We start from the raw sequence: 121,896 nt of genomic DNA, 5'->3' as shown, positions 1-121,896 counted from the left end.
CCCCCAGGCGTCAGGCTGGCCAGGCACCCACCACTGCACTCAGCACTGCTGAAGGCCCTGTGTTCAGACATCTGTCTCTACTGTCTAGACAGAAAACACTGCCCCAGAATTTCCAGGGATGAAGACTTCCCATCCAGAAATAACTCCTTCCTTGTAGAGATTATTGATTCTCCCCAATAAATATTTATCTAATAATAGTGTATCTTTTCTGTGTACTGTGTACTGTGTTGGGGGCATGGGATTTGGGTAACTCAGGGTTTATGTGTAAGGGAAAGGAAGGAAATAGTTCAGCTCTTACTGATTGCTTCCTTTGGCTTTGGCTAAAAGGTGACCAGTCCTCTGGAGTTCTTGCTGAGAAATAGATATTGTGCCCCTTCCACCCCCGCCACCACCCCCGCCCCGCCCCAAAGCCCATTTCCTCCCTGATGAAATTTGAGGAGGTGGGCTTTGTCTTCTGCCGCTTAGCTTAGCCTTAATGAAAATGTATAGCAGCCCACATCTACCCCCTCACTGAATGTTTTATATCCTTTAGAGAAGTAGGGGAGATAGGTCTTTTATACCTGAGGAGCGTTAAGTACAGGTATACTTTCTGAAAATAATGCTGAAGAAGAAACAACAGCTTAATCATTATTTAGAACTCAGTTACCAGAGGCTCCTACAGGGGGCTGAACCCTGAATGGCACTATTTGGGCGGAGGTGCTGCTCTACTGGACCCTGGGCTACTTGCCGTAGGGTCCAGGAACAGCACAGCAGCTGCTTAAGAATCTGTTATGTGGGTCATATTAATGTATCGGGAGAGCATACTTTAAACTTGACATGGAGGTTTCCTTACTAGAAAGGCACCCTGGGGAAGTGGTTCCCCTCCCGGGGTATTTTTTCAGGCTGCTCAGTTGATGACTGGTTTTTTTTTTTTTGCAGAGGAAAACACCACTCAGCTGTCAGTGGTAGGAATGTTGACCAGGCAGCCACCTACCTCCCAGGGTAAAATACAGCTGAGAGTAAGCAAAAGATGTCTTAAAGTGAGTGGGAAAGAAAGAAAAAGTGAAGGGAAAGAATGTCCTTACTGGTGGAACAAAGTTCATGCCTCATCATTCCCATATTCTGACCCTGTCCTGCTCCCCCATTCCTCAATCTGATCCAAGCACCATGTCCTTGAGGCTGACCAGAGAACTGCACGGCACACTGATGCCTTATATCAAAAAGGCATGGGGGTGTCTTTGAGCACTAAAACAGTATCTCCAAGGATGTCATCAAGATGGCATCCCCCTCTTTGGGGAAGGTGATCATGGTGCTTTCCTTCCATCTATGCTTGATGGGAATATACAAGATATTGCCCTTAGTGTGTACAGTTCACCAATCAAGATGAAGGTGCCACCACTGATATTAATAGCCTTGGTGGAGCCGTGGTACACCTCCCCAGGATACCTGCAGCTCAGGAACCAGAGGTGAGTCCTAGACTATGCACTGGGGTTATCAGACATTTGGGGGCTTACCATGGACCTCCATTTTTTGGCCAAGGCTGCACACATACCCACCCTTACAATGAGGTCTAGAGGGAAGGCAACTCTACTTGTACAGACTGGGACTCAAAAATAGGGTGAGTATCCTAGAGAGCACCTGAGGTAGTTTTTCCAGAAAGACTTATGGATACTGGGTGTTAAAACAAAAAAACAAAAATAGATGTCCACTACAGCCTTCTCTCACTACTTTTATTTTCTTATCCAGAGTTATGACATTGATCCTACAATATCTGAAGCTTATGGTCACACAGAGAAGGCAGATTCCGTGGAGCTCCCGGGAGAGGGACAAAAGGTGGGAGGGGGCCCAGGGTGGGGAACATGAAGAGGTGAGGAGTGGTGGAGGGCTCTAACCTCCATGTGGATAGACCTATCAGTAACCCAGCTTCCCTGTTCCTACATCATCTCATTTTTACTTCCATTCCAGTGCAGTCACTGCCACACTGTAGAGCTTATTACCAGGAACACTTCTGCCATCTGGGATAATACAGTCTGACATTCCACCCTTTGGCCTCATCCTCCATCCTCCCAGCTTATATACTACTTGTTAATTTTTCAACTTCAGGTCGTTTTTCCACTTACTCTTCCTCTATCCACCAAGCTCTTGTTTTCTTTTTCTCTCTCTCCAAGGTAGGCTTGGTGGTCTATCAGGTAAGCAACATTTAAAAAGCTCCACTACAAATAGGTCCCATCCAATCACCTTTAATCCTTCCCGTCAGGCAAAATCCCCTATCTCTGCTTTTTCCAGAAATACCTTCCCATAAGTAGCTGATGACTATTGGATTAAATCTCACAATCAAGTCTACTGATGCCATGATAAATTCAGCCCTCATGCTACCTGGAAATAATGCAGCCATTCCACAAATTCTTATTCCATGCTTACTAACATGTGAACAAAACAAATGGAACTTAGGTCACTGTTTCCTTAGTCCATTTTCTCTCCAGTGCTACTCAAATCTATTTCAAATCTCCTTCACTTTTCTCAAATTTAGGCCATCTCCACTTGCTCAGCAGATGTGCCAAACCACCATTCACAGAGGAACTAGAAGTCATGAGATGGGAAATTTTCATCAAAATCCTTAAAAAAAAAAATTTCCCATTCCTCCTTTCCTTCTTCCTTCCTGTTATATGGAAAGAAGTTTCTTTCCCAACGTCAAAGGAATTACACTTCCTGAAATTTCCTTATTGAGAGATAGCTAAACTCTAGTCTTGATGGACTGATCACCCTGGCCAGGTATCCTTTTGCTCCCTCCCTCTCCTTATGAGTCACTCTACATCTTTTATTATTTTTAAAGCTTTTTAGTAAAAAATGTTTAAACATGCACGAAAGCAGACAGAACAATGTAACCTCCCATACACCCCTCACCCAGCTTTCACAGGTATCATTTGGCATGTGTGCTACATCCCATCTTTTACACTATGATTAAAGTGCAAAAGCCCATTTAAACACCTTGTCATCTATCTCTTAAGACATATGCTATGTGCCCATGTCAGAGCTCTCACATTTCTTTGATACTTATCACCTGTGGTACACAGTTATTCACAACAGATGTACACAGCATTGGTGACAAAAAAGCATTGTGCTTTAGAGGCTCTGGCAATCAGTTCTGCTCTGCCTTTTAGTCAACCCTAAGGAGTCATTTGAATGAAATCCTCCCTCAACCCCATATAAGAAGTAATCTTACAGGTCAAATTCAGTGCACAATATTGCTTTCCCTTAATCACACAGTAACTATAACATGCAGAGAGAATACAAGTAGTAAACTGTGCATGTTGATAAAGACTTGACATTACTATATGTGTTTTCAAATATTTACAAGAAAATATTTTTCCTGTCACATAGTTAAAATGAGCTATTGTGTTCCGAGTTAAACACAGTAGATAAAACACACTTGTTTATCTTCTCTCTTTCCCCAAATGCCATTAAAAGCAAGAGTAGATGAAAAAAAAAAGTAAGAGTAGGTGAAAAGAGGTTCAACATCTCTAGCCATCAGGGAAATGAAAACCAAAGCCACTATGATATAACACTTCACACACACAAGAATGACGAGAAAAACAAAGTCAGATTAAAACAAGTGTTGGTGAGAATGCGGAGAAACTGGAACCCTGATACACTGCTTGTGGGAATGAAAAATGGTGCAGCTGTTTTGGAAAACAGTCTGGCAGCGCTTCAAAGTGTTAAATATAGAATTACTATGTGACCCAGCAACTCCACTTCTAGGTATGTACTCAAGAGAAATGAAAACATATGTCCACACAAAAACTTGTAAACAAATGTTCAAAGCAGTATTATTCATAAGAGTTAAAAGGCAGAAACAACCCAAATGTCCATCAACTGATGAATGGGTAAATAAAATATGGTATATCCATGCAGTGTAATACTTTTGGCGTTAAAAAGCACTGATACATGCTACAACATGGCTGAACCTTGAAAACACGCTAAGTGAAAGAAGCCAGTCACAAATAACCACGTATGATTCCATTCATGTGAAATATTCAGAATAGGGAAGCCAAGAGAGGACAGAAAGTAGATTAATGGTTGCTTAGAGCTGGGAGATGAAGGGTGGCGGGTAATAGCTAAAGGTTACGGGGTTCTTTCTGAAGTCATGAAAATGTTTTTAAAATTGTGATGCACATATCTGTGAGTATACTAAAAATCCTGGAATTACACACTTTAAATGAGTAAATTGCATGGTATGTGAACTATATCTCAATAAAACTATTCAAACAAAGGATTTAAAAAGAATAAGTGCTTAAGGATGACTAGAAGGAGAGAGGATACAACAAAAGATGTCAACACATTTTTGGAAGATGGAAATCTAATCTGGTGGAGGAATGGTAACTGGAGAGCAGAGCAGACGAAGTGCTGGCAAACCAATTCACACCACAAAACGCCAGAAGACGGATGACCTGGTGGCACCAGATCAGAAAAGCTAGGGGTTCCATGCTGTAAACACGTTGATTTTTTTCCTTCTTTTTTTTTTGTATTGTGTTTAATTTAAAAACATTTGTTGGTGGGGAGGGTGTGGTGCTCTTCTTCAGCATTTTGTAAAATCCTCTTGAAATGTGCAGAGGGTCCCAGGTTTCTTGCCTGGGACAGAATGTGAGATAACTTTTGAAGCTGGCATTACACATTTCTGGGGTTTGGGTATGGTGATGGTGGTAGCTGCAAGAATCAAAGGCAGAAATCCCAAAGTTTAGGTAAAATCCAGGACAGCAGGCAATGGTCCATTTTTTAAATGTATTTATTTGAAAATAACTAAACTTGTGGAAAAGATGCATGGATGGTAAAAACTATGTACCCTTTATCCAGACTTACCTACTAACATTTTGACCCATTTGAGATCTCTCTCCTCTCTCTGTCTCTGTTTCTGTCTCCTTCCCTTCCTGCCTCCACTCTCTCTATATATGAATACACACACACACACACACACATATATGAAAAATATGCATACATTTCTGAATATTTGAAAATACATTTCATGCACCATGCACCTTCTCCTTGAATATTTCATTGTGTATTTAAGAAAAAGAAGATTCTCTTACATACAGTACAGTTAGTTTTCCCCTTCAGTAAATTTAACAATGACATAAAACTTTTAACTAATCTCCCATTCATATTCCATTTTTGTCAATTTATTGAGTAATGTCCTTTGTGGCTTTTTTTCAAAACCTCCATTACAGGATTCAGAATCACAGACTGCATTTAGTTGCCATGTGTTTTTAGTCTCCTTTAATCTGGATCAGTGTTTCTCAGTCTTTCCTTTTTTATGACAAGGCCACTTTTTGAAGAATATATTTGATGTGTCATTTTTATGACCCCTTCTATCCTGGAAATTCTTTTGGTGGAGCTTATATTGCTCAGACTTTAGAGGATGTTTTTACAGTTGTGAATCCTAGGGACCTCAGGGACAGTCAGGACCAAACTTTCTATAAAAAAAAAAACAATACCAGAGATACAAAGATATGTGGAGGGGTTTTTCTGAACAGATACACCTCCTGCAGTCAAGGGAGGAAGGTATGTGAGATGGAGTGGGCTTGAAATGGACCCTCCTTTTGGGTACAGACAACAGTGGAGCTGTGGATGCAGGAGAAGACAGGTAAAGAAAGGAGCTGTCATTACTAGTATCCTCCTCATAGGGGAGGGAGAGAATTAGGTATCTGGGGTCAAGACTGATTCATCAGACTCAACGAGGGAATACAGGCAAGCAAAGTAAGGAAATGACACAGCTTAATTTCAGCAGTTTATAATCTAAATAATGAAGGCACAAGGGCTACAACTATTAAATGACTAGCATGGGGAGATGAAATAAATACATATACACATCGACAAAAATGACATCATTGTTTAAAAAGGTATGGAGATGCCAACAGGAATTTTGGTGGCAAGTAAGAAAGTAGATGGGGAAAAAAATCATAAAACTTTTCATAGAAGAAGTAACCATGAGTGTGATTCCAAAAAGCTAAAACGTATTGCTAAATATTGTGCTCATTAGAAGTTATGTTAAAGAGAAGCCCACTCCTTAAATCAGGGTGTGTTTGGTCCTTCGGGTTGTGTTCTGTAAAATTAAAAAAAAAGAATTTTAAATGTTTTGAGAGGGATTTTTCAGAAGAGGGAGCAAGCAGCAGGATGAGACACTGTATGGCTGGAGGAGGCTAGATTTGAGAACCTTAGGGGGCTAAATAGCCGAAGAGGGATTTCAGGAAAAAAAGAACTACTAAAGCTTTTTAAGTTGTTTGCCATAGGTTCATGGGTGTGCCATGCCCTTGTTTCCCTTTTTGTCATGCTTCCTGTTCACTGGTACAGGCTACTCTGCACTCTTACACTTTTTGGTGAATGTGAATTCTTTTGAGGAGATATGGGGGTGTATATTTCTTCTGACTACGTTTCTGGCTTCATACAGGTGAGAACACATTATGTATGAGGGGAAGCTGTAGTTGAAGGCTTGGAGGTAAAAATCCCTTGGCATAGAAGAGTTTTAAATATTATGTGGGGTCCAAAGGTAGATCACCAAGCAGTAAAAGAGTCTCAGGTAATATCTGGGTAACGTGTGGAATAAATAGAAATTTTCACTAAGGTAAATATATGGTATGTAAATGTGTGGGTTGGAAGGTGGGTTAGAGGTATCTAAAGGGCCCTGGAGGGATGGATAGATCTGCTGGGTTGGATGGTGGGGGAAGGACTGTGGGTTTCTCTCTCTTGTGTTGTCCCCTCCCTCACCCTCAAGAACCTTTGGTGTTTACGCTTAACCTCTGTAATGTGGGCCTAGAACTCTAGTCTAGAATGTGCACTTTCAATGCCCAGATGCTTGAGGCAGCAATGCACTTCTGATGATCTGGACCATCTTCTTTGTCTGAGGAGCCTTACTGCACCATGGCTGAGCTCCAGCTCAACTTCCTAGGTTTCCCCATCCTTGCCTTTGTGTATTGGGTGGGGCTCCTTCTTCTGGCACTGTGCTACCTAAGGAGGAATTCATGTTTCCCAATATTTTGGAAACAGGGAGAAATCGATCAGGTCAGCAAACCAGAGTCCCTCAAAGATATTAAATCTTTTCAAATAGATGCATTCAATGGTATCAGTTTCCCTCTAAGTACTGCTTTTTCTGCAGCTCACAAATTTTGACAAGTTGTATTTTAATTTTCATTTAGTTTAAAATATTTTTTCTCTTGATATTTCTTCCTTGACCCATGTTTTAGTAGCATGTTGTTTACTCTCCAAACATTTTGGCATTTCCAGCTATTTTTCTGTAATTGATTTCTAGTTGAAGTCCATTATGGTCTGAAAATATACTTTGTATGATTTCTATTTTATATTTGTTAAGGTGTGTTTTGTGGCCCAAGATGTGGTTTATTTTGGTCAGTGCTCCATGTGTGCTTGAGAAGAATGCATATTCTGTTGTTGGATGAAGTATTCTACAAATGTCAATTAGATCAAGTTGATTGATGGTGCTGTTTAGGTCAACTATATCCTTACTGATTTTCCGCCTGCTGAACCTGTCCATTTCTCATAGAGGGGTGTTGAAGTCTCCAAAAATAACAGTGGATTCACCTAATTCTCCTTGCAGTTGGACCAGTTTTTGCCTCACATATTTTGACAGTCTGTTGTTAGACTGTACACATTAAGGATTGTTGTGTCTTCTTGGAGAGTTGACCCCTTTGTTGTTATGTACTGCCCCGCTTTATCCCTCATAACTTTCCTTGTTCTGAAGCCTGCTTTGTCTGAAATTAATATAGTTCCTCCTGCTTTCTTTCATCTGTGTTACCATGGTACAGTTTTCTCTTTCCCTTTACTTTTAATCATCTGTGTCTTTATATTTAAAGTGGGTGTTTTGTAGACAACACATAATTGGATCTTGGTTTATCCACTGACAGTCTGTCTTTTAATTGGTGAATTTAGAACACTTACATTTAGTGATTTTTTTATATAGTTGGATTAATATCTGCCATATCTGTAACTGTTTAGTATTTATTATGTGTATTCTTTTTTTCTTCTTCTCTTTTTCTGCCTTTTCTGATTTTAAACAAGCACTTTATAAGATTCCATTTCTCTCTTCTCTTAGCATGTCAAGTATTCTTCTTTAAAAAATATTTGCATGGTTGCCCATGAATTTGTAATATACATTTACAACTAATCTAAGGCCACTTTTATATAGAACATTATACCACTTCATAGGTAGTGCAGGTTCCGTTATAACAGAGTTCCCAATTCCTCCCTCCTGTCCCTTGTAACACTGATGTCATTTATTTCACTTATCCATATACTATAATCACCCAATACACTATCATTAGTATTATTAGGTCAACTGAGAATAAGAAAAATAAAAGTTTTGTTTTACCTTCATTTATTCCTTCTTTGCCCTTCCTTTATGTAGAGCTGAGTTGTCCTTTTCCTTCTCCTTGAAGAACTTTTTAAACATTTATTCCAGGGCAAATCTGCTGCTGATGAGTATCTCAGTTTTTGTTTGAGAAAGTTTTTATTTCTCCTTCACTTTTGAAGGATAATTTCACTAGACACAAAGTTCTAGGGTGATTTTTTTTTTCTTGCAACACTTTAAATATTTCACTCAATTCTCTTCTTGCTTGCATGGTTTGTGATAAGCCCATAATTCTTATCCTTGTTCCTTTAGAGGCAGGATATTACTTTCTTCTGTATTCTTTCAAGATTTTATCTTTCAGCTTCCTACAGTTTTAATAAAATATGTCCAGGTATAGACGTTCTTTGTATTTATATGCTTGGTGTTCTCTGAGCTCCCACAATCTATGGTTAATCCGTCATTAATTTTGGAAAATCCAGGGCTGTTATTTCTTCAAATATTTCTTATTCTCTCTTCTCTCTTTCTTCTCCTTTTGGTATTTCAATTACATGTATATTACACATTTTGAAACTGTCTCACAGTTCTTGGATATTCTGAGTTAAATTTTTTTTAAAAATTCTTTTTCTCTTTGCATTTCAGTTTGCAAAGTTTCTACTGACAGACATATTTTCAAACTCACTTACTCTTTCCCTGGCCATAGGCAATATACAGATGAGCCAATTAAAAGCATTCTTCATTTCTGTTATAGTGTTTTTGGTTTCCAACATTTCCTTTTGATTCTTTCTTAGAGTTTCCCTCTCTCTGCTTATTGCTCATCTGTTCTTGCATGTTTCTGCTTTTTCCATTAGAGCCCTTAACATGAAACGATGGTTATTTTGGATTCCATGTATGACAATTCAAAAATCTCTGTCATATCTGAATGTGGATCTGATGCTTGCTTTATCTATTCAGACTGTTTTTTCTTGCCTTTTTATCATACCTTGTAATTTTTTGTTGAAAAGCCAGACATAATGTATTGGGTAATAGGAACTGAAGTAAATAGACCTTAGTGTGAAGTTTTATGTTAATCCAGGTAAGTGTTGGTTGTGTTTAATATTTACTGTAGCTGTATATGTCAGAGACTTCAATTTCCTATAGTGTCCTTGTTTTCATCTCCCTTGGTGTCTTCAGATTCCCCTAAGTCTCCTCCTTATATAGAGCCTATGCCTTGCAGCTCTTTCGGCTATGATCCTCTGTTACCATACTGGAGCCCTGTTGATGTGGTAGTAAGGAGCTGGGGGGGAGGCGATATGATTAAATCTGTCGTTTAGTGGTCCTGTGTCCCTGCGTTCTTCACAGATGTTTCTAACTCTTTTCTCTCTTTCTTTCTTTTCACTTTTTAGAAGAGATAAGAAAGCTAGAGGGAACTGGAGTTGGATAACTTCCCTTCTCCCATGTGGGATAAGTCTCTGGTAGTCTTTTCCTCTGCGGAGTAAGCTTCTGTTATGGAGAACATTCAGGGGATATTTCAGAATGTTTTCAAAATTGTTACTTTTCTCCCCATTCCCACACTCCTCCACCAGAAACATCAGAATTTTTCATGGCTCTTCACTGTGAGAACCTGGTGGGGTTCCCATAGGCGAAACCCATGAATAGGTGGAGGCCCCCCTAACATAATGACCCTAGGAGTTTCTCGCTCTCATGTTAGCCCATGTGCATCCTCTAGCAATTTGTCAAAGGGTCCTTTTAAGTGTTCCTATCAATTTATGGCTCCAGTGGCCTCTGCTTGAGGTAAGCTGACCTCAACTATGATTCTCTGCATTCACCCTCTATGAAGATTTTGGAGTGATTTGCCCTGTGACCTTAATTCTCTAATGCTACAAGAAAAGTCACTGACTTTCAATTGGTTCAGATTTTGCTTCTTCTAAAGACTGGAGTAATGACTCTCAAGCTCTTTAAGTGTTGGAGCTGGAACCAAAAGTTGCCTCTCAAAGAATGATTCTTTATTTTCTTGTTCCCCTGCTCACATTTCTCAGTGAGATTGGTTGGGTCAGAGAGACACCTAAGTTAGGAAGTTCAAGGAGAGGATAGAACATCATAGGCCAGGCAGGGCCACTCGTTCTGGGGGGACTAAGGCTTCCAGTTGAAGCCCATGGCCCATCTGAGCGTTTGGAGATTGCAGGATAAAATCCCAAGCATAACTTTGCGGCCCTGGGTTGGGTTATTTAGAGAGTTTGGGATCTCTGCAGGAGAACAGAGTTCTCCATTGCTTGATCATGCCTCACGTTCTCACGTCAGGCCTCACTCAACAGAGCCTTCCTTTATGCTGGGCTCATCAGAGCAGCAATGCTGAGCCTCTGAGAGCCTCTGAGCAGAGCCTGCAGCCTGAGCTCCAGGATACAGGGTCCTATCTGAGGGACATGGATGTGACTGTTGGCCTCAGATGCTAGGCCCTCCTTGGGCAGATGACTTCTGACTGAGAATATCAAGTGTGGACCTCATAGATAAAAGTCCTTCTTTGAGTTTGTCAAAGAAGAAAAAAATCGAAAGCATTTTAAACCTTTAAAATTGATAAAAGGAAGGAATATAAAGTTCTATTGGTTCCGGAAGATCCCACATACCACGGAGCAACTAAGCCCGTGTGCCGCAACTACTGAGCCTGCGCTCTAGAGCCTGTGTGCCACAACTACTGAAGGCCGCGCACCTAGAGCCCATGCTCCGCAACGAGAAGCCACCGCGATGAGAAGCCCGCACACTGCAACAAAGAGTAGCCCCCACTCTCCGCAACTAGAAAAAGCTCGCGCGCAGCAACGAAGACCCAACACAGAGCCAAAAATAATAAATAAATAAAAAATTTTTAAAAAGTAAGCAGTTATGAGCTTCTATAAACCTACTGTTTCTTTACTTGATTTAAATGAATTTAATTCTTTAAATAACTGAGCAGGTAGAGAATTTAGACTCAGCCATTATTAGAGGTACCTTATACAACCAAAGTGGTATAAAAACCCTGTAACAAGAAAGTGTTGTGGAGGTCCTTCTGGTCTTCTGAGACCGGGACACCTGTACCTTTATGTCCCATTTATAAATGTTCCTGTATAATGTTTGGGATGCTGAAATATTCGATGAGATAGATACGCCATGCCTGTTACATGCCTTCCCTATATCTCTCTCAACTACATCCCTCTAATGAGTTGGTGCAGCTCCAAGGCTCTATCCAGTAACAAGGTAGTGTCAGGCAGTGCTTGTTGTACTCACTGGCTTTTAATCCTCCAACTGCCTTGTAATCTCCTCCTTCACACCTTGATGCTTAGAAATGGCATATTTCCTGAGGAAGAGGTTTCTACGGAGTCCTGGATACTTGCTTGAAATGGGGACAGGAGGAGGGAGGAACAGAAGGGAAGATATAGGGAAGATGAACGGATTTTTTTTATATAAATTTTTCTGCCATAAAAACTATAGGTACCAAGCAAAGCAATCAGGGAAATTTATATTCATGCATTAATTGACCACTTACAACGATGAGTAGATAGAGAACATTAGATAGATTAAGGAAGTATCTAGGAGGTAAAATGGATAAGATTGATAATGGATAGGATATAGTGGCTGATGTGAGAGGTTGAACTCAAGGATTATTGTTAGGTGCCTGGTTTATACAACTGGGTGAATGGTGTCACTACACACTAAGACAAATGAAAATGAAGGAGGAGAGATTCGGTAGTTTAGGGAGACCATGAGTATTTAGCTTTATGTATATTTTAAATGAACAGATTTAGATGTTAAATAGGCAACTGGATTTACAGAATTCAGATTAGAGGTCTCAGGTACACAAATGTCCAAACTTTATGGAGTTGGTAACTGAAGCTGTGTGTTTCTGTGAAATCATATTATGAGTTCTAGAGTGAGGGGACATAATGGCCTAGAACTGAATTTTGAAGAATTTCAACATTTCATGTCTGAGGAGAAGGATACGCACCTGCAAAGAAGATAGAGAATGAACTGCCGCAGAGATTAGAGGAAAACCAGAGGAGTTTTTGGGTCAAGGAAAATCAAGTCTCAAAGACAGAAGCAAATCCTACTTACAGGTCAAGTAAGTAGGAGATAAAATTTTCACATCACATCCATGGATTTGGAAATAACTTATGAAGTACCTTTTTATTGGAGTAATAAAAGATGGATTCTATTGGGAGTGGGTTGAAGCATGAGAAGGAAGTAATAAAGTGAAGGTATCAAATATAGATAAACATTTTTAAACAGCTTTATGGAGGTACAACTGATGCACAAAAAATGGCACATGTTTAATGTATACTATTTGATGAGTTTGGACATATGCATAAACCCATGAGACAATTAACACAATCAAGGTAATAGACGTATCTGTCCCCTCCAAAAGCTTGTGTCCCATTTTTTCTGTGTGTGGTAAGAACACTTAACATGAAATTGACCCTCTTAACTAATTTTAAGTGCTTAACACTATTGTTAACTACAGACACTATTTGTACAGCAGATTTCTCAAATTTATTCATCTTGTATAACTGAAAATTCATACCTGCTGAACAACAGCTCCCCATTTCTCCCTTTCCCCAGCCCCTGGCAACCAACATTCTATTCTCTGCTTCCATGAAGTCTGATTATTTTAGGTAACTCATATAAATGGAATTATGCAGTATGTGTCCTTCTGTGACTGGCTTGTTTACTTAGCTTATTGTCCTCCAGGTTCATCCCTGTTGCCACAATGGTAGAACCTCCTTCTTCTTTTAAAGTTGAAAATATTCCATTGTAAATATATACTACATGTTTTGAACCATTCATCTGTCGATGGACATTTTGGGAAAAGCTTCTTGACATTGATCTTGGCAATGATTTATTGGCTATGACACCAAAAGCACAGACCACAGAAGCAAAAATAGACAAGTAGAACTACATCAAAATAAAAAGCTCCTGCACAGCAAAGGAAACAACCAACAGAATGGAAAGGTAACCAACGGAATGGGAGAAAATATTTGAAAATCATATATCTGGTAAGAGGTAAATATCCAAAATTTATAAGGAATTCCCACAACTAAGTAGCAAATAAACCAAATAACTCGATTAAGAAATGGGCCAAGAACTTGAATATACATTTTCCAAAGAACACATATGAATGGCCAAAATGTATATGAAAAGGTACTCAGCATCGCTAATCATCAGGGCAATGCAAATCAAAATCACAAGGAGATATCACCTCACACCTGTTAGGATGCTTAGTTTCAAAAATACAAAGGTAACAAGCACCAGAGAGAATATGGAGAAATTGGATCTCTTGTACACTGTTGGTGGGAATACAAAATGGTATATAGTCACTATGGAAAACAGTATGGAGGCTTCTCGAAAAATTAAAAATAGAACTATCATATGATTTAGCAATCCCACTTCTGAATGGATATATGTATATATATATGTATATATATATGTGTGTGTGTGTGTGTGTGTATATGTATAAGAGAACTGAAATCAGGATCTCAAAAAGATTGCACTCTCATGTTCATTGAAGCATTATTCACAATTGCCAAGATATAGAAAAACATTTTCAAGAATTATTTTAAAAACTGTGCCTTTGAAGAAGAGATAGTGTGGTAATTAGTAATAGAAGTCAGGTGGAGAAAGGTGAGTTTGGTTTTGCTTTTCTTTTTTGCTTTACTCTTCTTTATTATTTTTCCCAATTTGGAAGATTTTAGAATGTTTAAAAAAGATAGTGGAAAAGATCCAGATTAGAGAAGGTATTGAACAAAATAAGGATCCTTAGAGAGTGCAAGGTGATGCAATCCAAATCAGGAGTAAGGGAATTGGGTTTAGTAGGAATAGAGCTTCTGTTCTGTTAAATTACCAAAGGAGATAAAGATGGCAGCAGATGTAGTAACTCTATTATGTTAATGAACAGGAAAGTTCTCCTAATGTTTTTTCTTTTCTTTTCTGTGAATTAAAAGAGATTATCTCCGGATATTATAGCAAATGGTGGGGACATGCCATTTAAGAAGAGTGCACTAGCTGAATCACTTTGTTATACAGCAGAAACTAACACAACATTGTAAAGCAATTATACTCCAATAAAGATTTTTTTAAAAAAACAAAGAATAGTGCAGAAAGAGAGAACAAACTGTAAAGAGTGGGAAATGATGGGTCCAGATTAATGTAGCAGAATTAAAGGGCAATATTAAAGGACCTTTTAGGTTAGTGATCATGAATTTATAAAGGAAACCATCTAAACTATTATACACTTTACTTGGGAAGACTTTGAAAGCTGGAGATCAAGAAAAGAGAAAGCAATGGTTTGGGTTGATCCAGCATAACTAAAAGACACTGGAACAGGGCTAGGGACAAACACACTATTAGATAATGGACACTGGAATGTAAGAGAGTAAGGAGAGATACAAAGGCAGTATCAGGAGAAAGCAAGGGAGTAAACAGACTTTGCGTCAAAGTACTATCATAGTGGTGGGGTATTTGAACAAGTGAACTGGAATGTGAGAAGTTATTGTAAAGGGATGGCATATTTGTGTGAATAATTTTTAAAGACTATTTCTCTTTTTCCAGCTCTGATTTTTATTTTAGAGGACTGACTCCTGAAAACTCGGTTTCCCAGGATTCACTGACAACTAGCTTCCAATTAATTTTGAGTAAAGGAAGGACTGGTGAGAGTTTGGAAGAAGGGGATAGGGGAGAACCCAGAATGCCCTCTTTCTTTGAGTTGTACGTACAACTGAGGCTTCGTCTCCCTCATGCGTCCAATTCCTGCTCAAGAGCTTCTCCCTCCATGTTCCCAGCACCCACCAGCAGTCTCTACATTCATTACCGTTCTGCTTAGGGGATTCAGTCTTTCCAAACTCTAGGTTGCCTTCCTATTTCATTTGACTCCAGCTTTTATAACTTTTGAAACAAGCTCCTTTTATTAAAATCTACTTTCTAAACTTCCTGAAGCAGATTTCCTGTCCTGCATGAGTAATCCCAGGAAAAAGATGCTCAAGATGGGACTCTGGAATAAGGTTTTGAGCTTGAATGTAGTAGTGACTCCACTGCCAATGCAAAGACAAGTGTTTCTTCAGAGTAGTGGAAGCAATAAATAAATTACCAGCAATATTTGCTTTGAACATATTGCCAGTTGAAGACAATACTTTTACATGTCAAGCGGCAGCTGATTTTGTCTATTACAGCAGTAGTAACTACAAGCTCCACGGGGACCATTAGCTGCTTCTTATAGCACCAGAGAGCTTACAAAATGAAAATGTTTACACTTAATGTTAAAAGGTGTTAGGTGTTTAAACTCTCAGATCGAGGCATGGGAAGACACAGAGAGCCACACTGAGGGCCTTAAAATTTTCTCATGTCTTATAGCCACACAGCAGACATGGCTGAGGATCGAGTTTCAAATCTAAAAGTGTGAGTTGCAGAATTAAAATGCAAGTTCAAGGTCCATCTGTGCTAAGTCTCACAGATGAATCTCAGGACATTGATCAGGAAGAGCTGGGTATTAAGATAAGGATATATTGAGTATTTAGGATAAGTGCAGGTAGGCAGACTCAGATTAATATGAAAATTTTTAACCCAAATCTTCCTGTGGTTTCCTCGCCAAAGGAAGCCACCCTTCTTCCTCCCCATTTGAGGAAACTAACCTTCCCTTACTTAACATATCTCTAAAGACCTCATCTAAATAGGTTAGTTTTCAAGGAAATTTCTACTTTTCTCAAGACCCACCCACATCAGCACTTACTGCATCCTAATAACTACAGTCAGATTCCAGCAGGCCCCAGGAGGCAAGTATAATGTCCACCCTGGTAGGAGTTAGCATATACATCAAAAGAAATGCTATATCCTGCTAATGTGTATCAGCAGAAACCTGTAGAATGTGTGTGTGGCATATGGTTTTTTGGGTTTTTTTGTTTGTTGTTTTGCAGTACGCGGGGCTCTCACTGTTGTGGCCTCTCCCATTGCGGAGCACAGGCTCCGGACACGCAGGCTCAGTGGCCATGGCTCACGGGCCCAGCCACTCCGTGGCATGTGGGATCCTCCTGGACCGGGGCACGAACCCGTGTCCCCTGCATCGGCAGGTGGACTCTCAACCACTGTGCCACCAGGGAAGCCCTGGCTTATATTTTATAAGTGCTAGACAGAGAAAGATGGAATATAATGTTGGAAGGTGTTGAATTTATTATAAAGAACTTACCTGAGATTCAAAGTATTAGCTCTAGCTGATGGAATTGGCTCTAATCGTTGGCTTGTTTGGCTGACTGAAACATAGATTCAATAGTCAGCAACATTCAAAGAGGGCAAGATGCCACAATTTATCTGACAGAATGTAGACAAAGGAATCCATGTACTTAAAATGGGAATGTTGGATTGGATTAAGTATGTGAAACCCACTCAACTATCCCACAGTTATGCCCCCACAGAGGTCATCGATAACATTCTTCTTCAAGACATTAAGACATTCTTTGATGAGAGAAATACAAGCATCCTTGAAAACCTCTGTGGCATCTGTCTTCTGTGGGCTAAAGATGACAATGCGGGATAGCACCAATGAAATGGCCCCTGTGCTTTTAACAGGAATATGGGGTTACAGAGTAGCAGAGGTTAAGTGGTAGCATTTAATATGAGAAACAAGGTGAGTGCAATTATCATAAAGGTCAGCAGGGCAGAGTGGCAGTATTTTGACCCAAAGTGACTTCCAGCAGTAACAGATTAATCACATTTACACTGGGAATTACATTGATGAGCAGGCTTGAACTGTATAAATGAAAAAAAATTCAAGCACAATGAGCAGAAACCTGCATTGATTTTCCAGGAGTGAAAATTACAGCCTCGCCCAGACCTAAACCAGAGATCAGGTGGCTACAACAGCTTCAGAAACTTTGCTGCAACACTGTCAAAAGTATAGAGTGTGATTTTTTTTTCTCCAGGTCTACCTCAAAGGGGTTTACAATTTTCCAGGGGGAATGTTTAGAAAGAAAAGTGGAAAACTCAGAATTTTTCAGAGATTATTAAGATAAATTTACACACCTGAGGTTCCAAAACATCACTGTGGTCTTCAGGTCATAATAGGGCTTATGGAAGCCATGTGATAATTGGAATTTTGACACAAGTTCACCTCACTAGAAATCCTGTGCAGTGACCTACACTATATTTCCCCATATCTGAATGTATTTTTGGAGTACACATACTTGGAAAATGACAGAACTCTCAAACAACGTAAGTGCTATTAAGAACGGCTACTGCCTGACATCCATTAGGATAGCTATTATTAAAAACAATAATAAATAACAAGTATTGGCATGGATGTGTAGAAATCTGAACCCTTCTCCATTGCAGTTCCTCAAAAAATTAAACAGAATTACCATACGATCTAGCTATTCTACTTCAGAGTATATATCCAAAGGAATTAAAAGCAGGGACTTGAACAGATGTTTGTAATTTCATGTTCTTAGCAGCATTATTCACAATAGCCAAAAGATGGAAACAACCTAAATGTCCATCAACAGAGGAATGGATAAACAAAATGTAGTCTATACATACAATGGAATATTAAATGACCTTTAAAAGGTAAAAATTCTGACACACACTACGATACGGATGAACTTTGAAGACATTATGCTAAATGAAATAAGCCAGAACCGAAAACACAAATACTGTGATTCCAGTCCTATGAGGTACTAGAGTAGTCAAATTTATATAGACAGATAATAGAATGGTGATTGCCAGGGTCTGGGTGCAGTGATGAATGGAGAGGTGTTGTTTAATGGGTACAGAGTTTCAGTTTGGGAAGATGAACAAAGTCCTGGAGATGAATGGTAATGATGGTTGCACAACAACGTGAATGTACTTGATGCCACTAAATGGTACACCTAAACATGGTTAAGATGGTAACTTTTATGTCATGCATATTTTGCCACAACTGGAAAAAAATACATAGGAAGGGCCAAGTGGAAGCTCCTGGAACTGTCCCTACATGCAAACAATACCAAAAAAATAGCAATAGCACATATCTGGGGAATTTGCAGAGACTAAAATAACCATGCAGATGGTCATCTCCATCACCTGCCCCATTTAAATAATCTGTTTGGCCTGGAAAAAAGGCAAATAAGTCATGGACAATGATTGTTGATTATCATAAGATAATGAGGTACTAATTCTAATCAAAGCTGCTGGATTTTATGGGCCTTTTTTTCCTGGAACAAATCAAAACATCTCTAACTCCTGATATACAGCTATTGATCTGGCGAATAGTTGTCTCCACATCAAACAGCAAAGATAATGGAGCAGTTTACTTCTATCTGACAGAGACAGAAGTACACTCAAACTCTGTCTTACTTGAGTGCTATGCCAAGTCTCCCGATGTCTATAATATTATAGCCCATAGGGAGATTAGTCATCTGGATATCACAAAAGCATTATGATAGTCCCTTGTATTGATGAGTTTATGGTGATTGGACATGAGAAAAAGTAGGAAGTACTCAAGTTGTGTCAGTAAGATACACAGATGTCAAAGAGTGGGAAATAAACTCCATGAAAATTTAGGATGTCAAATATATCACAGCCTAGGTATGATAATGCATACAAACGGAAACCAACCTCCAGAAAGCACTGAATATCGTGTTGATTTGTTTTAAAGATGGAGGCAGCACACAGCTAGGATTCCGAACGATTTGTTACACACTCCCTTTCCTAAATCCCATTCCTGATAGTGACTGCTCTTTCCTTTTACCCCTTCTCTCCTGTCCTCACCCTTCCTTTATTGTTCCCTATCCTTCTTCCCCTCTGCCCTCTTTCATTCTTCCTCATAGAGAATAACCTGGGCTATTATTTGTATTCTTTACATTCTTTATATCTCTCTCCCGTCCACCCCCCACCTCAACAAAGGCCTTGTACCAACTAAGAAAGGAAACATTTCAAGTCCTCAGAGTATTGAGAGGAAAAAAGTTATGGGGAAATAGCAAGTCCTGACAATTTAAATATTCTCTATGTATCACAGAAGTATATTTATCGTAAATAAATTCATACATGCAATAATAGCACAAATAGAAAATATTCACAAGCTACCAGACTGCCAAATTCTGCGTGAGATACAAAATCACATACCCATACTATCTGCTTTCCAATTTATAATTAAAACCATGTTACTGCAGAATTTTAAAAATAGCATTTTGATAATTATAAAAGAAAAAATTATAACTACATCAAAATTGTAAATTTCTGCACTTTTAAAGACACCATTAGAAAATGAAAGGGAAAGCCAAAGATTGGAGAAAATATTCATGAGATATAGATATAGATATAGATATAGATATAGATATAGATATAGATATATACATAACATAGACTGGCATCCAGGATATGTAAGATGATCTTACAACTCAATAGTGAAGTAGTATTTGGGGGAAATACGACTTCAGAATTATAAGAAACAAATATTTGTGTTTAAGCCACCCAGCCTATAGTATTTTTTCTTGAGATATAGTTGAAATATAACATTATGTAAGTGCAAGGTGTACACTTGTTGGTTTGATACATTTGTATATTGCAGTATGATTACCACCAGTAGCATTAGCTAACACCTCTATCATGTCCCGTAATTATCATTTTTTTGTGGTGAGAATAATTATGATCTAGTCTCTTAGCAACTTTGAAGTTTATAGTACAGTACTGTTGACTGTAATCACCATGCTGTGCATTAAATCTCCAGGGCTTATTTACCTATCAATACCAGTTGCAAGTTTATATCATTTGACCAACATTTTTCCAATTTCCCCACCCCCAGTCCTGGAAACCACCATTCTACTCTTTGCTTTTATGACTTTGGCTTTTTTAGATTCCATATATAAGTGATATAAGACAGAAAAAGACAGTCTATGGTATTTTTGTCATAGCAGACCAAACAAAGGAGTATTTGGGAGATGCCATATCATGTAAGCTTTTTAGTCAATGGTGAGAAATATTGATTTTATTCAATTACAATAGGATAGTGCAATGCAGAGTTGGGTTTGGAGGCTTAAACATGGGAGAAAAATGACCTAATTTATTTTTTTAAGATTATCTGCGGGGGGGGCTTCCCTGGTGGCACAGTGGTTGAGAGTCCGCCTGCCGATGCAGGGTTCACAGGTTCGTGCCCCGGTCCGGGAAGATCCCACATGCTGCGGAGCGGCTGGGCCCGCGAGCCATGGCTGCTGAGCCTGCGGGTCCGGAGCCTGTGCTCAGCAATGGGAGAGGCCACAGCAGTGAGAGGCCCGCGTACCACAAAAAAAAAAAAAAAAAAAAAAAAAAAAAGATTATCTATGGGGAGTTTCCTATAGACAAATAAACAAGGATTCAAGAAGAAACTTTAGAAGGCCCTTTTTAAGAGTCCAGGTAAAGGATAGCAGATTAAGGTGGTAAAAATAGAAAAACATTAACTAGCAATTAACTGAGAAATAGATTTTCAGGAACTAACCCCACACATTTAGATAATTCATCTGAAATACGCTATTTGAAAATATACCTTCTTAGGATGCATCATATCTCTGAAGGAAATGCTAAAATACCAATGGACTGATAGTCCAAGCAATGAAGATTTACTGAGTGTGTGTGTGTGTGTGTGTGTGTGTGTGTCGTCCTCAACTGTCCTAGGTTCAAGGAAAGGCAAATAGAAATAAAACCTTCATGTTGGAATACTGTCCCACAGTGAGTAAAGGTATCATGTACTTTTAAAATTATATCTATTTAAACAAAGCCTAATATAATGGGAAAAATAAACTAGACCTGGAATCACAAGACCTGAGTTTGAGTCGCAGCTTGATTAATTACCAGAATATTAAGTTCGGGCAAGTTGTCCACATTTGATCAATTTCAGGTTCCTTATTTACAAAATGGTTGGCTGGATCGAGTGATCACTAGGCTCCCTTCTTGCATGAGATTTTGTTATTCTACAACACCATATTGGTATTCTCATTAAAGTGAATTTCAAGTGTTTGGTCAAGAAGAGGCTCATTTACTTCTTTTATTTCAAATTTAATAATAATGTAAGCCCTCATCCCATCAGGCAAAGAAGAAACTCTACCAGTTTGTCATCATTCAAGAATCCATTTCTTTCGTTAGATCACATGAACATTCTAGAGGCTTAAAATATCCCTAGAAAGTGTGGTAGAGGCTCTGTATTTGGGCCTTAAACAAAAGATATATCTTGTTGAACTTTCATGGTGGCTTTAAATCTGCTGACTCTACTGCTTCACTGATAAACTGGAATAACAGGAAAGTTGGTGCCTGAACCCATATTACTTGCATGAAGTGCATAACCACTGTTTCTGAAATCTTTCTCTATCTCTGGAGACATGCCCTATTTTCACACTGCCATAGTGAATGTTTAAGTCTTCTGCTTCATGAAGATAGATATGTCCCTCTCTCCAGCCTCAGGGACATCTATCCCTCTTCCTTTGGAGTCTCAATGGCTCTCCTCTTTTTCCTCTCTCTCTCTCTCTCACCTAACATTATTCTTTCAAAGTATTTGTGCTTTTCAAAGAACAAAGGAAAATCTGTCAATTCCAGGAAACACCAGCTTTTCACCCTAACACAAATCTCCCCTGAAGTAATTAACAGCAAATGTTGACTACCATCTTGAAGTGGTGGTAATAGAGTTGTTGGGGAAAACAAACACAAATTAAAGTTTCAATAAATTATACTGCCATAACTACAAATAATTAGCTCTTCAAGAAAGCAGATTTATATATCGACAAAATCCTTGCTTTGGAGCCTCCTCACCTTAGTCCTTAGGGGAACAATCAATGATCTGAAATCTATCCCTTACCAAGCATACTTTGAAAAGTTCATTCTACTATACAGCTCATTAGATAGAACTTGCAATAAATCTTAACAGACTCAGAGAAGAAAATGTTTATTTAAAGTGGTAAATTTTTCAAAACTTCACATGGAGCCTGACCATATTTCCAAAGATCTGATTCCTGCATTTCACTTCAGATTATCCCCAATCATTAGAGAGATCTCTATCCAAAAGCTATGTGAATCTTCTATGTTCATGTTGACATATCTGACTACATATATATATTCTTATTTAACACACACAAAAACTCATGCACACACTGTCTCTCGCTCTCTCTCTCACATACATACACAAACACACACACACCCATCCCTTCAGTTCATATATTTGTAAACCTACATACTCTTTTTGTAACTGCAATTTATTTTTTAAATCCACATTATGTTATTATGATCCACCCATGCTAATACACACAAAAACATTTCATTCAATTTACCTACTGTATAATATTACTTTTGAGAACAAACCATAATTTATCAATTACCTTTAAGAAGGGAATTTAGGTAACATCCACCTTATTATAAACAGCACTACATTAAGATTCCAATGCACATAGCTTCTAATGTAGATAAATAAGAATTTCCTTAATGATAGAGAGGCTGACCTTTCTTTTATAAGTTTCGTGGCCACCCAGATTTATTCTTTTGTGTTTTTATTTGTCCATTTGTCTATACTGCTGTGGAAATGTTTCAATATTAATGTCATATAATCTGTTCAGCTTTTCTTCATACTTTGTGATTGTTTAAATGTTGTGTTTAAGACACCTTTCCCTAACCTGATTTCATAAAGCTATATCCATATTTTGCTTTTAAAGTATTAATGTTTTTTCTTTCATATTTAATTTTTGATTTGAACTGGAATTTATTTTCTCATTTCTTTAAGATAGGGGTCTAACCCTTTGTCCATATGAATTTCCAATAATCTCAACACCATTTATTAAAAGGATCATCCTTTCTCCACAAATCTGTAATGTTACCACATTAGTCTTTTTTTTAATCTATCTATGTTCCTGGGCCCTATATTCTGTTCAATTTTGTTTGTCTTATACCTTTGCTGTGCCGGTACCACACTGTTTTAATTAATATGACTTTAAGTGTTTATATCAGGTAGCATAGGTTGCCCTTTCTTCATGTTTCTTAATGTTTTCATATCTTCTTCAAAAATTTTTGGCTACTTTCAACTCCCTACTTATACGTAATGGTCACCTTGGCTAAGACACGGTAACCAGACATTTGGTCAAACATTATTCATGATATTTGTGTGAAGAATTTTTTTAGATGAGATTAACATTTAATCCAATCAGTTGAAAGTCTTAATAGAAAAAAGACTGACGTCCCCTCAAAAAGAGGGAATTCTGCCAGCAGACTGCCTTTGGACTCACACCGCAATATCAGCTCTTCCCTGGGTCTCCAGCCTGTTGCCCTGCCCTGCAGATTTTTTGCACATACACATGTCCTATTGGCTCTGCTTCTGTTTCTCTGGAGAACTCTGCCTAATACACTTCTCTCCCATATAAACTTTAGATTTAGCTTGTCATGGCTTATGAAAATATCTATTGCAATTTTCATTGTAATAGCAATGCATACACAAGTTATTGCCATGGTCAATTATAAGATATTGATTCATGTTTTCAAAGAATATTACAAAGTGTTCCATTTAATTTTTTACATCCTTTAAGAAAGCTTCATTTTCTCTATGAATATTTGACTCACATTATATTTATTCTCAAATACCTGATATTTATTGTTTTATTGTGAATGATATTTTTACTTAATAGTAAAAGTATTAATGGAATAGTATTTACTAATAGTAGTACATTTTCTTACTGGTTGTTGCTAATATTTTAAATTCTTATTGGTTTTTGTACGTCAGTCATCCATCAAGTTCAGAGATTAGATTTTCTTGTATTTTGTATGCAGACATTTTCCACCTCTTTTTTTGTTTTCACATATATTTTCAACTGGCTTTTGCTTCGGTACATATAAATTAATCTTGTGTTAATATTTTATTTGGAATAGTTTTATTGATTTCTATAAATGGATGTGTTGTATATTTTAGTTATTTATTTGTTTTGGTTTGGCTATTGTATATTGAAAAAGTGAGTATACCCTCTTGTTTCACTCTCTGAAAAATTTTATATAAGATAAAGGCTAATTTGAGCCCTGAAGGATTTGCAAAGTCACTTTTAAAATGTCTGGTCCTGGTGTTTTTGTTTGCTGATTTGTAGCCATTTGACCAGACTATCCTATTCATGTAAAAGTTGTTAGTATACTATGTTTCTCTACTTCCTCTTAAGACAATGGTGCTAATTTTATTTTTTAATTCAATTTTTTATAAATTTTCATATTAATGGCATAATACTCTTTACTTTATTCCTATAATTAGTAAAACTCCAAATATATGTAAATAAAACCCCTTTTCCTTCAGAGTTTTATTTGTGCCTTCCTCTTCTATGAACATAAAAAAATCCATTCTTTATATTTTCAAAGAAACACAATTGAAGTTTACTGATCCTCTCTATTGTCTATTTAAATCCCATTTTTTACTGACATATAGTTCACATACCATAGAATTCACCTATTTATATATTTCAGTGATTTTGAGTATATTCACATACATGTGCAACCATCATTACAGTCAATTTTGAACATTTTTATCACTTCAAAAAACAAATCTAATATTCTTTAGACATCACCTCCCTATATTCCCACACTACTTGCCACAAGCTCTAAGCAACCACTAATCTATCTTCTGTCTCTGTAGATTTCACTATTCTGGACATTTCATAGAAAGAGAATCATACAATATAAGGTCTTTTGTGACTGACTTTTTTACTTAGCATAATATTTTGAAGGTTCATCTAGGTGATAGCATGCATCAGTATTTCATTCCTTTTTATAACCAAGTAATATTTCATTGTATGGACATACCAATTCTGTTCATCCATTTATCAGCTGATGGACATTTTGGCTGTGTCCGCTTGTTTGCTACTATGAAAAATGTTGCTATAAACATTCTTCTTCAGTTGGTGTGAACATATGTTTTCATTTCTCTTGGGTATACATCTAGGAGTAGAATTGCTGGGTCATATGGTAATTTCATGTTTAATTGTTGGAGGAACTGCTTAGATGGTTTTCAATTGAGTGACGCCATTTTACTGTCCTACCACTATTTTTTTAAATAGTGTGAAGTGTGAGTCCTCCTACAAGTTGGAGATTATTGATACCCTCTAAAGTTTGTTTTCTGTTTGTCCTACTTGTTTTATTAATTATCTCTTCTTCTATGGCACAATCTATTTAATTCTTATGTTGCAAACTTAGCTAATTAATTTCTAATAAGTTTCCTTTCAAATACGTGTGTGTGTGTGTGTGTGTATGTGTGTGACACAGATTACAAGTATTGATTTACAGGTTCCCAGCAAGGGTTTTTTTTTCAGCTCTAAATATTTAGTAAATTCTGACAGAAATTGTCATTAAATAATAAAATAGAGCTTACAGTTTCAAACTTAATAGAGTAAAAGTAGACTGCTATAACTATTTCATGATTCCAGAAGAAAAAGAAAAATATGAAAGAATTTAGACAAGTAGGAAAAAAAGGAAGATTTAAACCAAATTAGTAACTACATTTAATGCAAATGGATTGGCTGCTCCAAATGAAAAGAAAATAAGTGTCAGATTGCATAAAATTACATGTAACTATGTGCTATCTCCAAGAGACATACCCAAAGAAAGTGGAAGAAGTAAATATTAAATGCAAGAGCAGAAATTAATGACATAGAAAATAAACAACACAAATTCAAAAGCTAACACTTGGCTCTTTGAAAATACTAATAAAAATGGCTATCTACTTGAGAGTCTTCTCAAGACCAAAAAAGAATAAAAAAAGATAGAAAGCACAAGAAACCAATATCAGAAAGGTAAAAGGGTCATATATCACATACATGTTACAGACTTTACAAAGGAAAAAATGAACAAAGAGTTTTCAAATAAATTTTAAATTTTATAAAAGTCACAGTCCCCTAGAAAAATATAACATCAAAATAGATTCAAACAGAAATAGAAATTTATACATACGTTTATACATTACAGACATTGAATCAGCACTCACTACTCTCACCATGAAGAAAGCTGAAATCCAAGATTTTTCACTAGTGTGTTCTAAAGAAAGGAAGAATTCCAGTAGTACACAAACTCTTTGAGACTAGAAAGAGGGAACACTATTAAACTACTTTTTAATATTTTCTTCATTTCAAGAGAGGAAAGGGCAGTATAAGAAAGCGCAATTAGAGGGGACCTTACCCAGGAAAACAGATAATAAATATAATATAAGCCAACTGAGTCCAACATAAAAAGCTAATTTCATGACAGACAACCAAAATTATTTTACACAACAAAATTAATAAAATTAAACATGCAAAAAATTAAATCCAAAGTTTCTTATAATTTCAGCAGTCATGTATGATTTTACAAAAACCTGCAGCTAATCTTATCAAAGTAGAAAAAACTTTCTTAAATGAAAATTAGCTATCTACCATAGAGTAACATTATAGATACAGGTGAGATGATTAAAGGTTTAAAGATCAGGAAGAAGACAAGGATGCCCCCTGTCACCACTCTATTCAGTATTGTACTTGAGAGTTTAGCCAGTGGCGAAAGTCAAGAAAAAGAACTAAAATGTCCAAGGATTAGAAAAGAAAACACACAACTTGTTCTATTTATATATGATATGGTTGTGTACAGAGAAAATACAAAATAATGTACAGGAAATTGCTAGGATTGTAAGAGAGCTTCTTAAGATTTCTAGATAAAAATCAATAAAAATAAATTGTGTTTTTATATAATAGCATCAAACAGAAAGTGATAGTAAAAAGAAAGAAATCCTTTTAGATAGCACCAGAAAGCTGAAGTAGCAATAAATCCAATAAGATATACAAAGCCTTTACAGACAACATTATAATAAAAAGACCTTGAAGAAATCAGAAATGAATAGAGATATATTTTGTGTTTATAAGTTGGATATCTTTTTTTTGTTTGTTTGTTTTTGTTTTTGTTTTTGTTTTTGTTTTTTTGCGGTAGGCGGGCCTCTCACTGTTGTGGCCTCTCCCATTGCTGAGCACAGGCTCCGGACCCGCAGGCTCAGCAGCCATGCCTCACGGGCCTAGCCGCTCTGCGGCATGTGGGATCTTCCCAGACCGGGGCACGAACCCATGTCCCCTGCATCGGCAGGCGGACTCTCAACCACTGCGCCACCAGGGAAGCCCTAAGTTGGATATCTTAATAGTGAAAAGATGTTAAGTCTCTAAAGATTAAGTTATAGAGTAAGAAAAATCTAAGTGAAAATGCCAAAGATTTTGTTTTGGGCCTGAAAAACTTCTTTAAAAATTTATACAGATTACAAAAGTCCACCACACACTTGAAGAATAATATAAATGTGGGAAAAGTTGTTCTACTGAATATTTAGTGTTCTTATAAAGCTATAGTAACAAAGAGGGTGCAGTTTTGATATAGAGACAAACAAATGAACCAAAAGAAGACTTAATAGAGACACAGAAAAACAAACCAAAACATATATTATTAAAAGAAAGTCATATGTATATATATGTACACACACACACATACACACATACGTATGGCACCTCTGCATAACAGAGGTATCACAGCACCTCAACAAAGACATAACAAACTTTTCAATTAAAAAATGCTGAGCACTAAGGTATCCATAAAGAAAAAATAATTAAAATTGTATCATATTGTAAACAAAATTATTTCTAAATGGATTAATGACCTATATGTGAAATGGTACCAAATATATTTTAAAAGACAATATAGGAGGCTATCTTTAAGCCACAAAGTAGAAAGATGGAAAAAAGTATAAGCTTTAAAGGAAAAGATTGATGTATTTACCCACATTAAATTAAGAAATATTTTCCAACAAAAGAAAACACAAAGATAGTTAAAAGAGAGGTCATGCCACAGAGTTTGAAAAGATCATTGCAACATATAAAACCAACAGAGAGACTACTATTCAAAATATGAAAAGAACTTAAAAAGAATAAAGCTGGAGGTATCTCACGCCCTGACTTTAGACTATAGTACAGACCTACAGTAAACAAAACAGTATGGTACTGACACCAAAACAGACATATGGAACAGAATAGAGAGACCAGAAATAAACCTATATACACTTATGGTCAATTAATCTAAGACAAAGGAGGCAAGAATGTTCAATAGGAAAAAGGTCTCTTCAATAAGTGGTGCTGGGAAAACTGGACAGCTACTTGTGAAACAATTAAATTAGAACACTTTCTCACATCATATACAAAAATAAATTCAAAATGGATTAAAGACCTAAATACAAGATCAGAAACCATAAAACTCCTTGAAGAAAACATAGGCAAAACACTCTGACAAAAATAATAACAATATTATTTTGGATCTGTCTCCTAAGACAAAGGAAACCAAAGCAAAAATAAACAAATGGGACCTAAATAAACTTAAAAGCTTTTGCACTGAAAAGGAAACCACTGACAAAATGAAAAGACAACCTACTAAATGGCAGAAAATATTTGCAAATGATATGACCTATAAGGGGTTAATATCTAAAATATATGAACATCTCATAAAACTCAATTTTAAAAAACAATTAAAAATGGGCAGAAGACCTGAATAGACATGTTTCCAAAGAATACATACAGGTGGCCAATAGGCACATGAAAAGATGCACATCACTAATCAACAAAGAAATACAGATCAAAACCACCATGAGATATCACTTCATACCTGTCAGAATGGCTATCATCAAAAAGACTACAAATAACAAATGTTGACAAGGATGTGGAGAAAAGGGAACCCTAGTACACTGCTGGTAGGAATATGAATTGGTGCAGCCACTATGGAAAACAGTATGAAGGTTTCTCAAAAACTAAAATTAGAACTACCATAAGATCCAGCAATTCCACTCCTGGGTATATATACAAAGAAAACGAAAATACTAATCCAAAAAGATGAATGCACCCAATGTTCACAGCAGCATTATGTACATTATTTACAATAGCCAAGATATGGAAGAAACCTAAGTGCCTGCTAACAGCCAAATGAATAAATAACATGTGGTATGATACACACACACGCACACACACACACACACACACACACAGAGAAATATTACTCAGCCATGAAAAAGAAAGAAATCCTGCCATTTGCAACAACATGGATGGACATGGAGGGTATTATGATTAGTGAAATAAGTCAGACAGAGAAAGACAAATACTGTATGTTATCATTTATATGTGGAATCTAAAAAATAAAATGAATGAATATAACAAAACTGAAATAGACTCACAGTTATAGACAACAGACTAGTGGTTACCAGTGGGAAAGAGACGGAGGAAGGAGCAAGATAGGGGTAGGGGATAAAGAGGTATAAAATGTGTAAAATAAATCAGCTACAAAGATATATTTACAGTTCAGGAAATATGGCCAATATTTTATAATAACTTTAAATGGAGTATAATCTGTAAAAATATTGAATCACTATGTTCTACATCTGAAAGTAATATAATATTGTAAATCAACTATACTTCAATTAAAAAATGAAATAAACTCTTAAAAGCAAGAATAAAAAGGCAAATAACCCAATAGAAAAGTAGGCCAAAATTTCAATAGACCCTTCAAAAAACAGCAAATCCCAAAAGCCAATAACTATATTTAAAATTGTAAAATATTTATATTTTCACCAGTAATCATGAAAACTAAAATTCACACCATAATGAGGTACCACTACACACAGATTAGATAGGAAATATTAAAATAAATGATAACAACTAATGTCAAGGAATTTAAATATCAGTCACCACCACTGTTGGAAGTGTAAGTTGATTTGACCACTTGTCATTATCTTGTGGTTTAAGGACATATATTCTCTGTGACTCAGCATCTCATTCCTGAATCTTCTCTATAACCCATTAGTTCACTCCCTAGAGAAATGTGTTCTCCTGTGTACTAGGATACATATATAAACATGTATCTTGTTCAGCATTGTTCATGACAGCCATAAAGAGAAAACAACACAAATATCGATCAACAGTAATATAGGAATGTGCACATAAGTAATAAATCTACAAAGAAAAACAATGAACGGGTTAACATAAAAGTTAGGTAAGTGGTTATTGTTTGTGCTATGGGAGGAGGGTTTTGTGATGATGCAAGGCATGGAGGGGATTCTTGGTTGTTGCCAATGTTCCATTTCTTGACCCGTGTGATTGTAACAATTGTTACTGCTTCATAATTTTCATTAAATGTACATAGAGTCTATAGATTTTCCATCTAAACTCACAAAGAAAAACAGCTATTGTGCTTAATACCTAGGGAGTTAAGTACACAGGAATGATGCTACAGATGAATACTTATGTCTCCACAGCGATGCTTGCTGGCCACAAAAGCTAAAGCACCAGGATAACTGCCTTTCCTTATTTTCAAATTCCAAGTCTCACATAAATGCACTGAGTTTGTGGAATTTCTTTTATATAAAGATCCCAAGCTGAAAGAGGGTTTGGGATTTTTTTTTTCTTAACTTCTATCCTCTGCCTTAGGAAGGTATACTAGAAAATGCAGTAGCCCCCTTATCCTCAGGGTATACATTCCAAGACCCCAGTGGTTGCATGAAACAGCAGATAGCACCGAATCTTATATATACTGTGTTTTTTTCCTATATTTACATACCTATGATAAAATTTATAAGATAGGCACAGTAAGAGGTTAACAATAACTAATAATAAAATGTAAAAATTATAGCAATATGCTATAATAAAAGTTATGTGAATGTGGTCCCTTCCTCTCTCAAAATATCTTATTGTACAAATTTAATGCCTTTTCCATCTTAACTAAGCACTTATCATGCACTGTGGCCATAACTTTTGCAAATTGAGGTGTGACCACAAAACTAGCATGAATTTATTTTTCCTTCTTCACAATTTCACATACAGAAGATTCATTCTTACCATAGATCTTAGAAACCTCAGCAAATGATTTTTTCTTTCCTTATTAAACCAAGAACTTTCACCTTTTCACCTAAAGAAAGTACTTTAGAGCTTCTCTTTGGCATATCCAAATTGCCAGCATCACTCCTCTTTTGCTTTGGGGCCATTATTAAGTTTAAGATAAGGGTGACTTGGACACAAGCACTGTGATACTGAGACAGTCAGTTCTATAAGGAAGAGGGCTACTAAGTGACTAAGGGGTGAGATACGCCAGACAAAGGGATGGTCCATACCCCGGTGGGTGGATGGATGATACAAGATTTCATCACACTACTCAGAAATTTATGAATTGTTTATTTCTGGGAGTTTCTATTTAATACTTTTGGACTTCGATTGACCGTGGGTAACTGAAACAGCAGAAAATGAAACCTCGAATAAACGGAAATGACTATAGATCAAATAGATGCTGAATGCCAATCCACTTATTTCACTCTAGCAGTAATCTTGGATGAATCGATTATAATACCATCTGAACTCTCCAAATATCTTTAGTTCTTTCAGATTGGTAAGAAGTGGTCTTGTTAATGACATAAGTAATTCTTTTTCCCCTTGTCAATAAACAACATGGTGCACATATTCACTGAAGTGTGTCAAAACTCACACCTGTAAAATGACATTTTCAAATTAACTTCCTTAAGGTGATCTTGCCCTTAGAGAAGTAACTTTTCTTGCTTTTTCAGAGTCCTTAACTCCAAGAATCAAGTTTATTATTTAACTATACCTACACTTCCAAATACTCTCACCAATAGCCACTGTCCCCAAAGAGTTTAGACTCTAGTGTTACTCTGAAGCATTTTTTCAAAGGAAAAAAAATCTCCCTAGAAAAACGTATTTATATTCTCTTTAGGTTTAGTCTTCCTATGGGTATCAAATAATATTCACTCCTTCCTTAAATCTAACACAGACAAAAAAATTCCTGAATCTATACCATGCCAACTTCTGAATTCTGAATTTGGGATATAGTAAATTAATGATTAATAGTTTCTTCTTCAACTTCCTTTAGTACAAACACACACACATCCTAATTTTCTTAGTCTTTCAAAATACCATCACAATTGAATAAGATGGCTAACTTCGGTACTATGATATCATATTATAGGATTTCCTACTATGGTACCATAAAACATTGATCTCTGATGGCTCAATCACACTGAAAAGCTCTACAACTCTAGGGTTCTACAGCTGTAGTTCTCCTTTTGCACTGCTTATTGAGAGGAAAAATTTGTATTCATACCTTATAACTTCTCTTTAAACTTGCCTTCCATTCTTAGGTTACTTAAGATTTTGTATATTCAAATCTGTCCATAAATTGGAGTCAAATATTACTCTGATATTTGATTAGGTGGTAAAATCAGTGGAAAATATTGTTTAAGGGAGTAAAGTCAAAATTAACCTTGAAAATCTCTTAAATCAATCATAATATACACTGTCCACTAAATAATTTATATCAGTTCCTCTAAAGCTTATTTAATCAATTTCCCTTACCCATCCTCTCAATTAATTATTCAATGAATTATTTGAGAATGGCAGAGAATCATGAATTCCTAAATAATGCATTCTTCTTCTCACGTACTTACTGGCTCTCTTCTCACTAGTTTCAAGCCCTGTTTCAAAAGTAACTGGAGCCAAATACTGTATCAACTGCATTGCCCCCATCAATATTGCCATATCATTCAGGGACTTTTCCTCCGTCTTCATAAACGATCTAATTTCCCTTCTATCATCCATTTTGGATGATGCAGATACACAAATGACCTTCCCCAGACTTCTTCCCTCTCTTCATAGCCTGATAACAGCTTGTGAATTTTTCCTATGGGAAACTAATAAACTCACTAGAAAGTATTAACCTAAGCATTCATGTTAAACCATGCATTCTCAAACTTGACACTCGGCCAGTGCTTCCAGGCCAAGATTACTACTTTTCTCAAGTTACTCCCCTGCTGAAAGAGTATTCATTACATCAGTTTACAAAAGCTGTGAGCACTCCCCTTCCTCAGCAAAAATCTGGTAGTTTAAATAAACGGTGCAGTATTTCTTGGCTAATTTCTATGGTAGTCTTAGATGGAGGCACAGCCATATGTTATGTCACAGTACAGTAATCTCAGACAAGACCACAAGTATATAAATCCTCATTTATGTAGACTTGTATATCTGGAAGAGCATGAAAGTGGGTCTGTTACTAGAAGAAAAGCCTACTTTACAATACAAAACACATAGAGAACAGTGGAGAGCATGGATAGTGTTTTCCTCTTTTCCATTTAAAGTCTATACAGGTTTCAGCTTAAAGCTGCATCTCTGTAGGTTCTCCCTAACTTTTCTCCTCTTCACCATGACCTTGGTTTTTTTTTAGCTTTCTTCTTACTCTGCAAGGCTTGATTAGCAGTCAATAGGCTCCTTTCATCTTCTCAGCAAGATAGGCTGTGGGAGAGGTCAGGCACCTTGAAGGTCCTACGGAAATATGTTTTAATCTTTCAGTTAAACATCTACGATCAAAATTTCTCTTGCAAATGTTGATAGCCTTTATTTGGTGTTATGATAATAGAAACTTTCTTTTCTCATCTAAGCTAAGGCTCTCTTCTAGGAGGGGGAAATGACCAAAAAAAGGGAGGGGGGACTTGGAGAAAACAGATCTTGTCTTACTGCGTAACACTGAAGACAAAGAACAGAATTATATGGCACTTTTTCTTGAGGAGATGAAGACATTGCACTGTGGTATTCTTTTTTCTTCTTTAATTAATTAATTTTTATTTATTTTTGGCTGCGTTGGATCTTCATTGCTGCACGTGGGCTTTCTCTAGTTGCGGCGAGTGGGGGTTACTCTTCATTGCGGTGTGTGGGTTTCTCACTGTGGTGTCTTCGCTTGCTGAGGAGCACGGGCTCTAGGCACGTGGGCTTCAGTAGTTGTGCCATGCAGGCTCAGTAGTTATGGCACACGGGCTTAGTTGCTCTGGGCATGTGGGATCTTCCTGGACCAGGGCTCGAACCCATGTCCCCTGCCTTGGCAGGCGGATTTTTAACCACTGTGCCACCACGGAAGTTCTGCACTGTGGTATTCTAATGAGAGAAGTGGAATTTTTTAAAATTGTTTTGCATAGAGGGAATTTACCACCATAGTGGTGATATCTGACTTCTCTTGTGTCTTAACTTCTGAGACCTAAAGCCATTCAGCAGTGTTTTCTTGGTAGCTCTTGAAATACCAGACTGTAGTAGAAGAAATTACAGACCATTGTCCAATGTCTAAAGCCAGTTTATTAACCAGAAGCACAATTTAAGGACTCTGTACCTCAAATAAATCAAATCTTTATAGTCTCTAATTTATACATAATCTTTCAGTTCCATTATTTTTCATTTCCAAAGATAATTCTTTTTAAATCCACTAGGCTATATTTTCTACCTAAACTATATGTTCCATTAAAATAAAAGTATGGGGGTTGCTAAATGGGCCAAGATCCTCTCATGTTCTATCATGTATGTCATTAAAAATAATTTAGAAAACAATGCCATGTTTATTATCAGATTATGTGTCTGTTATAAAAGATACACTGGAAAACCAGGTTAATCATATGTGGTTTGATTGAGAAATTCAATCTTTTTTTTTTTTTTTTTTTTTTAAGTTTATTTATTTATTTTTTTAATTAGTTTCTGCTTTATAACAAAGTGAATCAGTCATACATATACATCTGTTCCCACATCCCTTCCCTCATGCATCTCCCTCCCTCCCACCCTCCCCATCCCACCCCTCCAGGCGGTCACAAAGCACCGAGCTGATCTCCCTGTGCTCTGCGGCTGCTTCCCACTATCTATCTACCTTACGTTTGGTAGTGTATACACGTCCATGCCTCTCTTTCGCCTTGTCACAGCCCACCCTTCCCCCTCCCCATATCCTCAAGTCCATTCTCAAGTAGGTCTGCATCTTCATTCCCGTTTTGCCCCTAGGTTCTTCATGACAGAGAAATTCAATCTTGATGAAGTAAAAAAATTTAAATGTTTAATTTTTTTCAGTAACCGCTACAAGGGAAATTTAATGCTTTTGCAGTCTAGACCAAAAATTACATCTAATTTTAAAGAATTCATTTAAGTAAATATATGGACATTTCATGTACTACTATTATTATGTTATTATTTTTATTGGGGGGATATTTGTTCAAAGCAACAACTCCAAATAGCCAAAAAGCTTCCCACATGCTCTTCTCTAAATTCCTGTTTTGTTTAATTATAACACTGAGTTTAGAATTAAAAAGAAAAAGGGGGAAAGAGGGAGACCCTCCTCTGACTACAAGCACAATTAGCTGCCCATTAGCAGTTATGATCCTGTTCTTCTGCCTCTGATATCAGTGGCCTCTAATAACATGGGATGGGTTCACTCTGTGGCTTCAGCATGGGAAGAGTTTATGGTTCATCCTCATTCTTGCCTCTTTTACACGGAAGAACCCCACCAAAGTGGAAGCCATGTCATACTTTTGTCACTTCCAGCAATAACCCCCTCCAACTTATTCTCTGGGCTACTGTTTGACCACACTGAGTTCTCTTTTAAGCTCTCTGATAGTGACAGTTAACTAACCGGAGGACTGGTGTTTTAATCATCTCTTACCCAGAAACACTGTTTCTTCTACCAGGTCTGACTGGTAGAACAAATGAAACAAATTTTCAAACAACAAAGTTTCAGACACACAAAACCTATCAAATGATTTGTTTGTTGCTTTGTTTTAATCTCAATAACTATAGCTTTCATGTCTAGAAGTTAAATTTGGTTCTTTTATATATCTTCTATATTTCGACATAACTATTTTTAACATGTGGGGTACAATTATAAAAGCTATTTTGACTTCCTTATCTTCTCATTCTAACATCTGTGCCAGTTTTGGGTCACTTTCAAGTGATTATTCTTATTATAGTTCATCTTTTCCTGTCCCTTTGTATGCCTGGTAATCTTTGGTTGGATGCCATACTTATTAATTTTGCCTTGTAGTAGTGATGAATATTTTTGTATTTCTATAAATATTATTGAGTTTTGCTCTGGAACATAGTCAAGTTACTTGGAAAGGTTTTCACCTTTTTGTGTCTTGCCTTTAAGATTTGTTCTGCTCTCAAAAACTTCATTAGTTCAATGTTTTAGATCTATTGTTTAGATGATGAAAATGAAATTCCTAGAGAAAATGTAAAAGCCATGTACCTGGCTGTGGTAGGATCTCAAAAATTATCATTGAATAATTTGAATTCATATCCCTCTGATTCTAAAAACACCATGGTGCCACTCTTCACAACGTTCCTCTGTTTTAAGTTACCTCACTTATTAGCTAGATGAAAAGTCCCTCAAAAGTTTCTTAAATACCAAATTTAAATACTGTGCTAAAAAACAATATAATAATTTTCTTACCACTGGCTGTAACAATTTACTCATCTAATTCAGGTTTTTCACTTAACAGTAATTATATATGGTTATAATATGTGAGAACATGCAACGAGAACTTATGTTGGAAAAATATCTGTTCTTACATTTCATATTATAAAAATGTTTTCACTGTACAGGAAAAGCCAGGCATATTCTAAAATATTTATTTGCAGTAATGTCTTGGATATATATTTTCCTTTAATAATTAATAAAACTAAGAACTGAGAATAGCATTGATTGAGGAGGAGTATAATTTTGAAGTTCCTGCCTCAGAGATGATGTTAAACTTCATGTTCACATTTCATGTAGTTTAGTTCAGAAAAAAGTTTTCATTTTTCTCTTTGTAACTAAAAGGATCCCCATTCTGCATTCAGAACAGTAACAGTAAAAAACAAAGGCCTACTTTATATAAAGTCAGAATTTATGAAGACACACACACCCATACATACATAATGGATGTGTGTGTGTGTGTGTATATAACTTCCTTATTCTTGTTTCCAAAATATTATTGTAAAGAAAATTATGACTTCTGTGGTATTTATTCATGAATAAACTCTAATGGAGAGTTCTACTCCTCGTTTTTGTCCAGTGTGTGAACCCATATATAAGTTATGGAAATCCCCATCTTATTAGGAAGAATCTGTCTCTCGTTATACAGACTGAAAATGCCACCTACTTAATCTCTGAGTATCCTTTAAAGCCATAGGCTAGCTTTTGACCTTAGCTCTGACAGTCAGTTATGTCCATTCTGGAGACTGGACTAGAAGCTACTGACAAGAAGAAAAGACTGCTTAGAATATATTCTGGGAGTGGAAAACACACACTGTTTTCAGTATCCAGAACAAATGTATCAGTGATTCATATTACTGTATTTAGCATCCCCTATCATTGATATTTGTAGTTCTAGCTGAAGTGTCTCTGCCCAGTGACTCTTGCACTAGGTTGTTCCCTGGACCAATTCTACAGCATGATTCCTAGGCATAAGTTTAAACTTCCAAACACCAAACCTGGTTGTTGAATCTTTTATTTAGAGATTCCATAAACTGTCCAATAACTTTTTAATAGTTTATTTTCTACTTAATTAACCCAGAGTAAGTCACCGATTGCTCTAACATAAAAATTGATACCAGGAGAGATCAGAGACAACAGCTCATTGAGGATATAGGGGAAATTGCCATCAGTTATCTAGCTTGGTTGGCACTGGAGACAGTAAATCTCTAGTTGGCAATAAGAAACAAATTGAGAAAAATTATCCTTCGAGTCTCCTGCAACTTAAAGCCTACTAGTGACCTAACTAGGGAAAATCAAGTAGTAACTTACATGCAAAAGTATGAAGGTCCTGGGACTTCCCTGGTGGTGCAGTGGTTAGGAATCCACCTGACAGTGCAAGGGACATGGGTTCGATCCCTGCTCCGGGAAGCAACTAAGCCCATGAGCCACAACTACTGAGCCTGTGTGCCACAACTACTGAAGCCTATGAGCCTAGAGCCTGTGCTCTGCAACAAGAGAAGTCACGGCAATGAGAAGCCCACACACTGCAATGAAGAGTAGCCCTCACTCGCCACAACTAGAGAAAGCCCGTGCACAGCAATGAAGACCCAATGGAGCCAAAAATAAATAAATAAATTTATCTTTTCAAAAAGTATGAAGGCCCTGGGTATTCCAAATCTGTAGGGTGTCATGGTTACTTCTAAGGGCACTGGGAGAGCATCCTTTCCCAATTGTGTATTCTTAGCTCCCTTGTCAATGATCAGTTGGCTGTATATGCATATGTTTATTTCTAGTCTCTTTATTCTGTTCCATTAGTCTGTCTTTTTGCCAGTACCATGCTGTTTTGAGTACTGTCGGTTTGTAATATATTTTTTGAAATCAGAAACTCTTATGCCTCCAACTTTGCTCTTTCTCAGAACTGACAAATGGTGTTGGTGAAATTGGATATCCACATGCAAAAGAATGAAACTGGACTCTTGTATCATACACAAAAATCAACTCTAAATGGATTAAAGACTTAAACATTAGATCTGAAACTGTAAAACTCCTTGAAGAAAACGTAGCAGAAAAGATCCTTGAGACTAATTTTGGCAATGATGTCCTATCTATATGACACCAAAAGCACAGGCAACAAAGCAAAAATGGGCAAGTAGAACTACATCAAACTAAAAACCTTCTGAACAGCAAAGGAAACAATCAACAAAATGAAAAGGCAGCCTATGGAATAGAAGAAAATATTTGCAAACCCTGTATCAGATAAGGGGTTAATATTCAAAATTTATAAGAAACTCCTATGACTTAATAGCAATAAAAACCCCAAATAACCCAATTTAAAAATGGTCAATGGGCTTGAACAGACACTTTTCCAAAGAAGAAATATAAATGGTCAACAGATATATGAAAAGGTGCTCGACATCACTAATCATCAGAAAAATGTAAATCAAAACCATAATGAGGGAATTCCCTGGTGGTCCAGTGGTTAAGACTCTGTGCTTTCACTGCTGAGGATGCAGGTTCAATCCCTGGTCAGGGAACTAAGATCCCACATGCCACACAGTGCAGACCAAAAAATCCACCAAAAAACAAACAAACAAAAACCACACAATGAGATATCATCCCGAACCTGTTAGGATGGATATTATAAAAATAAAAAAATAGAGTATTGTTAAGGATGTGGAGAAATTGGAACTACAGTGTACTGTTGGTAAGAACGTAAAATGGTACAGTTGCTACGGAAAATAGTATGGAGGGTCTTCAAAACCTTAAAAATAGAATTATCACATGAACCAGCAATGCCACTTCTGTGTAGATAGTCTAAAGATTTGAAACCAAGATCTAGAAGATATTTCTGCCCTACCATGCTCACTGCAGCATTATTTATGATAGCCAAGATATGGACAAAACCTAAATTTCCATTGATGGATGAATACATTTTAAAAATGTAATATATACATACAATAGAATATTGTCCAGCCTTAAAAAAGAAGGAAAATCTGCCATGTGCAGTAACATAGATATACCTAAAGACGTTATGCTAAGTGAAATATGCCAGTCACAGAAGAACAAATACTGCATGATTCCACTTACATGAGATATCTAAAATAGTCAAACTCGTAGAAACAAAGAATAGAATGATAGTTGCCAGAGGCTGTATTATACACTTAAAAATTTGAGAGTAGATCGCATATTGTTTTCTTACCACAATAAAATTTCTTTTCATAAACTAATAAAATAAATTAAAAATAAAGACACCAGGATACACCAGTGTAATAAGAATGTAATATTCCAGTCTTAAATTCCCAGCTCAAGGTAATGCCAAATATCATTAACTTTCTGTGAATGTGGTAAAATTCTTACTTCTTGCATCCACAGGTTGAGATAGAATAACTCTAAACATTTAATTCTGATGACTGCTTTATTATGAGAGTTTAATTGGCATTTTGGAATGGGGCATTGACTGAAAAAGAACTGGACTTCTTTGTAGTGGGATGAGGATATAATGGTAGATTCCAATAAAGAAAGGACTCTCCAACCCTCACTTGCCATCGTTCTAAGGAGAAGTCAAGTTTACAATATATAGTAACATTTTTTTCGCCATGATTGGAGACATGTAATGACTTAGCCAAGAAGAGTTACCTAGAAAATGGAAGTCAATTTTTCCCATCCCAACCTCTTTAGCCTTCACTGTATTGATTCTTGGTACTTGCAATACCACTATTCTCCACTAGTCAGGGTGGAGACATGAAGATGAAATGATAAATGGCAGTTTGACTTAAGTCTGCCTCCCAGTAGGACTAGTAGGATGTCCCAAATGTCCGTAAATATTTCATTAGTTTCTTAGTATATCATTAAAGTAGTACACTCAGCCACAAGCAGAATCGCCATCTTGGCTGCATGTCTCAGGGAATAATATTTTTTTAGGAAGAGCCCACTAAAAGCCCCAAGAGCTTCCTCTATTTATTATAATAATATGTCAAAAGCATGATTAAATCCCTAAGAGAATCACAGTGATTAGTTTCACTACTAAAGATTTTACAAATTCAGGGTTGGTGATTTCTATCATATTCCCTTTTAAAATTTCAATTTGTCTAGTGTAGAAGTCAGAGTATTCAGGAGTAAAACAGAAGACTGTTATAAATTTGATCAGCTAGAGACAGCAAATTGAGACCGTTGTTCTATATGTGGTCTCTTCACTAGAACAAATCAGTAAGGTTCTAAGGAACCTGCTTTGCTTTCTAAGTAATCGATAGCTATTGATTAGGCACATGCTTTTATTCCTTTACTCTAAAAAGCTGAGAACATCAGAACAATTTGCTTGCAAATCACAAGGCAGCAGTATTAATTTCACTGTATTGTCTCAACTTTTTCATTCTATATCACAGCTTAGCTCATAGGGACCTTGACCTTCTGACATCACACTTATCCTCTATTTTAATGACATCATGCTCAGAGAACCTACAGATCAGTAAATAGACTATCCAAAGTGTCTTGGCAAGACCCATGTCTGCATGAAAGTCATAGATAAATTGCATGAACCTTGTCCATTCCCTATGTTTTAGGAATCTCCCTCTTTATGAGGCAAATCCACCTTTCACCATAGAAGCTAAAGATCTCAAGTACTTGTTTTCTCAGCCTCCTTTGAATCTAGGGCAGTAACACAAAAACGGAATTCTATCAGTTGGATGCATATGCCCCAGATTTGCAATTAAAAGCTGCCAGTGAGTGAGTGGAAAACAGCAATTGTAGAATCTATTCTGGTCACACAAAAGAACCCTAGTGGAAGCAATATCCTCTTTCCAGCAGCATCTAACGTTCTGTGTTTTTGAGCTCAGCATTACAATCTGCAGAGTAATCAAGTAATCCAGCAGTAGTGGCAATCTCATCTTCACCACATCAGACCATGAAATAAGTTTAGACATTTCTCCTGGCTGATAGTTTACACCCACCTTTCTCTGACTCTCCAAACCATTCTGTGAGCTACTCTATATCATTGTAATAAATTCATTTTCTTAAAGTTATCTAAGTTATATCATGTTGCTTAAAACCAAGAGTTCTGCTGATACACCAATTAGCATTTAGTAAGCATCTTCAATTGGCCTTATCAGACCCTAAAGGAAACTAGATAAATAGGATACAAACTCTGTTAGTGCATATGCTTGTGGGGGAAACTGTGATGGTGTTAGAGTACACACATATATAATAAACCATGGGAGTATACCTAAAATTTTGCTTTTCTTATGCTAATTGTGATTTCTACTTTGTGGATTATTTAAGTAAAATGCTTAATTCCTGAACATTTGGATCTATTTTTAAATAATTTTGGTTACTGATTTCTAATTCAACATCTCAATGGTCAGAAAGCATATTTTAATTTATTTCAGTCTTTGAAATATGTTGAGACTTGCTTTATGTACAACCATATAATTAATTTTGTAATATAGTCTATATATACTTGTTAAAAGTGTGATTTCCATCATTGTTGCGTAGAGCGTTTTATATATTTCAAATTGATTGAGTTTGGTATTTGTATTAAAAATCTTCCATGGACTTTTGGCTGGTTGTTCTACCTACTACTGAGAGAGTTGTGTTAAAATCTCCCACAAAGGGCTTCCCTGGTGGCGCAGTGGTTGAGAGTCTGCCTGCCGATGCAGGGGACGCGGGTTCGTGCCCTGTTCCGGGTAGATCCCACATGCCACGGAGCGGCTGGGCCTGTGAGCCATGGCCGCTGAGCCTGCGCGTCCAGAGCCTGTGCTCCACAATGGGAGAGGCCACAACAGTGAGAGGCCCGCGTACCGCAAAAAAAAAAAAAAAAAAAAATCTCCCACGATGATTGTGGATTTACATATTTATTCTTTTCCTGTCAAGTTTTGCTGTATGAATTTTTAAAAACATTATTGTTTGTATGAGGTCTTAGATTTATTACATTGTTTTAGAGAATTGATCTTTTATTCATTATGGTATTTGAAACAAATTCTACAGGTAAGCCATTTGAATAAGATAATTTAAAAAGGTTGCTGAATCCAAGGTCAGTATTTTTAAAAATCAATTGTATTTGTACAGACCAACAACAAATAGGATATTCAGAAAACGATGCTCTTGATGGTAATATCTAAAAAGTGAAACACATAAAAATAAATCTAATGAGAGATATGGAGATTTCTATATGCAAAATTATGAAACACTACGGAGAAAAATTAAAGGATACCTAAATAAAGGGATATACCATGTTCATGGACTGAGGGACTCAACTTATTAGAGAAATCAATACTTCATATATTAATCTCAGTTTCAATATAGTCAAGTCCCATTAATTTGATTTTTTTAATTTTTGTTTTTGTGTTTGGCTGTTATATTTGTTGCATATTTGTTTGTTTGGTTTTTGTTTCTTTGTGGAGATTAACAATGGTTTTAAAATCACTGGGAAGTGTGTCCTCCTACAATTTAAAACTGCTACTCTCTTCCTCATTGATGCTTAAAATTTCATATTTAGATATATATTCTATAACTTTACCTTTCTTTGAACCTCTTAAATCTCACTCCTCACACTTCCCTGGGAGAGGCAGCACCTTAAAGCTTGTAAGCCATTTATATTTCAGTACAAGTTTGATATAAGTTTCCTAGAAGAAATTTTGGTAGGAGGAGGAGAGAACAGAGATAAGAGGCACCTAAAAGGGCAAAGAAAAAAGAAAATGAGTTTAATAAAGACAACCACAGATTGGAGAAAGACCAGCCTTTTGTTATTTCTCAATCCTTCTTAGAACAGCTCTGTTTATTGACATTCAGAAAAACAGATGACTGCAGTATTTCTGCTTATTGATTTACTTTATATTCCACTATAAGCCACTACCAATCAAGCAGTCATCATCTGCTTAATCCAAAGTTTTATTTTAAAATTGTTTTTTATGTTGCTTTTTAAGTTGATATGACATCTGGATTCTAAAACATGACATTCTGTTCTCTTTTGGATACAGGAAAAAATATTTTGATGTTTGAGACTGTATGATTAATTTTCCAAATGGTGGAAAGAGTATTGGATTGAGAACAGAGATTTTAATACTTCTTAATATTTAATATGCAATCATCTATCTTTGGTAAATTGCTTAGCTAAGCAGGCTCATAGTTTTCTCATTTGTAAAATGAAGGGACTAAAATATCTCATGAACAACGTGTTCTCAACCCCTTTAAGGGTACATGACTCTTAGTCACATGTTCATTGGATTACTCCGGAAATTCTTTCTAAGAATAAGACAGTGTAATTTTAGATGACACCTTTCTTTTAATAACATCAATTAATTTTTTCTCAAAAATTTCCAGTTAAGCAGTAGAGATAAATATCTTTTAGATATGAGTATATCAATAAAGTCTGAAGTTTTACTAAGCTCACAGAGTTGAAAGTAAAAGGATAAGTATTGTTAATATCAATATTATCATTTAGAAAATGGTTTTTACATCTTATAGGCTTAGTTCAGAAACAAATAATGTTTTAAGTCATCTCCAAATGCTCAAAGGGCAAATAATCTATTCTATATATGACAAACATAAAAACACAATACTTTGATTCCTTAAATATGATTTCTAATTCAAACTTACCCCTCATTTATTATAAAAAAGTTCATTCTTTTGATTAAATTAATTTACTAAAATAGATATAAATTCTGTGTGCTAGATAATATTTTCAAATGTAACTTCCTTGTCTTACAATACCCTCATTTGAGACAGGAATATAATAGATGCATTATTAAAATGCCTGCTCTTTCTACACACTAATGGTTTTCAAAATGACTTAGTCAATCAATAAATACTTATATCAAAAGTTACTGAGACCAGGAACTTCCCAGGTGGTCCAGTGGGTAAGACACTGTGCTCCCAATGCAGGGGGCCCGGGTTCAATACCTGGTCAGGGAACTAGATCCCGCATGCATGCTGCAACTAAGAGTCCACATGCTGCAACTAAGATTCCGCATGCCATAACTAAGAAGTCTGCATGCCACAACTAAGACCCAGTGCAGCCAAATAAATAAATATTAACAAAAAAGTTACTGAGACCAGTGGTTTTTAAATTGTAGTTCTTGGAGTTTGGGGATTTTGTCAAGGACACTTATGAGTTTATGAAAGAGTGGAGGATACAAATAATCAAAGCCACACTTATTGTGTATTTCAAAAAGTTATTGGGATTACACGTAAAATTTTGTTTGAAAGATGGGATATGTTGTATTAAACATTTGGATGTCACTGACTGTACAGATGCTTTTCAAATGTAGAGGTTAATAATAATAATAACAATAATAATGCACATTGAGCATTCATTAAATACCAGGCACTGTTTGAGTGCTTAAGAGGAACTAAGTTATTTCATCCTAACATCAATCCAATGATCATCATCTCAATTTTACAGATGTAGAAATCAAGGCACAGAAAAATTAAATATCTGTCCCAGTTAGTAAATGAAAGAACAATAATCAAACTCAGGCTGTTTAACTCCTGTACGTTCACTCTTACCCACAACATTAATTCACTTTCTTAGGACCTCCTTAGAGTAGAAAAATGGACAATCTTAAAAGTCAGAAAAAAAAGAGACAAAATAGACTAAATGAAGTTTCTGATCGGAAAAGTAGCAATACAAAAGTGGTATTAAAAATATTCATCTGGTAATTAAAGTAAAATAAATAATAGGAGAACCTAACAACTTTGGGTATTTGGGCTCATTCATTTATTAATGAATATTAATTGAGCTAGTTATCATCCTTTGTGATTAGGTTACATTAATGAACAAAGCATAAAGAAAATTCTGCCCCCTTGGACTTTCTAATGGATCCAGAGACTAGTTACGTTGGCCCAAAGACCTGGCCTAGGAGGATAGCAAGGAGCCTACAGAGTGTTAGTTGAAAAAACATTCAATTTTTTTTCTATCTAAAGGCTATGGCAGAGATAGAAGAATGAGAAAATCAGAAAGCGGCACTAGGTTTGGAGAGAAAAATGATTTTGAATAGCTATCTTTCAAGGAATAGCAAGACATCCATTTATGAATATTTAGAAGGCAATTAGCAATACAAATTTGGGGCTTTAGTGAGAGTACATTACATGGATACCATAGCCATTTCCCACTGAGGTAATAGCCAATCCAATGACAAGTTTTAGCTGGAAACATAAAATTGAACAAATAGTCTGATAGAGGAGAACCAGCACACAAAATACAGAAGTATGGTGAATTCCCAAAATAATGGAATGGGAAAAAATCAAAAAGAAGCACTCAAAGTAACAAACTGATTTGCTAAATATGTGAAAAGTGTAACAGGTAGTACATAGTCAACACAATTACAGCAAAAAGATAAGAGTCATCTGTGAGGAGCAAAAAAATCAAAAACAATTGAGATTTTAAGGTAAATGAGACAGAAGAAGAACATTTGAATTTGGAAATTATAAAGCCATTACTGATGTGGAAAATAAAATCTTGGTGCAATGTGGAATGAAAGCAGGGTGAAAAGAGAAAATAAAGAGTTTGTATATGTCATTTGTTTTGCACATATAATACAAGGAAGGGGAGGAGTAGACCATTAGGAAGAAGGGCATGCTTCATTTTGGTGGTAACTGCATCAAGAACACTACAGGATTTTGAAACCACAAATTAGCTGAGGATTAGAGAAAACTTTACTTAGCTTTGGAAAAGCTGTGCTTCAAATAGCTTACGGATAGCCCAACTAATTCCTTAGTCTTTCCACTACTATATGCTGCTTCCAATAGAGTAATACAAACCTGTCACTTGTTTTTAATAATGCTTGCTCATTTCCCCAGCAGTTTTCTCTTAATCTACTATCTTTGACTTCCTTGCCTTAGCTTACAGTAACACTTTAATACAGGGACTATAACAATAATGCTGGACTCATTTATAATTCCATCTCTTCAAACACATTTTCCCACATGAAATGTTGTTAGGATTAAGTAAAAAAAAAGTAAAGTGACAAATAAGAAAACCCTCTTTTAAAAAGATTTTTTTTAAAACCTTTGCTCAGAAAGGCAGTTATGAATCACTGACAGCACACATTTGGGTATTAGCTAGGTGTAATAAAGTTCTCACACTCTTTCACTCAAGCTTTGTTTCAGTCCAATTGTGCCCTCTACAGTCTTATCAAGTGAATGAAGGTGACTTTAGCTTGAAAGGAATCTGATAAGTCTCTGATACTCAGTCCACACTTTTCAGACACGAAAGCAATATTTGATTCTTTATAAAAATTTCCGACCTATTAAATTTGGGGGAACTCTCTAAGATAAAAGGTAATTAAATTTAACAGGTGGATACATTTGCTTGGCTGTGTGATGACCACTGGAAAAGAAAATAAAGTTTTATATAGCCTAATTGTGTCCTTCAATACTGAAAACTATTATTAGTGACAATGTTGAATTTTACCTGAGCCCTCGAATCCTGGAAAACAGCAAAAGTTAAGATATCTCTCTGCCCTTTGTGTTGTGGAAAACAGCTTAATCCTAAGAACCACCACAGATGCCTCCTCGTGTTTACCGATGGCAATGCCAGACAAAGATATTCCAAATTGCCATTTTTTTTGTCTCATAAATTATCATCTGAAGTGTTTATTCCTACTAATCAATTGGAACAAACTGCTAATTAATCAAACTGTAAAGTTTCACTCCTTCATCCAGGCTCCAGAAGTCTGACTCACTGTCAGACTGAGTCAACATATAATCTCTCCTAAGAACAGGCTGAGCTCAGGGTAAAATATTCTCTGATCTACCATCCACTCAAGCTACTCTTTTATCCCATTTTCCCACAGCCTACACTTAATACCCTTGTTACTTACTCTCAAGAGAAGAAAAAGCCCTTTTGATTAACCACTGAGAGGCTTGCAGATCTTAGGGTCACAGCATTCTCCCTAATGCAATAGTTCTCCTCCCCCAATTGCAATACACCCCTCCTCGCACTTAACCTTTTCAGTAAAGTTTCTCCTTACTATGCTGGTATTGTTTGGGTTTTTTTTAGTTGACATTGGCAACTGATAGAAGAAGTAAATATTGCTGCATCTGGATATATGTGATAATGGGGGATTGAAAACTCTAAAATTTTAAATTAATTTTTATTGGAGTATAGTTCTTTTACAATGTTGTGTTAGTTTCTTGCTGTACAGCAAAGTGAATCAGTCATACATATACATATATCTGCTCTTTTTTAGATTTCCTTCCCATTTAGGTCACCACAGAGCACTGAGTAGAGTTCCCTGTGATATACAGTAGGTTCTCATTAGTTACCTATTTTATACATAGTAGTTATATATGTCAGTCCCAATCTCCCAATTCATCCCACCCACCGCTTCCCCCCTTGGTAACCGTAAGGTTGTTCTCTACATCTGTGCCTCTATTTCTGCTTTGCAAATAAGTTCATCTCTACCATTTTTCTAGATTCCGCACATAAATGGTACTATACAATATTTGTTTTTCTCTGTCTGACTTACTTCACTCTGTATGACAATCTCTAGCTCCAACCATATCTCTGCAAATGGCACTATTTCATTCCTTTTTATGGCTGAGTAATATTCCATTGTATTTATGTACCACATCTTCTTTATCCATTCCTCTGTTGATGGACATTTAGGTTCCTTCCACGTGCTGGCTATTATAAAGAGTGCTGCAGTGAACACTGGGGTGCATTCATCCTTTCGAATTATGGTTTTCTCTGGATATATGTTCAGGAGTGGGATTGCTAGGTCATATGGTAGCTCTATCTTTAGTTTTTTAAGAAACCTCCATACTGTCCTCCATAGTGGCTGTACCAATTTACAGTTCCACCAACAGTGTTGGAGGGTACCCTTTTCTCCACACCCTCTCCAGCATTTATTGTCTGTAGATTTTTTGATGATGGCCATTCTGACTGGTATGAGGTGATACCTCACTGTCATTTTGATTTGCATTTCTCTAATGCTTAGTGATGTTGAGCATCTTTTCATGTGTTTGTTGGCCACCTGTATGTCTTCTTTGGAGAAATGTCTATTTAGGTCTTCCACCCATTTTTTGATTGGGTTGTTTGTCTTTTTGATATTGAGCTGAATGAGCTATTTGTATCTTTTGGAGATGAATCCCTTGTCAGTTGATTTGTTTGCAACTATTTTCTCCCATTCTGAGGGTGTCTTTGCATTTTGTTTATGGTTTCCTTTGCTGTGCAAAAGCTTTTAAGTTTCATTAGGTCCCATTTATTTATTTTTGGTTTTATTTTCATTACTCTTGGCGGTGGGTCGAAAAAGATCTTGCTGTGGAAAACTGTAAATATTAAATGATTTGGTTCATTCAGTGAATTATGAGTGTTAATGAATACATTAAACAGTCCACAAAGAGAGAGTTTTTTAAGCATCTGCTGTGTGCTAGGGTTTCCTCTACTAGGCCACAATTAGAAAACTCTGTTTGCTCAAAAAGCACATAGGTCAGTACAGAAGACTAACATAAAACCATCATGAGATGCATTGATAGAAATGTACACAGAGTGCTATGTTTACATTTGATAAAGTCATTTACTATGAGTGCCTAAGGTCTATGGCAGGAAAATAATGTGACAAGAAAAGTTTTATAGTAAAGGTGATATCTGAGAAGACCAGCAAAGAATAAACACGACTTTGTCAGATGAACAAACTGTGAAGAATCTGTGTTTGGCATTGGGAACAAAGTGATCACAAAAAGCACAAGTAATACCATGGTTCCTCTGGAGAGCAAAAGTAGTTGGAACTGACTCAACTGTAGCTCACATTTGTAAGACAACTGAAGGGGAGCTGGAAATATGAGCAGATACAAAGCAGCACAGCCTTTTACAACTATGAAAGTTGGGGACTGCACAACTCCAGGGGGTACCATTCATAACAATGTCAATGTGAATGACACATGCTGGAGTTGTGTACAGCCCTGAGCAAGACCTCTGAGCAGGTACCAAATTAGTAGAGTATTTTTATGCCAAGTGTATAAGTTAGGATGCTTTTGGTAGCAAAAAATGGAAACTGAATCTGTCTGTCCTCAATTTTAAGAGGATTTTGGAAAGAATATCAGGGCTCATGTAACAGAGGAGGACCCTATGGGGCCTTCCTAGGATAGACCCCTCCCCCATATCCTCTAATTTAGCTCCTCTCTGAAGTGCATAGATAACAGTATTTGATGCACATTTCCTGCTTTACAGATGCTAAAATCCCCACCAAATGGAAGGTTAACTACTTTATGACGATAAGCACATAGCCCCCAGGCCTACTGGAGCCAAAGAATTGATGACCTTAACCCCTGGGACACTGTCCTGTAACCTCACCATCAACCAAACAGAGAACTGTGCAGAAGCTGATCACATACACTGGGATTCCCCTCCCTCACCTTGCCTTTAAAAACACTTTGCTGAAACCCATCAGGAAAATGAGGCTTTTTGAGTACTAGCTGTCCCGGACTCTTTGTATGGCGCCTTACAATAAAACACTGCACTTTCTTTCACCACAACCCAGTGTCAGTAGATTGGGTTTACTGCATGTGGATAAGTGGACCCAAGTTTGCTTCAGTGACACTCACAGTACTGCTATGGGGCTTTTGCACAGCAATGGGAACCATAAACAAGACGAAAAGACAACCCTCAGAATGGGAGAAAATATTTGCAAGTGAAGCAACTGACAAAGGATTCATCTCCAAAATTTGCAAGTAGCTCACGCAGCTCAATATCAAAGAAACAAACAACCCAATCCAAAAATGGGCAGAAGACCTAAATAGACATTTCTCCAAAGAAGACATACAGATTGCCAACAAACACATGAAAGGATGTTCAGCATCACTGATCATTAGAGAAATGCAAATCAAAACTACAGTGAGGTATCACCTCACACCGGTCAGAATGGCCATCATCAAAAAATCTACAGACAATAGATGCTGGAGAGGGTGTGGAGAAAAGGGAACCCTCCTACACTGTTGGTGGGACTGTAAATTGGTATAGCCACTATGGAGAACAGTATGGAGGTTCCTTAAAAAACTAAAAAAGAGAACTACCATATGACCCAGCAATCTCACTACTGGGCATATACACTCAGAAAGCCATAATTCAAAAAGAGTCATTGACCACAATGTTCATTGCAGCTGTATTTACAATAGCCAAGACATGGAAGCAACCTAAATGTCCATCAACAGATGAATGGATAAAGAAGGTGTGGCACATATATACAATGAAATATTACTCAGCCATAAAACGAAACAAAATTGAGTTATTTGTAGTGAGGTGGATGGACCTAGAGTCTGTCATACAGAGTGAAGTAAGTCAGAAAGAGAAAAACAAATACTGTATGCTAACACATATACAAGGAATCTAAAAAAACCCAAAAGGTTCTGATGAACCTAGGAGCAGGACAGGAATAAACACAAAGACATAGAGAATGGACTTGAGGACACAAGGAAGGGGGAAGGTTAGGCTGGGACGATGTGAGAGAGTAGCATGGACATATATACACTACCAAACATAAAAAACTAGAGAGCTAGTGGGAAGCAGCCGCATAGCACAGGGAGATCAGCTGGGTGCTTTGTGACCACCTAGAGGCGTGGAATAGGGAGGGTGGGAGGGAGATGCAAGAGGGAGGGGATATGGGGATATATGTATACATATAGCTGATTCACTTTGTTATACAGCAGAAACTAACACACCATTGTAAAGCAATTATACTCCAATAAAGATGTTTAAAAAAAAGAAAAAGAAAAGAATGGAGGGTTTGTAAAGAAAAGGGAAAAGCCAGAAAGTGCTGGATAAAATTGAGGATTTCTGCATTAGAGATTCTGCAGCACTGAAGTACAAGAAAATTGAGTAGGGGGATGAAGATTTAAGAATGTTCAACTTTTTATGAATTTAATTCCTTTCACCTTTTTTTATGAGTAATGGTTACAATTTGAATTCCTTTATAAATTACTTTTGGGTGATTAACTGTGGTTTTTAAAATGCATCTCTGTACAAAGACTCTCTCTGAAATTTATTACGGTGGCCTAAATAAATTAATACATCTTGAAGGTCTTAGTGGTAAATCACCACGTTTAATTCCAAGAGAATTTAAAAGGTAAAGAAAAATTAGTTTCAAAAATATTTTCAACAAGTTGACATTTATGAAAAAATTTGAAAGATGAGCAGCTATGGGCATACCACCTTATTTTAGCTGATGAACTAATGAATATAGACTTCGCACATTTCCAAAGTACTGAACTGCCTTTTCTTCTATAGCAATCCTCAACATACACCAGGTTAAAAAAAACTAAGAATCGTAAATCATGATTTCTTCCCTAAAATCCCCTTTCTACTCATTTATAAATCCTCCTTAACATTAATTTTTTCCTATCATATTTCTTAGCCTTGATTATTTCATGTATTTGATGTACAAATGTACTGAACACTAACAATATGTACAAGATACTTTTTTTTAAAGCTACATGTTAATTGACACTTTTGTGCTTGGCACTGGAAGATACACTGTTGGAAGATTCAGCCCCTGCACTCAATTTTCTCACAGGTTAAAGAAGATTCAGACAGGAAATCCACAATTCAACACTCTGCTATAAAAGATATGAGAAAGGGTTGCCCAGGGGGTTTTGATTGTAAAGAGCACGAGAAACTATCTTTTCCTGGGTATGGGAGGATTCCTAGAGGAGATGTTACCTGAGAAAAGGAAGATGAAAAGAAATTGCCAGGTGAATAAGGGATATTTTTTAGCTTTTATTTCTATTCAATTCTCACACAAAAAGAAAAACTCAAAAAATAAATGAAGGTATATGACTCTCAGAGCTCCTTAGGCTCTTTGGTATCTATATTTGTAGCTGGAGATACATGTGCCACAATTATGTTCTAAGTTAAGGGAGTCTGCGTGTGTCATGCATCAAGCATGTAGCGCAAGCTCATGTTAATAAAAATAGCCAGTCAGGCATAATCAAGGTAGAAAAGCAACAACTCACTACATATTCACTGATAACTTTCCTCTAGTCCCCTCTCCTGTGTTCCTTTCACCCACCCAAATGTTTTGGTGTGTAAGCTTTCCTCTCAAGACAATGGAGTCCACAGCATGGCCATCACAAGTTTGAGTGTTGAACAATAGGTGAGATCCCTAGTGAATAATTATACCCAGTTGGAGAAGACTGAACAGTGCTTGGAGCCAGGTGAGAGAAATAGCGTTTGGCTTATCTGCTCTGAAATAATATCTGAAAGACTCAATCCATAAAGTTTCCATATGGTTGAAAGCAAGTTGAAGAGTGAACCCTGGGTCTTAACGTTATGTGTGTGTGTGTTTGTGTGTGTATGTACTGATTCATCAAATGTTAGGGAGAAACATTTTATGATAGAAAGAGCATTGGCCCCAGAGGCATGGGTTTAAAGTTCTATATCTGTCACTCTCTTGCCAGGAGGCTTTTTTAAAAGCTCATTTAATGACTCAGTTAATGCTTTTTTTACATTTGAAAAAGAATGAGGCTTTTTCCAACTTTAACTTTGATGATTTTATGGTCACTTTTATTTGCAGCTTTTTAAGACTCCCCATCTAAATAAACTCTTAGGCTCCATGACGTGTGCCCAACCTAGACATGCCGAAGGGGCTTTGAAATCCTGGCCTGCTTTCAGCCAACTTTATGCATTTATATCAGCTGATTTGTTACTTGATAAAAATGTTCAGGATAATGCAGTCACTTTTTTAAATGCTGTAGAAAAGACCACTTCAGAAACAGATGAGAACAGCCATGATAATGGACCGGAGTCCTGAGGCATTGAGCTGAGAATTCCATCTCCCCCTGCATGAGAGAGGCAGATCGTTACCCTCTACAGCATGTGAAGTTGGGGATTTGCTCCCTACCCCCCTAAATCTGGCTAACAGCTTCCCATCAGCCTACCATCTGGGAATGAATCTGGACCTGCAGATTTATAGTCTCAGTTGGTACCGTGTCTTAGGATGTGGAGGACAGCTTGCTTTATTTTTCCCTAATGCTGCTCCTTCTCAATCTTAAGAGCTAACTCAAGATTTAGTGAATAATCTATACACACGTTACATGAGCTACTCAGGTTCCCTCCCACATCGTGTCTTCCAGACTGAGGAGTTCTTCCAACCGCCTATTCTCAAACGGAAGTTCCTCCTCTCCCTCGATGGTTTTTGCTTCCCTCTGTATTTTAAGGTGTACTTATCAAAACTTCCTAAGAACTTCTAGGTTCAAACAAATTTCTATTTTGTCCAAGGGTAAGACAATACCTTTCACTTTGTTTCCAATATCCTTTGTGATAATGTCCAACAAATTTGGTCAGTGTTGGTTTCCTGGTCGTAATCTTAGACTGAACCTTCAGGCAACGGAGTCCTTAGGCTTTCTTCCGCAGTGATAATCAGTTCTCAGGGTCTTCCATCTCATAGAAGAGTTTCAATTATTTTACCTGAACTGTTTCTCCCTGCTCTCATTAGAGCTCCTCTGCTCATTTCAACTCCTCTTCATCCTACTTTGATGATATTTTTATTACCTGGAAGAACTTAGTTCTGTGCACAAATTTGGAAATTCTCCCATGGTACTTCTTATCTTGATCCCTTGAAAAAAAAGTTAAATAAGGCCGGTTCAATATGCCTTCTTAGGGGTTCCTATTATAAACCCTTTTCCTTCCAGAGAAAAAGATCATTTATCCCAACTCTTCATTTACTCTCTAAGATAATTCTCTCTCCATCTCAAAACATTGTCTCTAATCCCAAGAAAACTCAATTATTTAGCTTTAGTGAGGTGTAATTGATATATAATAAACTGTACACATTTAAAGTAAAATAAATAAATAAACTCTCAACTATTTCTAAACTTCCAAGTATATATAGATAGCTGATTACTTGTGACCTCTCACCAATGGGCCTGTTCCACTCAACTAAAGACAACTATGCCACAGAAATGCACTCAGTCTGTGTAGACTACAGATCTAAATGTCTACCCACTCACGGTGTCATAATATATTCTTAATAAAATGCTCTGTAATATTGATGACTGTGGTCTTTAGTGTCCCATGAACCTAAACATGTTGATTAACAGAGTAAAATGTAGATTTCACTGTGTGTTATTTACAGGAGCTTTATTTTTATTAAGGTCATTGCTAGAAAAATATGTTTCTGCTAATAGTATTTATACTATACATCAAAAGTTAAAGTTATGATTTTGGCAAGATCAGACTCCTGATACTCACTTATTTAGTATTGCCCAGTAAATTTTCAATATTAGAATTCTTTATCGATGAAGAATAAAGAATTCATGATACTTTTATTATTCACCTTTTACATTTGTATCCACTAAGAAGCATTTTCACAATACATGCATATGAATATTTGTGGATTATTTTAACGTATCTTTCACAATGTTAAAATCTCTTTCAAGACCCTTTTGCTGTTAAGAGGTCTTACCTCTTTAATAATAGATGATAGATGATTTATTGTCATATTTGCCAATGAAAAGGAAAACCATGCCCTGAATTTGTGATGTCACTCTATGTAGACACTTATGCATGGAAATAACCTGTAGGTGTTACACACACACATATATAGTCCTATATATATAAGTATATATTTTTATATGTATATATTGTGCATACATATGTATGTGTATGTATATGTTTATGTGTGTGTATGTACTCAGTTATCTTTCCACCCACCCATATATGCATCCATTGATCTATCCAGCTATCTTCCAACACACAGTACCCCTACAATGATAAAATAGGATCAGAGTTTCATAGAAATATAGAGCCCAAAAGATCCTTAGACATAGTTTAAAAACAAAGAATGTTATTCTTAGAGGTGTAACTCTCCAAGATAGCACCAGGAGAAAGAACTCAGCTGGAACCTAATCCCCATATTCCAATTACAAGTTCAGTTTTCATTCCACCATACCACACTGTCTTTCGCACAGATATCTGTTATACAGATGGATAGATACTGATCCTTAGAAGACAGTGTCAGTGCTGAAACTATTTTCTGTACTGAACACCCTGCTGTCAACTAAATTCTCGTTTGAGTTTTGAAGTTTACTGATGGTTTCTATCAGTCCCAAGCCCTCCTAGGCATTTTTACACATAATCAATAGGAGGGGAACTTCCTGTCTGGCATCAATCAGTTCTTTAAACCACAATTATCTCTTAAAATATTGTTCTTAAGTCAGGAAAAATGGATGTTAGTGTCAAACACAGCTTTGCTCACTCTCACACACACACACACACTCACGCAAATTACAAATAGTATTCGACTGCTCTATATTTCAGGCTATTCAATAACTAGATAAATGAAATATACTTTCTGTCTACATAATTTTTTTTTACTATGCCAACGCATACACACTAGTTGTTCCCTGCAGTACCTGCCTAATGCAACTAAATTTGCAACAGAGTTAATCACTGGCGCAGCTGAATATTTTAAGAGATTTCTCCTCTAGTAGGAAATTCATCTTTTTTCCAAGAAATGGGCATTTACCCACTCCTTTATCTCCAACTGAAGTAGTTCCGTGATTTCCTTCCTTTCTCTGATTTCCACGCTCCAATTCCCAAAGACAAGCTCATCTCTGATGACCTTTCAGTCTATGAGTATTTGGGGTAGGAGTGGGGGTAGTCCACAGTTAAAATAAAGTTTGTATACAATCACTTTCTATGTTGTTATGAAATTATTCTAAGCTTCCCTAATAATAAACTTACAAAGAAGCCATGCAAATGGTTCAGATGTGCATATGGAGATAACTATTATCTAGAAAGCATCCAGATTTCTTAAAAAGCCAAAAGAAAGAGACTGACTCACTCAGGATATATGGAAATATAAGTGAGGTAAGTGGTCTAGAGTGTATGTCATTATCAATAAAGCCCTAGGAGAAAATCATAATTTGAAAAGATACATGCACCCCAATGTTCACTGTAGCACTATTTACAATAGCCAAGACATGGAAGCAACCTAAATGCCCACCAACAGATGAATGGATAAAGAAGACGTGTCATACACACACACACACACACACACACACACACATATACACACACAATGGAATATTACTCAGCCATAAAAAAAGAATGAAATAATGCCATTTGCAGCAACATGTATGGACCTATCATACTAAGTGAAGTAAGCCAGACACAGAAAGACAAATATAGGGGCTTCCCTGGTGGCGCAGTGGTTGAGAGTCCGTCTGCCGATGCAGGGGACACGGGTTCATGTCCCGGTCCGGGAGGATCCCACATGCCGTGGAGCGGCTGGGCCCGTGAGCCATGGCCGCTGAGCCTGAGCGTCCGGAGCCTGTGCTCCACGGCGGGAGAGGACACAGCAGTGAGAGGCCCGTGTACTACAAAAAAAAAAAAAAGAAAAGAAAGACAAATATAATATGATATCACTTATATGTGGAATCTAAAAAAAATTATACAAATGAACTTATATATGAAATAGAAATAGACCCACAGACATAGAAAACAAACTTATGGTTAGCAAAGGGGAAGAGGGTGAGGGATAAATTAGGAGTTTGGGATTAACATATAAACACAACTACATATAAAATCGAGGGCTTCCTTGGTGGCGCAGTGGTTGGGAGTCCGCCTGCCGATGCAGGGGACACGGGTTCGTGCCCCAGTCCAGGAGGATCCCACATGCCGCAGAGCGGTTGGGCCCATGAGCCGTGACCACTGAGCCTGCACATCCACAACAGGAGAGGCCACAACAGTGAGAGGCCCACATACTGCAAAAAAATAAAAAAATAAAAATAAAATAAAATAAAATAAAATCGATAACCAACAAGGACTTCCTGTATAGCATAGGGAACTATATTCAATATTTTGTAATAACCTATAAGGGTAAAGAATCTGAAAAAGAATATATATGTGTGTATATATATATATATATATATATATAACTGAATCACTTTGCTGTATACCAGAAACTTATACAATATTGTAAATCAACTATACTTCAAGAAAGAAATTAAATTAAATTAAAACTAAAAAATAAAATAAACCCCTAGATATATTTTTGCATAACTGAATTAAATTCTTAAAACCCCAAAAATGAATGTTTTAACTGAATTTGAGAAATGAAGACTAAATTAAATCTTGGGTTTAGAATTAATTTGATTCATAATGGAAGGAAGTTAGAAAATAACATTTATTAAGAACAACACTGTTTAGCAATCCTATATGAAGATATAACACACAAAATATCTCCTATTACTTCCCTGTTAGAAGAGCTCTTTGCTTTAATACTTACACTACAGAGAATTTAATTAGTTCTCAATCAAATATTCTTCAGCCAGTGATTATACAGCAATAAAACATATTTGCATCTGCAAATTCAAGGTAACTTTTATAAGAACACAGTGGTTGGAGAAAATCTTGAGTTACATTCCAAATACATTGGGTAAAACTTCAGACTCCTGTGTAGACATTTTGAAAAGCCTGCAAAGTGTCACAGAAGAGGATGTGCAACTCTGATGTTACTGGGGTTAAGAGAGGCCATGTTACTGCAAAGCAATGTTTGTTAAAACCATATTAATTATTAGGTGATTAGGATATGATGATTTTAAATATCTATATTATAACAATTTTTTGTTTCTTTTGTTTCATTGCATTTCAGGAAATTTGTTGGGGTTGTTGGGCAAACATATAAAACATATTAAAGGTTTCCATTAAAATAATAGGAAATTTTTTCCTGGTTACATTTTAACAAAAACGGCTTCATTTTTACAAATGGATTCCTGACCTTAAGCAGGAGACACCTTTACATATAGTATCACATTTACTTTATTTTACATAGAATGTCACTAAAGTTTACCACAACCCATTTAGTTATCATTGCCTTTTACAAATAATGAAACTTAAACTGAGAGATTAAATAACTTACCCAATGTCACACAGCCCATGAGCGGGGGAGATCAGAATCCAATTCAATAGCCTTTGAAATGTTCACTATATAGTAGGACCATAGTTCAACTAATCAGGTATTTATTGAGTTTCTAACTGTGCATAACATTTGGTGTTAGGCATTAGAGGGGCACATAATGATGCCTACTTCTTGCATCACTACAGTTTACAATCTAGTAGAAGGCAAGTGCACACATTGTTCTATTTAAGAGTCTAAGAGGAAACAGGAAGGTGAAAAATGGCAAATATTTATGCAAACAGGAGTTTTACAGGCCATCTTGAAGGGCAGTGCATTTAATACAGGACTAGAAGGGTACAGATATTACAGAGAGGTTTGATATGAACTAGGGCATAAAGGGTAGGGCATCGCAAGCACAGATTACAATGTGAACAAAGGCATGGAACAAGTGACAGCACATGCAGAGAGATGTAGGTAAGGAAAGCCTGGAAGGTACTGAAGAAAACAAGTATACATGATACTTGTTAAAGGTAGCAAGGATAAGTCAGGGAGACTACTACAGAGGGGCTGTGTAGTAGGAGAGGGAGACGGGGCTCAACTCCTAATATAGTAAGAACAAGTAAGGATATAAAGGCAAGGAGCAGGGTGGGGGTCAGTGGATAGAAAATTACTAAGAGGAAACATCAGGGGTAAGGAGAATTCTGGCTAAACCAATTTGACAGAACTTTTTTCTGTAGTCAGGCTAGGGTGATAAGACATGAAGGGTGAGGGATAAAGAGTTTGATCATATATCAAGGGTAGAGGATTTTTGCTAAACTGACCCACCAGAATTCATGTTAATACTAGTCTAAAAGGGCCAAGGACAGAGCCTAAGGTCAGGGACTAGTTAGAAAGAGGACTCAGAGAAGCCTGACTCAAGTTTGGTCAAAGAAGAGTGCTATGGTCTGAATATTTATGTTCCCTCAAAATGTATATGTTGAAATCCTAACCCACCAAATTGGTGGTATTAGGAGGTGGAGCCCTTGGAAGGTGATTAGGTCATGAGGGTGGCACCCTCATGAATGGGATTAATGCCTTTTATTTCATATTTTTTGTGACTATTATTATTATTTTCATTGAAATATAGTTGGTATACAATATAAGCTACAGCTGTACAATATAGTCATTTGCGATTTTTAAAGGCTATACTCCATTTATAGTTATCATAAAATATTAGCTATAGTCCCTGTGCTGTACAGTATATCCTTGTAGCTTATTTTATACATAATAGTTTGTACCTCTTAATCCCCTACCCTCTCCCCTTCCCTCTCCCCACAGGTAACCACCAGTCTGTTCACCACATCTGTAAGTCTGTTTCTTTCTCGTTATATTCACTTGTTGGTTGTATTTTTTAGATTCCACAAATTCCTTCATGAATGGGATCAATGTCTTTTAAAAGAGGCTCCAGAGAGCTCACTAGCCCCCTTCCACCACGTGAGGACACAGCAAGAAGGTTCTGGCTATGAATCAGGAAGAGGGCTTTCACCAGAATGAGACCATGCTGCTATCTTGATCTTGGACTTCAGGCCTCCATAACATTACAAAATAAAGTTCTGTTGTTTATAAGCTACCCAGTCTGTGGCATTTTGTTACAGCAGCCAGAATGAAAAAAGACAGAGAGAGAATCTTTGTCCTTCCTTCCTCCCTTCCTCCCTCTGGCCTTTCTTCCTTACTTTACTTATTTCACTCTCCAACGCATATTCATTTAGTATCTACTTTAAGGAACTGAATAGATGGAAAACACAGGTTGAGCTATAAAGATCACTATTCTTATAGTATACAGTTTATTGGAGGAAGAGATAAGCGTCTGTGACAGAGCATGACATGCACAATTTTATTTTAGATAAACTGGTCAGGAAGACCTTTCCATGGAAGTGACATTTAAACTGAAGTTTGAAAGATGAAAATGTAGTAATGTTGGCAAATCTAGAGTGATTTTTGTAAGGACTTACTACACATTTTACTTTATTCTATATGCAATAAGTTGTCAAATGTGTTTGAAGATAGAGCATGCATTCTAGTAGTGTGGATAAGAGCTTGCATTTAGCCTGAATATTAAAGAGGCCCCAGGAAATCCGACCATAAGGAAACCCAAACTCTGCTCCCAATACAAATGCTACTTTTTAAAGAACTTTCACCCTTTGGTCAACCTACTGTCCATTGAATTTGTTGAGGTTTGTGGATATTAAGACTTAAGCAAGAGAGGTAACTTGATTATAGTACAGTAGTTTGAATTTAAGCAAAATGGTATGCCTGAAATGTAGGGGCCTTTTTGTAATGTAATTTGAAAATGTGGTGAGTTTCTTTGAATAGGCAACCCAGACTGACCATTCAGTGACTCTCCATAAGAGCGACTACAACACCCAATTAGCACCATAAAAGGGAGAGTCGACATGACAGAGATGTGAGGTGACCATTTTTACCCACACCACACGCTGCCATTGTGGTTACACCTACTGGTGTAAATACTTGGTGAAAGAGGCAGTGCACCTCCCTGTGACTGCAGGCTACTGAACAAAATCACCAACCTCCCTTCAATAGGAGCATATAAAATTCTAGGCCTGGAGAAGAACAAGTAATAAAGTAACTATTTACTCACCCTGAGTTCATTATCCTCTTCTCTTCTCCCTACTGGGTCGAAGGAAGGCAGAAGATAGCATTAAAGCTCATTTTCAGGGTCTGCATGTTCAGTTGTACAGGTGGTGCACTGCAAATTTATAGGAGTGTCATTCACTTTCTTCTTTACATGAATGGTGCCCCCTGGGAATTTTAGAGTGCACAACCTGTGAATGTGTATACAGCAGGCCTGCTTAATTTGGTTTTGCTCATATATTGTGAGCTTTTGTGTTGCTTATTCATTTTGTGTTCTCTGTGTTCATTTGTTTTGAGAAAAAACCTGATATCCGTTTCATCCTTGGAACCGTGAAATTCATCTTTAAATATATCTATATAGGTAACAAACAGAATATTATTTATGTATATGTAAGTTTATTTATTTATTACAATAATCTAGGATGTAAGACTTTACAAATAAACAAATGTGCGGAAATATGAACTAACTTGTTTGTGAATCACAGACCTGGAGCATGCCTCAGAGAAAGTATGTAAAATGGCTCAAAACTAGAGAAAGCATAGAAGCAAACTATCCACTGAAACGGCACTAATAGAAAAGCTATCAGAAGTCTAATTCTGAGCAGAACCGGGAAGAAAGGAAATCATAAGAGGGATGAGACCTTGCTAAATAAATACATTTTTATTTCCATAATTAGAGGTAAGCATAAGGAAGAGATGAAACTAATTCCTAGTGTCAAGCCTATGTAAGTGGAAAGGGTGTGATTTCAATTAACAAGAATTTCATGTTTAGATTCAAAACAAGTATTTGTGTCAAAGAACCAATTCCAGTAGATTCCATGAGACATGCATATTTATATTCATTTTTCTGCATAAATGCTTTCAAGCTTTTAACCCATCCTTCTGGTGGGAAAGAAAAAAACATAAAAATATGAAATATCTTATCAAGCTTTAATTATGTTTACTTCTTGATTTAAAATTACTCTTTATTAAGTTAAAACGAAGATATTCTAGACTAACTCCAAAGCAGAATTGAAATGGCACACGAAAATGATCAAACATGATTCAAGCATCTCATTTAACTGAGATTTTACTACGTTTGTGTAATGATGTCTAAAATTGTGTTTTCATTAAACAGAGCAGAGTAGAGCAAAACAGGGAGAGTCATCCTATAGACCTTGTTTGAATCTAAACATATTATCTATTACTGTAACTTTGAGAAAATCACTTAATTTGCATCAGCCTCCATGCCTTTATCTCTGAGAATAGTAATACCTATCTTGCATGGGGCTTGAGATCAAATAAGTTAAAACACAAGCAGAGTGTCTAGCAATTACAGTTGCTCAGTAAATAGCTCTTAATATTACCAATGGTCTCTGATGTGGGAAAACTATTACATAATAAAAAGATCCTTAATCGGGTATCTTTAAAATCAGGCTGAATGCAAAGAACTTCAGATTTTATGTCCTCCTTTTTTTTATTTTTACCCAGAGAATAATGCAATTCAGAAAACAGAGGGAGAGATTAATTTCCACTTCAACTGAAAAGTCATCATTATAAGAGTTTTTTCATCATGTGCTATAGTACATTAAATATAACCATAAAATCTTTGTTACCTCTCTATTGAAAGGTAGAATGTGGTGTCCCACTTCTTGAATATGGGCTGGTCCAGTGGCTTATTCAATCAACAGAATGCAAGAGAAAAGGTGTTCTTGCACTTGTGAGGTTAAGTCATAGGAAGACTTACAGATTCCAGCCAAGTCTCTTGAGGTGTTTGCTTTGGGTGAAGCCACTCACTATGTAAGAGTTCAACTACTTTGAGATATCCAGGTTGCTAAGACTCCAAAACTACACCAAGAAATTTCATGGAGAAAGACAGAGACAGAGAAAAAAACAGCCCCAGATTTTTCAGCCTGTGCAGCCCAACTCAAGCCCCAGATTTGTGAATAAAGATGCCATCTTGGTTGGACATTTCAGCACCAAAAGATGTGACTCAAAGAAAACTTAGCCAGAACCAAGGCCCCAGACATATGACACCAGTCAAGTTGTCTAATCTATCTCCAATCATTCAAACCACCACAGCTGAGGCCCAGTCATGATGGAGCAGAGATGAGCCATCCCCAGTATTCTTTATCTTTATTCTTAGCTCACAAAGTCCTGACTATAACAACATGGTTTCTATTGTATCTACCACTGCGTTTTGGAATGGTTTGTTATACTGCAATAGGTATCTGGGATATATGGCTTGATCATTTCTTACAGTTCTAAAGCCACAGAACTCCTTTTACCCATATTCAGGGAGAATGCTATCTCTTGCTTAGTTTCAGTCTCGCTTTGAGTCATAGAATCTGTTCAGAAGCTTCCGTGGACAGAGTCAGTAAAAGAAAACTCTTGATTACAAAACTCCATCATTACAACCAGGATAAAAGAACAGCCAAATCTGCTCACACACACCCCGTTTTTTCACCACATCATAAACAATGGATTGGCCAAATTTTTAAGTGCTTGACTCTGTTTGAAAGTAAGCAGCTTTCCATCTTCAACCTCTTCCCCTCCAACTCAACTTAGAGTGATGCTCTAGTCAACCTCCGGACTTCCTGATGCACCTCCCATCTCTGAAATGAGAAGTGAAGAAAAAACATCTTCAGAAGACTTCTGATATCAAGACAAGGGATAGAACAAAGGCCAAAGCAGCAATATTGCCATCCAGAGGAAAAACTACTGAACCTACACTGCAATACTCAGAAGGAAAGTCAAGACATGAGAGAACTAAGTGTAAAGCACAGCTATATTGGTGGCTTCTATTTAAATAATCAAGGTCAATAAGTAGGTCTCTGGGATGATGATCCCTATACCCTGTTACTTGCACCAGAATTGGGACATAACCAGGAACAAATAGTTCAGGAAGCTAGAGTCATTGACACTGAGAGCCAACTACAGGGAACACCAAACATCCGGGGCTATTAGTTCATGTGCTTCTGTACCTAAATTTGGAAAGACTGTAAGACTTTCTGAATCTTCAGGTAACTTGCATACTATTCTAATCATAAGCAATCATGCTCCCTCTTAAGCTAAACCATACAACTTCAGAATCAGGTGTTACTTCTTATTGGTACCACTGTCCACTAAGCAAAGACAGAAATACAGAAAGTACAGAAGTACTCCTGACCCCTGCCTTTCCCTCATATATTCCCCCTCCCCACTTTTCCATCTGTCCCATATATTACTAGGTTTAATCAGTTCTGCTGCCTAGAGATCTGTTAAAGTCCTTCATTTTAATCATATTCCTTTGCCCTGATTCAGATCCTTGTCATCACTAGCCTAGGCTGCCCTCTATCTATTTCTGACCCTCCCATCTGAACTGTTGCCCTTCATATTCATCCTCAATACTGCTATCAATATTATTTCTAAATTGCAAATTTGACCATCAACTGTCTAAAGACTTCAACATCTTTCCATTGCACTAATGATAAAGTCCAACTTCTAAACATGTCATAAAGGTCTCCATTTTTTGGCCTTGCTCTGCCAATTTAACTAATGTCTTTTTTTAGTAATTAAAATCTACTATCCTTGTTGTTTTATGAGTGTTAGCAGTGGCTGTTCTCACTTTTGAAAATATTTACCCCTTTCATTCACTTAGAAAACTCCTATTCATCCTTTAAAACCCAAATGCAGTGAAACCGATTTTCTCTCTCACTCAAATCACTTTCTCCTCAAAACTGTAATTTTACCTCTGTGTAGCTCAATTGTTTGTTATACTCTAATGACAACAGATTCTTAAATATACTCATCTTTGTATCTTAATATCTGATAATATGACTGACATTTAACAAACGCTAAACATACTTGACACTTGAATTGATTGAATTGAATTAAACTGAATCAATCACTCTCAAGAACACTAACGATTGTTAGGGTTTCCTGCATCAAGAGTACAAATCACGCTGAATTTTCATAATACTGCTAGTTTTGATTGAGGCACAGCAAACAAGTTTACAACAGATTTCCCCTGTGAAAAGAATAACTTCAGTAAAAGATAACAAATACACTCAGAAGTCCATAAAGGAGGCAGGGTAGTCTAGGGGATTCTGTTCTCATCCAAAGACGTGCTGAGATTTGATTCAGAGGGGAAAGATTGATTTTTCTAGCTTAAGTTAAACGAGGCATGGAACAAATGTCAAAAGCAGGACATAGACTTAGATTCTTCACTGTCACACCAGTAAAGTTACCATCCTTCCATCTCCTTGAGAACAAACAAGAAAGCCTGCTGTGGACCGTGAACAAAACAACAACCGTGAATTTACACAGCTCCTTAACCTTCTAAGCTGTGTACTGAGAGTGAATTAGAGGTCTCCTCCAGATAGCATTGCAAATGAGCGTTATTTTATTTTCACCAAGCCTTTCAGGTGATACATGCGACAAAATCAGCAAAGTCAGTACTCACTGTGGCAGACAAAGTAACTATTATGTATCTGTCCTAAAAGTTCCTGTGATGTTCTGGCTAGTTTTGCTTAAGTACTATTTATAATATTTATGAGAAAGGAGGACAAAAATGAACGTGATGCTTTTGTGGAGAAGGAATTCCCTGGCTGAGCAGAAAAGCCTGCCAAAGTTTTGGTGTTTCTTGTTTGTTTGAAACAAGACTGAAGGACCATATAATGCAAGATGAAGCCATTAACAGTTAAAAGGGAGAGGACACACTGAAGAGACTCAGCCAGGGCCCTGGTAAATTATCAAAAATTGTGGGCTTTCTTAGTGAGAGTCTAGGATTTGAGAAATTCATGAGGAGAAAAGGCGGAGGTCCCTGGGCACCTGAAAATGAGAATTGCTGCATTGAACTAGGCTGACTTTGGCATGGCATTTTGAAGAAGGCAGTCCTATGGAATGTAACGAATAAATAGAGTATATCAGAGCCTGAAAACGCCTCCTGAAAACCTGAGAATAGGCTCATGTGGGTGAAACGAGGTGAAGCACGGTGCTTGGTACACTATAAACCCTCAGTAACATTGGCTGGTTTTGAATGAAATGAAACCTAACCTGAATCCAGTCCCTACTCGGTAACAGCGGGGAAGATAATGGGTGCCTAGGCAACGTCTAGCAAGTTCTGGGCTCGAGGCGGCTCCCAACCGTTGCGTCACCAGGGGCCACAGAACTGAGTCGGGAAGGGAGAAGGGAGGAATCTGTGCGGAGGGTCATCCGACTGAGTCGGAACCGGACACTCTGGCAGGAAGTAGAAAGCGAAGAAAACGAAACGACCATTGGTGAATTTCAACAGCACGTCGTGAATTTCAGATAATTTTCCACTTGTTTATTAAGGTGGAAAACTCGGATTCCAACGATGAAGGAGATGGAGTTTCGGCCCAACACATAAGTCAAACGGACCGATTGGTTCGAGAAGAAGATTTCTCCAGGTTCGTAAATAATCTGAGTGAAGAAGATTACGAATTTATGAGAGACAACAATCTTCTAGGCATTCCAGGTGAAAGTACGGAAGAAGAGTTGCTGAGAAGACTTCAGCTAATTAAAGAAAACGCACCACAAGACTCAGATGAAAATACAGGTATATTCTGCTTTTGGAGGGAATAGGATGGGATGAATAAGGAACTTCATAATAGGAAATAGTAACTTCATAATAGGAAATAGTAAATTATACAGAAGTGACTTACATTCATTTGGTAAGTAACTTCTCATAAAAAGAACTGGCATTTACTTGATTTTTGGTGAGCATGTCAAGGTCTGTTTGTTTGTTTTCCTGATTCACATTTGGGTTGTTTTAATTGGGAAACAGTGCAAAGTAGCCTATTTGTATTTTTCTTGGTTTTCTACCTCAACTGAAAGTCCCTCCTACTTCCTGAATTATTTTTTCTACATAGACATGTAAAAAAAGCAAACAGAAATATTCTCCACTGGGGACAATTGTGCTCTCTTCAACACCTGGGGACATTTGACAATGGCTAGAGATATTTTTGGTTGTCACAGGGGAAGCATGGGTGTTACTAGCATCTAGTGGGCAGAGGCCAGGGATGCTGCCAAAGATCCCACAATGCACAGGATAGCTCCCCAAAACAAAGAATTGTCCAGCACCAAAATGTCAATAGTGCTAAGGCTGAGAAACCCTGCTCGAACCTCAGGTCTGGTGCTTTCCCTCCCAGTGTGAAGTAGAGGATTTTGCTGTCTAATGAAGAGGATACTATAATACTTTGGCTCTTGAATATGGTCTTATATGTACCATGCTAGGTTCAGTCTATTCATTTGATCTGACCTTCAATTTAATGTCAATTAAAAATCTTGGTAACATTAAGAAGTATTCAAAATGCAAACACTTTTAAACCTATAAAACTTGTTTATGTTTGGGCAATAACCTTATATTTTAAAACAGCTTATCTATTATCAAAAGCACATAAGTGAAGAGCCTAGAAGTAGTCATGTTGGAGACTAATGAAAATTAGACAATAATGTAAATTGAACTAAACTACTAGCATTGTACCTTAACTGGTGTTTACCTTGTTTAATTGCATTAGTGTTTTGACAGTGGACTGAAAAAAAAGTCTCTTGACATTCCTCTGACAGTGGTACACAGGGCTGTGTATATGATGAAATACTGAAACATAGGCTTCCTCCGGATTCCCTTTTTAAAAAATTCTCTAAGTTTATCTAGGATTAGCTCACTCTTTTTGGATGGAATCGAAACTTTTCTACCTTTACTTATAAATCTACACAGTGCAGTTTATAAAATATTAACTCTATAAATGTGAAATCAGTTGAAAACATCTGAGTATTTAAGTTCTCATTTTTTGTTTATTTTTGAAACAAAGTTTCAGAGTGCTATTTTATGATGGTTCTAATTTTGGTGGTTCTTTTATGCACCCTCCACATTTTTTTTGTTAACAGACAGAGGAGACTCTTCAGATGACGTGTCTAGTGGTGACTCTCTAATAGACTGGCTTAACTGTTCTGGACAAACTGAAAATATGACAAGTGGACAAAGAGAAAACCAATCTTGGAGAGAAGAGAGCCTAATTAATCCTAAAAGTGATCAGTTCATATTCAGTTTAGAAATAAATGTTAACCTTGATAATGGGAGTCCAAATCTAGAGAATGAATATGTAGCATCTGCAAGACTTCCCAGAAGAGAAAATATGGAAGACAGCCAAAGGCAAGTGGAAAGTCCACAATCTGAATCAATATTTACAAGACCATCTATGTCTGAACAAGATACAACTGAAACATTAATGGAATTCCCACCTACCACAAGTCAGAGAAGAGCAAGAAGTAGGAGCCCAGAGTATTGGAGAACCAGAGCAAGAATTGAAAGTTGGTCGCCTCCACGTTCACTTAGGGAAATTGTACAAAGACTTAATCATAGTATACCCTCTCAGAATTTTGAGCAGCCTCTGCTAAGTGAGAATGCGAGATTTTCTAGAACTGAGCACCAAGAAATATTGACACAGCAAATGACTGGATTTGAGTTGCAAAATAGCGGTCTTATTGAAACTTCTAGAACAAGGAATGCCGTTCATGGAGAAAATTCTCCAGATACAACCAGCAGTGGTGAATCTTGGGGAATGAGGGAAATATATCCAACCAAACCCTTCAATCTTGAAGTAGGACAAGTTCATTCTGGAGCATATTCTCAGAGAGACAGCAGAGCTAGTAGAACTCAGTTAACATCTGAGACACCAAACAACACTGTCACTTCTGAAAGTGAACGAGGACTGAGGCATATGTATTCACATTCTGAGCAGGCAGGTGTGAGAGCTTATGTCAATACCATTAGAAATCCCGATTGCAGAATGTTCAATACTAGCTTAAATGATACAACATCTGTTCCAATTCAGAGCACGTTAAGGCAGACAATGGCAGAATTTAGTAACTCAAGTAAACTTATGGACAGTGACAGTAATTTAGAGCATAGTGTCTCACCTCCAAGTCAAAACATGGAATGGCTAGAGTCACCTAATGGTAGTAGTAGTGGTACATTTGGTTCTGATTCAAATGCTAGCTATGATACCCATTCAAGTTCCACAATGATTTGCCATTCAAGCCACAATTGTATGTCTAGTTCCAGTTCTAGTCCTATTCCCGGTTCCAGCTCAAGTGATGAAAATTCAGGAATTAGCTCACTGATGTTTGAAGGCAGTGAAGAGACAAACTTATCATCAGACTTATCATCAGAGACCAGCCAAGGGGGTAGACCAATTATCCTTGAGAGTAATTTAGAGCATAGTGTCTCATCTCCAAGTCAAAACATGGAATGGCTAGAGTCATCTAATGGTAGTAGTAGTGGTATATTTGGTTCTGATTCAAATGCTAGCTATGATACCCATTCAAGTTCCACACTGATTTGTCATTCACGCCCCAATTGTATGTCTAGTTCCAGTTCTAGTCCTATTTCCGGTTCCAGCTCAAGTGATGAAAATTCAGGAATTAGCTCACTGATGTTTGAAGGCAGTGAAGAAACAAACTTATCATCAGAGACCAGCCAAGGGGGTAGACCAATTATCCTTGAGAGTAATTTAGAGCATAGTGTCTCACCTCCAAGTCAAAACATGGAATGGCTAGAGTCATCTAATGGTAGTAGTAGTGGTATATTTGGTTCTGATTCAAATGCTAGCTATGATACCCATTCAAGTTCCACACTGATTTGTCATTCACGCCCAAATTGTATGTCTAGTTCCAGTTCTAGTCCTATTTCCGGTTCCAGCTCAAGTGATGAAAATTCAGGAATTAGCTCACTGATGTTTGAAGGCAGTGAAGAAACAAACTTATCATCAGACTTATCATCAGAGACCAGCCAAGGGGGTAGACAAATTATCCTAATAATATCTGATGAAAGTGACTCTGGGTCCTCCCATAATATGCAACAGTTTTTCCTCTTAAATGAAGATGATCTATACCAAACTACAGGACTCACCAAAGCACAGATTGACAATTTGGCTGTAAGATCTTTTGGTGAAAATGATGCACTAAAAGCCTGTAGCATTTGCCTTACAGAGTACACAGAAAACAGCAAGCTTCGCATACTACCTTGCTCCCATGAATATCACATTCACTGCATTGATCGCTGGCTGTCTGAGAACTCTACCTGTCCGATTTGTCGTGGGGAAGTAGTGGATTCCAATGAGAGTGAAAATCCTGATTGAGATCTGAATTCTCAGCTATATAAAGTGTTATAGGGCTTCCCTGGTGGCGCAGGGCTTGAGCGTCGGCCTGCCGACGCAGGGGACTGACAATAAAAATTAATTTCACACTACAGCAGTTCACTGAATTTCAATAAAAACTTAGCATGTGCACTGGGTTGGGATGTTCCTGATTCCATGGGAGAAATGTCTTAATATGATAAAATGAATCTAGATAGATCCTAGTAGTATTATCTCATCATGTAAATCCCAGACATCTCTTAGCCCTGTTCAATCCTTGTTGTGCATGCAAAGAAACAGAAACCCAACCAAATATCAATAATTAAGAAGCCATTTAAGACTACATTAGAGTCATTCACATAAAGAAGTCATGTTACATTCCTAGAATGCCATAAAAAGCTTTGAAACCCTTCTCTTCCTATCTCTCTCCACAGCAGTTTATCCCACCTCCCTAACACTACCTTAACGTTTCTCCTATTCCCCACTACCAATGTATCAGTCAGTTCTAGCTAAAAACTGATGGCACACTTTAAAAGAGTGATGGAATAGCATTTAATGAAGAGACTAAAGTGTGTAAAGAATGAAGGGAAACCAAGAGATGATGAAGTACCCTGAGGCTAGCAGCTGTGAGAAGCCAGTATTATAACCACTAGGTTTGAAGGGGCATAGAGAGATAGCAGTTCCTGCAACCCAGAATGTCTTCGAGTTATAGGAGAAGCCCACCCAACAAGAGATGTAACCTTAGAAAATGGCATCCACTGCCAACCTAAAGTTTGGAAGGGGGCAGATCATGGAAATAAATACCCTTGCCTTCTTTCCTCCTGACTTCTAATCACTTATCAGTAGGTCATATTAACCCAACCCAACCTGAAGACACAGAGAGACTGGTCCATGAAGCTGATAAAGATCAGCCTCCTGGAATCACGAAGCAGGGTTAAGAAGGATGGCGAGTAGATCCGGTAAGCAAATCAGAGACCATCTACCACAACCAGCATTCCCAACTCTCTTCAAACCCAGCCTGTGTATGCTTTCTTGCCTGTTCCGCTTCCGCTTGTTCTCTATTCCACTCTATGACTCAGCTCTTTAACAACCCTCTCTAATTTCCTTTCATTTACTCAGATCTTGTATTTTTAAAAGTGATAAGATGACAAAGCCTTAGAACTTAATTACCTTTCTCTTAAACATGTCACACTTTGATTTGCTGTGATTGTAAACAACTAAGGATAAAGGGCAGTTATAGGTATGTCTTTAATTTTTGCTTCTTCAATATATTCGAGCTTCAATTTCTTTCTATATATGTTTAGTTCATATAATTAATTTTTGAAACAGATTCTGATTTCTTATAAAGGGTTTTATGGTTTATATATGACTCTTAATCATATGATTAAGAGTGAATTCATGTGAATGACCCAAAGTAGCCAATTGCTGCTTGGAGCCTCACAAGCTGCAATATGAAAGCCTTAAAGGTAAAACTTGGCTTCAAGAAACATGTCTACATAGTTCAATTCTAACTGTCCCCAGTAAAACCATCACCCAAAACCCCGAGTATTTGAAATCAAAATTTAGGTCATGCTTCCTTCCAACCTAAACATAGTGAAGGATTTTTCTCCTATTTCAGCCTGAAGACTATTTTGGGGGGATGTATTGGCCAGTCCAGAAAATTTTGCTTAAATTTTTCAATCCTGGTATAGGTGAGAGTACATTGTATTATAACCTAAAGCAATAATCAGAAATTTTGTGCAATGTGCAACCTATACAAATGTAGGCAGTGTTAAGTATACACCTTCTCTAAAAAGTTAAAGTCAGAAACATCACTGACCTTTCTTTTCTATGTGAATTGCTGGCAGCCACAGTATTTGCACATAACTACAAAATATAAATGGGGAGTGGTGGTGAAGTTTTTGAAAACATCTTTGAGGTAGCATATTTTTCACACAGAAGATATCTGCATGGCCAGAAATGAAGGCTTGGATCAAACCTCTGAAATTTACATTAACTTCTGAAAGTTGTTTGAATAGTCTGATTTTTAGGAAGTATTTTTGATATCAGATATACTTCATTTAAAGTGAGTAGAATAATTATAACAGTACTTGACTTTCATGCTATCCTAACAGATTAAAACCTTCCAAAGGATGATAATTGATTAATTAATGCTTCAGTACATTCACATGCACCTTCTGTGGTCGACAGAATTCTAAGATGATGCCCAATGATCTTTGTAGGAGCCCCTCCCCTTGAGTATGAGACCTGTGAATGTGATGGAATATCATTCCCATTATTAGATTATGATATATAGCACAGTTGATTGGGAGCTTATCCAGAGTGAGCCTGACCTAATCAGGTGAGCACTTAAAAGGCACACAGAGGACTTCTAATCCAGATAAGATGGTTTATACTTCCCTCTCCCTGCTCCCCCTTTATACGCACAACTATATATCCTGGAAATAATATGAGACAACCAAAGGAGATCTCTGAAAGGTCTAGAGAAGGTGAATTGCCTAGGGACCCTCAGAATGGATAAACAGCCTCATGGCAGGGCACCTTATGACCCTCTACCAACAAAAAAATGTGATCCAGGCCCAGCATTTCCGAAATCCCAACTTAGTAACAGGAAGTGGCTCAAAGAGGCTCTTCCTCCATCACATCAAATGGGAATCCCCCAAACACCAGGCGAGCCTTGCAGAACCTGCAAGGACGAACAATTGGAAGCCCTGATGACAATAAGTGACCAGGGAAAGTGCTTTCCTTCCCCACTGGGCCTGAGATCCCCCTTCACCACCCAGACACATCAGTGGCTAAGGGTCCCAGCAAAAGTGCTCCTACCACAAAAAGCTCCCACCTGGACAATGCTCTCCTCAGATGGGCCTGAGACTCCTCTCCCCTCCCCAGAAACATCAGGCAACTTGCTGATACAAGCAACGGAGATCCCTCCACAGAAAGCTCTCAACCTGGTAAGCACTCCTTACAGTCCAGGGAGACCCTGTCACAAGTGCCTGGCCCAGGAAGGACTCTTCATCACGTGTTCCAGAGATTCCCTTCCCTCACCAGAATCACCAAGTGCCGTATCCTGGGGAAGCTACTTCAGACCCCATAAGCAGCATGAGAAGGGACCAGAGGTAACCCTACCTGCACAAGAGAAACAGACCATAAGAGTACCACAAAGGGTCAGAAAATTAGGTTATCATGGAACCACCGTCCATAAAAGTACAGGAAATGTGTGCCAAACCTATAAAGAGTGAATGCCTGCTAAAAATTAAAAAAAACAAAACACTTTAAATAGGGACCAAAGTATCCTAACATAATAGCCAAAATGTCCAAAAGACAATAAAATATCACTACTTATACCAAGAACCAGATACATGACAGCTTGAATAAGATGGGACAGATGATGCCAACAGAGATGAATTAGATGTTAGAATTATCTGACAAGGGTTTAAAAATGCTGATTTCAGACCTTTAAGACCTCGAACACAGAACCTAGTCACTCCATGCCAGTATCCCAACCTGTAGAACTGTTAGCTAATAAAGGGATGCTGTTTTAAGCCATTACATTTGTATTAATTTCTTATGCAGCAACAGACAGCTAATACAACTTCTCATCTAGGATCCATCCTGTACCTAGAAAATGATTAGAATGAGTCCTAGACAAGTAAATGGCTTAATGTCTTGGTTCTAGGCCCACTATAACATTATATTCTACCATTTTTTCCCAAAAATGGAATCCCTAATTCCTGCTACTGAAGCTGCTAGAAGACAGTATCCTTCCTGTTTGAACAACCACCAATATCGTATCGCTCTAACTTTACTTCACATCACCCTATCTCATTCTACCAGTGTATGCTGCTTATATCATAAACCCAATTTAACACTCTGACTTTGAAACTATAGAGCCACTTATTTTTCTCTCAAAGCGATTGCTGAGTATTATATTGCTCTTCCAAATCATATTCTTCTCTGTCTGCCCTGACAAATCAGAAATGGAGAAGATTTGTACCTGAATCTTCTGAGCTCAACCTGATACATTTTTTACATTACAGTATATCAGTTTAAATACACAGCATCACTGTGGTTGTGAGCATAAATATTTCCATCTTAAGAATTTTCTCTGTATTTTCTTGGTAGTTTTTAAAACATTTGTTTATTTTGGCCTAATTCCAAAAATAAAAAACCTTGTCTGAATTACAAATTCTTTTTGAAAGTAGTTATAGCCTGTGGATAAGTTTTTGATAGCAATATAAAGTCTATCTTTTTTGGCTAACCATGAAAATAAGTTGTGCTCTCAATATTCCATGAAGAATTAAGTATAAAGATTCTTTTGTAAATGCAAACAAGCCTGAGCATCGAACAACATGAACATCAAAACACTGCATGTACTGGAAAGTTCACAAAGAAATGTGACGTTTCTGTTAAGTAATATTACTTGTTATCCATATACAATACTTTGAGATTTTCAGTATCTTCTTTACTACAATTAACCAAACATTTCATGTCTTTTCATTATTTGAGAGGTGAATGTATACTCCCTTCAATGAGAAGTTCCTGGTATGAGAATTTCGAATGGAAACTGAACTGCATTTCTTTTCTGTGACTTCATTTAAGATTTGAAAATTCTTTACCATCCTAACTCAGGCTTTCTCCCTATGAAATAAGAGGCTCTCCTTTGTGTGATATTCAAAACTCTCCATTTTTAAGCATCAAGCCAGCATCTTTAACATCACTGCAAAAATGTGGAGATTTGGAAAAGCATGTTGGGGAAAATCCTTTTTCTCTCATCCACCATTCGTAGAGGACAGACACTAATTATAAGCCAACTCTGGGCTCTGGTTCTCCATTCTCACATCACTAGTCACAACACAGTTATCTACCACCCCTGGCCTTGTCATCTTCTATTCTGGAAGTGTATTTTTTTTTCTTTAGTAGCACTTGTGACTATCTAAAACATTTTTTATTTATCTTGTGCTTGTTTTCTTCCCCATTCCTATCCCAAAATAGAAGCTCCAAAAGATCTTTCTTTTTTTTTAAATTACTACTACATTTCTAAAAACTAGAAGAGTTACTGGCATACACACACACACACACTCACACACACACACACACACACACACACACACTGCTTCAGAATTTTTGGCCACTGAGAGCATCCCAGACTTATTTTTCACCCTTTATTCTCCAAAGAAAACCTATTTTAATACTGTTACCTACCATCCTGGATTTGATGTATTTCAACCTAGATCTCTCTCACTTACTTAACATATTTGTATAGGGTTTCTTGCCTTTTAAGTTATAATATCTGCCAACCCTTTTCTAAATCACTATTTCAGGCATTCAACGCTGAGCAAGAATGTGCCATGCCCGATGCTGGGTGCTAGGGTTATAGTTACGAAGTACAGCACTTATCATGAAGAAATGTATTACATTTTAAAGAAGGCAGATGAATAAACATACAGTAACACTCTATGTCAGGGATGCCCTGACACAGATTCAGATACAGGATAAAATGGAATGATCTAGGAGGAGAAATCTACACTAATAATTCAAACCTCCTTAAAGTTGGGTTATATCTGAGTTGTATCTTACAGGACTAGTAGCAATTAGCCAATGAAATGAAGTCATTAATTTTATTCTAAGCAAAATAAACACTGCATGCAACAGTAAAGATGCCTTGAAAATTTAGGGCTCAGTAAACAGTAAGTATGAATCATCATGCTCTGGGGTAGAAGAGGAAGAGATGTAAGTACATTAGCAAAAAATGAAGAGATGAGGCCAAAGAGGTAACAAGTGGTATTGTGATTCAGGCTGAAGAGTTGAACTAGATCTTCTAAGCAATGCACAGTCAAGAGGATTTTTCTAATAGGAATAAAATTTTTCAATTTTTAGAATGGTCATACTAGCAGGGATATGAACAGATTGTCAAAATTTAGATTGTTCCACTTACGGAGTTACGGCATTAACTGGAAGAAAAAAGTATAAAGTCCTGATATAATGGTGAGACAGTTGAGATATGGATGCATATAGATTCAAGTAGTATTAAAGAAGCACAATCAAATTTGGTGGCTGCTTGGATAATTTAAAGATGACCTTAAGTTTCTGGTTTAGGTGACTGAGTAGATGGTGAGAAGTTCCACTGATATAAGAAATGCAATATAACTTGTTTGTCATAGTAGAGGAATAGATAACAATTCAGCTGGAATCTCTGAGATTTGAGATGTCAGAGTGATATTTTAGTGGCAATGTTCATCTAGCTATCATGGAATATCAAGTATGCTTCTAAAATTAGGATAAAGATGCCAGACTGAAGTCAAAGAAGTATGAGGTATTGCCTGTGAAAGTGTGTTCCATGGTAGTAGTGGAGGGAGATGGATGGAATCCTTTGGAACAGGAGCAATTATAAAGTAGACAGACATAAAGAAGCTAGCAAAGATAATCAGGACAGAAAAATGAGACGTGTAAAGATAATCATAAACACAGAGCTCATGGTCTTCATTCGTAAATATGAAGAGAAAACAAAATATCTCTAGATGTTAAGAAGAATGCAAACTCCTAGAAAAGCAAGGGTTTTGTAATTTTCACTACAATAGTCATAGCACCCAAAAAATACTGCCTTGCCCAAAGTCGATGTTCCATAAATATTTGTTGAGATATTTGAGATAGGCATGACATAAGAGAGAATAAGATAAATATTAAAAATAGCAAAATAAATCCTGGGAGAAATAGGAATAATTCATGGACTAGGAAAGAACCTGAAAGGCTTAGTTTTACCATGAACAGATGGAGACCTGCCACTATTCTAAAAACCTACAAATGTTGAAAGAATAAGTCTTTGGCAGGAACTGTAACAAACACACTGGCCATTATAGATCACCTGGAAACAGTCTTTACATATCTTTTTTAAAAGACTCCTTTTTAAAAGAATGAATTGGTAAGAGGGTGGTTATGCCTTTCTGTCAGGCTTTTTGTTTGGAGAAAAAGGTGTAGGTGAAGTAACTCTGCCCCACATAGACTTTCAGTCTACGTCTCCCTCTTGCCATCCTGAGTTACTCAGGAGTTCTGCTGGGCACATATATATCTCAGAAGCTGAAGCCCCCTCCTTGCATATTATAGTAGTGGGCTTCCCTTTCTTTCAGATTTCACCGTTATTATGATAGGTTTTTGAGAGGCAAAGGTAATGGCTACGTATGCTTACATTCACAAACATCTTGAAGCAGAGCCCATTTTCTTTTGTATTTTGAAATCCAATATAAAGGAATTTAAAAATTCAGCAAGAGGGAAAGGGTTTCAGAGTATTTGAACTTGAAAGAGTATATACCCATAACTTCATTTTTGCAAGAAAATTAGCTTCTTGAAATCTTATGCAATTGCTGCCATGGTCATTGTATTAATTTTAAGTTGTAATTTTAGAGAACACTTACAAATTAGTTTAAAGGCTAGAAAGGAATTTATTGACTCACAATACACCAAAGTTTGAAAGTGCCGATACTTTCAGACACAGGTAAGTGTGGGGGCCCAAAGGATATAAATAGAAAATGTTTCTCTGACTTGGATATTCTTCCCTCTGCAGTTTGTTTTGTTTGTTTTGTTTTGTTTTGTTTTGTATTATTTTGGGGAAACCTTTCTCCAAGAGGTGGCAAGAAAAATGACCAAACGCAACTCTATTTTTGTATATTACCAATTTACTGAACCCAGGCAAAGAGACAACCTTTATACAAAAGACTGACTCAGCTTGGGATTTCTGTTAAAACCTCAAGTTCAGGGAATTCTAACTGGCCAGGTCTTGGTCACATGCCCAGCACGAGAATATGGAGGTGGGATCTCCAAGCCAAACCAGATGGAAATGTGGACAAATTCACCAAAAGTAGCAATGAAGGTCTTCTAAGGGTTCTCTTTTGTTTTTCACACTCTTCTGGAATCAATTCTGGTGGTATATATTTTACTAGGAAATAATCAATTTCATCCAGTTTTTAGATTTTTGCAGCATAGTTATGTTCAGTGCATCATCCTAAATTTAATATATTTCCCTTTGTGTTATTTTTCTTTCTGTTCCTATACTTTATACCTTGGCTTTCTCCCTTTTTCCTTGATCAGAATATCAAATGACATTCGATAAACTCTATATTAAGGTTTGGTGGGACAAGTAGAACCACTAGAAGGACTTTATTATAGAGATTAAACCTTACATGATAGTGGGGCTTTGTTAAGCAGTCTATGTAAATCCACTGTCCCTGCCTCTTGGTGCCAGTCCTGAAGTCAGTAGGGCTGGATGTCAGGAATGAGAGATGATCTGAAGTTAGAAGATCAAGGATAAGCTGGAACCTTCAAAGATAAGCTATAATCCAACTAGAAAAATGAACTGAACACCATATTAAAAGCATTATACATCATGGTCAAGTGGGATTTATGTGTAAAATGGTTCAACAGACAAAAATCAATCAAAGTGATACACCACATTAACAGAATGAAGGACAGAAAAACCACATGATCATCTCAACTGATGCAGAAAAAGGCAGAAAAAGTATGTTCATTGGAGTTCAAAGCTCCATAGAAAGTTTAAATAACATATTTGATAAAACTGAATTTGAATTTTAAAAGTTGAAAATAAGCCAGAAAAAATGATGAGGTTAAATGAAAATGTGAATGATAAAGGAATAAAGGATAAAACGGGAGACCCACATTCATCTACTAATATTTTTAGAAGGTGAGATTAGAGTGAATTTAACAAGTATTTGAAGAAATAGTACTTCTCAGAGATTAAGTTAGAAATAAATCCTCCGATAAAAGAAGTGCATGGAGTCACCAGTAAAAGAAATAAAAACAAATATATGACTATATCCTGTATCGTATACCTCACCTCAGCCTGATCCTTCCTTTGTTCCACATTAAAAGAATGTGCAACACTGGCAGACTACTTATATATACAATCTGACAGTGTCTCACTGTGTTCATGATTCCAACAAATCTATCCTCCAACTCTCTCCTTACTCCAGCAGGTGAGAATATTCCTAAAGCAACCCTTTCAGTTCTCCCACAGGCTAAACCCATGGATGAATTCTTTCTCCTTTCTTCACATTCCCTCCCCATAATTTTGAGATCCAGTTTACAGAACTTCCAGAGGTCAAATCCCAGCTTGATCGTGCATTCTCATATTGAATCGCCAGCCTTCCCTGCTTCACTGCTTTTGCCCTGCAATCCTGTTCACTTGCATTGTACTCTCTAATTAAATAATAGCACATAAACTCTTGGCCTGAGGCTCTGCTTTCTGGGGAACCAAGGCTAAAAAACAGCTGGTAAACCACATCACATAATGGCAAAGAGGAAAGTCTACAAAGCAACTTGGAAGAAAGAAAGAATATCAAATAAAAAGAGCAATGAGACTAGTAGCAATCTTCTCATCAGTAACAATAGATGCGAGAAGATAACTGAAAGCACTATCCTTAAAGTACTAATGGAAAAATCACTCTTAACCTAGAATAGAACATTTAACTAACCATATTAAAAAATGAAAGAGATGACATTTTCAGACAAAGACAGAAATTTCTACCTATAGATCTTCAATACTAAAACTTCCAAGGAATAGGTTTCTTACCGAAGGGAATTAAACTCACCGTGAAGAAGTGGGATTAAGGAACAAACTGAGCAAAGAAAGTGATATACATGTAGATAAATCCAAGAAGTTTAACTGTTAAACACTGTGTAATTGTGTGACTAATTTGGGGGCCAAGTCAAAAATAAAGTGCAATTCAATGGAATATTACTCAGCCATAAAAAGAAACGAAATTGAGTTATTTGTAGTGAGGTGGATGGACCTAGTGTCTGTCATACAGAGTGAAGTAAGTCAGAAAGAGAAAAACAAATACCGTATGCTAACACATATATATGGAATCTAAGAAAAAAAGAAAGGTCATGAAGAACCTAGTGGTAAGATGGGAATAAAGACACAGACCTACTAGAGCATGGACTTGAGGATATGGGGAGGGGGAAGGGTAAGCTGTGACAAAGTGAGAGAGTGGCATGGACATATATACACTACCAAACGTAACATAGATAGCTAGTGGGAAGTAGCCGCATAGCACAGGGAGATCAGCTAGGTGGTTTGTGACCACCTAGAGGGGTGGGATAGGGAGGGTGGGAGGGAGGGAGATGCAAGAGGGAAGAGATATGGGAACATATGTATATGTATAACTGATTCACTTTGTTATAAAGCAGAAATTAACACACCATTGTAAAGCAATTATACTCCAATATAGATATTAAAAAAAGAAATTAGAAACTAAAATAATAATAATAATAAATAAGTACAATTAAAATAGAGATGATAATTACATGGAGATGATATAAAATGCAATCAGAACCAATGCTTTGAAACTCATCAATTTTGTTTTCTGTAAGGGTTAGAGCTATTAAATATAAGACTGTGATCACTCAAGTAGGAATGTTAGACCTTTAATTACTAAAAATCTAGAATTAGAATAGATAAACTCCAAATCTGTTGAGGAGAAAAACATAACATTGCATGAAAAATGCAAGTTACAAAAGGAAATATATTATTTATGCAAGTTCAAAATATAAAAGCGTAGAATAGGATTTCTAACTATAAACAAATTCTTGATTTACAAAAATATGGATGCTAGAGTATAGTCAAACTTTAGACAGTGTGTAACTAAGCAGCAAGGAAAATGCCATGGACCTTGAGAGCTCTCATGTGTATCACTAATATTTTATTCTAAAACAAGGTACCAATCAAATAGGGAAAAATCACATCTTGACTCTGAGTTTTGGATATACTAGTGATTCTGTGCTCTTTTATTAAGTTTAAATAGTTGTAAACAGTAAAAGTTAAAAAAAAAAAACTGTAATGGATCAATGTCCTTTACTAAGTCCTGAGTCTTAGATCATGCTTTCTCCTCCTCCTTGGACCAGTCCTTCTCTCTTCCTCCTTTTCCTTTTATCTCTAGTACATAACCTTGTAAATGGAACATAGTAAGTACACATTAAACATGTGTTGACATGAATAATTCACATGAATGAGCTTTGCAAACTAAAGCCATTATCATAAACATAAACTCCTCACAAAATAGCACAATTGTCTTCCAAGAAGTGAACCACTATAATAAACTCTGTTATGTGCTACAGAGTGCCTCAACATTAGTAAATGTGAAAATATGTACCATAATTAGAAAGCTATCTTAAAGAGCATTAAAAACCAAAGAAACAATTAACCAGCATCAGTATATTAGGTAAAAATTGCTTTCTTAGATGTCTTTCCAGAAAACTGCTAGACTACAGAAAATTGTAGACTGAGGAATTTTCTAAATATGATTCTGACGTGAATCCTGTAGACCTATTTTTGCAAATAAAAGTTTCTGTAGAGAAAGTGACATCATATAACACTGGTGGAACCAAAGCTTTTATGACTAAAGTGCACAATTACTGGTGCACAATTATATATAACTTTGGTGGGAGACTATTAAATATCTAGCATGCGAAGGTAATCTATTAATCTAAGAGTATAATTTTTAAGAGAGGTGAGAGTAGAAGGCCAATGTTTATGAGAGCATAAATGCTATCAGAATTGCACTTGCGTTACTATTATAAAGTAGGACACTCGCTGGAACAGAAAAATAGGTTTCTCAAGTGTGGAAGGTGAAAGAAAGAATCATGGAAATTTCAGCTTTTTGAACATAAAAATGTGAAATATATGCTTTAGCAATGAAAATGAAACTACAAAATAATCGTTTTTATTAAAAATATTTTCTCTCCAGTTACTAGGTCTTGCTAGAATACTTTTAACCCGATCATTCAATTCCCATTTCAATCCATTCTATACACCCGATTTGGTTATGATTTCTAAAAGTAATATGTATTCCCCCCCAAACCGCAATATTTCACACAATATGAAAAGAGAATATTAAGCTTACCGTGAGATTGAGTAAAACCTATCATTATGCAGTGTCCTCATAATGAGATTGCATAGTATAAAAAGAACAAAACAGAATTGAAATAATGTATGAACATCCATATGTTACAGTTAGTTCTACTTGGGTGACACATTATACAATAATTCCGTGAAATTAATTGGAGAGAAATATCTCAAGACTTGAAAAAAAATCCAAATTCACAGACGTTAATCTACTCTAGCATTAATTTTACTACTGTTCTTTAAAAATACTGTGAACCTTTCTTGAAAATCTATTCTAAGTCAAACTCTCTTTCATAGTCAACTATGATTTTTGTACATTTATTCGATGGACTCAAGGAGAGAACTGAATGCTGATATCAGAATGTCCCTTGAGTCCACAGATAGATTCATTGACAATCATCTATATACATAACAAAAAAACATGAGCTGATACTCACTACACGCAACACTTTTGGTATTCATACTTAGAGTGTTTCCTTCAAATTGACGTTCCATAGATTTTTGGTATGCAATTATTTATGGAAAAAAGATGAAATATTAAAATCTATAAAATCGCATAAATACACATACAGTTGATAATGTCTATAAGCAGTTAAACCAAACTTTTAATTCATATTTTATTTTTTGCATTTTTGTGAGAAAAGTATCAAACTCAAAGAAAAGTTGAAAGACCAGTATAATGAATAAATATACCAACTATTAATGTACCACAATGACAGTTTTCTCTCTCTCTCTCATTCTCCAAACACAGACACACACACACACACACACTCACACACACCTATGTCTCTTTTATCAAACAATCTGATATTAGCCTGAGGATATTATACTTCACCTCTAAATACTTCATTATGCCTGTAATGAGGATACAAACCCATATCACCACTACCACACATCCATCTTGGCTAAGAGATGTACATGAACACGGGAGGACCCTGAGGTATACCCAATATGGACTCAGAACCAGGCAAAGCAAGATGATTGGTCAAAGGAAACCTGGAAGAAATTCCCCATAAAAGTGATTCAAACTACCAAGTGAGCGCAACTCTCTCTGAGCCCGCCCATGTGTCTAGCCACATGTATTCTTTGTCCTCCTAATAAACACTTTACTTGTTTCACTACTTTCCATCTCTGTGGAAATTCATTTCTACACAGCACACAGGCCAGGAACTTGTCACTGGCCACTAGTCCCTGGTGGTCTAGTGGCTAGGATTTAGTGCTTTCACTGCCCCGGCCTGACTTCAATCTCTGGCCAGGAACCAAAATCCTGCTTCAAGCAGCTGCAGGCTGAGGCCACCTGAGATGAAAACAGGGGCAATGTTTATCTTGTTTAAGATCATGTCTTGTTAAAAAACAAAGTTCAACTGAGTAAATTTGAAAATCTGAATGGCCTTATTTGATGCTTTATGAATTGGGCAGCATCTCATCTAGTAAATAAAAGGGCATTTTGAGAAGTTTTACAGAGTGGAAGGTTTTTATAGAAAGGAGGGTTGGCAAGAAAGTCATTAGCAAAAGAAAAAAAAGGTTATTTGGGACCAGTACTATCTTCTCTTTGTAGGGAAGGGAAGCCTTGAGTTTATCATGCAGATTGCCTCTTCTTCTTGGTTTGGGGGAGATGGAGAGGGCCCCTGTGATAGATTACCATATTGGTGCCGACCAGAAAATTCCAGATTTCAGAATTAAGATAACATTTCTGGTGAAGGTCGAAATTGCAAGTAGGTTAGGTATTAAATATATGCGTGGTATCGTGGGCTTCAGCACAAATGAAACCATTTTGTGTCAGTGGTTTTCCTCCTTAATAGTCCCTAATGCAGAGCTAGCAGAAACACAACAAAGATTTGTGAAAAAGGAAATGAGTGCCTAACTCATTTGGTCAACTGGTGTAAAGAATGTGGCATAAGAATAAAAAGATCTAGAGAGCAGATGAAAGAAGCTTTTGTTTATATTTTTAAAAGGAATGTCTTCTGTGTTTTCAAATTACTGCAAATCTAATCAGCAATGTTGATGTGACTCTTAAAAATGATGCTTTTTGAAAGGTTAGAGAAAGGAAAAACAAGAAAAAAATAAGGATGTTTGGCATTCTGGATGTTGGCTAAATGGCAATTTCATCACTAAGAACATATTTTATTCTATTGTCATGATATATGGGTAATATATGTAAAGATATATTTATATGTCATACATAATATATATTTCCTTTTAATCACCCCTATTGGGATACAATTTACATACAACTAATAGCACTCATGTTAAGTGTATAGCACAGTTAGATAAATTTTGACAAATATGTACAGTTGTGTAATCACTACCACAATCATGATACAGAAAATTTCCATTACCCAGAAAGTTTCCTTAGGCTCCTTTGTGGTCAATCCTCACCTTCCTAAAAAAGTGATATGATGATTTGCTTTCAGTGACTATAGTTTTCCCATTCTCAAATTTCCATAAATAGAATCTAACAGTGTGTCTTTGGTTCCTGTTTTCTTTCACTCAGCATGTTTTGAGATTCATCCATGTTATGTATATTAAGATTTCATTCCCCTTTATTGCTGATGTGAATTACTCATTCACTTGATGATGAACATTTGAGCTGTTTACAGTTTGCAGCCTTAACCTTTATGAAACCATCGGGATTTCCATTAGAATTCTTTAATTTCTTACCCAATTCAACGGTATGATTTGAAAGTTATCAGAAACCTGCACTTGTCAGAAAGTCTTTAGTATGAATCTTCCTGAAGATGAAGCATTTTTGCAAAAGCATCTATGAATGATAAAAAGACTTAAAAAGACACAGTTAAAGAGCTGGTTAAAATGCAATTGACAAAAAAAATTTGTTTACTTCTGTAACATACAAATTTGACATATTCAAATTTTAGAAATTTTATTTAATTTCATATAACATAAGAATATCTATATTAATGATATTTAGTATAATCTAAATGGATAACCTAAGAAGGTTGTAGATACATTTATCTCTAATCAATTGACAGTGCCTCCCATAACATACCAAATCATCCTAATTAGTTTAATATCTCTCTTTGAGATGACTTAGGGGTCCTCTGAAACATCCCAAAGGTATCTAGAGGTCAAAATATCTTTCATTAGGATTCTATCCTTGAGAAGTTTATCCAAAATGTTAAAAAGTTTCAAGACACTTGGTCAAATAGGATTACAGATCACTGTGAAACAATGCTTATGCATTTAAGCAAAGTTACAATGAAAGATTTTAAAAGCAAGTACAGAAAGTTATAACAGATTATTTAAAAGGTAAAGAAAATTTACAATCTTAATCAAAAGCAAATCAATATTCCAAGAAAACTTTTTTCTCTTAACAGAGAGAGAAAAAAATTTTAACTTTCTGTACCACTTTACTTTTAATCTTAAAATTCATTTACTCAATTAAATTCATTCTAATCTTAGTGAGTCCTGACAACACATAGAATTTCTTTCTAAAGATTACTTTTTCCCCAGAAATCTACAACTTTCTATATTCATATTAACTTGCCCTTTATTTTATTTCCTCTTTAGAAATAACCAGCTTTCAGACAAAATTACTTCCTTTTTCTTTAACAAAATAAATTCCTATTCTTCATACCTTCTTTTAATGAAAACACACATCCTATTACCCTGTATACGAAAATGTTCTCATTATTTCTAGTGGCTTTAATTACATATTTAATTAGAATTCTCAAGTCTTAAAAACCTAAATTCCTAGTGAAAATTAAGAAGTAAGCAATTATGAGCTGTTCTTTACATTAGCATTCTGTAGATTGGCAAATTTATAAATAAATGCTATTTATAATTTCTAAAAATATGTACTTTCTTATGGAAAATGTCTCAGTGTGACACCAAACTTATTTATTAATAGTCTTAAATATCTTTACTTTCTCTGTAAAAGGAAGCCAATGTTTAGTAATTAATATTTCAGTATATTATTTTATTTGGAAAAGACCTCGATATTCAATGAATTCTCATCATTTAGCTTAATTTAGTTAAACTCTAAAATTTCAAGTTACTAAAACTTCCAGAAAAGCTATTTTTAAGTAGACATTCCTAAAACATAATTATTCCCAGAGTTCACCTAAAAACTCTTGTCTCATTTACTTCTATTTTATTCACTTGTTCTCAAAAATTATGTTTAGATTACCCAAGAAAACTTTATGAGACATTAGACCAAGTCAGCCATTATCCCAAATTTAATATTGAATATTTTTCAGATCACATGAATCTGAAATTCATTCAAGTTAGTTTCTTTTATATTTCTGAGCATTTCTGTAAGTGCTTAATTTCCTTTAAATCAATTAAATAGAGCTCATTTACAAACTAACTTTGATAATACCATCCAAAGGAAAAGAGATATATTTATAATGTACACATGGACATACATACATTCCAGACAAACGAGATCTCACAGTTTTCCTGCCTGAGTTTAAAAAGGACTCTCCTCCCTTTTTTTCCCCCCTCAGTCTCAGGAATTGGCGATGGTATAGACAAGAGTGAGTGAGAGTACATTAGAGCCCAGGGTAGAACATTTACATTTCAAAGTCACAGGGAGAAAAATGTAAGTTCCTCCTAGTAAGATTTGTTTCCTTCTGGTCAGAATAGTGAAGAGATACTTTTAACAAGCCAGCTTTTTCATATGCAAAAACAAGTTTTAGAATGTCAAAAAGTGCCCCATCTGGGGCATTATTCTCCAGAGCCTAAAGAATACTGTGACCACATGATTTTAGAAAAATATCACCTTCTCCTTTTCATGGGTATGAGCCCGTGAAATTAAGAGCTAAGAATTTCCCAATTCTGCAAAATACACCATAGGGAATATAAGATGAAACAGAGCTCTGATTACCCCTTCTCTGTTGTTTATGGCTGGTAATCTTAAAATCTCAAACAAACAAACAAATGTAGTCTCTCAGGGTTTCAAACTCCTAAGCCCAAAAGGGAAAATCCCAACAAATGTTTAGCCACTGACAGACCCAAATGGCTAAGAGAATGAATACCCTGGTATTATCACACACAAGTTCCACTACTTACTAGAGAAATCTCAACCAGCAAAGCATGTGTCTTTTTCCCTTTACCACAGAAATCAAAAGTGCCATGGGCCAATGATGCCTGGTCAGTGGCAAGTGTTCAGGGCCATCTCTGAGACAAAGGTGTTCAAGCAGCTGCTGAGTCGTATCCATGAGCTGCCACTGGTCAGGGGCCAGTGTGCTATGGTTGAGATGCCCACTAGGGATGGTGGCCCTTTCATGGTTGCCCAAATTATTGCCAAACCAAACACAGATTCACTCACTCAATGCAGAGCAAAGCCAATCTACTGATAGCAGTTGTGGTGAAGGAAAGTACAGTGTTTATTTGCAGGATGCGAAGCAAGGATAACAAGCAGCTAATGCTCAAAAGACCCAAACTCCCTGAAGACTTTTGGGCAAGTGTTTCTAAAGACAACATTAGGAGTGAGGGTCTCAGGGTGAATTATCAGTTCATGGACATTCTTTTGATTAGTTGGTGGAGAGGTGACAGGGTGATGTTTTGGGAACCTTATTCATCAGCCTTCTTGTTCCAGCCAGTCTGGGACCTACATGCTTGTGATCAGCATGTAGTCAAATCCTCCATCAGGTGGAGAGCCTTAGCGTCTACAGAAAACGCTCAAGTGTCGTGGTCCATACGTGGGTTGGAAAAGAAGTTCCAGACACAAGGCAGAACGTAAAGAAGATAAAATTTATTAGAGGAAAGTGTCTCTGCCAGAACAGCAGGCTGACTTCCTAGTAGTCTGGGGGAGTGGACCCCAAACATGTGCTATTGATCAGTTTTTATAGCCAGAAAACAAAGGAATGCTCCAAGTTGAAAATTTCATTTACTGATTGGTCGAGGCACATATACTTTCCTTTTATAGGGTGGCAGTGGGACAGGGAAGATGCCTTTTCTTACTTGGGACAGGTCTCATCGCCCAGCTGGGCTCAGGAATTTCATAACCATCACAACATGGTGGGGAGGGCAATTAAGGGTCTGATAAGGGGTGTAACGCTGACACTTTTTCTGAGAGGGTTGTCCTTTGTCCTTGAAGCACCATTGTCCTTGGAGCACCACATCAAGGATATGTGTCAGACTGTTATCTATATCCCTTGAGGAGAAAGGGATAGAGACAACACTGTTTTCAATCTCTTGTTACTTTTCTTGCTTGACTGCTTTTCCTTTGTTTCTGAATTTGGTCAGTTCTATAATCATTAACTGCTCTTTGGAAATCAAGGGAGGCCTAGGAGACTAAAGCTTTGTTCTACAAACAAGAAGCAGGGAACACTGGGAGTCTGTCACTGGGAAGGCCCCACAGGATCCTACTCAGTTTCACAATCATGAATAAAGTTGTTTCTATGAACGTTCATGTACAAATTTTGTGTGGACATATTTTTCTCATTTAAATTCCTAGGGGGTGAAATTAGGGGGTTGTATTAATGCCAAACTGTTTTCCAAAGTAGTACATCATTTCACATTTTCTTCAGGAATGTATGAGACTTCTGGTTGTTCTCCATCCTTACTAACATTTGATGCTACCAATCTTTTTAATTTTAGTCATTCTAGTAGATGTGAAGTTATTTGCATTGTGGTTTTAATTTTTCTTTGATGACTAATAATGCTGAACATTTTAAAATGTTGCTTATTTACCATTCATGTGTCTTCTTTGGTTAAGTGTCTTATTAAATTTTTGGCCCAATTTAAATTAAATTGTTTGTCTACTAAGTAGTGTTTTAGTAAAAGCTGGAGAAGAAGCCAGTTTGGCTGGATTACAGAAAACAAGGGGGAGAGTGGTAGGAATGAGGCCAAGAGAGACATGGGAGAAGGGGAGAACAGATCAAAAAGGACTTTGAGGCCTTGGTGAGAACTTTGGATTTATTGTAATTAAATTGAATTCACTGGATGATTTTGAGTCTAGAGTGGCACAATCAGGCTTAAATTTTAAGGGACCACTTTGGCAGCTCTGTGAACAGGCCAGAGGAACGGGAGTAAACACAGGATAGACTAGGAGGTTATTGCAGCAGTCAGAAAGAGAGAAACTGGTTAGTTGCAGTTCTGAATGACCTTTCCCCTCACTCTTGTTCCTAACATTCGAAACTGCATAATTTCAGATGTGGAAGACTGAGAAATTTCCTGGATTTTCTCAACAGAATATTGACTTACTCAAGGCCTTTAAGTGGAACACACTCTACTGAGGGTTGAGAGAAAGCTGACAATAGTGGCTTGCCTAGCTTAACTCCGTGGTTATGCTTGTTAGTTGTGGTTGCAATATTATGGTTGTGTGACTCTTTGGTTAGTATTCACTTTCTCCATCTTGGAATATACGTTTGATGAGGATGGAAAAATGATCTCTGTTTTTAACTCACCATTGTAGCCTCAGTTTGAGCACAGTGCCTGCCAATTAGCATTTAGTCAATGGGTTTTTTTGTAGGGGAGTGAATGTGTGTATGTGTGAGGGAGAGAGAGAAGAGGGGCAGAAACAGAGAGGGGGAAGAGACAGCCATAGGGACAGGGGAACAAGTCCATATTGCAAAAGAACAGGACAATATTTTCTGTGAGTAGAATGCTCAGAGCCTGTGTACTGTGTTCTTTTCTACTTTCTCAGGTTAGATTTATCCCTTCATAAATTTTCTTTATCTTATCCAAAATGAATCTACATTTTTTTTCCTTATAAGTATAAAGAAAAAGATTTTTTTTGGGGAAAATTTTTAATGTCTCACTACAATTCAAGTACCATACATGTCTCTTTCTATTATTTGTATATCTTGAAAATATACCAGCATTATTGTCTAACACAAAGGAGGCACTAAATAAAATTTTTTCTTTGAAACATTGGTACTATAAATTATAAGAGACAGGAGCCATGTTTTCACAGCTCTGTTTCTTGAACACCCAGCCCAACGGTATTGTGGAGATGGAATAACAATCACCATGAGCACAGGTCACTGCTGACAAAGGGACTTGCTTTCTCTCTAAACCATTTGACTTTGTTGGTGCCCAGGGCAGGATGCTCCAAAATATGCCTCAGTGGAATATTACTTTGAATTAAAGTTACTGAAGAAATGACTGATGCAAGAGAGACACACTGACCTTCCTATCTGTCTCCATGAAAGCAGGAAATTAATATCTCATGTGACTGGTGCCCTCCCTGTACCAGGAGGTAGAAAGACATCATTAGCACCAGAGATAGGGAATGCAGGGTGAAGAAGGCTGTATAAACCTTGTTACTTCTTTAACTCAAGAAGGTTGGCAGGGACATTTCTTCCTCCTCAACAGCTGACAAGATAACCAGGAGGCTGGCTAAACCCTGCTTCCCACCACAAGACTGCTGCAGCTGAGAGATCCTAGGACACATGACAAAGGCCAGCAGAAGGTAAAAGTTCTTATCTCCTCAACTTCCCAGGCCTGTAAGGTCTGGTGGGTGGGAAAGTGCTTAAGAGTCTCCTTTTCTCTCTCTCTAAATTTAGATTAGCAGAAGAAAATACTTATGGAGCAAGATCCTTGTGACATAGAAAATCTGGTTTTTGGAAATGAGTAATCTCGTCTCAGTTTTTCTTAATCCTTTCCTCCCAGAGATAGTCACTGTTTTTCTTTGTCTCTGTCTCCTGAGTCATGTTTCATAAGAAGAAAGAACCATAGGGCAGAGTACAGGCATAGGCCCTATAAGCCTGCTGTTGGAGACAGCCTCACAGACTGGTGAGTTAACAGTTCTCTCCAGTCCAGTGCCTATTAAGACAAACTTTGCTGTCAGTCCTCTATATAAAAACTGGATGAGATTTTTCCTTCTGTATTTTTCTATGCCCTGAGAGTTTGGCTTTTTGTCCAGTGAGAATATTCTCTCTGGTCTCCACCATCTGGATGGTGTATTTACTGGGGTGCATCTGGTAACCAGTTGAATTGACTGGGGTTCTGAGACGCAAAGTCATAAACAGCACACTCTAGTCTTGTTGTGCCAGCTGTCAGAGGAGTTTGTCCTAAGGGGACCCAGTCCATAAGGGGCCTTTGTTGTTTCAACCTTCATTACCTTGTAAGTGTTGGAAAAGTCCCATTCCAGCAGCATATGCCTGATGTCACAGATTAGTAGGTTTGGGATCAGAGGTGCCTCAAATTCCCAGGAGAGACCAGGGACACAGTTTGCATTATACCACCCTTACTGCCTCTGCAATGAAGGCCTTTGCTTTCTTAGATTATCCTTGGAAATGAATTTTCACATTATAGGGGCTATACCATCCATGCCCGCTCCATCTGAAAGTATGCTTATTTCATCCATGGTAAGGATTTATTCTAAGCCTGAAAAGTTACCTCTGGGTCGTTCCATAAAAAGCCTTACTGATTTGAGTCACTATTTGAAATTAATGAAAGGTCTTACTCCTCAATGGCCAGATGATGGCTCCTTTAAATTTGCTGTATTTAAAAGATTACCTTTTTGAGAGCTCTCATCATAAACAGCTGTCATATTGGTATTTATGGAAGGATCAAATTGAAAGGAAAAATAATGTATAACAGCTAGCCTCAGGGAATCGTTATTAAGATGAAATAAGAGAAATTAGACTTAAAATAAAGATCCAACGTGAATTCCCCTTTTTAAGAAAAATTTTAAAAATTGCCCCATCTCCTCAGCAATTCCTTAGGCCCTCCTACAAATACTTAGGAAAAGATCAGTTGGAAGCCAATATTCAAGAGCTAATAGAAACAATTATCTTTGTCTTCCAAATCTCTACAAAACCAGAAATGCAACTTAGGAACAAGTCAAGGCCCATTTACCTTCACCAATCCTGAAAGCTATTCCTCTCAAATTCTTGTAGATATTATAAAAGTTGAGGATAATTGGAGCAAAATTGTCCTGTACTTAAGAAGAAAAAGTTTTTAAAATAATAATTACCCTGAGACTTATGATAATAGAAAAATACACTCCAAAACTCACAGAAGAAAATTTACATTTTTTTCTCTGTCCCTTAAAGTTATAAATCTTACCATGTTTTTGAAATGTAAACACAGCCACATTGCCTGAGACTGAGCCCAGATTATCTCAATTGTTAGAACCTGAAACTAAAATTTAAAGAAAAAAAAGGAAAGAGGTGTTTTTTTTAAACAAAAACCACCAAAAAAACCCTCTCTTGCTCCAACTGTAAATCACAGTCTCCTTAAAATTGTTTATCAAGGGCAAGTACACTTAAAGGGCAAGAAGACTTAAAAGTCTTCTCCATAACTAATAAAAGACTGTAGCTATCTGAGTGAGTAAACTTAATTTATTCCAACAAGCAATCTAAAAATTCTCAAAAATATAACAAAAACGAATACAAATATTTTTCAAATTCACATGATCTTGGATAATTTTTGGTAAGTAAAATCTAGTTCAGGTTTAATGGTTTAATTAATACAGACATATCTTAAGAGTTATCAGCATTAAGTATAATAGCTTTATGCTATGTAGTTTTACTAAAAGTCAAATAAGCTCATGTTATCTCTTTTACAAAATTTCTCAGAAAACAGTAATAATAATAATAATTTAAGATGATGGCTAACACTACTTTAACATCTTATGAATATGTCATGAGTAATCTGAGTGATTGTTAAGAACAAATTAATTAAATAGACATAAGATAAGAATTCTTTTAGGTAAACTTTTTTTAGCAATAATTGTTTTTGCTATGTCAACTTAAATAGTTTTCTAAATGTCTTTGACAAATTGTACCCTTAGAGTTTTGCTAAGTTAAATTAAATGAATTGAATGTCTAGATCATTTCCAACTAAGACAAAATACTGAAATATTAATTGCTGCACGAGTCTAAGTTTACCTACCTTTGACCTCTTATTACACACTAAATATGTTTGGTTCTATTAGTAAACATGTCTTGTGCTTCATTAAAAGCTTGTACTATGAAGTAGAATATGTTTCTAGAAATTATGAAATGTATTTATAAGTTTGCCAAGCCACAAAATACTTACACAGTTAATAATTTTTAACTTTATCTTTACAAAAAAATTAAAGCTTCAAAGGATTAAGAATTGTAAATAATATATGTGGTTAAAGCTACTAGGAATTATAAGGAAATTAGAATATGTTTGGGGGTAAGAAAAAGTGTAAGCTATGGAGATGTTTTTGTTCATGTAAAAACTTTGTTAAGTGATTTTTGTCCTAAAGCTGGTAACTTCTAAATGGGAAAGAGAACAAGGGACAAATCAAAATGGGCAGAGAAAGTTGTGAGAGGTTTGTTAAAAAGGAATCTTTAGAAAGGAATTTTATGTGTAGTCACGTGTAAGATTGGAATGAATTTAATAAAGTGATTGAGTTTTAATATCCAAAGTAAGCTGGTAGAAAATTAAAATTTGTTTTTTCTCTCTTTTTGCAAAATTTTCTTAATTATTGGTCTGCTCTTAATGAGAAATTGTAAACAAAGACTTTTTTTTTACATTTAATGTAATCTGTCTAGCAAAACAAATATTGTACATTTTGTCTTGATGAGTCTTTGATAATTTTGAAGAAAAACTGAGTGCTTTCAATATTAAAAGAGCTAAGTCTTTTTACACTATTTAACTATCTGTATTTACATGTGAATCTTTGTCACTTTGATTAAATTGATAACTAAATATTAATTCACAGTGACATATGATCATATTTGACAAAGTGTTTTAAAACATTTTTATTTTTGAAAAAGTAGATTTTCCCCCAAGTCAAATTCTAAATGAAGTCTTATGGACCTGGAAATAATGTTCAGGTTTTCCAGAGGCCCCTTGGAACACCCTCAAAGATTTGTTTTATCTTATTAGAAAAGAGAGCTATGAAACTCATTAGGCTTATTTGGTATGTTACCTATATGGGAAGCATTGCTAAATAAATGATCATCAACTCTAGGTTATATCATAAGGGTGAATGTTATTAATATAAATGTTCTCGAAAGTATATGAAATTCCTAAAATTGGATATGTCCTAGTATAATGTTATCAGTCATAATTCTAGTTATTATCTTAAATGTTTTGTGTCACAGAGATAAATTTTCTTGTCAATTCCATTAGAATGAGTCAAATTTTTAGTAATGGCTATTTGTCTTTTATTACTTAGACAATGGTTTTACTCAGATGCTTTTACAAAAGCTTCCTGAAAATGTGTTTCATGTTCAGAGAAATTCATGGAAAAGGATCTAACAAGTATTCTAGAACACAAGTTTCTGATGAATTTCAAATCATTACACTGAACTGAGTAAGAATTTACAAAACCCTAATGGAGAAATTGACAGTTTCATAAAACTTCTAACAAAAGATCAAACAAAACAAGAATTAATTCCATGGGACTAAGTAAACTGAAGAAGATGGTTATAATATTTTATGATTTTAAAAATAAATTTATTTAGTTTATTTATTTTTGGCTGCATTGGGTCTTTGTTGCTGTGTGTGGGCTTTCTCTAGTTGCAGCGAATGGCAGCTACTCTTCGTTGTGGTGCGTGGGCTTCTCATTGCAGTGGCTTCTCTTGTTGTAGAGCATGGGCTCTAGGTGCATGGGCTTCAGTAGTTGTGGCTCGTGGGCTTTAGTAGTTGTGGCTCATGGGCTCTAGAATACAGGCTCAGTAGTTGTGGCACGTGGGCTTAGTTGCTCTGCGGCATGTGGGATCTTCCTGGACCAGGGTTTGAACCCATGTCCCCTGCACTGGCAGGTAGATTCTTAAACACTGTGCCACCAGGAAAGCCCCATTTTATGATTTTTTTTCATGTTACGCGGGCCTCTCACTGTTGTGGCCTCTCCCGTTGTGGAGCACAGGCTCCGGTCACACAGGCTCAGCAGCCATGGTTCACAGGCCCAGCCGCTCCACGGCATGTGGGATCCTCCCAGACCGGGGCATGAACCCGTGTCCTCTGCATCACAGGCAGACTCTCAACCACTGCACCACCAGGGAAGCCCTATGATTTTTAACTTTGAAACATTGCTGGTTTTATTTTTTTTAAGTTTTCTTTCTCCAAATGTAGGAAAATTTGTTTTTCTCTCTTAAGCTTAGAGCAGTTTGGTAAATTATAGCCTTGTAAGCAAAATTGAATCATTTGTCTTTTTCTCCCTACCCGATTCCTCCAGAATTCAGAAGCTTTCATTGAACATTCTTGTTTTCTTGGCAATATAGTTATTTGCATAATTTCAATAGAATCTGTTCTTATAATAGCACATAATTGCAAACATTGATTATATTACTAAACTTTTGCCTAGAATGTCATATTTGAGAGAGATATACATAAACTTAGGTTTGACCAAACAGCTTTAAGAAACTAAGGTTGACTTCATGGAGCCAATAAAGCCCCTTGGTAAAATAGTGTGGTACCTTGCTTAGAGTTCGCAGCAGCCTTACTAGTTGAGTGAGGAAGGTCACTTTCTGGCAAATGCAAGAACCTCAGAATATTTGGGGGACATTGAGGAGAAGAATTCACCCAAATCTATAGATGTCAAATGATTGGCTTGGCTTCTTAGTCTCAAGGGACTATTAAAAGTTTAATCTGGAGATTCCTTATAAAAAGTTCTAGCAAAGCAGATTTAAAAGAGCCTATATGGGAGATTTCCCTCTAACCCTGGAGATATTCTGCAGAGATAGTGGTTGACCAGAGGTAAAGCCTGAAGTCCTTCATGAATTTCAATCAAAATTGAACTTTAAGAAGCCAGGACTCCTCACAGTAATATTCAGGAGAGAGGGTAGAGACAAAGATGGCAGAGTAGAAGGACGTGAGCTCACCTCCTCTCATGAAACCACCCAAATCACAACGAACTGCTGAACAACCATCAACAAAAAAGACTTGAACATACAAAAAAGACACTCTACATCCAAAGACAAAGAAGAAAGTACAACTAGATAGTAGGAGGGATGCTTTCATGATATAGTCAAATCTCATACCTGCTGGGTGGGCGACACAGAAAGTGGAAAATAATCATCATATCACAGAGCTTCTCCCACAGGAGTGAGAGCTCTGAGACCCACGTGAGCCTCCTCAGCCTGGGGACATGGCAATGAGAGGAGGAGATCCCAGTGCATTTGATCTTGAAGGCCAGTGGGACTTGAGGGCAGGAGCTCCACAGGATTGGGGGAAAGAGACTCCACTTTTGGAGGGTGCACACAAGGTTTCATGTGTACTGGGACCCAGGGCAAAGCAGTAACTCCATAAAAGCCTGGGCCAGACCTACCTGAGGGTCTTGGAGGGTCTCCTGAGGAGGAAGAAGTTGGCTGTGGCTCACTGTGGGGGCAAGGACACTGGTGGCAGAGAACCCAGGGAATATTTTTTGGTGTGAGCTCTCCTGGAGGTCACCATTTGGGCACTGAGACCTGGCCCCACCCAATAGCCTGCAGTCTCCATTCTGGGATGCCTCAGGGCAAACAACCAACAGTGTGGGAACACAGACCCTCCCATGAGCAGACAGGCTGCCTAAAGTTATTCTGATCCCACAGCCACCTCTAAACAACACTTGACACAACCCTGCCCACCAGGGGGAGAAGACACAGCTCCACCCACCAGTGGGCAGGCACCAGTCCCTACCACCAGGAAGACTGCACAAGCTCCTGGACCAACCTCACCCATCAGGGGGCAGGCACCAGAAGTGAGAGGAGCCATGATCCTGCAGCCTGAGGAAAGGAGGCTACAAACACGGAAGGCAGAGAAATGTGTTCCAGATGAAGGAACATCATCAAACTCCAGAAGAACAACTAAGTGAAGTGGAGATAGACAATCTTCCTGAAAAAGAATTCAGAGTAATGATAGTAAAGATGATACAAGTAACTGGAAAAAGAATGGAGGCACAGACCAAGAACATAGATGAAATTTTTAACAAAGAGCTAGAAGTTTTAAAAAACAAAGAGAGATAAACAATAACTGAAATGAAAAATACTCTACAAGTAATCAATAGCAGAATAAATGAGGCAGAAGAATAAATAAGTGAGCTGGTAGACAGATTGGTGAGAATCACTGCTTTGGAACCGAATAAAGAAAAACAATGAAAACAAATGAGGACAGTCTAAGAGACCTCTGGGACAACATTAAATGTGCCAACATTCACATTATAGGGGTCCCAGAAGGAGAAGAGAGAGACAGAGGGGCTGAAAAAATATTTGAAGAGATAATAGCCAAAAACTTCCCTAACATGGAAAAGGAACAGTCACTCAAGTCCAGGAAGCACAGAGAGTCAACTACAGGACAAACCCAAAGAGGAACATGCCAACACACATGAATCAAATTGACAAAAATTAAAGACAAAGAAAACATTAAAAGCAACAAGAGAAAAACAACAAATAGCATACAAGGAAACCCCAGTAAGGTTATCAGCTGATTTTTTTCAGCAGAAACTCTGCAGGCCAGAAGGGAGTGGCCCAATATATTTACAGTGATGAAAGGCAAAAACCTATGACCAAAATTATTCTACCCAGCAAGGCTCTTATTCAGACCTGACAGAGAAATCAAAAGCTTTATAGACAAACAACAGCTAAGAGAATTCAGCACCATCAAACCAGCTTTACAACAAATGCTAAAGGAACTTCTCTAGATGAAAAAGAAAATGCCACAACTAGAAAAAAAGACAATTATGAATGGGAAAGCTCACCATTAAAGGCAAACATACAGTAAAGGTAGGAAATCATCCACTCACAAATATGATATCAAAACAAGCAATCATGAGAAGAGGAGAGTACAAATGCAGGATATTGGAAATGCATTTGAAATTAAGAGGCCAGCAACTTAAAACAACTTTTCATATATATATATACACTCTGCTATATCAAAACCTCATGGGAAATGAAAACCAGAAATCGACAATAGATACACAAAGAAAAAGCAACCCAAATGCAACACTAAAGATGGTCATCAAACCACAAGGGAAGAGAACAAAAGAGGAAGGGAAGAAAAAAGAGCTACAAAAACAAACCCAAAACAATGAACAAAATGACAATAAGAACATACATATTGATAATTACATTAAAAGTAAATAGACTAAATGCTCCAACCAAAAGACATAGACTGGCTGAATAGATACAAAAGCAAGAACCGTATATATGCTGCCTACTAGAAACTCACTTTAGATCTAGACACCCACACAGACTGAAAGTGAGAGGGTAAAAGAAAGGTATTCCATACAAATGGAAATCAAAGGAAAGCCAGAGTAGCAATAGTCATATCAGACAAAATAGACTCTAAAATAAAGACTGTAACAAGGACCAAGAAGGACACTGCATAATGATCAAGGAATCAATCCAAGAAGAAGATACAACAATTGTAAATATATATTCACCCAACATAGGAACGCCTCAATATATAAGGCAAATGCTAATAGCCATAAAAGGAGAAATTGACAGTAACACAGTAGTATTGGGGGATGTTAACACCCCACTTTCATCAATGGACAGATCATCCAGACAGAAAATCAATATGAAAACACAGGCCTTGAATGACACATTAGGCCAGAAGGACTTAATTGATATTTAGAGAGCATTCCATCTGAAAGCAGCAGAATACACACTCTCCTCAAGTGCACACGAAACATTCTCCAGGATAGATCACACGCTGGGCCACAAAGTGAGCCTTGGTCAATTTAAGAAAATTGAAATCATATGAAACACCTATTCCAAACACAATGCTATGAGATTAGAGATCAACTACAAGAAAAAAACTGTAAAAAACATAAGTACATGGAGGCTAAACAATATGCTATAAGCAACCAATGTATCACTGAAGAAATCAAAACAAAAATTAAAAAATACCTACAAATGAAAACAAAAACATGAAGATCCAAAACCTATGGGATGCAGCAGAAGCATTTCTAAGAGGGAAGTTTATAGTGATAAAATCTTACCTCAGGAAACAAGAAAAATCTCAAATAAACAGCCTAACCTTATACGTAAAGCAACTAGACAAAGGAGAACAAACAAAACCCAAATTTAGTAGAAAGAGAAATCATACAGATCAGAGCAGAAATAAATGAGAGAAAAAACAGTACGAAAGATCAATGAAACTAGAAGCTGGTTCTTTGAAAAGATAAACAAAATTGATAAACCATTAGCCAGCATCATCAAGAAAAAAATGGGGAGAGCTCAAAGCAATAAAATTGGAAATACAAAAGAGATTACAATGGACACCACAGATATACAAAAGCTCATAAGAGACTACTACAAGAAACTATATGCCTGTAAAATGCACAACCTAGAAGAAATGGACAATTTCTTAGAAAGGTACAACCTTCGAAGACTGAACCAGGAAGAAATAGAAAATATGAACAGACAAATCACAAGTCCTGAAATTGAAACTGTGATGAAGAAACTCCAACAGGGCATCCCTGGTGGCGCAGTTGTTAAGAAACCACCTGCCAAGGCAGGGGACACAGGTTCGAACCCTGGTCCAGGAAGATCCCACATGTCACAGAGCAACTAAGCCCGTGGGTCACAACTACTAAGCCTGCTCTCTAGAGCCCACGAATCACAGCTGCTGAGCCTGCATGCCACAACTACTGAAGCTCACGTGCCTAGATCCCATGCTCTGCAACAAGAGAAGCCACCACAATGAGTAGCCCATGCACCACAATGAAGAGTAGCCCCCGCTTGCCACAACTAAAAAAAGAAAGCCTACATACAGCAACAAACACCCAATGCAGCCAAAAATAAAATAAATAAATAAATTTATTTTAAAAAATTATTAAAATTTATTTTAAAAAAAAGAAACTCCCAACAAACAAAAGTCCAAGATCAGATGGCTTCACAGGTGAATTCTATCAAGCATTTAGAGAACACTAAACACCTGTTCTTCTGAAACTATTCCATAAAATTTCAGAAGAAACATTCCCAAACTCATCCTATGAGGCCATAATCACCCTGATACCAAAACCAAACAAAGGTACTACAGAAAAAGAAAAAATAAGTCAATATCACTGATGAGCATAGACTCAAAACTCATTTACAAAATACTAGCAAAGTGAATCCAACAACACATTAAAAGGCTCAGACACCATGATCAAGTGGGATTTACCCGAAGGATGCAAGGATTTTTCAATCTCCACATATCAATCAGTGTGATACACCACATCAATGAATACAGTAAAGTCACAGAATACAAAATTAATACACAGAAATCTCTTTCATTCCTATACACTAAAAACAAAAGATCAGAAAGAGAAATTATGGAAGGAGTCCCATTTACCATCACATCAAAAAGAATAAATACCTATAAATAAATCTACCTAAGGAGACAAAAGATCTGTACTCTGAAAACTCTAAGATGCTGATGAAAGAAATCGAAAGTGACACAAACAGATGGAGAGATATACCACGTGCTTGGATTGGAAGAATCAATACTGTCAAAATGAGTATACTACTTAAGGTAATCTACAGATTCAATGCAATCCCTATTAAATTACCAGTGGAATTTTTTTTTTTTAGATTTTTTTCATGTGGACCATTTTTAAAGTCTTTATTGAATTTGCTACAATATTGCTTCTGTTTTATGTTTCGGTTTTTGTTTTTTTGTGTGTTTTTTTGGTTGCATGGCATGTGGGATCCCAACTCCCTGACCAGGGATCGAACCTGCATCCTCCTCATTGGAAGGTGAAGTCCCAACCACCGGACCACCAGGGAAGCCCCCACCAATGGCATTTTTCACAGAACTAGAACAGAACATTTTAAAATGTGTATAGAAACACAAACCCCCAAATAGCCAAAGCATACTATGAAAGCAAAATGGAGCTGGAGGAATCAGGCTCACTGTCTTCAGACTATATTACAAAGCTACAGTAATCAGTATGGTACTTGCACAAAAACAGAAATATAGATCAACGGAACAGAATAGAAAGCCCAGAAATAAACCCACACAACTATGGTCAATTAATCTATGACAAAGGAGGCAGGAATCTACAAAGGAGAAAAGACAGTCTCTTCTATAAGTGGTGCTGGGAAAACTGGACAGCTACATGTAAAAAAATGAAATTAGAACAATTTTCTAACATCACAGACAAAAATAAACTCAAAATGCATTAAAGACCTAAATGTAAGACTGGATATTATAAAACTCTTAGAGGAAAATCCAGGCAGAACACTCTTTCACAGCAGCAATATCTTTTTGGATCCACCTCCTAGAGGAAAGAAAACAAAAACTAAAATAAACCAATGGGACCTAATCAAACTTCAAAGCTTTTGCACAGCAAAGGAAACCATAAACAAAACAAAAAGACAACCTACAGAATGGGAGAAAATACTTGCAAATGATGAGACTGACAATGGAATAATCTCCAAAGTATACAAATAGCTCATGCAGCTCAATATCAAAAAAGCAAACAACCCAATCAAAAAAATGGACAGAAGATCTAAATAGACATTTCTCCAAAGAAGACATACTGATGGGCCAAAAGCACATGAAAATCTGCTCAACATCGCTAATTATTAGAGAAATGCAAATCAACACTACAATGAGGTATCACCTCACACCAGTCAGAGTAACCATCATCAAAACGTCTACAAAGTGTAGACTACAAAAATGTTGGAGAGGGTGTGGAGAAAAGGAGTCCTCCTGCACTGTTGGTGGGAATGTAAATTGGTTCAACCACTATGGAGAATATTATGGGATTCCTTAAAAAACTAAAAATAGAAGTACCATATGATCCAGCAATCCTACCCTTAGGCATGTATCTGGAGAAAATTATACTTCCAAAAGATACATGCACCCCAGTGTTCAGTGCAGCACTATTCACAATAACCAGGATATGAAAGCAATTTAAATGTCCATTGACAGATGGATGGATAAAGAAGATGTGGTACATATATACAATGGAATATTACTCAGCCATAAAAATGAGTGAAGTAATGCCATTTGCAGTAACATGAATTGACGTAGAGATTATCATACTAAGTGAAGTAACTCAGAGAAAGACAAATATCATATGATATCACTTATCTGTGGAATCTGAAAAAATGATACAAATGAACTTAATTACAAAAGAGAAACAAACTCACAGACTTAAAATACAAACTTATGGTTACTAAAGGGAAAATGTATGGGGAGGGATAAATTAGGAGTTTGGATTCACATATACACACTACTATATATAAAATAGATAATCAACAAGACCCTACTGTATAGCAAAGGGAACTCTACTCACTATTCTGTAATAACCTATATGGCAAAAGAATCTGAAAATGAATGGATATATGTATATGTATAACTGAATCATTTTGCTGTACACCTGAAACTAATTCAACATTGTAAATCAACTATACTTCAATATAAAATAAAAATTAAATTAAAAAAAGAGATTAAAAAAAGAAGTGTCTTCCAATGCAAGGATCAGATCAAAGAACATGAATGGAATATTCCTACTGGGACGATTAGGAGGATAACACATCCTTGGTAGGTGCAGAGCCTGTTCACTTATCCTCTGACTTTCCTTGTTCCCTTTCTCCACTACATCCAATTAAGCAGATAAAAACTTTGAGAAAGCTGCCTCTTCCTTCACCAATGCCAAGAAGGACAAACTCAAAGAGCCATTTTCTGTCTGTCTTCCTCTGATGTTGCTTCTTCATGTTTGAGCTATTGGGAGGAGAGACAGGCAATAAATTCTCTTAATAAAAGCACAAAATAAAAATAAAAAACAAGCCTATATGGTCAGTCATGATCCTTGCTATACTTATATAAATAAGACCAAGTGTATTGAATCTAGACTTATTTTGCAAACAAATTTGTCTTAATTTGGCTATCTTTGATAGAAATGAGGGTGATTTTAGAGAGAAAAATAATCTTTCGATAGAAACCAAATTACGTATTGTGGATATTAGACTCTAGTGCTATTAATTTTCCTTGAAGTTTTGTTAATTACCTGAAAACTGGACTGTATCCTGAATTTTTCTAGTTTCCTCCACTACCTGACTACAACTCTCCAAACTAGTGTTTCTAAATTTTCTCCCACCCTTTTGACTTGGAACCATTGAAACTAAAACTGCCTTTTTTTCTGAAGTCCTGCATACTGAAGGTAGATATCTTAATATAAACTTCAGAGAAATCTCCACAGCAGCTCATGTTTAGACAGTCTTCTTCGTTCCTGTTGCTATATGGACCACTCAGAAAGCTTACCTGAACATCTGATGGACATTCAAACTACAAAAGATGCTTTAACCCTGACATTTAGAGATCTTCTCAACTGTCTACCCTCAGAACTCAAAAACTGATATGAAATTTGCCTCAATTATTAACCGTTGTTTTTTTGTCTCCATAGCAATGCCTCTTTTTATTTTATTTATTTATTTATTTATTTATTTTTTTAATCTTTTTGCGGTATGCGGGCCTCTCACTGCTGTGGCCTCTCCCGTTGCGGAGCACAGGCTCCGGACGCGCAGGCCCAGCGGCCATGGCTCACGGGCCCAGCCGCTCCGCGGCATATGGGATCCTCCCAGACCGGGGCACGAACCCGTATCCCCTGCATAGGCAGGCGGACTCTCAACCACTGCGCCACCAGGGAGGCCCACAATGCCTCTTTTTAAATACCTGATTGCTTGTACAGTAAGCTTAACTTCTACTTGGAAATACTGCTTTGGAAGAGAAAATTAAGGTAAAATGATCATATGGATGAACTCTAATCCAATATGACTTGTATCTTTATAAGGAGGGAATATTAGAACACAGACATGCACAGACTGAGGGCCAACAATGTGAGGACACAGCGAGAAGGTAGCCATCAAAGGAGAGAGACCTCAAAGAAACTAAACTTGATACTTTGATCTTGGACTTCTAGCCTCTAGAGCTATGAGAAAATATGTTTTTGTTGTTTAAGCCACCTAGTAGCCAGTGCGGTATTTTGTTATGGCAGCCCTAGCAAACAAATACAATCACTATTAGGGAAAAAAAAAAAAATCATGTGCTTTGTTATTCCAGTAGAATGATTTTAACACTGATTACTTCTTACCTTGAGATTATAAAAGACAGTGATAAACATTACTGTAGAGTATATATGAGTTGTGTCCTATGAAACAAAGGAAGTTAACAAACACCTCTCAGCTGTAGATGATGCCATGTGTTCATCTGATCAGCAAGAGGACATGAGTGGAAGGGAGAACCTTTTCTGCTTCAGACAAGCAACTTCCTGGGTTGCCCTGAGTATGACAAAGAGGGCCATTGCTTGGGGTCCAGGTCTCCAAGCAGTCACAACAGGCCTCAGGAACCCACAAGAAAATTGTGAAGGAAGAATATTACTAGCCAGGCCCATATGAATCTTTTCCTCCCATCACTGTTCTTTTGTGAAAAATTCTTCCAAATACACATTTTTGTCCCAAAATATCATGTTGGACACTCGCTACTAGGAGCAAATTTTTCTAGCATCTCTGTTGGATGAATTTTCACACTTGCAAAATCACTCAGAAAAGAGTTCATCCTCCCAACACCTCCCCTGCACCAGTGTCCCCCTAAACAGCATCTGACCACAATATGAAGGAACTTACCTCCCAGGTAAACAGGTGCTTGAATGTGATTTAATTATCTCTGCATCCTCTCCCTGGTCTCCCTGTGAAATCTAGTCACCTCTTTGCATTAAAGCATTTCTGTGAGAAGCCCTGTAAGGTGCTGGCTATTCTCAATTCTGTCCTGCTGGTTTCTCTGAAGTGCCCAGAAGCTGTCCTCTCCACACACAAACTGTTCTGACAAACTTCATTTGAATGATTTGGATTTTAATTCTCAATTTGCTTCTGTTCCTAAGCCTAAAGGCTTTTTTTTTTTTTTTAACCAATTCAGAAAAAAGCATCATTAAAAAAAAGACAAGGTTGGGCTTCCCTGGTGTCGCAGTGGTTGAGAGTCTGCCTGCCGATGCAGGGGACACGGGTTCGTGCCCCGGTCCGGGAAGATCCCACATGCCGTGGAGCGGCTGGACCCGTGAGCCATGACCGCTGAGCTGGCGTGTCCGGAGCCTGTGCTCTGCAACGGGAGAGGCCACAACAGTGAGAGGCCAGCGTACCAAAAAAAAAGACAAGGCTACTCGCAGATCTAACATACTAAGCTTTAACTTAGTATGTTCTTAGGACTGATGTTTTCCAAGGAACAAACTTTCTTGTTTCCTGTGCAATAATAAAGGTTTGTTATAAAAGTTAAGTACAAAAAGTGAGAAAAAATAAAAATAGTGGTATCTTCACAGTTGAGTTCTTAACATATTTTCTGATACATGTAAAAAGAGAAAAATTGGCAAAATGAGTACCAACATTTTTAAAAATAAGAATTAAGCCTAAATCCCTGGATTTACCAATTTTATAAAATAAGAAAGTAACATTTTATAAAATACAATTTTATGAAATATGATTTTATAAAATTTGTTTAGCTAAGTAACAAATGATTTGCCCACAAAACAGATTTAGCTGGTGGAGTCCAGGGGGCACATTCTACAAAATAAATTTATTGACACTGTAAAGGGTTACTAGCATAAAATTGTGGTGGGAATAAAAAGGGCAGTGACCTTCGTCCTGAAGTTTAGGAGTGATCCCTGAATTGAGAGATATCTGAGTTGAAGTGGTCACTGGAAACAAATGGTAGAGACAAATCACAGAGAGCAGACTGTATCAATTCCAGCTTCTGGACTCAGAGAAGGAAGGAAGAGCTTCAGATTTCATTGCAGAGAATGAGGCTGAGAAACTTTAAAATCAGATGCTTTTTCCCAGATCCAGGGCGCCAGCTAATGCACAAAAATGCTTAAAGCCACATAGGTATGTCACCTTTATTTCCTAGAGAAGATGTTAGCATTTTCTAAATCCTCATCTACCGTGCCTGGCATGCATTATTTTATAGTTTTCTGGAAGTTTCATCAGCACCACTGGTATATCTGTAGTACGATGTGTCTGTGGAGAGTAGAGAATGCAGGTCTGGGCTGGGGGCAACGGACTCTTCTAGCTACCACAGTGAGTGGTGCCCCTGCAAACCTGAGTAAGGAAGACAACTTGCCTTTGGGTGGGTAGTGTTACAATCTGCATGTCTAGGGGCACAAATGTAAAGACCGACCCTGTTCTGGGAATGATTATGATTCTGACTGACCTCAAAGGGGTAATTATGAAACCCCTGGATCATCAGGATCTAGATGTTCCCTACTTTTTCCATGGTGTGATCATGACAGAAAGTGTGGCTGTAGATATCTGGGAACATTTCCAGAAATGTCCTCCTGTAGGAGTTAATTATAAAGTAAATGTGTATAAAAGAGAAAATAATATTGAAACCTATCAAGGGGAGTAGATCTTAAGGGTTAATATTGTAGATGGACTACTTTGGAAAAAATCTTTTTCCCTTGGAGTATTAAGAAGTCATCGCATAATTGCCATCTCTCCACATTTTGTTCTAGAGTGCCTGGTTTCTTGATATCAGTGTGAGACCTGTTTTAAATAAAAATCTATTTGTAAAAATGCAGATCTGTAATATGTTCTAAATATCATTATAGTGTCTTTTAACTATAGATTAAAAATCACTTCATTTTCAACAAAATATTTTGATGTAAACATCAAATGTTTTGAAAACAAAGGGGATCTGTTTTTGTTGTTTTCTCTTTTATCTAATTTTTGTATCCATTTTGTCTGGGCATATTAAATGGTAAAAATATTTATAAGATTTGCACTAGGTGAATCTTCTTCAAAAGAAAATACGGAAGGCCACAGAGTCTGGGAATATTAATATCTTTTTAATAGATTGATCCCCCTTGATTTCTTATTCTGGAGTAAAGGTACAAGTTTTTCCATGAAAATTAGACACACAAATCATCTGACACAATGTATGACAGATGGAAAATGGTTGATGGGAATTTTGCTTTAATGCACATTGTTCATTGTAATTTTGCCCAGCTTAATGAACTGTGAATTAATAATGAGGAGCAACACATTCAACGTATTATAGTAATAAAGTGCTTTTATGGACATTTTTCATGTTTCCAGGCTTTCTTGGCCACCCTGAACAATTTTAACTCAAAGGATTAAAAAATAATCGCTTATTTAACTGTGTTAAAATAGTCAACTTTGAAAAGGATATTTTCCTGTATGAACTTTTTCCTAATTGATCCCATTTGGTTCTGATCAGTAAACTTACCTGAGTAAGCTGCACTATTGAAAAAAAAGTGATCTGATCGAGTCTTAGATGACATACGTGACCAGAGTCCATTGCTTTCTGATTCAACGACATAAAGGAGTAAAGGGAAAAAATTAATAATTATACATTTTTTAATTAGGAGAATAGAAAAACTAAATTTCTTGTAGAAATAAGCCCAAAGAGTCTCGTGTCAGCCCTGTTCCTCTTAAAAGACCGTGACGCTGTAATACCAATGGATAATCTGGGAGACAACCAGCTGTCATTAAGATAGATTTTACCAAGGCAAGGGCAATAGGTTGCTTATTAGCAGTGAGAAATCAGTAGTCTTTTAGAAGTGTGCCCTTTGGAAAGTGTGAGATATATAATAAATGAAAGCCTTTCATTATTCATTGTTATAAGCCAGATGTAGATTAAATGTACACTACCTTCAATTCAGATATTAAGATATCCTTCCCTCAGTAATTTTATGAGGTAACATGTAGAATGTCAACCATAGGCTAAGTCATATATTTTATAATCTTTCAAAAATTTTTTAAGCAATGTGTTAACCCTATAATGAATATAAAATGGATCCTAACTGCATGTCTTAGAAAATGTGCATTTCATAGAATTATTTAAGAATGAATCCTTAATAGCCCATCTTTTTAAGTATGTTAGCTGAACGTTATGATTGTGTAATATCATTTTAGGGCATTACCACATTTTAAGAAATAAACTAATATTCAGAAGCATAATTTTGCCAGAATGTAAAATTTAAAAGCAGAAATTTGACTTGTGAAAAATCCTCACATGATTATTGGCCTGTTAAAAAATAAAGCAAACCTCACAAACCTAATGCAAGCTATTATGTGCAAAATAATGTGCTAGTTACACAGCCCTCTGGGAAGTGAATGTGAGTCCGGATGCTTCTTTCTTGGTTTATTTCATTCCTAGAGTACCTTTGTTGCAGGTTTTTCTTATGTTCCCAAAGGAAACAAGTAAGCCATCTCAAGTTTAAGCTTTGTCCTCAATAAAGTAAAAAATGTGCCAGATACCATTTGACTGGATGATAACTAAAACTGGACAAATATTTTCTCTCACTGGAGACTGACAGTGTTTTAGTTGTGCTTAACATTTGTGATTCTCCTAAAAAAAGGGTACAAATGAAAACATATGGTTACCAGGAGATAAGGGGGGAAGGATAAATTGGGAGATTGGGATTGACATATACATACGACTATATACAAAATAGATAATAATAACCTACTGTATAGCACGGGGAGCTCTACTCAATACTCTGTAATGGCCTCTATGGGAAAAGAATCTTTTAAAAAAGTGGACATATGTATATGTATAACTGGCTCTCTTTGCTGTACACCTGAAACTAACACAAATTTGTAACTCAACTATACTCCACTAAAAATCTTTTAAAATAAAAAAATAGAGTACTACATGCATTTCTAAGAAATAAACATTATTTTCTTCATTCTTCTAAAATAAATAAAAATAAAATAATGTAATATGTGATTTTCAAGCTAATGAACACCTAAGAATGAAATTTGAAAATCTACATTTGGAATGTATAATTCCTTTGTTCAGAGGCAGTGACATTACCAAAGAACAAAACTTCTCAAACATTTCCCCATTTAGAGTAATGCTGACAGTGAGTGTCTGGTGGATCTCAGAGGGGCACAACTGATAATATCTTTATCATGCTGCCAGTTTGCTAAGTGGTTTCATATTCACTAAGAAAGACTTGTCAATGGATACTGAAGAATAGATGTGAGGTCTCTGTGAGGTCTTTGTGCCAAGTCTCTGTGTGTTGTCTCTGGGTGAGATCTCTGTGTGAAGTCTCTGTATGCGGTCCCTTTGGAAGGTATCTCTGGGAAATCTGTTAAATCTGTGCTAGGTTTCTGTCTGAGGGTCTGTGAAGCAACATGAGGTCCCTGTGTGAGGTGTCAGTATGTGATCTCTGAGAAAGGTGTTTGCGTGAGAAGTCTCTCTTGGGAGGTGTGTCTGTGAAGTCTTTGTGTATTGTCTCTGGGTCTCTCCATTTCTTTTTTTCTTTTGGTCTCTCAATTTCTTGTCTTACTGTACCTTATGGAAGACGGAGCAGTAAGAGAAGGGCAAAGGGACTTGCTTCTTTCTGTTTTCTTGCTGTTCCATCAGCATCACCTGTCTGTGGCACCTTCCCAGCAGGAGCCAGGGGGGTCCAAGTCCAGCTTCCCCATATTCCCAGAACTCACTTCTGGGTGCCCCTGAGAGCACCCAGCAGCAGCCAGGCTCAGGTCCCAGCCCTGTCATCTCTTTCCTCTGGGTACCGACCCCTCCCACAAGTCCTGGCTCCACTCTCACTGCTCTGCCTATTCTGGAGGCTGCTTTGGGAATTGAGGCCCAGAGGTAGGGCCTGGCTTCAGGGAGAAACCAGGGGTGTGAGCAGTCCTGTGCTCACTCTGCCCCCTCCACCCCAGGTCACAGCAATTCCACGTGTTGAGGGGCCTGACAGGGATGGGGGATGGGGTCCATTTCTGTTGTCATCTGGATCAGGGGCATCAGCTAGAACAGAAATCTCCACAATGAGAAAGACACCACCTGGAGCTGTGTCCACCATGAGCCTTGCACATGGCAGGAAGCACCAAATCACTCTAGAGAAATTCTTCCTCGTCTCCCTGCTTTTCCATATGGATGGGGGTCAGGAGACAAGAAAAGCTGTGCCAGAAGCAGATCAGTGGAACACCCCTGGATTGCACCCTGCCCCATCCACTTTGCACAGGTCACCTCCACACCACCACAAATCCTGTCTGATTGCTTCTTCACCTGCCAGGCTCTGGGGTGATCAAGGACTGGGAGACAGGCAAGGCTTACTACACAATCACAGGCCAGTCCCCACCTCTCCCCTGGAGCAGTCCTTGGGCCATGTGTTTATGTGAAGGTCACCAGACTAGGAGTCACATCCCAAGTTCCCTAGTCCTGGCTTTTACACCTATTGTTAACTTATCCTTCCTAAAAGTCAAGAGGTGATGATGTGTAAGCTTATTAAATATAGTATTAAGAGATTAACCTTCCCTGATTTGCTTTACTTCTATAAGTTTGACCTTCTGTTTTGACCTAAAGGTGGTTTCTCTAGGTCTGTGATCTTAGAGTTGGAATAGGGTAGAGACCCTGGGGTGGGGCCATGATGAGCTACTGGACCCTTAACTTTTCCTCCCCTTTAGGCCTTTAGATGGTGCTTGTATGTCAGGGGGCTGCTCTTTCAGAACTGCACATTTATGGGAATCTGGTACCACTTTGCCTCCTTCCTTCGATCCAGGGATTTTTCTACACCTACATCCCACCCTAAATTCACAGTGTTTGACCATCAGATAGTTACTACCCACAGTCACACCCCTATTCCATTCATCCAAAACTCCTTCTCTGGGGTTAACATAGAGTGGAAGGTAGGTGACCCATGAACATAGCCATTCATTTATATGGGACTGGACTCAACACAGCCCTCAGCAGCCTCCCTGATACTCCCCCCACCTACACACACAGAGCTGGAAATGCCATCCTTGTTGCTGCTCTAAAGTCTAGGAAAAACAGAGGTGGGGGAGGGTGATGCTGTACATTTTATTATGCCTAAGCTAAAAGGGGTTCATAGGGCATATCTCAATCCCAGCCTTCAGCAGAGAGAGAAGGAACTCTTAAGAGCAGATGTTGGATATTCCCTACCAAGAGATCCAGGGGCAAGATTTCTCCTGTTTCTGAACTCAGAGCCCATACTCTATTCCCCCCAAACTTCCATCCACTTGGCTCTGACACTTCCTGGAGCCTGAATTGCAATGTCCGGCCCTATCGTGTAAACCTATCCACTACAGTTGCATAAAGTTCAAAGTAGCATAGAAGAAGGAGAAAGACTGGTTGAACCAGGTCCTTGGGTGTGGGTTTCATAGGTTTTTCCCATCTCATTGTTAGAGTAATTTTGGTTTGTGTAATGACAGTATCATAAGGTGCAATGAAGGGACACGAGACAAGGACCAAGCTTGTGCTGCTACTGTCCACCTCCCTCCATGCCCCTCCCTTCTAGAAGACAAAGTGCACAGCACAGACAGCAGCCATTACACTATGTTTTTATTAGAAAAAAAATATGTATATATATATATATATATATATGTATTGGGGAACATTAAATATCTTGGATGTGCTAATGAGAAAATCATTTTCTCTACATGGACTGAATTTTTACTTGGAGATATGTTTTCCTACTAAAGGGAAGACTAAAGAAGGATTTTACTGTCGACCAGGCAAGACACCTCCCCAAAGATGACAATGCCTTGGACAGTGTTGATGGCGGGCTGGGGCACCTGGACTCTTTGGCCCATACTGGCAGGTACTAACTGGAAACAAACTCTTCTTGGGGGGCAAGGATGGGAGGCACCTTAGGCCCAGCTGCTCATCGTCGAACCTTACACTTTTCAAACTATGTTGGTGTCTGACTTCCCTTTCCCTGATAGAACAACTCTGGCCCTTGGAGGTGGCTTTATGACCACAGGCTGTAGAACCCATCATTCTCCCTTGCTCTGGGTAGGAGGTAAGCCTATGGTAGCAGAAGCACCCACATACTGGGACTTGGAATTCCAGTTTGTGTTCATTTAACTTTGTGGCATGAAGTCCATGGTGAATTGCTCTTTTTTCTTCTGGGATCTGTCCAACAGCTCTCATGCGTGCCTGACCCTCAGCAGTCTCACTCTTCAAGATTGATCTGCTTTTGACTGATCCGTGACTCTGGGCAGTGGCTGATATGGGCTTTTTTTTTTTTTGCAGAGCATCTCGACCATTGACTTTTTTCTTGGGGAAAATCCACTTTAAAAATAGCCTCATCCTTTTTCTGAAGAGGCTTTCTGTAGGGTTATGTTTCTTCTCTGGCATGAGCTGGAGACATCTGCTCCCAATAGAGTCTGTTATTCCCCTGACCTGGGCAGGGCGGCTCATACTTCCAGCTTGAGAGGTCCCTAATTCTTTAAACCTTTCTTCATGCTCTCCTGGTTTATGCCTCCTACAGTCCTCTCTTTTGTAAGTAGGGGCAATCATCTTGCTCTGGCTCTTCCATGAGTCTTGGAGTTTTGAAGTTTTGGGCTCCTACTGCCCTAGGTGGCTCCTTTGGGCTTCCATAAGGCCACTTGGCTCCTGGGAAGCTAACCTGTCTCTGGTGGGGACTCTCTGGGGATGGCACTGAGGCACCTGAGAAGCCAAGTTGTCTGCAGCAAGGAACCTGTGTTTGGGAAAGTCCTGAAGCTGGTTGTCTGACTGTACCTTTACTTTGGAGTTAAACTCACTAGCAACCTCCATGTTAAGGCATGGCTCACCTGGATGTTGGAAAACAGACAGTCTAGGTAGTAGGAAACTTCTACTGGCCCCTGGCACCTCTAAACTCCTCATATGTACATTTGTGGTTTGGGATTTTGTCAACACTTTGGTTTCCAAGATAACACTAGACTGTGGTTGAAGAGCAGGAGACTCCTTGGCCTCCACAGCCTCCCTGGCCTCTTCACCTCTCAAAGATTGGGATCCTAAGTTCACCTCCATCACTGTTACCCTATGGCAGGGGTCTCGTGAGGCCTGACCACCACTCTCCTCTCTTGGCTCATTCCTGACCATTGCTGAACTTGGACCTGGCTCTAGGCTGTCCCTCTTGACCCCTTCCACACTCTCACTCTTCCAGGTTCTGCCCACAAGGCTGAGTGTGAGGGACTGAGAAGGTGGCCTGTCCTCCTGTCCAGTCAGAGAAGCCTTTGAGGGCCCATGGTAGTCAGCAGATGGAATCGCTCCCAGGGCACTCTGGATTTCCTTACACACAGCTGAGGGGGCAAGGAGAGGCCTCTTCACGGTAGGAACTGACTCTTCTGTTATCACCTTCTCTCCTGAATGAGCCTGAGGAGGTTTCTCCAGGAACTCAGCACACTTGACTGTTGAGTGGGACCCAGATACACAGGTGGCTGAAGGGGAAGTGGCAAACTGTAGAATGGTGGAGGGTTGGAACTTTTTCGACTTAAAGAGATTTATGGGCTTGAGGACCTTGAGGGGTCGGGTCCACCTGTGCTTTACCCAAAACCTTTTAATATGTGCTTCCAGTACCTCTCGAGTGTCTGGATCAAGGAAGGAAACCCTACAGGAGGTGTTCATGCAGGGTTCCCAACCCTTCAAGCAGTATCTTCCACAGGCTCCAGCAGGCACTGCTTTGCACGTCTCACCAGGAGGGTCTGGACATGAGAGCTGATGAAAGTTGCCCTTGCCAGGAAGCCTCCCCAGGCAGCTGTAGGAGAGCAGATGGGGCCAGGATGGCTGGACAGGACAGGCAGGGGTGGGCACCTGCAGCCCAAGAACCCTCCTCTGCCCCCACACTGACTTCATAATGCCCCTGCTCTCCTTCACCCTAGGGCTTTAGCCACGCCCTCCCATGGCTCCCCCTTCCAGGGCTGGGGTCACATTAGAGGCTCTGGGAGGAAGGACGACCCAGGAGAGAAGGGGAAAGATTCTTTACCTTTGCAGAAGTGAAACCAGGTCGTGAGTCCTCTCCAGTTCTTCCAGGCAATCTCTGAAAGCTGGAAATCAGGAGACTGGGTCATGGTGGTGAAGGCAGAGGCCTAAGAGTCTTTCAGGAGGCTGAGTGCAACGGCCCTTTAAGGGAAATCTTTGGAGGATTAGACTCTGGAGCCCAAGTATCAGTGTCCAAGGCCACATGTCCCTGACAGTGATGGTAAGTCTCACTTGAAAAGGGTTTGTCCTTTGCAAAGTGCTTCCACGTTCATTAGGCTCTGTTAATTAGGCTCAGGCTCTGTTTCCTGAGGAATAAGCTCTGCCACTGGCATTCTCAGAGACCATGAAGCTGGGGCCTCAGGACTAGGAGAGATGGAAGCTAACTCTCGGGTCACGCAGGGCTGAATGGCAAAGGCTTACCTTTCAAAGATCCACTTTTCTTCCTACTCCTGCTCCTCCCCTTCAGCTTTACTTGATGCTGAGAGATAAGAAAAAGTGAGGGGCTAACACCCAACTCTCACTGTCCTCTATCTAGGCAAGCTGTGTTCATGAACAACATGACTTTCTACATTTAACTAAAACTCTGTGGGTTTTTTTCCCCTTTTACTTATTTTTAAAGTGGATAACAATCTTTTCAGTTTTTCTTCTTTGAAGAGTGCAAAGAAGGTTTTTTTTTTTTTTTTTTTTTTGGGCAGGGGGGTATTCGGGCCTCTCACTGTGGTGGCCTCTCCCATTGCGGAGCACAGGCTCCGGACGCACAGGCCCAGCGGCCATGGCTCACAGGCCCTGCCACTCCACTCCGTGGCACGTGGGATCATCGCGGACCGGGACACGAACCTGCGTCCCCTGCATTGGCAGGGGGACTCTCAACCACTGCACCACCAGGGAAGCCCAAGAAGGATTTTTTAAGTTTTAATCACCATAGATTTCTTCTGTCACTGTTCCTCTGATCAAGAAACACACACATTCTCAGACCTAAATGCCCACGTGAGCTTTGTCAGATAGGATTCTGCTTCCCAAGGCCAGACCTCTAGTCCAGCCTCTTCTCTCAGGCTCTCAGGGGCTCAGCCCCAACACAGAGGAAGGTCTCACTTGAGACACCCGCTGTGGGAAGGTGGCTGGTGAACCAGGGCTCAGGGGTCAGCCTTCCTGCAGAGATTGAACTCTTCGTAATCCAGTCCTTAACCATTAGTCACTGCATTTGGGACTTGCCCTGGAGCCCTCTACCATACCTGAACTCCTGGTCTAAGATCTTAGGCTAGAAATCCTCATGCCCACTCTAACCCCTCTCTGGCCTGGCTTTTCCCTAGAAGGATGATGTTCTATACTTTTCTGAGAGTTCCCATCTCAGGAGTCTCTCTACGTGGTTTAGAAAAGTGGAAATAAGAATAAGAAAAAAAGAGAGAATCTCTGCTGGGATTAAGCCAAAGGTTTCTTACCTTCCTGATGTTTCTATGTTTCCTAGGTGGTGCTAAGAATAGATTACTCTGGAAGCAGTGGAGTAACATTAGGAAGAGCCCCAGTCCACACAGGAACCCAAGGATGATATCAATCACCCAGGAAGTTGGGCTGGATCTCAGCCAGATGGCAACAATGTTTTTCAAAGAAAAGAGATTCTCCATCTTCTGAACTGCATTGCTGCCCTCAGGCAACAGAGCACTGGGAGTTCGCTTGATGGCAGAACCCCAGGCCTGCATCACAGAGCTGTGGCCTTGTCACAAAGGGCTCCTGAGTGTGGGGGAGGGGCAATACGAGAAATAGGCTGAATCACTGCCCCTCCTTCCCATCCACACCCACAGACACCTGCACCCTCCTGGGGCTTCCAGATACCTCCTTCCAACTACTCTCATCCTGTCAGAGAGACCTTAGCCAATTTTCTCTTCATTCCATCTGGAACCTGGTTCCTTCATCCATTAGAGACCTTTACTTGAGGCCCACCAACTTGATAACTCTTGAACATCTTAAGCTGACCCTGGAAGACTAGCTGTTTCACAGACATTTTTACTCAGGATTTCCTTTGTCCTCAGCTCCAACTTTCCCGCATCATGTTTGTGTCTTGTGTAAACCCAGGGATAGAACTTGAATTTCTTTTACACTTATTTAGTTTTGTGAATTTTGAATAGTGTATGTTTTGCCTCATTTTCTATCAGAGGGAACTACACACAAAAATTAAAATAATTTATTTTTCAAAATTCATAAGTATGAAAGAATTATAAATAGCTATGTAATAGGGAAGAACAAATCTGCCTCCACATGAGATCTTTTTTACTTTAATCTTTATGCTTTGTTGCCTGAGCTAACTCTGTCCATCCCTGTGATCCAGGCTGGCTCTGCACTTTTTGTAAAACAATGTTGCCTAGAGCCTGAAATATACAGGATAGACTATTTCTAAGGCTCTGACTTTTAAGAGCCCATTCATGGAGATAAAAAGTTGCAGAACAGAGAATAATAATTGTTTTCTTGGAGGTTTACAGGAACACATGACCTGACCAGGATCTGACCCATCTGGCCAGCCTCTAGAACAAAGGATCCAACACCAAGATATTTGCAACAATTAGTCATGCCCCTCCCTCACCTTGCCTTTAAAAAGGCTTTGCTGAAAGCCTTCAGGGAGTTTGGGGTTTTTCCTGGGCATGAGCCACATGTCTTCTTGCATGGCACTGTGTAAACCTTTCTCTGCTTCAAACTCTGATGTTTCAGTATTTAGCCTCACTGTGCATCAGGCACACAGACTTGCATCTGGTAACAGTTAAACCTTCAAATGATGTTTTTGTAAGTTTGTAGTGTTTATAATTCTGGAGTTAGTAAATCTTTAAACTGCACAAAAACTTTTGGGACACACTGCAAACACGCACACACACACGTACTCATTTTCCTTAGCCAATCTAGTACTTTCAAATCCAATAATCCATACTTTTCTACTTAAAAAAAATCTTTCATATGTTGTCTCAACCCAACTTCTTAGTTTGCAATGATAAGACAGTCCCCACTCTCCAGATAAATTTTGAAATATGTGGTCTTAATCCATTAGGGCTGCTATAACAATATACCATAGACTGGGTAGATTACAAACAACAGACATTTATTACCACAGTTCTGGAGGCTGGGAAGCCCAAGATCAAGTCACCAGTATGGCCACCTCGTAGTGAGAGCTCTCTTCCTGGTTCACAGCTGGAGCCTTCTCTCTGTATCCTCATATGATGGGAGGAGGCTAGAGATATCTCTGGAGTCTCTTTTATAAGGCACTAATCCCATTCATGAAAGCTCATAAGCACTTTTGCACGGCCCCGCCTCCTATCTTTAAGAGGTAGGATTTCAACATGTAAAATTTGAGAGAACATTAACATTCAGACATGTGCACTCATTCTATACCCGGAAGCTAGGAATGGGTTAGGGTGAGCCAAGGTCCTGACCCTAAAGGGCTGTAGGGTGAAGAGTAGGACTAGGGGTCAACCCTTGGGGCTGAGCCAGGTCTTGAGCAGCCTCTTCAGATATTCCTAGTGTGTTATGGATGTATTCTCTTTTCTGAGTGTGCCTTGACTTTCCTGCCCCATCCTCCCAGGCCCCTGAAGCTTCAAGTCCAGCCTGAACCATATAGAAAGGGAGCTTTGAGTCTTACACAAAATCCCCTTATGACATCCCTTAGCAGTAACACAAGATTCACTGAAGGATTCACATGGTAAATATGTCTTAATGCCCCATGAGGGCTTTAAAATAATGTGTATTCTCTGCTTGTTGGTCATAATTTTATACAGTTTTAGTGGGAACGTGGGCATGTGAGGTTATTTGGCTATATTGCCATGAATGTGCACTTTCACAAACATATCTCCTACATCTACTATTTTTCCTACAGTCTTTTCCTCCCATATGATATTCTCACCTTAACTCAACCTTTTATCAAAATTTAGACTTAGGTCTGTCGCCATGTGGACATGCTTTGTAACAAAATAGCTTCAACCGAGGAGGTCAGTGGAAGGCCTGGACCAGCTATCTTGGTTCCATGATAGTAAGCAAAGGATCGCAAACTACCAGGTTAAGCTTAAGCACAAAGCAAAGTTGATATAAGCATAGGTACACTCTCAGAGAGGGAGAGAAAGAAGGAGAGAGGAAGAGCAGGCTGTTTCTGAGAACAGGCTATTTCAGCGAAGTGAAGCAAGCCCAAAGCAAAGTATATCGAAGCAAAGGTACACTCTCGGGATGGCAGGGGGGATGGGTGTACTGTTTCTGCAAATTGAAAGCAGCATTCATATAAAGGCTTACGAGCGCTTTTTTTTTTTTAAAGAAGATGTTGGGGGTAGGAGTTTTTATTAATTAATTTATTTATTTTTGCTGTGTTGGGTCTTCATTTCTGTGCGAGGGCTTTCTCTAGTTGTGGCAAGCGGGGGCCACTCTTCATCGCGGTGCGCGGGCCTCTCACTATCGCGGCCTCTTGTTGCGGAGCACAGGGTCCAGACGCGCAGGCTCAGTAGTCGTGGCTCACGGGCCTAGTTGCTCCGCGGCATGTGGGATCCTCCCAGACCAGGGCTCGAACCCGTGTCCCCTGCATTAGCAGGCAGATTCTCAACCACTGCGCCACCAGGGAAGCCCCTTACGAGCGCTTCTAAGGAGCATTTTGCAGAGAGGCGGGGGTGAGTGACAAGGATCATTATTTGACTGACAGTCCTGAGCTATGTAACAAGTTTTCTGCTGCGCATGCTCTCATCCTTGAATCCCCAAGAAATGCCTACTGGGTGGGGGGAGGGGCAAAACCACATGTAATTTATTGTAATTATGGTATAATGAGTTTGGATTTACTATAGGGTATACGCCTGTCTGGTCTGGGCATGCACAGCCTGGAGAAGTCCCCTTGTGTTACTGTGCCTCTCTTTATCAGGATAAGCTGCCCACCACCAGACCACAGTCTCTCCCGTTCTGGGTGGGGTCAAGGGAGAGTCCACAGACGGCTGCGTGTGACTCAATTTCTTCTTCTTGTCTTTCTCACCACCCTCACCTCCTTGCTGCTAACGTCTGACTAACTACCTAACAGGTCTTCTTTGCATTCATATTTGCTCCCTAAATTTTCTCTATTACTTTATTTTCAATATGTTTTGTTTGGTGGGGTTTTTTTTTGGAAATTTAAAAATCTTATGATAACATTTACCTTGATTTCTTTAATTATTGTTCTACTGTTATTGATTTCTGCCATCTTATTTTATGCTTTATTTTCTACATTTTCTTTATTGTTTCTTTTTTTCCCTTCTTTGGCATCTTCCATTTTACAGGTCAAGGGTACTTATGTTTGTTTGACATTTGGGAATTTTTAATATTGTAATGGTTTTATATCTTGAATTATGTTAATTTTCTCCTCAATTTCTTACCCGTGGATGAAAAATGTTCCCTGCCATATCAGTAGACAAAGGATGTTGCAGTCATCAAGTCAGATGTCAAAGCAGGAACCCTCAACTGTGCACCTTGAGGGGATTCGGGATGGAGAAAAACAGGGTACTGATTCTAGAGTTAAGGTGCATATCAAAGGAATGATTTCACGGAGCCCAGATTCTTTCATCTTCTCATACATAGAAAAGTGCTACAGTCCTTAACTGGAGATGTCTAGTTTTCTTTAATTAATAGTAACCTTTTGATGTTCTGACTACCTGGTTTTGGTTGACTCCTCCCTTAGGTCTTCTGAGCAGTTCCTCAGAGTGATCTGACAGGCTGTGTTCTGGGCTTAAGTCCTCAGAAAATCTGCCAAATAAAACATAATTCTCCTTTTGGGTTGTGCATAGTTTTCAGTCAGCAGTCTTGGCAACCAATGAAGGGGCCCAGAGCAGACTTTTCTTCTTTGCCTGAACTCTATGAGGATCCAGAGTCCTGGCACCAGCAGAGGCTTCTTGGGCCTGTCCGCTTTCTCAGAGAGTCCAGACGAATTTGGGTGAGTATCTCCTGGTTCTTGGATCTCCAGTTTTGGTTGATGATCCTAAGTTTTATTCAGTGGTGTTCAACTCTTCTCTTGAGTAGTAGGTTATCCTTGAAACTTGGTTTCAAGAAGAAGTACTTGGGTCATCCTCAGTGAAAGACACTGGGAAGATTTTTACTCAGTTTAAACACTGAGAGCTTATCCTCTAGAAAAACACTGGGAAGACTTCTGCTCAAGTGGGTTAGCCTCACTTAAAAGACACTGGGAAGATCTTGCTCAGTGTAGACACTGTGGTTTATCCTCAGCTGAAAGACTGGGGAGACTTTGCTCAGGTGAAAGACACTGAGTAAAAGTTGGACTGGGTAATTAGGTGGAAGACTAACCTGTCTTCCTTGAATTGGCTACTTTAATAGAGTTTGTCAAAATAAAAGTGATCTTCACAAATTGAACTCAGAATGGGGAACTTAGCTTTCAATACAAAAGAAAAGGGAACAACAGATTTCCAGCCTCCAACGGATATCCTGGCCAGGTTTATGTCCATACAAAATTTACATTTACAAGTGCTTACTTACTTGGGACTTAAAGAAAATCTTGCCCTAAAAACGACTAAGATAGGACTCTTTTATTGCATATGCAGTTAAGTTAGAAAAAGCTGGCTCGATAAAAACATCTTTTCAGAATTCTGACTTCAAAAAAACAAAAGGCTTTCTAGGGGAAACTTGCATTTCTCTTCCTGTGTCTTTGAAATGTAAGTGTTCTGATATTCTTCTGTGTGTGTGTGTGTGTGTGTGTGTGTGTGTGTTTTGAGAACTTGGTCACTACCATCCAAAAGTACTTATATGGTGTACATTTGGCAGCCAGTCAAATAGACTGGGATTCTGAGCAGTCTTTTGTCTGACTGTACGACTCTCAGGGGCTTTTTGCCATCTTAACCTTCATTGTGTCAGCCTGTACAACAAAGACCATTACTTTCTTAAACTACTTTTGGGAGTAAACTTTCTGCATCTTATTTAGACAGCATCCTTTACACTCTTTTGTGGGGAAGCCTCTTGCGTCTTATTGGTTTGAGTCACTATTAAGGTATACCTCATTTATGGCCAGATGATGGATCCTTCAAATTGGAGAAACTTCTAAATTGGTAAATTTTTAGAGAGCTCTCATTATAAACAGCTGTTTCATTGGCTCCTATGGGGGGGCGGAAATGCTGGAAATTAGTCATATAATGGTTAACCTAAAAACTCCTTTAGTTTCAAACAAACCCAAAAAATTGGTTTGGGAAACCTTATTTGTGGTCTCTGCTTCCCCTAAATGGGTCTTACAGATGCTAATAAAAACATTAGAATAATTATTGTTAATTAGGTTAAGTAACAGGGAAAAAAACTGAAGGAAAAGCCTAAAAACTTTTTCCCAACAAGGTGGAAATTTTAAAGGGACTTCTCCTAAATGAATAAGAAATCTTTAGATGGTTATTTTAAAGTGGGATAAATAAAACAGACATTAATGAGGTAAATCAAAGATTGGATACAATACTACCTAAGATTGGATGGGCCAAAGGGATCTCCTACTTGTCATCAACATTAAAGGGCCAGACCCAAACAAGTCTGCCCTATTTACCCCAGTTTAAAGTACGTATATTTTATTACATGTAAATTTTATACACATAAAATTACACTGAGATACCTGACCAACAATTACTTGGGGCAAAAGTTAGACCAATTAATCAAGTTAAAAGATTGACAAAAGTGCCTGAGTCCCTTGGTTCAACCACTCTCTGGGGACCCCAGAGTCTTTATAAAAATTGGTATGTTTAAATGGGCATTGTGTAAGATAATTACCTCTCTTTTGCCTAATTATATTGTGTGGGATAGACATGTTTCACTGGGGAATTCTTCCCCTGCCTGATATTATAAGACGGCATATGAAGGAAATATTAATTAAACATACTAAAGGAAACCAGTGGGATTACCTGAGCCTATACAATATAAAGTAAGAACTGACAGCTAATATTTAAGGGATAATAAAAATAAATAATGGAGACTTTACTCTGGGTCTAACCTGTGCACTCAGAAAGAGGGTCTTTGTTGAATGCCTTATGCAAGTTTAGAAGGTATGATCAATTAAACCATAAAGTTCTAGACTATAGAATTCTGAAATTTCAGTCTAGTTGGAAATCTTCTCACTGAGACAGAAAAGCAAGTTAAAGAAAACGTAGTTGGGCAAATCAATCTTTTAATATTATTTAGGTGACAGGCCAGTTCTTTGGGGAATTAAAAGCAACTGTCTTTGTCTCGCAAATCGGTACAAATCAGAAATGTAAATACAGACCACAATGACCTGAGACTGAGCCTAATTAGCTAAATTAGGTAGAACCTGAAACCAAGGTTAAAAAAGGGGAAAAAGTG

The 121,896-nt window shown here is 37.7% G+C and overlaps 2 protein-coding genes across 2 annotated transcripts in view; one reads left to right on the top strand and one right to left on the bottom strand.

Moving 5' to 3' along the window:
• Window positions 1–1,146: 1,146 nt before the first annotated feature.
• LOC308610985 (E3 ubiquitin-protein ligase RLIM-like) lies at window positions 1,147–70,151 on the top strand (the record flags this gene model as incomplete). The annotated part of the gene is made up of 6 exons (XM_081259938.1): window positions 1,147–1,203; window positions 1,341–1,445; window positions 1,726–1,812; window positions 66,325–66,568; window positions 67,900–69,417; window positions 69,916–70,151. The coding sequence occupies 6 exons, from the start codon at window positions 1,147–1,149 to the stop codon at window positions 70,149–70,151; spliced, it is 2,247 nt and encodes a 748-aa protein (XP_081116064.1).
• Window positions 70,152–111,244: 41,093 nt separating this feature from the next.
• The window catches only part of LOC308611017 (spermatogenesis-associated protein 31A6-like), a gene marked incomplete at its 5' end in the record, with an annotated part of 11,975 nt that continues 1,323 nt past the window's right edge, over window positions 111,245–121,896 (bottom strand). The window contains 3 exon segments of the mRNA XM_081259972.1: window positions 111,245–112,200; window positions 112,204–113,374; window positions 113,603–113,663. Coding sequence (XP_081116098.1) covers window positions 111,352–112,200; window positions 112,204–113,374; window positions 113,603–113,663 — 2,081 coding nt within the window. The 3' untranslated portion in view covers window positions 111,245–111,351.

The sequence above is a fragment of the Mesoplodon bidens genome (genome assembly GCF_964165515.1).
Source record: "Mesoplodon bidens genome assembly, contig: HAP1_SCAFFOLD_49, whole genome shotgun sequence".
Classification (NCBI taxonomy): domain Eukaryota; kingdom Metazoa; phylum Chordata; class Mammalia; order Artiodactyla; family Ziphiidae; genus Mesoplodon; species Mesoplodon bidens.
Note: the sequence above shows the minus strand (reverse complement) of the source record. Positions and strands in the feature narration are given on the sequence as shown.